General features: G+C 42.1%; 2 protein-coding genes and 1 pseudogene across 6 annotated transcripts; 1 reads left to right on the top strand and 2 right to left on the bottom strand.

Annotated features, from left to right (window-relative positions):
* The first annotated feature begins 23,928 nt into the window (after window positions 1–23,928).
* On the top strand, window positions 23,929–91,772 carry Mfsd6 (major facilitator superfamily domain containing 6). Of its 4 annotated transcripts, none has more exons than XM_052192880.1 (8): window positions 23,929–24,226; window positions 30,974–31,041; window positions 44,088–45,682; window positions 71,956–72,053; window positions 85,424–85,585; window positions 86,344–86,442; window positions 87,548–87,828; window positions 89,598–91,772. In XM_052192880.1, exons 3-8 carry the CDS (start codon window positions 44,139–44,141, stop codon window positions 89,799–89,801), a joined length of 2,388 nt encoding a protein of 795 aa, XP_052048840.1. In that variant the 5' UTR covers window positions 23,929–24,226; window positions 30,974–31,041; window positions 44,088–44,138; the 3' UTR covers window positions 89,802–91,772. The 4 variants fall into 4 exon arrangements, with proteins under 4 accessions (XP_052048840.1, XP_052048837.1, XP_052048839.1 ...); XM_052192879.1 differs by lacking the exon at window positions 23,929–24,226 and adding an exon at window positions 24,393–24,534; XM_052192877.1 differs by lacking the exon at window positions 30,974–31,041.
* Window positions 91,773–95,168: 3,396 nt separating this feature from the next.
* Window positions 95,169–113,308, bottom strand: Nemp2 (nuclear envelope integral membrane protein 2). 2 transcript variants are annotated; one of them, XM_052192917.1, is made up of 9 exons: window positions 113,180–113,308; window positions 108,314–108,429; window positions 105,544–105,775; window positions 105,357–105,429; window positions 103,954–104,047; window positions 103,177–103,291; window positions 101,454–101,679; window positions 97,867–98,043; window positions 95,169–97,371 (listed from the first exon to the last, which is right to left on the bottom strand). In XM_052192917.1, the coding sequence occupies exons 1-9, from the start codon at window positions 113,271–113,273 to the stop codon at window positions 97,233–97,235; spliced, it is 1,266 nt and encodes a 421-aa protein (XP_052048877.1). In that variant the 5' UTR covers window positions 113,274–113,308; the 3' UTR covers window positions 95,169–97,232. The 2 variants fall into 2 exon arrangements, with proteins under 2 accessions (XP_052048877.1, XP_052048878.1); XM_052192918.1 differs by lacking the exon at window positions 113,180–113,308 and adding an exon at window positions 105,932–106,017 and having other exon boundaries at window positions 108,314–108,405.
* A 23,357-nt stretch (window positions 113,309–136,665) lies between these two features.
* LOC127692958 (40S ribosomal protein S17-like) overlaps window positions 136,666–144,179 on the bottom strand; it is a 10,713-nt pseudogene continuing 3,199 nt past the window's right edge.

The raw sequence follows: 144,179 nt of genomic DNA, 5'->3' as shown, positions 1-144,179 counted from the left end.
TGTGTATATGTGTGTGCGTGTGTGCATGTGTTTAAATATGTTTGCGACAAGATCTTACTATGCACTATGTAGCCCTGACTGACATGGAACTCACTCTATAGATCAGCCTGACCTTCAGTTTACAGAGATCTGCTGGCCCTACTATTTCCTATTGTTCTCTCTATCTCTGCCCCACTCCTTTAGATTTTTCTTCTTTCCCATAGTTCTTTGAGAGAGACAGAGACAGAATGAGCTTATCATATGCTTGGGTAGGTTGACATCAGCACTGGGTTTCTTTCTTCATCACTAATTTTTGAAACAAAGTGTCTCACGGAACCTTGAGTTCACTGATTCAGACTGGCTGGCCACTCCCAAACCTGCCTCTTTGTGTGCCCGTCTCTGCCCAGATGGGGATCTGAACTCAGGTCCTCATTCTTGCACAAGAACTTTACCAACTGACTCATTTTCTCAGCCTGTGTCCAGAGTTTTAATAGGTTTTGCACAGTGTCTGACTTCGGACCCCTTAGATACAGCTCACGCTCAAACACAGGCCATGCCCCTCCATGAGAGATCTGTAAGTGCCAATGGAAGGGCGTTCCCTAAGGTGGTTTTAGCCCTGTCATGGCTTACACAGGGCTCTGAAGTGTTAGGACAGTGAGAGTAGGACAACATCACTGCATCCACAGGCAGACTCCATGGTAGGCCTTCTAGCCACAGGAAGTCCAGCTAGAAATCACTTTCTATCAGAAAGTGTTAGTTTTAATTGCAAGAGACAGAAATGCCTAAACAATTACATAGGATCAAAGCTTTTTTAAGATTAACAAACCTAGGAACACTGAACATAACAAGGGATATGGTCAGCATGACCCGGCTCTGAGTCAAGTTATTTTTCTATGTCAATGACTGGCAGGTATATTACAGCAACAATATGAAATAACTGGCAGGCATGGAACAAAATGGCTACAGCTATGCTGGAGGGCAGTCCTTAACTTTCCATTGGCTGTGGCAACTATAGGAAAAGTCTAATTTCTGGGCAGCCCACACCAAGAATCTTGCCATCTGTAAGTCTGAAAACAGGTATAAAACACACATATCCATCAAGACAGCAGACAACTGGGACTTCCTTCAGCCAGAAGGAAAGGATACAGACAACTGTAAGCTTCTGGACCACTCGTCTGCGATGCCAAGACGTCTCTGAGGATTTTAGTGATTCTCTTGGAGGCCTCTTGTCTCCTATAAAGCTACACTTCTGAGGCATGCTCTCTGCTCAGAAGGCAGATAAACTCCCTCTCTGATTAAGGGACCCTGCCGAGTCATGCTATTTAAGGATCCTGGCTGCTTGGCTCCATTCACTGCAGCTGGTCTACCCACAGGCTGGAGCAAGCTACCAAAAATAGCCTTACACAGAGCCCCGCCCCCTCAAAGCACCACCTACTGCATAGCAGGAAAGACATAAACTCCAGCCAAACGCACTCCTGTTGCCTCCACAGGCATGTCCTCCATTGCTGCTTCTTCTCAATTTTGTCTAGCTGTGTTCTTAAAGAAGAAAGAGAAAAGGACAGGAAGGAAGGAAGGAGGGAGGGAAGGAAGGAAGAAAAAGAAAGAAAGAAAGAAAGAAGAAAGAAAGAAAGAAAGAAAGAAAGAAAGAAAGAAAGAAAGAAAGAAAGAAAGAAAGAAAGAAAGGCAGAAAGGCAGAAAGGAAGGAAGAAAGAGAAAGAAAGAAAAGAAGGGAGAAAGGAAAGAGAAGGGGAGGGAGGGAGAAAGAAGGGGGTTAAGTGTAACCTTTGTTGTACATAATTAATAGTGGCTCTTAAGTCTGGGTTGATAGGGTGAAAAACACATCCAAAGGAAGCCTAAGGCACAATAGCTGCCTTCAGGTGAACTCAAAGCATGCAGCAAACAGCTTTGAAAACAGTCTGGTGAAGTTGAAGGGGCTTAAAAAGAGGATTGGGGGTTTAGAGAAATGTGGCACGGTGGTGTGGGGGAAGGGGGTGCCCAGGCAGGCCCTTGTCCAGGCACCTCTTCCCCCTAAGGGACCACACACACACACACACACACACACACACACAGGCATGTTATAGAATAGGGTTTATTCAGGGTAGAGGATGGGAGTTAGTGGTATAGTGGAAGTAGAGAAAGTCAGAGAGAGAGAGAGAGAGAGAGAGAGAGAGAGAGAGAGTAGAGAGTAGTGGAGGCTGGCCATGGCCACATGGAGAGAGGGGGTAGGGGAGGCGAGTCCAAGGGGCAGAGAGGTGAGAGTGGGATGGAAGAGAGGGAAGAAAGAGAGAGAGAGGAGGGGCAAGTAGCCCCTTTTATAGTGGGCCAGATCTAAGGGGCGGGGCATACCTGGTTGTTGCCAGGTAAGTGTGGGGTGGAGCTTAGACAGAATACCAACAGAAGTAGCTGTCTTTCTCTTCCTTCCTTCCTTCCTTCCTTCCTTCCTTCCTTCCTTCCTTCCTTCCTTCTTCCCTTCCTTCCTTTTTTTTTTTTTTTCAAGACTGGGTTTTTCTGTGTGGCCCTGACTGTCCTGGAACTCATTCTGTAGACCAGGCTGGCCTCGAACTCAGAAATCCGCCAGCCTCTGCCTCCCAGAGTGCTGGGATTACAGGCATGTGCCACCATCACCCGGCTTTTTTCTTTTTCTTTTTAAAAACATCATCTCTTTCATTGTAAGTAATGCATGACACTGCCCTGGCTTTGCACAAGTCAAGACAGAGTCAAATAACAAGGACTGCAGGTTTTTATGTGCCTTCTGGGATTCAGCCCCAGCTCGAGTCCGGTGAGTAGGACTGCTCTTCTGAATGGGGTTGGCCAAGGCAGATACACCCCATGGCTGATGATAAAGTGGCGCTATGCTCTCTTCCCACAGAAAGCCTAAGACCAGCTAGGAACTGGTCCTTCACAACCTGTGGGCTCAGGCATCCTAGATTAGAACTTTGCTTGGGTTAGTCACTAAAAACAATTACAAATCAATCAATGGCTTGGTCCTAAAAACGCTGAGCCGGGATGCTCATAGTTTTGCCATAGACACACACATACACACACACACACACACACACACACACCTGCTCTTTTGTTTTTCATTTGAGTGCAGGGTTTGTTTGTTTGTTTTTTTTTCTTATTTTCAAATTTACTTAAAAAATATTTCCTATATTGTCCGCCACAGGATGGTATAGTATAGAATAGTATAGAATAGAGTTTATTAAGGGCATGGGAAGGGGAGGTTAAGAGGGTAACAGAGACAGAGAGAGACAGAAACAGAGACAGAGAGGACAGAAGAGAAGAGAAAAGAAGAGAAGAAGAGAGAAGAGGAGAGGAGAGGAGAGGAGAGAAGAGAAGAGGAGAGAAGTAGAGGAGTAGAGGCTGACTATGAGCACATGGAAAGAGGAGGGGAAGGAACAGGGGGAGGGGTGGGGGGAGGGCAGGAGCAGGATAGAAGAGCAAGAGCAAGAGAGGAGGGGCAAGAGAGAGGAGGGGCAAGAGAGAGGAGGGGCAAGCAGCCCCCTTCATAGTGAGTCAGGCTTACCTGGATGTTGCTGGGTAACTGTGGGGCAGAGCTTAGAATGCTAACACTTTATCCTTTTCCTCTCCTTTAAAAATGTTTAATAAACCAGCCACCCCTGGACTGGCTCTGAGGTCCATGTAGGTTTCAAAAGGTTCCAAACCCAGGTCACCAAGCTTGCTTTTTCAACGTGTCAGCTCTGTGGTTGACATGTTGAAATTCTCTGAAAGTTTACCTTCAGATAAGGCCATATGCATAATGGAGGGTTAAGTAGTTTTGAAGTGATTCCTAACACTGCATGGTGACATATTTGCTGTGATGAAAACACAAGGTACAGTGTTCAAACCCCACACACATCCAGAGCCACTGACAGAGCTTGAGTTGTGTGAGGTTGCCTTAAGGGCCTGCAAGCCTCTCTCTCTGAAGCCAGCTGATGCATCATTATTCGCTACCATCTGACCTTGCGCAGTATCAGACGCCTTTCCCCCACACCAGAGGTTGCTTGTGCTGTGACAGAGCAAGCAGACTTCGATCACTGGATGCCAGACAGAATGAGAAGCCACCAGGTGGCTCATGCCCTGCTCATCTCAAGGGAGACCTTTACTCATTGTTTTCCTGACCTTTGAATGCTGAAAAAGAATTTTTTTGACTTACAAAATTATACTTTATTTCCTTTCTGTAACCATATAAAGTAGAGCTATACAGTATGTGTGTGTGCACAGGTGTGTGGTATGTGTGTGTGTGTGCACAGATGTGCATGTGAGTGTGTGTGTGTGTGTGTATGTGTGTGTGTGTGTGTGTGTGTCTCATCTACCTGTTCCATTCACAGTATCACAGCATCTCTGATGCAGCATTTCAGGGGAACTGAGATGTCAGGGTCACTGAGATTCAAAGACAGAGTATATTTATGACTAAGTATCATGGTCAGCTCTCAAGAACCAGAGGTTTCACGGCATGCATGAAGAAGGCAGTGGCACTCTAGGAAAGATAGACAAGGGGGAAGGCTTACCACAGCCAGTCTGATTTGTGTTATTTTCCTGTGTTGGCTAATCATTGACGCTGGAAAGGGTGACATGGACAGAGAGGGAAGTCTGGGCCACTCGGTTCCTCCTCTTGGTGGTGCGTGTTCACTGGTAAGCCCAAACATAGAGAAAAGCAGTGGAATGTGTGGTTAGTAAGCAGGTGAAATAAACCCACTGGATTGGTGGCCTGCACTGTTTACGGTGTTCCGGCAACAATGAAATACATAGGATGAGGGTGAAGATTGAATTAAGAAGAGCTGGGCATGGTTACACATATCTTTAATCCCAGCTTGGGGTACAGAGGCAGTCACACCTGAGTTTAAGGTCATACTGGTTTACATAGGAAGACCTTATCTCAAAAGAATAAAAAATGAGGGATTTTGACGGTTTCACATATGAGCTAAACACTCACATCTGTGTTGAAAACGGGTGTTAATTCAATATAAAGATGAGTGGCTAATAATTCTTTACCCAGAATGCGGTTAAATACACTCCAGAAGAAAAGGAAATGGTTTTATATTTGTACTTTAATGGCACCTGTCCCTGCTTTTGGAGTGATCCTCACCTCCAACCCATTTCTCCCTATACTGTCCCCACAGCGGCATTTATTTAGGTCTGAGCAGTCCATTTTCCACGTATGATCTTAATAGATGCTGTAATTATTTTCTAGTTGGTAGCCTGACCCAAACCCAAGCCTCAGGGGAACGTAGGTTTACTTCAATTGAAAATTCTTTTTAGTTATAAGGAAAACTTAATGGTGTTTCAGAATTTACTATAAACTCACATTGCCCACTAGGGGACACCAACATTTTTGTGCAGGCAGACGCAGCTTAAAGACCAATTGTGAAGTTCCTGTCTCTGGTAACCTCTTCCAATTGGTTACTTTGTAACTCTAAATCCTCAACCAACTCATTGTGTTTTAAACGAACTCCTTTCCTTAACTCAAGTCTTTTACTGTGTTTTCAAACGTTTATTAGAACTCCTTTAAGATCTGGAAACAATGGAGAAGAAAAAAAGAAACTCTAACATCCAGATTTGGCTACTGCATAACACAGAGTTAATTTGTGGGGTTCTTTCTCCATTGCATAAAGGAACAAGAATTTAAGCCTCAGAGTAGAGGGGGCATTTGCAGAATACACTGACTAAGGACTGGTATACACAAGCAGTAAAGACCTTTCACAGTAAAGTCAAGAACAACATAGAAGACCAAGCGAAAAGGGCCTCTAAATCCTTGTGAAAATATTTAAATGACCAATAAGTAAGTACATGAAAGCAACCAACATCACTTGTTATCAGAAAAATGCACCGAACCCACATAGAAATCATACCATTCACTAGAGTGGCTAAAATTCACTATTAAGTACCATGAGAACTTAAAAAACTAAAATTCTCTTACAAGTAAGGCATGATAGTCTGTACCTCCGCCCCTCGTATAGAAAAGGCAGAGGCTAAAGAATTCCTGTGAGTTTCAGTCTAGCCTAGGCTATAGAGTGAGTGCCAATCCAGCCTGCGCACATAGTTTTAAAGTGGAGCTTGTCTTACAGACTACATTAGTAAAATAAAGTTTATTTACACTGCTGGTGGGAATATAGATTTGTGCAATTGCTATAGAAAAATGCTCATCAGTATTTAGTAAAGTTGAACATATGCATATTCTATAATCTCTTCCTTAGTATACAGCCTGTAAATATATACCAAAAGAAGTGTACTATGCACACCAGTCACTATCTGCAGCAGTGTGAGTAAATGCACTGTGGTATGCTGAAATGGAATGAAATAACATGGATGACTGATAATTTTATAAATGTTAAATGAAAGCAACACACACAAGTACACACAGCACAAAACCTGGGGCTGGAGTTAAAGAGGGTTGTGAGCTGCTATGTGGGCGCTAGGAAATGAACTCGGGTCCTCCGGAGGAGCAGCAGCCACAGCCCTTAACTTCCGAGCCATCTCTCCGGCTCCAGGAAAACAGGTATTTTTTTTTTTTTTTTGAGATTTCTGTGTCTTTATTTATCTTTTATTTTTTTTTTAATTTTTTTTATTCGATATAATTTATTTACATTTCAAATGATTTCCCCTTTTCTAGCCCCCCCCACTCCCCGAAAGTCCCGTAAGCCCCCTTCTCTTCCCCTGTCCTCCCACCCACCCCTTCCCAGTTCCCCGTTCTGGTTTTGCTGAATACTGTTTCACTGAGTCTTTCCAGAACCAGGGGCCACTCCTCCTTTCTTCTTGTACCTCATTTGATGTGTGGATTATGTTTTGGGTATTCCAGTTTTCTAGGTTAATATCCACTTATTAGTGAGTGCATACCATGATTCACCTTTTGAGTCTGGGTTACCTCACTGAGTATGATATTCTCTAGCTCCATCCATTTGCCTAAGAATTTCATGAATTCGTTGTTTCTAATGGCTGAATAGTACTCCATTGTGTAGATATACCACATTTTTTGCATCCACTCTTCTGTTGAGGGATACCTGGGTTCTTTCCAACATCTGGCAATTATAAATAGGGCTGCTATGAACATAGTAGAACATGTATCCTTATTACATGGTGGGTAGTCTTCTGGGTATATGCCCAGGAGTGGTATAGCAGGATCTTCTGGAAGTGAGGTGCCCAGTTTTCGGAGGAACCGCCAGACTGATTTCCAGAGTGGTTGTACCAATTTGCAACCCCACCAGCAGTGGAGGAGTGTTCCTCTTTCTCCACACCCTCTCCAACACCTGCTGTCTCCTGAATTTTTAATCTTAGCCATTCTGACTGGTATAAGATGAAATCTTAGTGTTGTTTTGATTTGCATTTCCCTAATGACTAATGAAGTTGAGCATTTTTTAAGATGCTTCTCCGCCATCCGAAGTTCTTCAGGTGAGAATTCTTTGTTTAACTCTGTACCCCATTTTTTAATAGGGTTGTTCCGTTTTCTGGAGTCTAACTTCTTGAGTTCTTTATATATATTGGATATTAGCCCTCTATCTGATGTAGGATTGGTGAAGATCTTTTCCCAATTTGTTGGTTGCCGATCTGTCCTCTTGATGGTGTCCTTTGCCTTACAGAAACTCTGTAACCTTATGAGGTCCCATTTGTCAATTCTTGCTCTTAGAGCATACGCTATTGGTGTTCTGTTCAGAAACTTTCTCCCTGTACCGATGTCCTCAAGGGTCTTCCCCAGTTTCTTTTCTATTAGCTTCAGAGTGTCTGGCTTTATGTGGAGGTCCTTGATCCATTTGGAGTTGAGCTTAGTACAAGGAGACAAGGATGGATCAATTCGCATTCTTCTGCATGCTGACCTCCAGTTGAACCAGCACCATTTGTTGAAAAGGCTATCTTTTTTCCATTGGATGTTTTCAGCCTCTTTGTCGAGGATCAAGTGGCCATAGGTGTGTGGGTTCATTTCTGGATCTTCAATCCTGTTCCATTGATCCTCCTGTCTGTCACTGTACCAATACCATGCAGTTTTTAACACTATTGCTCTGTAGTATTGCTTGTATTCTTAGCTGAAGAAAGCAAGCTGGCCCAAGCCTGCGCTACTATTCTGGTGCCAGGAATTACCACTCTTACTCCATTCGAGATTGTCAGAGTTCCCTATAGAACCAGTTCAAGATTTGGGATTACACAGTCTGGTCGGTCAGGATCTCTTCCTGTCTTCCCCTTTCCCTCTCCTCTCCTCTTCTCACTGGTTCAGTTACATAGTAATCTTAGTCAGCGCCGCGACGATGAGCTCAGGCTGCAAAGTCAATAGTACACAAAGTAGTACACAAATTAAAACACAAAGTAGTGTTATCATCAAGGAGGTTTCTGGGCACCAACAGCTTTTTCCTTCTACCGCAGTGGCAAATGTAAACTCTTAACAAAACTGGGTGCATGTATTTTACATAAATAAGTTTTATCTCAATTTAAAATGTCATAATAAAGCCAAGCCTAGAGACATGGACCTGTCATCTCAGCTTCTTGGGAAGCAAGGGGCAGAAAAATTGCAAGATAAAAGCCAGCCTGGGCAACTTAATGAGATTTTTTTCTCAAAAGATTAAAGAGGTGGAGGGGGTACTGAGAATATATAGTTCAGGGGTGGGGTGATCACCTGGTATAGACTCAACCTTCAGCCCTGCAAATTAAGAAAAAGGGATGTGCTAATGAATGTGCTTGAGGGATATGAGTGTGACCCGAATGTCTCTCTAATATTAAGCTTTAGAAGACTACGTTTAAGGTGTTTATTGCTAGAGAAGGTGTTCTAAATGACATCAGCAGGAGAAGATGGGAACTGAGAGCCCTCTTTTCCCTCATCCTTGCCAACATGTAGGGCAAGTGGGCTGTGCCGCCAGACCGGAATAAGGACTGGTGAGGCTGAGTGTGCTCCAGCCCTGGGAATCTCAGAGATCTGAGAGCAGCAGGAGTGGAGCTACTCCCTCTGTGTCTCTGTGTACCTGTAACCATGACGCCCAACTGTGAGGACCATGTGCAGTCAGTCGCAAAATGCAACACCTGAAGTCCTTCCCCATGCAAATAGAGCATCACACACATCTTAACCATAGTCAATAGTAAGCATTTACCACCACCCAATCCCATCCCTCTCCCCAAGGTTTATATAGTCCATGACTACGTGGAGTAATAAAACACACAGGTTATTTCACCTAGAGGTATCTGAGAGTTGCTGTCTTTACTGGGCTGTAACACTTGGGGAAGTGCTTCTCCTGAAGTACTCATCATTGGATCTTGGGCCCGCCTGTCTGGTGGGGCTCTCCTGGTCCACAGAATGCTCACATCAGGGTGGCAGCAGCTGATGTCGCAGCTGTGGTGTGACCAAGGATCCTGCTACCTGCCTCACCCAGGCTGTCCAACCCTCTTCATTGCTCTTTTAAGAGCTATAATCTCGTGGCATTCCCTGCCTCCCTGGAACCCTATGGAACCTGTCTATGCCAGGCTCCACAGCTGACACCCCAGAGGGAAGGGGGTAGGCTTCCTCTGACCTTGATGTTGACCTGCTGGTATATTGGCAATATCCAGACACTCTGCAGAGAGGCAGGACACAGGACCACACCAACACTTGATCATCACACATGTACATCTATGGCAGAGCGAGGCCAGCTCAGGGTTACATTTGATTGTTCTTTAGGATGAATCATATGCTACTGAATACTCTGCTATTTGTAAGGAGGAAGACCCATGCATTCCTTGGGTTGTACTATCTTATTGTGCAGAACGTAAAAAACTTTAAAGGCCTATATGGTAGTCTCACTTGCAAAAATTATGGAGAAACAAGTTTGAATTCAATTCAAGAAGCTGCCAAGGTATTTGAGATGTTCAACTATGAAAATAATTGCCTTCTAACCACATTAATCTAGCAGCCATAGAGAAGGGGGAAACCTAGATGGCCTCTCTGGACCTCCAGGCATCATAGCCAGCTTTCTTGGCAAATCGTATTTTCTCTGTTCGCTTTTTTTTCTTCAGGATCTAATTCATCTTTAAATACAGCTGTCCATCACTCTAGCACCTATATTGAAAACTTTTTCCTTTCTCTATGGAATTGGCTTGGTGGCTGCTCTGGCTTGGTGTGGCTTGAGTGTGTTCTAGATGGGTCTGCGTATTAGGTGATTGGTTCTCAGTCTGTAAATGTTGGGTGTAGTGGGACCTTTAATGCGAGGCAATAGTCACCAAGTGTGGTGGTTTGGATATGCTTGGCCCAAGGAGTGGCATTATTTGGAGGTGTGGCCTTATTAGTGTAGCTGCCCGCGGCCACATGCGAACTGGAATACCTGGAAGAGAATTCTGGGGGGTAACGGGAAGGGGGCGAAAGAGAAATGAGTCAAGAGGACAGTTGCCCATAGAGACTGACTTTACTATTATTTAGCCAATATATATAGTCTTTGGAAAACCACCCTGCCCCCCAAATGGCCGCGAATTCCTTGGATCTTCTTCTCAGCGGGTTGCCTGCTTCCAGTCACGCAGGTTTCTGCTGGTCTCCAGGTGAGACTGCCCTGAGGCGGCCTTGGTAGTTAAGGTGAAAGTGGCTGTATTGTTCCCAATGGAACAAGGGCCAGAGATAACACGGGGGGGGGGGGGGGGGGGGGGGGGGGAAGGGTGGAGGGTGTAGGCCAGGAATGTCGCAGCTTGAATAGGCCGGAGATAAGACCAGGGGAAGAGTGGGGGCTGCCAGCCAGCTCAAAGCTGTGGGGGAAGGGACAATTAGAGCAGGCGTGTCATTGTGGGTGTGGCCTTTAAGACCCTTGTCCTAGCTTCTTGGAAGCCAGTCTTCTCTTAGCTTTCTTAAGAACAAGAAGTAGAACTCTCAGCTGCATGTCTCCCTGCATGCTGCCATGGTCCCTCCTTGGTGAGAATCGACCTAAACTCTTAATTAAGAGCCCCGATTAAATGTTGTTCAACTAAGACACCAAGGGTATTGAATGCTGATCTCATGGAAAATTAGTTCCCATGACTGTGGACTGTAATAAAAGATCAAGATCAGTCAGTGCCCTTTGTCTAACTTCCTGTCTTTCTATGTAATCTCTCCACACCTTTCTGTCATGGCGAATGGCTTTATCAGAACCAGCACCATACTGTTCACACTTCTAGCTGTAAAATGGTGAATTTGATAAATTCCCTTTATGTAAAGTTCCTAGCCACAAGCATTTAGATTTAGCAACAGAAAATAGATGATGAAATTAGCTTTATTGTATTGATTCTGCAGGTATTTGAGGGTATTTCCACACTCCTATTCATGTTTCTTGAGCTCCATGCTGTGTGTCTAGCAATACTACTATTCATTAATTCAAAGGTTATGGTACATATTGAAATAAAGTAGTTTAAGTCCTCTAACACTGGTAAGTTACCTCGGATATTCTAGACTCTCAGTTACTTTATAAATTTTTAAATCAGTTTGTCAATTCCTAAAAAAAAAAAAAAAAACTTGTTTAGACTCTGGTTGATCTTATATTTAGTCAAAGTTAGGAGAGAAATGACATTTTAACATCTTAGACTTTAATGTACTGACATAATAGGTCACTTCTGTTTATTTGCTTTTCATTAAGTTTAACTGTTGTAAATCAGGCTCTCCTCCAGCTGGCCCTCAGCAACAACCCAGCACCAGCAGACACCAGACACAGCCTCATCCACCACCACCAGGTTCCACACATTTCCAATGTTACCGCTATTGGCATATTTTCCTGTGCTACACAGCACCCTTTAAAAGGTCCCTCCCAACACTGGCATGAGGTTCTCTCTCTCTCTTTCTCTGTGTGTGTGTGTGTGCGCGTGCGCGTGTGCGTGTGCGTGTGTGTGTGTGTGTGTATGCACATGTGCACACGCACGCATACACACACACACACATGCTCTGTCTTCCCATCTCTCTGTTTCTATCCCTCTCTCATGTCCCCACTCCAAGTTGGCCTTTCACTCCCCTCCCCCAATAATCCTCTTACATTAATCTAATGCATGGTGTGATTTTTTTTTTCATGATGCACCTTGGCCTGGACTGGCCAAGATATGGTTGCCGATAAATCCTAACACCAACAATCTTTTATAGTTTTTCATGTACATGCACAGGCCATAAATATTTCATTTTTAATATATTTATAAATTTGAGTTTTGGGCATCCATTGCCTATTATGTAGGTAAGTGCCATTGATTTGTGTGCATGGGCATGCATATGTGACATGCCCGTGGAGGTCAGTGGTCTACCTTGGACATAATTTCCTCAGATAGCATATACCTTATTTTTCAGACAGGTCCTTTCACCTCGCTGGAATCTATTGTTTATGATAGGGTGAGTGGCAGTCCCACTGCAGGAATTCCTGCCATTGTCTCTCTAGCCCTAAGATCACAGTGCACTGTATGCCAGTACACTGGACTTTTAAAAAATATTTTCTTTATTTTTTTATGTGTGTGAATGTTTTACTTTCATGTGTGTTTGTGCACTGTGAATGTGCCTGGTACCCACAAAGTCAAAAGTGAGCTCTAGATGCCCTGGAACTGGAGTTATGAATAGTTGTAAACTACCATGTGCATGTTGAGAATCAAACCTGGTCCTCTGCAAGACAAGAACTCGTAACTGCCAAACCATCTCTCCAGCTCCCAACACTGATTTTTCAATAGTGTGCTGGGAGAATTGAACTAATTCTTGAATGGCAATCAGTTTATTGACTGAAACACCTCCCTGCAATTTAGTTTTAAATATATTTTTGTATTTTAAAATGAATCTTCTCATTTACTACTTTCATTAAGCACAACAGCATTGCCTAAGATCTACACAGACAAATGTCATCTATGAATAAGGGTAGGTTTTCATCCTTTCATTTAGCTTTTCAAACATTTCCTATTCTTGTTTTATTTTGATAGATGGATTCTCTAGTACAATTTTAAATAGTGATTGTTTTTTAAATGCTTATTCTGTATCCATTGAGACTATTATGCACTTCCTTTTAATTCCATTAATATAGTAAATTATATTGATTTCTCTCTGTGCCTTTTCTTGTTTCTCACCAAATAGCTTTGTATGGTCTAGAATTCACTATATTGTCTAACTCATCTGCTTCTGTCTTCTGAGTGCTGGGATTAAAAGCATGTGCTGCCATACCCTATCCATGCCCCAACTTTTATAGTTTTCCTGTTTCCACACCCCAAGTGCTCAGATTACAAGTATGCAGTTATATACATATGTATGTATATATATATACATATGCATATATGTGTGTATATATATATATATATATATATATATATATATACATACACATCAGTATGTCCAGCTAATTTTTAATATAAAACTTGAACTTATTGCACAAACACAGGAGGTCATGAAGTGTGCTTTTTAGTGCATCATTGAATCATATTTTCTTTAAAAATGGTATAATTTTTGTCTGCATTGTGAATATTGTCTTAGGATAGCTCCATGGATTTGGGATAATGATCCTGGAGGCAAGATCTAAGTTGGGACGTGTTCCTTCCTTTTCAAGTTTCGGGAAGTGGTCTCATTTCATACTTGGATATTTAGTAGACCTTGGAAATGGAAGCTTGTGGGCTTGGTGTCCTGGAAAGCACAGATTTATGCAAACACAATCTCGTGAAGACACACGCCTGCTTTCATGATGGCCTGTGTTGTTAGGATGACTCTCCCTAGTGGCTTACATCTCTGAGATAATGTATGCCTTTTCATCTAGTTTGATAAGTTTAGGTCCAAAGAATTATTCACAGATGTCTTAATGTTCTTTTGAGAGGATCTTCACAGAATTCCTACCCCCTTGCCTTGATTGTGTATGCCTTCTCCATTTCCTACCTAACCTGAGTAGAAGTTTGTCAGTGCCGTTACCTTTTTCAAGATATAGCCTCTAACCCTATTGACATGGCAAAGATTAACAAAGGTTTGGATGGAATTTATTAAAATTAAACAACTTGGGCTGGAGAGACGACACCATAGTTAAGAGCACTGACTGCTCTTTCAGAGGACCTGAGTTTAATTCTGAACACCCACATGGTACTATAGCTCTACTCCACGGGATCTGACTTGCTCTTTTGCTCTGTGGCTGCCAGGTTCACATAGGCATACATGTAGGCAAAGAACCTATATCCATAAAATTAAAAAATTTTAAATTAAACATTTCTCTGTTTTCTAAAAAAAAAAAAAAAAGGCCTCTTTTAAGGGAGTAAAAATGCTGGGTGCACTGTGGGACTGTACTCCCAAATACCTGATGGCTGAGGCAGGAGAATTGTGAATTTGAGGCATAGCGTAGGCGATGTGGGAAGGATAAGAACAAGCCATGAACTTGGAGTGGTAGTGGAAAATTCCACGCCTAGTGGAAAATTACATGCCTAGTAGAGGAATCACAATACATGCCTAGTAGAGGAGTCACATCTAGAATGCACAAAGGCTCTCAAAGCTCAACAATAAAATCACGAGCAAACCCATTATAGTATTAATTTTTTAATAAATACTGGGGTTTATGTTCCCAAATGAAAGAAAGACAGACAGACAGACACACACACACACACACACACACACAGCCTTTACATTTTAATACGCCTTATGTAGCACAATAGCTGGGCAGTTGCCTAGCCTCCATGCTGCTAGAATCTACCTCTGACCAATATTCCAAGTTACTATTTACTAGCATCTATGTTCCGTCTTGCCTGCTCCAGACCCAGGTGAGCAGTGCTCTGGGCCTTGCTCTCCCTTTCTCTATATGGCGGCCCCTTTCTTTATATGGTGGATCCACTTCTCTGTTCTCCACAGTCCTCAGGCATGACCTCTCTCCCCTTCCTTCCTCTCCTTGGCCCAAGCCTGGGAAACCTAACCCCACCTCTTTCTCTTCTCCCCAACTATTGGCTGTTGTCATCTTTGTTTACCAGTCAGAATTAATTGGGGGCAGGCTCCCAGACCCTCTCCTGCAAATGGTTTTGGGGGACACAATTAACATTAGAATGCAAGCAGCTACATCCCATAAAAATAAACAGATCTTACCAGACTCTTTGTCAAATAACCATGTGTTAGGTAGCAAACATACAGGTGCTCAATATGTTTAGTCCTTAGGGAAAAGCAATAAAAGCCACAAGGACAACCACTCTGTCCATTTTAGAGCCAGAGCCAAGTCACAGTGTACACTAAGTGCTGCCGAAGGTGGGACTTGTAACTGTCATAGATCCCTGGAAGGATAGCAAGACCACAGGCATTTTGAAAACATTTCAGTTTTTCCATCCAAAGTTAAACATAGATTAATACCTACCTTCGACTTCATCAATCCCGTTCTCAGGCACCCCTACTCAATGAACTGAAAACTTGTTTTTTCAGTTGCAAATGATTCCAGAAGTTTAATTGATAAGGAAATATTTCTGATGCCCTCTGTCAAATGAATGGATGAAAAATTGGACTCTATTTACATAAAAGAGAACTGTAGCCAATCAAAAGGAATGAAGAGCTGATGTATATAATATTGTCACATGATGATTCATATAGCCATGCCAAAAATCATAAACTGATATTGCTCAGTGAAGGAAGTCACGCCTATATTGCATGATTCCCTTTATTTGTCTTTCTGGAAATGGCAAACTACCAGAACTAAATTCTACAGGTGATTGCCAGGGAGGGGGATGGTAAGAATTCCTTCCTCCTAGAGAATTCTTTGGTTGTACTCTCTGAAGGGCAGGGCGCTGATGTTGCCTTCTCACAGCATAACAATAAAATTGGTGGGGTGGGATCCAGTCTCATTCAAGAGGGAGGAACCCTCAGCATGCTTAATCATTGCCCACACATTCTTCCTTTTAATGCTGTTGCATTGAGGATTGTTTCAACAAATTTGGGAAGGGACCACGAAAGTATTCAAATCACAGTTGTGACCACAGTGAACAAATGTAGGTCACAGAAGCTTAATCTGGAGATCAAGATTAACATTGAAATTAGTAGGAAACATGAAGTGTGTGTTCCTGATAAAGCAAACCTAACTTAAACGATATTCCTCCCAAATATATGGCTTCAATTTACCAATGAGAAAATAGCACTTAATTGAATTAAGGATCATATTACAAGCTGCCTCTTCAGTGTGCTATATAAACACCAAGTTTACAGAAGTAGGGGGTAGAGATGCTACAAACTGGGGACTAAGGATTTGGAAGTACGATGTCAGAGCAGGGCGATAGAGAGACCTGTGCGATTGATTCACAGGGTCTATCTTAGGGTGGTGCTAATTAGACACCTTGGAGAGGGATTAGTGTTTACTAATGATGATGAAAACATGAATGTATGGTAATTTAGTAATTTTACTCACAGGTATAATTAATATGAACTTATACATGGGTACAAAGATGCAAACAAGGGCTCACGGCAGTATTATTTGTGATTGGCAAAGAATGAAAATAATCCATGCATATATCACCAGAAAACTGACAGTGTGACAGAAATCTTGTGTGTTGGAAATTAAATAAACACACACACACACACACACACACAGAGAGAGAGAGAGAGAGAGAGAGAGAGAGAGAGAGAGAGAGAGAGAGAGAGAGAGAGAGAGATTGAGCAATGTATTTTTGAATAAACAACTCAAAGACCCAAAAGATAGCATATTGTTTGACACCATTTATACAGTACCTCCAAACAGCCAAGACACATCTATGAGGTTAGAAATCAGGATGGTTAACTTAGAAACTCTCCAAAGGGGTGGTTATAGATGTTAAAAAAATTACATATTTTGCTATTTTCCCCAAAATTACAAAATTTACTATTTTGGGAAAAATGTAGTTTTTTATCATAATTTCTTGAATTATACTCTTAAATGTACTTTTCTGAATGCTTGCTAGATTCTAATAAAACTTTGAAGAAACAAATATACAACACATATTAGTAAATATGACATGAATATATGACAATATATTTATGTATAGCAGAAACTAAATGTGTACTATATAAAAAACATATACCTAAAATATTTCTGGTGGTCTTTAGTTTTGTTGCTGTGTGTAAACCTGTGAGTTCTAGTACATGTGTGTATTGAAGTGAGAGTACATGTGTGCATCTGAGTGAGAGTGCATGTCTGAATCTGAGTGAGAGTGCATGTGTGCATCTGAGTGAGAGTGCATGTGTGCATCTGAGAGTGCATGTGTGCATCTGAGTGAGAGTGCATGTGTGCATCTGAGTGAGAGTGCATGTCTGAATCTGAGTGAGAGTGCATGTGTGCATCTGAGTGAGAGTGCATGTGTGCATCTGAGTGAGAGTACATGTGTGCATCTGAGTGAGAGTATATGTGTGCATCTGAGTGAGAGTGCATGTGTGCATCTGAGTGAGAGTGCATGTGTGCATCTGAGTGAGCGTGTGTGTGTGTGTGTGTGCATCTGAGTGAGAGTACACGTGTGCATCTGAGTGAGAGTACACGTGTACATCTAAGTGAGAGTACATGTGTGCATCTGAGTGAGAGTACATGTGTGCATCTGAGTGAGAGTACACGTGTACATCTGAGTGAGAGTACATGTGTACATCTGAGTGAGAGTACATGTGTGCATCTGAGTGAGAGTGCATGTGTGCATCTGAGTGAGAGTGCATGTGTGCATCTGAGTGAGAGTGCACGTGTGCATCTGAGTGAGAGTGCATGTGTGCATCTGAGTGAGAGTACATGTGTGCATCTGAGTGAGAGTGCGTGTGTGCATCTGAGTGAGCGTGTGTGTGTGCATCTGAGTGAGAGTACACGTGTGCATCTGAGTGAGAGTACATGTGTGCATCTGAGTGAGAGTACACGTGTACATCTGAGTGAGAGTACATGTGTGCGTCTGAGTGAGAGTGCATGTGTGCATCTGAGTGAGAGTGCATGTGTGCGTCTGAGTAAGAGTGCACGTGTGCATCTGAGTGAGAGTGCATGTGTACATCTGAGTGAGAGTACATGTGTGCATCTGAGTGAGAGTGCATGTGTGCATCTGAGTGAGCGTGTGTGTGCATCTGAGTGAGAGTGCACGTGTGCATCTGAGTGAGAGTGCAACGTGTGCATCTGAGTGAGAGTACATGTGTGCATCTGAGAGTACACGTGTACATCTGAGTGAGAGTACATGTGTGCATCTGAGTGAGAGTGCACGTGTGCGTCTGAGTGAGAGTACCCATGTGCATCTGAGTGAGAGTGCACGTGTGCGTCTGAGTGAGAGTGCACGTGTGCATCTGAGTGAGAGTGCATGTGTGCATCTGAGTGAGAGTGCATGTGTGCGTCTGAGTGAGAGTGCAAGTGTGCGTCTGAGTGAGAGTGCATGTGTACATCTGAGTGAGAGTGCACGTGTGCACCTGAGTGAGAGTGCATGTGTGCGTCTGAGTGAAAGTGCATGTGTGCATCTGAGTGAGAGTGCATGTGTGCATCTGAGTGAGAGTACATGTGTTCAGCTAAGTGAGAGTACAGGCTTGTACTTAGAAACCCATTGCCAATTTCAAGTGTCTTCAACCACTTCACCATAAATTTCTGACTGTCTCTCACTGACTGCGCTTACTTAACTGACTTACCTAGGCTGGCTTTTAAGGAGCTTCAGTGATCCTCTGCCACTGTCTCCCTCAGCACTGGGTTATTGTTGTGTGACATCATGACCAGCATATTACACGGGATCAGTTCAGGTCCTCATCCTGGTGACTGGCACCTACCCCCCCCCCCCCCCCCCCCCGCTAAAGCATCTATTCAGCCCCCCTGGTCCTTTTTGAAAAAAGATCTACTTTATGTATCTTTGCACTGAATGATTCTAAGGGAGGGAACAGGGCAGCCATTATGAAGGTAGTCAGGCTGGGTCTGGAGTCAGATGGATTTGTGTTTCAGTGTGTATGAATGAGCAAGAGCAAACCCTAAACATGGTTAAAGATTTTATACTTTATGCTTCAGGCCACAATTATAGGCCACAATAGCTTTTCTTAGGAAGGATGGAGGAAAGGAACACGGTGGAAGGGCTGTTTTGAGAAGTGAATGTGTGTACTGCTCACAGTGTATGCTCCCTGATGTTATATTAGAGTTGACTTAGTGATGCTCAGCCTGTCAACAGAAGAAACAAGATTTTCTATTTCCTTCTGTCTCCATGGTTTAGGCCTCTCCTCCATTACAGTAGATTATCATTTAAGACTGGCTAGAAGATAATCAATACCATATGATATGGGACTGGATTGAAAGTAAAAGAGAAAAGTATTTATACTAACAACCTGTATTCATTTAAAAATCTCTTATTAAACCCATACATACGATATTTAATTAGTCTAATGAGAAAGACCTATGTCAAAGCAGAACAGTGTCAAAGCAATGTCGACCGTCTTACAGTCGGTGGTAAACAATAGAGCAGTTCTGATAACGTACACATGTAAATGTTGACTGTCATGAATGTTTACTATTATCTTTCTCTATTTAATAAGCCTCCCAAAAATAGATGCAAACATTGAGAAGGCCCAATGAGTTATTACTTGGACTTTGATACAACCATCTTTCTAGGGACTCAAGACAATGAAGAAGTAATTCATCAGAATAAAAGAGTAGAGGGTTTTATCTGGAATCAGCTAAATCAGAGGCAAGCAGAGTGAAAACCGCTAGCTCCTAGGGTTGACCTCCAGGCTCCCGCGGCAATATTCTCCCAGTGTTCTCCTACTTCATGGCTGATTATTTCTGCTTCCTCCTCCTGTGCCAAATGGCGAGTGTTGCTTCTCCTCAAACTCCTTTAATACGGTCTCTCTAAATGCTACTCTTCATGCATCTCAGCACCGATGACTACCAAGTCTAGCCCTCTCTTTTGAGCTTCGGACTCATAGTCATTGCCTATTTCCATGTTCCGCCTGCATTTCAAACCACTGCATGTGTCAGCTGTGGATTTTTTTCTTCTCTCCAACCTGCTCCTCCTACAGTAAAGGTTATAATCTACTCAGTTGTTCCAGTCAGAAACTGAGTCACATGGAATGCCTCTTTCCCCTTGCCCCACATGAAAATTTATCACCAAGTCTGTCCATGGGCTCCTGAGACACTAGGTCTGAGCCAACCTCTTCTCCAGTCCCTCTGCTACCACTGTGAACCACAAATCTACCAACCCCTTTCTCACCACTGGATACTTTGTAAGTTGCTTCCTGGTCAGTTAGCCCTCTTCCTGCCGTTCTTCAGGCAGCAGCCATTTTGAACTCCTAAATAGCACCCACATAGCTAGTTATCTCTTAAGCACCTTTCCCTGGGTTGCTTTGAATTCAAACATTTCTGATGTTTAATGGGAGGCACTGATGTCTGCCCAACCCACTTTCGGCAGTATCTCTTCAATCTCATTCCTATGGTCCTCACTTCTGGCTGTTCTTTTGCAGAGCGCCATCTGATCATCTCCTACTTCTGTTTCAGCTCTCAGCTTAATGCCACTTCCTCATGAAAGCTTTCTTGTCCCTCTAATCTAAACTACACCCCTCCATTTTCTCCCGTGTGTCTCCAGTTTATTTGCTTTTCCTTTGTTGGAGACTTCTGGCTGATTCTTAAAATTCATTCTCCCTCTCTTCATTCTAAATAGAATTTACCTAGGCACCGAGCCTGCTTCCTTCTTTAGTGCCAAGATGTATCTGAGTCCCAGCCAATGTGAAATGAATGGACAGGATGGAGCACACCGAAAAGCTTCCCACTAAGGCATGGGGACTACAATCTGATTACAATGTGATGTCAAAGCTGTCATCTTGGGCCAGAAGATGGAAACTTTGTGTTTGTTGCAGAGATTAGGACGTGGGAGTGGGGGCAACTACACTATAGAAGAAAACTATGCAAAGCCATTTGACTACTAGACTTTTTTTTTTGGATTTGGTTTTTTTGTTTTGTTTTGTTTTTGAGACAGGGTTTCTCTGTATAGCCCTGGCTGACCTGGAACTCACTCTGCAGACCAGGCTGGCCTCAAACTCAGAAATCCGCCTGCCTCTGTCTCGCAGAGTGCTGAGATTACAGGTGTGCGCCACCACTGCCTGGCTGACTAATAGACTTTTACAGCCAGTTGCTACAGTGAAGAAAGGTTTAAAGAGGATGAAAATCTCACAGGAGCACATTCAATGTAAAGGATGCCCTGTTGGTGTCATGCTACCTCTAGGGACTGCAACCCTGAAGAGCAAATGTTTTAAAATATTTGTTTGGTTGCAAAAATAGAATGGTAACTTAGAAGAGAACACACCAAGGGCATGCAGGCCTATAAAATCAAAGGAAAATTAAAACAGAAATAAGGTATGCAAAGGCATATGGCCAAAGAGGAAGAGGAAAACAAAAGCATAGGCCTTGGAGGAGGAGCACAGTTGCAGTGACTACTTTTACAGGAATAAAATCTTCACATCTCTGCGTATAAGCATACATGTTTATGAGTATTTCAATGGGCAAGACAGCATGACTGATTAAGAGCCAAGGCTGGGTGCCAGTCTGTGTAGGTTCAGTGCAGAGCCTGTCATATGCTAGTGGTATGCGCAAGTCTCCTCGTTTGAAATCGAACACACATTGAGCCAGGCATGCAGTGAATCCTGAGTGTTAGGGATTTTTTTTTTAAGTATTGCTACTTGTTACAATGTATTTATCTTACTACTTAAAAACAAACAAGTCTTCCAAAGGAAATAACAGAAACAAGGATTAGGAGGAGGACAAATGAAATTAAAATAGAAGAAATTATTTTATGAGATAAAGTAAGTAGACCACATATAGGCTGAATACAAGGGAAAGGGTTATTTACAAGGCAGCAACATTCAGGAAGTCTTCTAATTATCAAGCACTGGTGACATGTATAAAGGCTGCATTTTCTGTCTGAGAAATGTAGATAAAATCCAGAAGCTGGGCAGTGGTGGCACACGCCTGTAATCCCAGCACTTGGGAGGCAGAGGCAGGAGGATTTCTGAGTGTGAGGCCAGCCTGGTCTACAGAGTGAGTTCCAGGACAGCCAGGGCTATACAGAGAAACCCTGTCTCAAAAACAAAACAAAACAAAACAAAACAAAAACAAAAACACAGAGCTACTCATTGCACCATCGTGCGAGCTTCAAAATAACCAACCAGGGACTTGCTCCTCTGTGCACCACAAAGCAAGTGCATGATATATTTGGTTCCCATCTACTGTCTGTTACCAGTCCCTCTTCTGCAACCTCACCTCTGGTTTGTGGCAGCTGCGAAGAATGGCACAGCTGAGACTGGGCACCTATGAGTCTTTCCGGAAACACCCCACCTGCTCTAACTATCGTGCACATATTAGCCTGGCCCCTTCCTCTGGCTTCTTGCCAGGTGAGTTCAACGTCTATCTTTTCAAGTCTTTCTGGGGACTGTTCTCTGGGACAGCTAATTGGACATGTATCTGGAGGCTAATTTCCCACATCACACAGACTGGTTACCCTGTAGGAGGTTAAAAAAAAAAAGTGTGTGTGACAATGGTGTTGAGTGGCAGAATGTGTTTGCTTCATGCATATTTATGCTTTTAAAGAGATTTTTATATTATTTTTAAGTTATAAGAAATTTAAATAGGACCCAGGAGATACTGTAAAAACTGATAAGTTAAAAGCATTATGGTCGTGGGGTGGGGTGGAAGTGGGAAATACAAGGCCAGTTTGCTTTTTTGGGTCAGACAACAACCCTCTCTCCCCAGGTCCTTTTTCCTACACACCCTCTCCTCTCACACCTGATGGTCAGGATCTCCAGGCAGTTGCTTGCTTTCCCCGCCTCTTCCCCCTCCCCTCCCCACCCCTCCCCTTCCCATCCCACCCCTTCTCTCTCTCTCTCTCTCTCTCTCTCTCTCTCTCTCTCTCTCTCTCTCTCTCTCTCTCTCTCTCTCTCTCTCTCTCTCTTAATGGCTGGACAGATCAGAATGCTTTCTTTTTCACTTCCTTACCAGCTGGACAGATCAGGAGAACGCTACATCTCTCTCGAAGAGCTTTTCATTCTCACATAATGCAAAGGGATCCAGCTCTCTCCAGGTCACACCAGAGCAGATCTGTCATCCTTCGTACAAATCACCTTTATAATTTTCTTCTGAAACGCTATCAGACACCGTCTACACCTCTACATTTCAAGTGGCTTGTCCCAAGGCTTGCATATTGACTGTAGAAACTGTCCCTGGAAACTGGGACTGAGCATCCAGCAACTTCTTCACACTCTGAAGCGTCAGGGCCTATAAAATTCTCTTTAGTGATATCTCATGATGCAGAACCTGGCTTTTCTTCTACTTGCTAGTAATTTTGAACTTAGTTAACTTTCAGTCTGGTTTTGTGGCTGTAACAACAAATTAACACTGCTTACATCTGTAGGATTCGATGGGATGTGAACAATGCTTCCCGTATAAACAACAAATGTTCCTAAATGTTAGCTGTCATTATTACTGGCTTTGTGAGAACAGGCTCTGGATTCTCTGCTCCCCATCACAGGCGCTTGCATACCCTTGCCAAACCAAACCTGTATACGATCCACTTGCTTTCTGTATTTAACAAATAATATAGCTTCATTCTTAGAGTAACACCTGTGCTCAGGTCACCTCTTCATCAAGGTGCCATGTTCAGATGCTGTCTGAGTTTCAGAAGCTCCTGAAGCGAGCATTGTCTTTCTCCTAGATCTTGTCTGTGGGGTCATCCGAGGACAGTTTATCAAGGTTGTGCCCAGAACCAGACATCATGCATCTCATCTGCAGTGTTAGCTTTGAGGGTGGCACCTATTAAGTGCTGGAGAACTGATGGCTGTCACCATCCCTACACCAGGTTGCTATTTACTTTGGGCATCAAGTTCCCTCCAACACCCCGGGGGTCAGTCTCAGGCCTGCAGTGATTAGGGAGTAAAGCACCGCTCTGGCGAGTGCAATGGGGTGTGGTGGAACGGGGATGGGCATCGCCCACCTCTTCACTCTTCAGGATATGCCACCCCAGCCCGGCTGGATCCCGGGTCCCCCGGGCGGCCCCAGAGGGCGGGAGGCCGAGAGGCGGCGGCGGACGCATCCGCCGCCACAGGAGGCGGAGCACTGCACCTGGCGCCCGGTCCTCCGGCTCAGCCCTGAAACGGGTCCAGCCGGTCGGGAGTAAAGGCGGCGGCCGCGAGGCCAGGCCTGGGACCAAAGCGGCGAGGAGGAGCGGACGGGAGGTCGGGGCCACCGCCTTCGCTCGCCCCACCCGACCTGTATCCAGCCTCGGCGCCCGCCGCACACCCCGGGGAGAGGAGCTAGCGACCCGATCGACATGCCGCCGCGCTCTGGCCCGCCCGCCGCCGCCGCCCCGGCGCCCCGAGCGGCCGCCCCGCACCCCGGGGACAGGGCTCCCCGCGCCCCGCGCTGCTGAGCGCCTCCAGGTGAGTGGGTCGGCGCCCCCCGGGGCCCCGGATCCTCTGCCGTGCACCTGTCGCGGGGTGGGCACCGCCCCGGCCCGGAGCCTCCGCGCTTATCCCGCCCTCCCCGGTACCGCCTGTCATCTCGGGGTGCAGGGCAGCGGCGTCCCCCGCGCCCGCAGCACTTCCGCAAACGTAATTGGAGTCGGGAAAACAAAGGCGCTGCCGGGGAGCCCTCGGCCGCCGCCCGCAGCTGCTGCAGAAGGTGGGGGGCGCGGGTGGGCCCCGCGGGCCCAAGTCTATCAGAATCCGGTCCCACCATCGCCTTGGAGGTAAACATCCCGGGGAGAGAGGGGGAGGCGAGGTTGTCTCCACGGCCCGTGACAGAGACGTGGTCCCCTGTGTAGCAGGAGGAAACTGACTTTGTCTGCCTCCCGTGGAAATAAATACGGGGAGTGGTACACCTCTTCCCCCGGCTACCACCTCCTCGGGAGAAATGGCTCACAGTGTGCATGTGCTGAGTACTGAGCTTCAACTCAGGCATGGGTCCCTTGCTTCACAGAAGCCACCAGGTAACTAAAAATTCAGATGAAGCCCCTCCTCCTCCCTTTGCCCCTCCCCAAGTGGTCTTGCCCGTGGATTATCACCCTTAAGTCTGGCACGATGTGCATTCTGATTCTCCCACACGCCTGCGAAACCACAAACATTCCCTTTCATCAAAAAAACATTTAATAAGCACTCCTACACCCACGGAGACGTATAATACCTGCCAATTCATCGTAGAAATAACCTTGCGGAGTTGAAGTTTCAACCCCTAACCAGCGTCTAAATAGTTTTGTGTCCTTGCGTTGTTACATCATCCTAGGCTGCAGTTTTCTCACATGGAGGAAAAAAAATGGACGGAAGTCAAATCTCCTTTAACCTTTCTGGAAGTTCACGATATTGCGTGCAGTTGTGTGTGATATTGTGTGTGATATTAGGTGTAGTTGAAAGTAGGCAGCATACAGTTTATGTGTTACCGGCAGCACAGTAAAAGAGAACATTTGGTAGATCCGTGTTCTGCACAGAGCATCGCTTCCTCGAGACCAGGCACTAGCCAGCTAAAGATGTTTGCATTATTGATGGCCTTATGAAGAAAAGGAGGAGGATAAAATCCTTTGCATTGGGAAGCTTGACTCTGACACCCAATACTTGTCATTAGCATATGTGGAAGATTTTTCATTTAATTGGTCACGAATAAGGGTGATTGGGCCTTTTCACAGGTTGTGAGCGAAAATTCACGATATTAAAAAAAATTGCTTAGGAAAAGGTTTAGACACTGTTAGTGAGCTGAGTGCAAGACACACCTGGAAAGAAAAGAGGGTCTAATTTAACAAATGAATTAAAACTACTTTACAGTAATTTCTTTCCCAGGTTCTCTATCTATCAAGGTAAATATAAAACAAGAAGACAAACTAAAACAGAGACAAAACAGCACATGTTTGGTGGTCTGGGTATTGAATCTCCAGTTCTATGCATTATATATACATATAGATATATATGTATACACATATGTATGTATATATTATACATACATAACTTCTGCATTATCTTATAGTAATATGGAACTTTTGAAATTCTTACATTTTTTAAGGCACCATTCTGAAGTTTGTTTCCAAATCCCTGTACCAATGTCTTATTTTATGCACCGTGAAAAAGAAGCTCAGAGAACTTATGCAACTTAGACCAAGCACGCATTCAGTAAGAGGCGGAGTTAGAATTGACCTGTCCCTCTGTCCCCCAACAAAGCACGGGAAACTTCCAGATGCAGCTCCTCCCAGACCTATTCCTTCTCCCCACCTACACTGAAGCTTTTCCTGTGCTTCTTATCTTTGAAAATTAACTTTGTTTCAACACCCATGTACTACACACAGTAGCATTTATTTTTGCAGAATGATCTACATATTGATAATATATATAAATCAATGAATGTATAATATCTTCACCCACTTATTCTTACCAGTTTTGAACTTACAGGAAATGTAAAACTAAGTGCCAAATAGGAATTGAGTATTAGACCAATAGGTTTTTATAATTACTTCTGGTCTTGAGTAAACCTTTAGAGCTCTCACTGCAGAGAAATAGTGGAGTGCAGTACCTGTGTCTGCTAGATGCACTGGGGTGTTGGCTTAAGAAAACTCAACGTGTATTAACTGAAAAGGCAGGCTGCAGGCCAGACTTATATACATTTCCTGAAACACCAGTGTGGACTTAAACATCAGTTCCTTGCCCTCTGTTGACTGTACTTATCCTAAGAAAGTGGGAGGGGTACAGATACAGGGATACTTTTTCTTTTGACCTTAGAAAGTTAGATTTAGGTTAAAAAATTAGAAAAGTGTATGTTCTTTTATTATATAAACTAAAAAGGGAAAAGAAGAAAGGAAAAATTCACTGAAGAGAAAACTGAGTGCGCCTAACCAAAACATACAGTGTTTGCTTATTTTGTTCTTGTTTTTGTTTTGTGTTTTGGAAAGTAAGAGGGGGTCAGGGGTAGGGGCAGAGTCAGGAGTCTCAGATGACCAACTGTTCTTTTTCCAGCCATATCTGTGGCATAATCTACAGCTTGCTGGTTTCCTACAAGAATGCTTTGGTGCACAGGCTATCCACTGAGTCTAGGCTGGGATGCTAGAATTCCTTTCTTTCTGTCTAGTCTTGTTTGCGACTGCAAGCAGGAAGACGCTTTTATTCTTGGTAAAGCTGATAGGAGGAGTCAGCTTACTTGCTGTGTCATCTCAGGAAAATATGGCATTGTAGATGACTTCAGGTTTGCACAATGCCATTTCAGGAACAGCGTGTTGTCATCATTTAGTCTGATGCACGTATGTATTTAGTAACACTGAATACAGTTTCACAAGTCTTCCTACTTCTGTGTAAACGTAACCAAAATTAATGTGTGGAATTTCCAAAGGTCAATACATTTTTCTGCTCTGCTCAGAATTAGAAATCCAAAGAAAAAAATACATGCAGACTTCAGATACAGGAAAACACACCACTTCATATGTGAAGAAAATCGAAATCGTCTTGGTCCATTAGAATGCAATGTTATTATAATGCAAGCTGGCAGAAGTCCTTGTCAAGTCCATTTGTAGAGGAGGTTTTCCAACAGTTTTAGGCATCATGTAGCATTTCATTTAAGGTTTTCATTATATTCCAGGTAGATAGAAATCTTCTAGATATGGGGATGATCAAATGCAAAGAACTACCCTGGCTAAGGCCAGTTTGGGTAGAACTTTCTTCCTTTAGGCAGAACTCCCATGGCATTTCCTAGGGCACAGTAGTTTTAGGTTTCGATGTGAATTTGGGGCAGTAAACACACCTTGGTGCCTCCACCTGGGATACTGCCTCTGGCTTTTTGCAATCCTCCATGTTTAGCTCCCAGAGTTGGCTGTATTCACTGTTCTGGCCTTCAGTATGTGAATACAGCTTTTGTTCATCTTGCCCAATTTCTTGACTCCTGAATAGCATGTTACTTGGTATTTAAACTAAATGATTTATTACCTTTTCGTTGTAGCTTCTTTGGTCTCTATATTTAAAAAAATGTTTATTATTTTATAAACAGCATAGTCTCAATTCATTGGTCAACTTTTGGAAGCTACCCATGTCCTTTGCCATAACAAATGATGCTTCATTTGTTGGTACAAAGCCAAGGAGAAAACCAAAATAAATATTTAAAATGTGGAACTCAAGCCTTGAGAGGTTGTGTTCACTATAGATGTTATACCCCTAGTTCTACTTTGTATCCCTAAACAGTGAGTATTGGGCTCTCTCTCTCTCTCTCTCTCTCTCTCTCTCTCTCTCTCTCTCTCTCTCTCTCTCTCTCTGTGTGTGTGTGTGTGTGTGTGTGTGTGTGTGTGTGTGTATGTGTGTGTGCATCTCTGTCTTAGTCCTACAGGAACTAAGCTGGCGAAACCTGTTTATGTGGTCTACATTGCCTTGTGCTTTGGTTCATTAATGTGCAGGAGCGGCCGAGCCACAGTTAAACGATGGTAGAGTGGAGGGCAAGTCCAAGTCTGTCAGCATGAATGAGATTGAAATGTTGCCTTCACAGGTCTCTGCTGCATTTTAGGATGAAATGGGGCAGACCAGGACAGCCAGGGCTACACAGAGAAACCCTGTCTTGAAAAAACCAAACAAGAAAAGAAAAAAAAAAAAACAATACGGGGCAGAGATGGAAGAAATTCAGTCTATTAGAAAAATCATATTCAAGAGGTGTGAAAAGGAATAAATTAGGTGGCTTGGACACCATTCTTGCCATTGTTCTTAGCTGGTTTGATAAGAGAGAATAATCCAGGGAAAATCTATAGTTAGAAAACAGGATACTCCAACTTTGAATGACTGAAGAAGTACCTGAAAGTATTTCGATCTGAGATGCAGAGCAAACTGAGAGGGTGGCTGGGAATCCCGTGAGTGAGTCAGCTATGGCTGGAGGGAGGCCTACTGTGGCTTTGAGGGGGAGACAAATGGGAACTAGAAAGAGGAACTGCCGCTGCCTGGACCAGCCTGATTTGTGGGTTAACCATGCCAAGGGAAAGTGAGTGACGAGTCTGGACTGGTCGGTTGTTCCCTTCAGAGTGTCCCTCCTCAGCTGGGCGCTGTCTACTGTCCACGTGTTCAGCTGAGCACCCTTGATAGGGCCCTAGACAAATAAGGGTGCTCATCTGCAGCCAAACACGATTCCCTGTATTAAGCACAGAAGGCCAGAGTGGATATAGTGGCAACCCTACTTTCAATGACTCTTAAAAGTTCACTGTTCTTGGGGAACACGTTTGATCCCGGAGACTCCTACTGTGAAGCTCCTTGTTGGTTCTTTTCAGGATGATGTCATACTGTGTTAACAGACAGCTATGCCTGAAAGCCACCATTGTTAAGGAAATTTAATCACAAGACTTTATTTTCATACTTGAAAAAAAAAGGAAAAAAAGGAAGTACATTTTACTATTTTCCTTATAATTATGCTCCCTATAAAGGCATAAAATCTTGTCCAGGTGCAGAGCGGGTGCTGTGACAGGTGCTCTGATGGTCTCTGTGGGGGACGAGAGCCACTTCTGAATGGTAGACCACAGATCAGTGTGGTAACTCCCTATGATCACCCATGATCTCCAGAATTATTAGTGTTACAAAGGTCACTTAGACGACTTGGATTTAAAGCAAAGCTTTATTAATAGAATAGTGTATTAGAAGAGTGAAAAATGTCAAAGAAAATCTAGACATCTATAAGGGGGAAAATTATCTTTTAGGTCCTAATTTTGTTACCTACAGATAAATCCTTCTAACAATTTGATACTATTTCTTCAAATCTTATTCTAAAATATATTTCATGTGAAGATCACAAATTTACAGATAAAAACTGACATAGATAGCTGTTTGTTCTGTTTCTTCTGTTTGTTATATTTTAAGTTATGTTTTCACATCATATGGATGTATAATGCTAATTATTCTTTTATAAGGATATACCATAATTGATTTAATTGCTGGTATTATTCCTGCTTTTTATTGCTAACTATGAAAACTATTGCATTGTCTACACTTAAATCTTGGCTTTCTTGAAAGCCTATAGTTTCTGTTTTCAGAGAATGAGAGTGCTTGGCACCCTTCACCACCATTTTGCAAGGTACTGCTAGGATTGTATATTCAAACTTCTTTCTTTAACATATTAAGTAATAAACTTTTACTGAAGGTAATTATATCATTATAATTGATAGCATGTGATAATTCTCAGTCATCAGAACTTTAATGGCACAAGAAACAGCTAAGCAATTTTTAATGACACGTGGAATGTGCTAAAGGTACACAAACTGGTTTTTTAAAGATTAGACTGTATTTAGTGGAATTAGCTAAAAATATTGGTAATAAGTTCATGGCTATAGAAAAATGTAGTTTAAATCTTGATATCTATATTCTGGCTAAATTATAAACGTAACAAAAGGTATTAAAGAAAGTGCCTGTGCTCTCTGTGAGAAGTGTGCTCTCTTTAACATCCGTACTTCTTTGTATCAGTTATTAGCATAGCTATAGTCTTGTATTGAATAGACATTTATTAAGGGTCCACTCTAAATATACCATTAATCTATACCTACCATAGTACTATGAATGGCTATACTACTATTACTGCATAGTATATAGCATATATATGTATATAGTATATAGTATATAGTATATAAAAACTTAACTGAAGTTATGCTTTTACTTTTCAGTGTTCCTGGGTTTTGTGTGTGTGTTCTTGGCCCCATATATTTTTACCATAATTATACTGACCAAACATTCCTTCCCTGAAAATATTGGGATGGGAACTTCAGCTAGTTTTCAAAGGCAACCCCTCAGCCCCTCAAATTGAACAGTAGTACTTTGTCTTTTTAAAAACTGATTTTCACTGTATATAAATTATCTCAATGGTATAACGATTTTTTTACTGAGGAAAATTCTTTTATAAAACCTTAAACAAATAATTGTTTTCAATGTCAACTCTTAAAAATCCTTTGTTTTATTTCTATAAAAAAATTTTAAAAATCATTTTATTGCCATTTTACTGACAGCCAAATTTGTGGTCATTGGGACAGAGGTATGATTCTACTGAAGACAGCTGTCCTGTCAACTGGCTGCTTAGCTATGACTGAGTCATGCTTAGACTCTATCCTCCCTGTCCCCCCTCCCCTCTTATTGTTACCATGAAGAAATGGCTCCCTGTTGACCCCATGACGGCCAGCGTGTAACACATTCGTTTACGGCTTTCAGAGACCCCTGGCCATCATACTGCTGCCTGGAGGAGGCAGGTGGTAGAGCTGCTGGTCCCTGCTGAGGGGGTGAGTAGAGTCCTGAATGTGTGGGGATGCAGGTGAGATGGGATCCTGGGTTAGAAAATAGGAAGGAGTTTACCTTAGAACTGCGTATTCTGTAATCTTTGGTCCTTAGTTTGCTGAATAATCTGGGTACTCCTATTTGTAATGTTATTTTTCTCGAGGAAATGGTTTCCGAGCTTTAGCAATTGAAGTAAGGCAGATATTGTCACCCTTGCTTGTTCCTACACAGATGATGTCACTGCTAGGGATTGTGGCTGAAGAAGAGATCGATAAAATTTGCTTCCCTTTCACAGAAGCTTGCAGAACCCCTTTAAGTCCCTACACTGTATTTATTCATTAAGAATAAATATACAGGTTCAGTGGCTCACTTCATTCTCCCGAGCATCTATGACATTTTTTTAAAAGCGTATTTATTTATTACTTTATGTATGTGAGTACACTGTAGCTGTCTTCAGACACACCAGCAGAGGGCATCGGATCGCATTACAAATGGCTGTGAGCCACCATGTGGTTGCTGGGAACTGAACTCAGGCCCCCCAGAAGAGCAGTCAGCGCTCATCACTGCCAAGCTATCCCTCCAGCCCCTGATTTTTTTTTTTATTAGAAAAATGGACAAGATATAAGTATGTTGTTTTTTAAATCTTTTCCATGCTTTCCACTGGCATGTTTGACGATGGGATGTTTATTTGAAAGAAGATGATGAGATTCTGGAACTACCTTCAAACTTATATTCTAAATTATTCTTAGAAACCTCCCCATAGACCAAGTCATTCACCTAAAACACATCGGCGGGAGCCTGATGATGACTGATACAGTTTAAAAGGCCTGAACTGTAATTTCTTTTTAATTGACATTTGTTTCTCTGCATAAAGCAAAAATGCTGAAGCACCTACCTGGCTCTTTGTAAAGGCTAGAGTTATTTCTGTATTTTAAAGAAATGAAATTGATTTCTTCCTGTTACCTTCTTAACAGACTGGAGAGACACATTAAAGATTTTAATCCCTTTCTTTCAGATTGGTGATGTTTCTAATTCAAGGGTGTTATTTGAGAGCCAGAGTCCCACTCCCATCCTCTTCTGGGAGGTGGCCTGGGATGCAGACACAGCATAATCTGTCAGCATCATGGGTAAAATACCAGCCTGGTCCAGTGAGGCATGTCAAACAGTTCCAGAACATTTAGTTGAGAAGAATACTTTTAGAAGAATTGCAAAAAAAAAAAAAAAAAAAAAAGTAGAGTATTATGGAATAAAACAGCAGCTTCCACTCTCCTACTACTAAATATTCATAGATTGCTTCCGAATGAAAATAATTGATGCTTTCCATGCATTGTTCACTGCAGTCGTAAAACCCCCAGGAACAGCTGGCTGGGCTTGTTTTGTTTTGTTTGTTTGATTTGGTTTGGTTTCTGTTTTGTTTGTTTTCTTTTGTTTTGATTTTGTTTTGGTTTGGTTTTTCAAGACAGGGTTTCTCTGTGTAGCCCCAGCTGTCTTGGAAGTTTTGTAGATGAAGCTGGCCTTGAACTCACAGAGATCCACCTGCCTCTGCCTCCTGAGTGCTGGGATTAAAGGCATGTGCTGCCGTTGCCCCCTTGGGGACTATGTTTTGGTCCTCCTTTCACAGACAGGAAAAAAGAGGCATTTGGGACTTCACTGGGCTCTTTTCTAAAATTAATCTCTGATCCTATTGAATCTTATAAGTTTATCATAAATTTCAGATACACATTGCTATTGTGAATTGCCAAGTGACAAGGTAAAGAACAATATGAGAAGTGGGCAATCCTTTCTCAGCTGTCTGTAATCTGTGGGTACTGAGGAGAGATCTGTGAAGAGACTGGAAATAGGATTTCCTGTCTGTCCTGTAATAAATCCTACAAGTCAGGTGTGAGTGAGGACAGTGTGTGAAACGGAAGTGTATGGAGGAGAGACTCACAGTGTCACAAGATGAGTCAGAGTCCAGGCGCTAACAATGGCTGTGTCACATACAGTTTACAAAGTGCCCTTTGTCCTAAAACATACTGTCACATCTTTTATATCACCCCGTAAAAAGCCACTACACTAAACTATAAGTTCAGATGGTAGGATGTTTGTAAAATCCAAACGTGGGCGTTCTACTCCATGCTTCATCCCCACAGAGGCTCTCTATTGCTCTCAGCATAAATAATGCCCATATACACAGCCCGTGCTGTGCTAAGGCCCAGCGTGCGCTGTTTCACTCTCACCGCTACCATCTGCTCTTTTGTTTTCTGTGTGTGTGTCTGTGTGTGTGTGTGTGTGTGTGTGTGTGTATGTGTCTGTGTGTGTGTCTGTGTGTGTGTGTCTTTGTGTGTGTGTGTCTGTGTGTGTGTGTCTGTGTGTGTGTCTGTGTGTTTGTGTGTGTCTGTGTGTGTGTCTGTGTGTGTGTGTCTGTGTGTGTGTTTGTGTGTGTGTCTGTGTGTGTGTCTGTGTGTCTATGTGTGTGTGTGTGTCTGTTTGTGTGTATGTCTGTGTGTGTGTGTCTGTTTGTGTGTATGTCTGTGTGTGTGTGTTTGTGTTTGTGTGTGTGTGTCTGTGTGTGTGTGTGTATGTGTGTGTTGTTCATGGGACTGGATCACATAGGACATTTTGTTTAAATATTCTGTACAATGACCGTACTTTGACATGCCTCCTCCTACCTTCCCTACCTTCCTTTTTCACCTCTTCCTGCTCCCACTTACCACTTCCTTCTTCCTGACAACAGTTTATGTCCTTTGTACACAAAATTGTAGGTCCTCAAAGAGTAAACCTGGTATTTATCCCTCAGAATGACTTAATTTACTTACTTTGATTATCTCTGCTGAGGGAGCCCATTGGCCTGACAATGACGTGACTTCATCCTTCCTTATTGCTCAGAACTTTTTCCTATTGTATTTGTCTCACACGTTCTTCATTCATTCCTCTGTGATGGATTCCTCCCCTGGTTCCACAGCTTAGCTATTATGAATGGCAACGTAGCAGACATTGATGTGGAATTGTCTCTGTAATGGTTTCCTTGAGTCCTTTGGGAGTGGTAGCATTAGGTCATGTGGTAAATCTACCTACAGTTTTATGAGGAACTCCACACTGATTTCCATGGTAGCTGGACTAGTTTATATTCTCACCAGCAGTATATGAGGGTTTCCTTTTGTCCATATCCATCCCTGCATTTGCTGTTTGTTTGTTTATTTTTTGTTTGTTTGAGACGGGGTCTCTATATTAAGTCATGGGTGTCCTAGAACTCACTATGCAGAGCAGGCTGGCCCTGAACTCATGGAAGTCCACAAGCATCTGCCTTCTGGTGCTGGGATTAAGTGTTTTAGTGCTGGCTAGGGTAAGATGGCCTATCAATGTAGTTTTAATTTACATGTTCTCTGATCACTAAATATTTTTCATTATTTATTGATTATTTGTACTTCGTCTTTTAATTGTGTTTTTTTCATCAGCCCATTTATTGACTGGGTTGTTTGATTTCTCGTTTAGGATTTGAGTTGTTTGCATATCCAAGTTCCAGCCTGTCATATTGTGGCTAGAGAGGACCCCCACACACACACTCTAGGGGCTGTTTTTTCACATTCTATTATTTGTTCTTTTGTGCAGAGGCTTCTTAATTTCACCAGAATCCATTTGTTAATTGGTGAAATTGTTTATGAAGTAGCTCTAATCCAATTCAGGAAGTTCTTTTTTTGGTACTTGTATCTGGAGGTATTCTCCCCACTTTATCCTCCAGGAGTTCAGAGTTCAGATCATACTTAAGGTCTATGTTCCACTAATAGTTGGTTCTTGTTTAGTGTGAGTGTGAGATCCGGTTTGATTCTTCTGAGTGTGAATGTTTGGTTTTCTCAGCATTATGTTGGTGTGTTAATCAAAACTCAGGTGACTGTACTTGTTTGGGTTACATCTGAATCCTGTGCTATATTCCATTGATCTATGTGTCTGGGTTTTGTTGTTGTTGTTGTTGTTGTTGTTGGTGGTGGTGGTGGTGGTGGTGGTGGTGGTGATGATGATGGTGGTGGTGGTGGTGGTGGTGGAGTGTGTGTGTGTGTGTGTGTGTGTGTCTGTGTGTGTGTCTGTGTCTGTATGTGTCTGGGTATACACATGCTAGCTGATACCACACTATTTTTAATCCGGTAACTCTGCAATATAACTTGAAATTAGGTAAGGTGGAGCCCCCAGCATTACTCTTTTTATCCAGGCGTTCTTTAGTTCCTGTGCTCTTCTGCGCTTCCATATTCATTTTAAGAATTTTTTTTTCCTGGTTTTTGTGAAGAATGGCCTGGGATTTTCGTGGGGATTTTATTGTGAATATCTACATTGTGCTGAGTAGCATAACCACTTCTGCAATGTTAATTCCTTCAACCCATAATCTAGGGAGGTCTTTCTGTCTTCTATGTCTTAAACTTTTTCTTTTTCCAGTGTTTTAAACTTTTTATTGAAAAAGTCTTTGATTTCTTTAGTTAGGTTTATTCTAATTTTTTTAAAAAGATTGTAAAATGGATTGTTTTTCTGGTTTCTTTTAATTCTTAAAACATTTGTTTGTGGACTGGAGTGATGGCTTAGCAGTTAAGAGAACTTCCAGGGGACCAGGATTCAATTCTCATCACCAACATAACTGCCCACAACCATCTGTAAGTCCATTCCCTTTTCTGACCTCTACGGGCATGTGCATATGTTAAGGCAAATACTCAGAATACACAAATAAATAAATCTCAAAAAATATTTAAAACTTAAAAATCCTGTGTGTGTTCTTGTGTAAACACGTGCATGATGTAGGGCATGCATAGCTCTGCAGGACGACTCTGGAGTGACCTCTTCTCCTCTTTCTTTACCTGGGTTTCGGGGATTAGATGTAAGTCTTGTGGAGTAAGTACTCTTACTGAGCTGTCTTGCCATGCCCTGGTATCTTTCTCCATGTGTGTACGTGTTATTTATTGGTATGTAGGAAATCCGCTGAGTTTTGGATGCTGATTTTGTCTCTTGCTGCTGTTTGTCAGACCTAAGAGTTTTCTGGTAATGTCTTTAGGGTTACTGATGGAGAGAATCCTATAGTCTGCAGGCAGAAGTACCTTGCAAGTTCTTCATCTTCTCACAAGCTTGTGAACTCTTTACTCAGAACTCCTATTGTCTGTGATTTGTTATTGTTAATTTATTATGCACTGTGATGCAGCTTCTATTTCATTACTGTTCTAGATTGTCACTTAATACTTTCACGTTATTTAATGTTTATTTGAGTTTAAGGATTATTTTACCTACAATGAAGCATGACTTTGAGTCAAAAGAGCATGCATTTGGTATCTTATTTAATAGCTACACAGTACATCTAGAAATAACAGCCACTCAAAGCACAGACTATCTGAAATTGAATTCCATTTCTTCTGTTTATTCTGGATATGAGCTGGAGCTAGCTCTCTGCTGTGCCTCAGTTTCCTCATCTGTATGGTAGGAAAGTGGTCACGTGAATTCTGGGACCTATTGTGAAGATGGAGTTAATCCTTGTGAAGCCACAGTAATAATAATGGTGACAAAGCACTGTGCTTCTAATTAACATGCAAATACACAACTATGAGTTAATTAACATAAATATGCAGCCACAAACTATGGATCTTTGTCATCTTACAGATAGGTTTAGTCAGGGGTCTGGGAAGGGCTTTCCAAGGTAGCAAGTCCTGAGAGGAGGCTCAATTGCTGTGCAAGGCTGCAGGGCCTTAGAGCATAGTATATAAACTCCAGGACTCTGAGTCCGGCTTGTACTGGTTTCCCTGACTCTGCTGGCAATAAATTATAGTAGTCAGTGGCCAAGTTCTGCTTAGAATTCACATTGCTTAATGACATTCTGAATGATCAGGGAGAGTTCACAGGGCAGAGCTGGCTTCACAGTTCAGGAAATAGATGTCTCTGTTTCACAGCTGCAGCCAGGTTTCTGCAACATTGGGTTAGAGTAGCAATGACACAGGGGACACTTTCCTCTGGTGTTAACCAGGGATTGTTTACTCTCCTCTTTGATAGCTGTGCCACTGCTACACCAAAACACACTTTCTTCATGAGTCTGATCTTGTAATTAGGCCAAATAATGCCTCAGCTCTGACTGAAGCTGATTTCCTCTCAGAGTATTTCCACTACTTTCTGTCCTCTTAGCATGTATTTGTGGACAGTATACATTTAAGCCATGTTAATATAAATACCAAATAAAAAAACTATCTATTTTAGCAAGGATAGTTTCACAGTATCACATAACAATTGAGAAACCCCTGCTGTAGCAATGACTCAGTGTAGGTACTGGCAGGTGGCCTTTTAGGGCCATGTTGTTGATTATGGACATTAGAATCTACCAGGTGACAAAATGTTTGGCTTTCTACAAAGTAAGCAAAAGGCCATTCTTATCCAGTTAGAGCTAGTTGTAGACCTGTCCTAGAGAAGCTTGGACATTTCTGTGTACATCTAAAGAAGCAGTAAGACCAGAAGCTTTGAATCAGATGTCGGCATGAGACTGTGTTGGCTGACCACTGCCCCAGTATTCACAAGCTGCTGTAACAGGGCTCCGTGTGTGTACTCGCAGGGAGGTGAATTTCTCATGGTTCTGGAGACAGGGAACTCACAGGTCATAGTGCCCAGTGAGGACTGCCTCCTGCCTTGAGTCAGCTGGCTCTCACAGTATTCTTACAGGGCCTTTTCTTAGCAGGTGCTTTTGGGAAAAGACAAACCTGTTTTGTTGTTTGCTAGGGATCTAATCCTATCTCAAAGGTCTTTCTCTCAGGACCTTTGTCTAGAGACATCACAGTGGCCCCTATGGCTTCAAACTTGGGCACTTGGCAAGGAGATGCAAACAGCTGCAAGTCTCAGTCTCTGAATAACAAGAGTTGCTCCTCACTCTGAGTACACCAAACCTCAGGCATTGCTGACAGTCTGCATGTTTGTCTGGTCTGCATTTGCAACAGATATAAACCGTTTAAACAAAGGTACATTGTCTCTAATAAATTTAATTTTATTAAAATGCAGGCATCATTTTTGGCTTGCTTCTTTCCCTTGGTCCTGAGGTAGTAGAGATGACTTAACTTTTACCTTGCTTCGTCATTGTTACAGCAGTTGGGTTCCATGGTTGGGTTCTGTTTCCTCAAAATCCAAATAGGACATGAAAATATTTTCTAAACATGAATGTCCTGAGCCAGCCTAGTGCTGCATGTCTTTAACCCCAGCACTTTGAAGATAGAGTCAGAAAGATCTCTGAGTTTGAGGCTAGCCTGGTCTACACAGTGAGTTCTAGGACTCCCATGGTTATACTGTGAGACCATGTCTCAAAACTCAAACCAAACCAACAAAAACTAATGTCCTGAATTTAAACTAAAGCAGTTAATTGCCTATATTTTTAGATAGATGTTTCCGAGTGTGTCTTCCATGCAGACAAAAGGGAATGCTCTGTAGTTATAGAACATTTCCTTAGTTACTTGCATTTGATGATAACTTGTCCATTTGTTAATGCTGGGGAAGTAGTGGGGAAACTTAGAGAACTATAATAAAAGTCATTGGAATCAAGAGAAAAGATTGGCTTGGGTCATTCCTCAGGGCTGGAGTCTGCGTCCTGACGTAAGAGTTGGACTCAGTGCCCTTCTCTGAGTTACTCGAAAAAGTCTCAGCAGTCTTTGTAGAGGACGGTTAACTAAAGGCCACTGACACCTGTGAGAAGTTGAGCAGTCAAATACTTTGTACAAGTCTAAAGATACATCTTTGGTCATTGACAGAGGTGGTTTACTTATCACTTGAAAAGTCTAAAATCACATAATTCCACTTTAAAAAGTAATTTTATTTTCGACTGATCCATAATATTATAAACATTGTACCTATGGGTTGGATTATATTTTGGCAGGTGTATATTTTGTTAGGGTTTTTTTTTTAATATATAAAATAAAGCATGTAATTGCGTTTATGGTTCCAGAGGGTTTGAGGCATGAGAGTGCAGTCAAGGTATGGAGGCAGGGACAGCTGAGAGCTCACATCTAGAGCCACAAGCAGGAGGCTGAGAACACAATGGAATGACACAGAAACCTCAAGACATTTCCAACAATGCGACACCTCCTCATCCTTCCCAAACAGGCTCACCAACTAGGGACCATGGATTCAAATATATGAACCTATGGGGCCATTTTCCTTCAAACCAGAACAGTCCATGAGATTCTGGAGGGGGACAGAGTGAAGAGCAACTGCTCTGCCGGGCACACCCTTTGAAGGAATTCCAGCCATCTCTCCTTGTTTTCTCTACTTTTGAAATTATAGTTAGTAAACCAGCCTGTGCAGATACTCCGAAGGGCTTTTCTGTGTCTTGGATAGTTTATAATGATTCTTATCTATTTAAATATTTATCATTTCTTCATAGTAAAAATATTTGATTTATTGTCTTTGGATTTCCTGAATGGAAGATCCCTGGATTTTTATATTTTAAATAAATGCAGTGTATGTACAGTTTTAAAAGTAAACACAAGATCACTTGTTTATAAAGCAGATGATGATGATGATGATGACAACAACAACAACAATGCCAACAACAACACAACAAAGTGCTTGACCTTTGGTTTCCTTGCTCACTCTCCCCTTTCCTTCTGTGTCTTCGGTGACTCTTTGGACGCTCTGCTTTACGGACTTCTGAGCACGTCCCCAGCTGCAGGAGGCGTGGAGCTGTCTGGGCCTTCTTGCCCCCCTAGCAGAGCCATCCTTTTGCTGTCTCTGTCACTGTGACTGGTTACCATGGGGACACAGTGAATTATGATTGTCTTCCCTGCCCTGTGCAATCCTTGTTTTCTCTGTATTTCATAACCATCTCATCTTCCTGAGTTATCTACATTTCCTCCTTTCCTCTCAGGACCTGGAGAGATGTATTGGTGTTTGAGTAATGTACCAATGCCCTTTGGCTGTCAGAGTTGCCAGTTGAACTGCTAAATTGAACAGAAGATTTTAATAGCCACAAAAAACCGTCAACAGCACATTGTAGAAAGTCCCTCCCAACCCGGCAGTAAGAGTTTTTTGACTGGGAAAAAACAATGTGTTTTTTTACTAAGATAAATAGGGTTTAGGGCTGGGAATGTAGCCTGGTGGTAGAGTGCTTTCTGAACATGCTCAAGGACCCAGATTCTAGCCCAGCTCCACAGAAGGGAGAAAATGGGAGAATGAGACTGAGAAATGAGTTCTTTTGCTCAAGCTTGTGAAGGCCGTGGTATGAGCAAATACGAGCATCATCTTAATGCTAGGAAGCTCCGCAGTCACTGATGGGACCAGGTATGGCTTAACCAACAATCCCAGATGCCTACTGGGGCATAGCTCTGAAGGTCAACTATTTTGGAAGTGTTTCTTAAAGCAAAGGGAACTGTGCTGGAAATGGCAGAGTTCAGCGTTAAATGCAGCTCTCACGAAATGTGGCAAGATCTGGCTGATCACGAACAGCAAGAAAATCAGAGCTTTGATACCCAGTGAGAGCAGCTTACATGCCACTGAGAAAGCAATGGTGACTTGGTCAAAAGGTCATAGAGTTGGTGATATTCCCGGAATCCAGTTTAAGGTCACTAAGTAGCCTGTGTATCTCATTTGACTCTGAAGAAAGGCAAGAAGGAAAGATAATGATCAGACATTTTGTGAGGGAAATGCCGTGGTAAAGCATTTTCATATTTAAAAAATTGGAAATTAATTGAAGGGGAAGTCAACTAATAAAATGTTAGTGGCCTATTTATTTAAAATGACTCATATGAATTTTACCTCAATTTATAAACCATTTTAACTTAAATATCCTGAAGTTAGAAGTTAGTGGCTATGTGGCACATCATTTGGGGGCTAGAAATCAGCTTACTACACAGGTCTTATTGTGTTTCCAGGTGTGCATGATGGTACATGTATTTAATCCAGAGGTCAAGCCTGGTCTGCAGAGCAAGTTCCTCATAGTGAGATGCTCACTAAAACGGTTTCTATTGTTTGTCTAGGAGCCTTGTAGAAATTTACGTGCATGATTCTGCATTTTTTGAGTGCCAATTCGTATTAGGAAAAAGAAGTTAAGATCATGGCCTGGGATGGCAGGTGGAGTTGATGTTTCTCTCTGCTGGAGAAAGTTAAAGGACTTGAAATGGATGCATTGAGCTAGCCTCTTAGTATCAGGATATTTTTACTGGAACGAGAGAGGGCAAAGTTCAATGCAAGCACAATCTTTTGACCCTTTAGCCATTTCTGTAATAAAAGTAAAAGAAAGTTATGGAATGTGGCATGGTTTCTATAAATTTATACTATTGATGTATTGTTAATCTTTCATATAGAAAATACCCCCTCTTTCAGTTTATTATATAATATATGGTACTTGACATTTTAGCGGTAGAAATATCCAATCTTTTGATACTGTAGCATGACTCTTGTTATTTATAAATGTGTCTGACTACATTCTTATCTACCCAAGAGTACATGTAGCCCATAAGCTGCAGGCTGTATGAGATGAGTACTGCATCGGATTATATATACTGAAGCCATAAAGCGGGGTTCAAATCCAGGTCCTGCCACCTATTAGTTAAACTTGCTAGGCCTTGCTTTTCTTATTTGTAATGTGGACAGACTAGTAGGCATGTTGTGATTAATGTGAATTAACACATGTAAAAGACTTTAAAATTGATTGGTATAGCAAGAGCTCAGTAAATGTTTTCTTTTTCTTTTATATATTCTCAAGTAGGAGATTGAATCTACATCTATTTCTACATGTGTGTCTTGCTAGAGACCAAACCTAAGGCCTCACATTCAGTAGTCAAAAGCTCTACCATGGAGGTATATGGCAGACCTCAAAAGATAGTTCCTATTTTTGGTTCTAATCACTTAAACTCAGTTCCTAAGTGACTGTTTAAGCAGTGGTTCTCAGCCTGTGGGTCTTGACCCCAGCTCCAATCAGTGGCCAGAAAGACTACTTAATTTTCAAAAGAGATTATATATATATATATATATATATATATATATATATATATATATATATATGTATAAACATACATATATATGTGTGTGTGTGTGTATGTATGTGTCCCTCCAGTTTGTATATGTATGTATTGTGTATATGTGAACATGTGTATGTGCCTTTGTCTGTGGAGACCAGAAGAGGTCATTAGAGCCCTGTAGTTGGAATTAAAGTTGGAAGGGTTGTGAGCCACAGGATGTGGGTGCTGAGAACTGAACTTGGATTCTATAAGAACAGAAAGTAATTTTAACTACTGAGCTATTTTTCCATCCTTGTGTTAACTTTTTAAAAATTAATTAATTTATTTTTTATACTCCACGTGTTATTCCCCCCACCCCAGTCCACCCCCTGACTGTTCCATATCCCAAACCTCCTTCCCCTCCCCCCTCTCCACGTGGATGTCCCCACCCCCAACCTACCTGACCTCTAAACTCATCTGGAGCGTCCAATCTCTTGAGGGTTAGATGCATTCTCTCTTAATGAACACAGACCCGGCAGTCTTCTACTGTATGTGTGTTGGGGGCCTCATATCACCTTGTGTATGCTGCCTGTTTGGTGGTCCAGTGTTTGAGGGATCTCAGGCGTCCAGATTAATTGAGACTGCTGGTCCTCCTACAGGGTCTCTCTTCTCCTCAGCTTCTTTCAGCCTTCCCTAATTCAACAGCAGGGGTCACCTGTCCATTGGTTGGGTGCAAATACCTGCATCTGACCCTTTCAACTGCTTGATGGGTCTTCCAGAGTGCAGTCATGCTTGGGCCCTTTTTTGTAAGCGCTCCATAGCTTCAGCAATAGTGTCAGGCCTTAGGACCTCCCCTCGAGCTGGATCCCACTTTGGGCCTATCCTGAACCTTCTTTCCTCAGGCTCCTCCTCTCCATTTCCATCCCTGTAATTCTTTCAGACAGGAACACTTATGGGTCTGAGTTGTGACTGTGGGATGGCCCCCCTCTCCCTCATTTGATGCCCTGTCTTCCTGCTGGAGGTGGGCTCTATAAGTTCCCACACCCTACTGTCAGGCATTTCATCTAAGGTCCCTCCCTTTGAGTCCTGAGAGTCTCTTACCTCCCAGGTTTCTGGTGCGTTCTGGAGGGTCCCCCCAACCTTCTATCTCCTGAGTTGCCTGTTTCCATTCTTTCTTTTCCTTTACCCAATACCAGATCAGGTTCCCCTCTCCCCTCCACTCCCCCCCCCCTCCTGTCCACTTTCCCTCCTAGGTCTGTCCCATTGCAATTGCTTTGTTCCCTCTCCCAAGTGGGATTGAGGAGTCCTCACTTGGGCACTTCAGCTTGTTGAACTTTTTGAGTTCTGTGGACTGTAACTTATGTACTCTTTATTTATTTTATTTTTTATTTTTTGGCTAACATCTACTTATTAGTGAGTACATACTATGCATGTTCTTTTGGGTCTGAGTTACTTCACTCAGGATGATACTTTCTAGTTCCATTCATTTGCCTGCAAAACTCAGGATGTCCTTGTTCTTAATAGTTGAGTAGTATTCCATTGTGTAAATGAACCATACTTTCTGTATCCATTCTTCTGTCATGGAACATCTAGGTTGGTTTCAGCTGCTGGCTATCACAAATAAGGCTGCTATGAACATAGTGGAACATGTGCCCCTGTTCCTACCTGTGGCATGGTAGACCATATTTTGGGTATATGCCCAAGAGTGGTATAACTGGGTCTTCAGGTAGATCTATTTTCAATTTTCTGAGGAACCTCCAGACTTATTTCCAGAGTGCTTGTACCAGTTTGCAATCCCACCAGCAGGGGTGGAGTGTTCCTTTCTCCACATCCTCTCCAACGTGTGTTGTCACCTGAAGTTTCGATCTTAGCCAATCTGATTGGTATAAGGTGGAATCTCAGGGTCATTTTGATTTGCATCTCTATGATCACTAAGGACTTTGAACATTTCTTTAGGTTCTTCTCAGCCATTCAAGATTCCTCAGTTGTGAAATCTCAGTTTAGTTCTATACCCCTTTCTTTGATTGGGTTATTTGGTTTACCTTGTGTTTAATTTTTAAGGCTATTTTCCTTGATCGTGACCTTGTAGCTGTGTTCTGATTATCATTGCTAAGTGTCTTTTACACTTCGTTTTACAGATCACCATTCAGGATTTTGAAGGTTACTGACTCTAATGGTGGTGGTAAGCCATGGCTGCTGATGATAAAGTTGCTATCCTAACTGATGATGAAGAGGAGCAGAAGAGAAAATATGTGCTTGCTGATCCCTTCAATGGCATCTGCAGGGAACCAGAACCACCTTCTAATGAAACCCCCTCCTCCACAGAGACTTCTGCCATTCCCGAGGAGGAAATAGACTGGATAGAGAAGCATTGTGTTAAAATCAACAATGACCTTCTCATCTCCAAGGTGTTTTATTTTTTCTTTTACTCCGCCTATGGCTCTCTTTACCCCCTCCTACCTGTATATTATAAACAGCTGGGAATGTCACCTAGCCAGAGTGGACTGTTGGTGGGCATTCGATACTTCATTGAATTCTGCAGTGCCCCCTTCTGGGGTGTAGTTGCAGATCGTTTCAAAAAGGGCAAAATTGTCCTCCTCTTTTCGCTTTTGTGTTGGGTTTTGTTCAACCTGGGCATTGGATTTGTCAAACCTGCTACCTTGAGATGTATACCAAAGATCCCCCCAACATCTCACCCCACCAATGTAAGTCACCCAGTAACTGTTCTGCCAATGAACTCCTCCACTGTTGCTTTCTTTACCACACCACCAAAATTGCTTGAGAAAAGGGATGTACTGTTGTTGTCTGAAACAGAACCCAATATCTCAGACATAGATCACTTGTCAACAGCGTTGACCTTGACCAGTGAACCCACACTACGGCCCCAGACAGAGGGAATTACCCACCATGTTACAGGCTTGATTTTGAACGTAAGCACAGTGACTCTGCCCCCAACAGGAAATGTCACCAGGGAGACAACCATTGCTGTGGTCACCACCACCAAATCTTTACCATCTGATCAAGTCACCCTTGTGTATGACCAACAGGAAGTTGAGGCCATATTCCTGGTTATCTTGGTGGTTGTCATAATAGGAGAATTTTTCAGTGCCTCTTCTGTCACGATTGTAGACACAGTCACCCTCCAGTACCTGGGAAAACACCGAGACCGCTATGGGCTACAGCGCATGTGGGGCTCCCTGGGCTGGGGCCTGGCCATGCTGTCTGTGGGCATTGGGATTGACTATACTCATATAGATGTGCTCATTGATGGGAAGGGGTGTAAGCCCCCTGAGTACCGGAACTACCAGATTGTCTTCATCGTCTTTGGAGTTCTCATGACCATGGCCCTGATTGTTGCCACTCAGTTCCGGTTCCGCTACAACCACTTCAACAATAGTGATGGTAAAGGGAAAGAGGTAGAGATCCCACAGGTGGAAAGGGACAACTCCACTGAGTCCTCCGAAGAGACTCCAACTGCCGCAACTCACTCGCAGGCCTTCAGTTTCTGGGACTTGATCAAGCTGCTCTGCAGTGTCCAGTATGGCTCGGTGCTGTTTGTGGCCTGGTTCATGGGTTTTGGATATGGCTTTGTGTTCACCTTTCTCTACTGGCATCTGGAAGACCTAAATGGAACTACCACCCTCTTCGGGGTCTGTTCAGTCCTGAGTCATGTGTCCGAGTTGACTGCTTACTTCTTCAGTCACAAGCTTATTGAGTTGATTGGCCATATCAGGTAAGAGAAAGCTTACTATCGGCTGCTCCCCAGCAATGGAACTTTCCCTGGGATAGCTTCTTAGGAGTATGATGCTTTGGGTGGAGATACGTTGGGGTGGAGCTTTCTGCTGCTCCCCCTTCTTCTTCAAGCAGAAATAAAAGGAAGCAAGACACAGGCTTAGTTGGATTATCTAAGAGAAACAAACAGGAGGCTATAATAATCTCCACCCCCCCCCAAAAGACATATAGGTATGAGGTTGTGTATTAATGGACTCTGACAACTAATATCACAAGTATCAACACAGTGAACTCTATTATTCCCTGAAGCTCAAGGGCTTACCTGTCTGTGGCACTTGTGAAGGATGGTTTTAGTGGATGATAATTGCCTTTCTCCAGCCTTTATATTGTCTCCGATACCTACTAATAATAGAGAGCTGGGGACTACGGAATATAAAGAGTGGCAGAGGCGGGGCATGTAGTTCAGTGGCAGAGCCCTTATGAATGTGAGTTTTGATCCCCAGAACTGCCAGGAAATTAAAAAAGAAAGAAAGAAAAAAATAACTGTTATATTCAATAAAAGTGTGATATAACTTCATAGTCCTCCAATCCATGATTTTATATGGAAGAGATTTTTATATAACATCTCCCCTGAATTAGCTTAGGTTTTGAAGTTTTATGTGCCTGATGATATTTTACCTGAAGTTTCTTGTTATTCTCTTAGTTAAAATAAAATAGACAACTGCCTATCTTTTCTGTAGTGTAGTCATTTACCATTAGCATCTGTATAAAGCAGATCGAAAAGCACCTGGCGATATATAGTCTTTTCTGCTCTAAAATGGGAAGTGAACTACACCTGACACCTATGCTGTAGAAAAGTGCAACAGACCTGTCCACAAACTACTGTGTTGATCTCATTAAGCACCTGTGTGTGTGTGTGTGTGTGTGTGTGTGTGTGTTACTCTTCTGAGCTGCCTTGCCAAATAAAATTTTGCAGGCATCAACAGTGGGAAGGCTTGGAAAACCGTGATACTTCTTCATTTTAAGGTGAAGAGAGTGTTTTCTAATTTACTGTCTCAGTGAGAATCACACTTTCCCCTAAGTCACTGTGAAGAGTTTTTCTTGTTTGGTGTTCTTCATGAGGTTGTGCCCTGTTTCTTTTCTTGCTCACATCGTTGACTGTGTGCTGTCGCTAAAAGCCAGGCAGTGTATGCATGGTTCCTGGATTTTGAGCTCCTGTGGCACAAGTAACTTAAGCACACAGAAAGGGGACTTAAATATTGGTGAGAGTGCCTCTCGATCCTGTGTAAGCCATGCCTAGTGCTTATCCCTTGGTGCGTTTGTTCTCTGCACCCTGGATGTGGGAGTAGGCCTCGTTGTTCAAAGTAGCTTTTGAATCAGTATTTCATTTCAAAGGTCATGTCCAGTTCGGTGTCAAGGATGAGTGGAATTCCCAAACAGAGTAATTTAATCAGCCAGCAACAGTTGAAACGGTTTAAAATATACGTACACATGTACATTTTCAGATAGGCCCTCCTTACATCTAGAAAAAGACACCTTCTAACTATATGAAATATTTATTTTCTTTTTATTTTTTTTGTTTATTTTGTTTATTTTCTAATACTGGTGATTGAGCACAGGGTCCCATGTATGCTAGGTAAACACTCTGTCACTGAGATCTCTCCCCAGGCCTTAGATCCGTATCTTCCATAACAAGATCATAGTCAGTTCACTGATCTGTTTGGCAATTCAGTGAGCTTATTACCCTTGTAGTCTTCCTTTCTAAGCACTATCAGCAACTATTTAGAAATGACAGGTCGCATTAATTTCTTGGTGTTATGTACCCAAAACATTTCTCTTTTCCTGCTTAGTGATGTAATCAAGAAGGGGGCTTCTGTGGCTTCATAGTTGCTCTCAAGAGAGCTTTGAGGATTCCATCAATGTGAGGTTGGTTATTCTCCCATTTTTCTTTTAAATTCTGTCCATTAAAATATTAATTAGACTCTTGAGGGATGCAAGCACAAGCACCTGAGTCTGAATTCCTAGCCTCTACAGGTAATCTGGATGTGGTAGTGTGTCTGAGATTCCAGTACTCTGGCGGAGAGTGGAGGAGGGGTGAGCTCACAGGCCAGCTTAGTCTGTCACACACAACATGGAATCAACAGACACCCTGTCTCAAAGAAGGCAGATGGTGAGCATGGCCACCTAATCTCTCTGACTTTACACACATGCCTAGGATGAGCGTATCTGCAGTTGAAAACATGACCATTCACATGCAGTCACATACACCATGCACAGATACACAAAACATGTTACTAATTAAAAAGTTCTAATAGTTACAATAAAGTTAAGCCCACACTTGTACTCAGAGACAAAAGGGCTGTTTCTCTTGGTATCATCTATGAGAGCCCAGTCAAATGGTGGTTGTTGAACCACGGGAGTTGAAATGTGTAAAGATGACTACTTAACTTTTTGTTGGAAAAATATCAGTACATGATAAAACCTAGAGAATTATCTTTCTAATAATTTTAGACTTTATACAGATTCATAAATCTAAGCTCCTGGTGTATTTCTGTGCATTTTGTTGTTGTTTGGTTCCTATTGAGAGTTTTTGGAGTTAACACTACCTTAAATATTTGAAAATATCCTAACATAGTTGCAACAATGTCTTCATAAAAATTTTGCACAATGTGTATGTGATGTGTATGTGTGTATGCACACTTTCACCTTGCTTTTCTTTTCCTTTATTTTTCTCTTTACTTTTGGGGAGGAATGGGGCTTGGGGTAAGATCTTTCTGTGTAGCTCTGGTTGGCTTGGAAGCCTTTATGTAGACCAGGCTGGCCTCAAACTCACATAAATCTACCCGTCTTTCCCTCCTGAGTGATGGGATTAAAGGAGGCAGCCACCATGCTTGGATCTCCTTATTTTTCTTAAAACAAGATATCTCTCTAGTCTGGGACTTGCTGATTAGTCCAGCAGGACAGAGAGCCCAGGCATCTGTCTGTCTGCATTCCCACTCCTGGATTGCAAGCATGTGCCTGCTTGCTTACATGGGTTCTTGGGATTGAACACAGGTCCTCATGCTTGGAAGGCGAGTATCTCATGATGATTGAGTTGTCTCACTAGTCTACTGTTTTTGCAGATTGTTTAGATAGTTTCATAATGAAGACAATTTCATAGGAAAAATTGTTTTAAAAAAACTGTCTATCTACTTTTGAACCACCCAGTAATTAAACAGTTCCACACTTGTACACAGTGTTTCGAGGAAAAAATCAACAGTCTAAACACACATAGGCACAGAATAAATAGTTTCTGACTTGGCCTTGGATTTTATCAGGCAAATATGATGATTCTTAATGCTTGCACTAAAAAGTCTTTTTTTTTTTAATTTGAAATCATAAGACTTTGGAATGTACTGCAAGTATATTTCTAACCCTATTTATATAAGGATGGTTTACTGGAGTTCTAAAGATAGCGAAAGAACATGTTTACCTTGATGATCCTTTGAAGAGTCATGAGTAGGTTGTGACCAAAAATAAATCTCAGTAAGTCATTGTAAGTTTATAAGCCATTGCTACTCAGTATTTGGCCACCACTTATGTTATTCTAGTTAAATTTAATTCCATTTTAAGGGTTATGTGAAAATCTACTCCATCACTTTGTCCCAAATTTTTCATATTTAAGGTCAGTCTTGGCATGTAATATTAGAGGGAAAAATATTACCCATTGTTTTCTATGTATTAGATATTTATGTATGAACATAAGGTACTAGCTGTGTACTATAGGCTAGCCAGTTAGTTTGGCAAAGATGACGCAGACAGCAAGAGGAGCTCCAGGCTTTCAGAGGGGAAGACTGCGGGAGTCTTCCTGCAGGACAGGTAGGAAGGACAGAGCTGCACCTGACTGAAGATTCTGGAAAGAATACACAGCATGCAATGCTCATTGGAGGAACACTGAGCCTAGAAGAGGGAGACATGACCCCTCTATATGTGTCTAGACTTGCTCATTTGCTTCTCATACTTTTCCTTGTTTCTACCCATCTCTTTGTGCCATCCCCTGCTTCTGGACCCAATGGCTCTGAAGAGCACTGAATCCCAAGGCTATGCTTCCTGGGGTGCCACCCTGTCTTCTGCAGAGTTCAGTTAATGAACTGGTTATCCACCAGCAGACTCCTAAGAGGGCTTTTATAGTTCCATACCCAGGCTGCATCTAGATCAGTGACATCAGACTCCGGTGTGTATTTTCCAAAGTCCCTAGAGGGTTTCACTCTGCAGCCAAGGTTAAGAAATGCTGGGCTAATGAGATGCATGGCTGACAGGAAGTGAGGGAAGATCAAGGGCACTGTTTTTGCCTTCCCAGAATATGTAGTATGGCCCTATAACCTTTGCACTCTATTCCTTAATCCTTCTAGGTGCTCCTTTCCTTGCCTGAAGGACTTCTCACACATAACCTGTGGTAATTGGTACTCAGGAAACTTGCCTTGTACTAGGTCATTCCACTGCTGTACTCCCGGGCACTAGGTCTATTCAACTCAGGATGTTTCTGCACTGTATCAGGCACCATCTCTGGAGCATGCCTGTTTAGCCTATGGGTCCATCTACTGTGTGGACGTTTCCTCTCTTTACTGCACCTGGCCATGCTGGTCTGCTTGCAGTAAACACAGTTCCAGGCTTCTCAATTTTCCCCTTTAAAGTACTCAGAATAAGTGACTGTTTCCCTGGTTAGATGCTGATTCATACAGTATCCTACTACCTAGGAAGAATTCTGGTGACAGTGGCAGCCACTATGACAAAAAAAAAAAAAAATGGAAGTTAACAACTTCCTTGTTTTTCCCCACCTAGACAAAGTCCCACTGTGTCATCCTAGCTGGCCTGGAATTCTCTGTATAGACAGGCTAACTTCAGACTCATCTGCTGCCTCTGCCTCCTGAATGCTGGGACTAAAGGCGTCTGTGCTAACTCTTTAGTTAGCCATCTGGCTAACTCAATTCTTGATTAAAAAGCAAGACTAAGGTGGACCTTTAACAACCTCTGCTTCCCTTTTAATTTAAAGGAGCAGCAGTTCTTTTTCAAAAGCATATCTTCCTTGGCTGACAAGATGGCTCAGCAGGTGTCTGCCACCAAGCTTGATGATCCGACTTTAGTCACCAGAACACACTTTAGGAGAAAACCAATCCCTTTGAGCTGTCCTCTGCCCTCCACACACAGTCACCTATGCCTGTCACCTCCCTGTCCCCACAAAGCTAATAAGTAGGAAACGTTTATTAAAGTATTTGATCATAGTAAAATGTTTTAAATGACATAATTAAGTTTGCAATTATGTTATATGTGCTCTAAATGATCAATTATTGCTTTGTAGTGTTTAAAATAATCAGGGTAATTGTGCAATTTACTTGAATAATTACCCGGGCCTTGAGAATCTCAAATTAACTGGATGCAAGGAATGTGTGCTAAATGGACTGAGAAAGACAAAAGCTATTGAAGGTCAAACTGATGCTGACGTGAACAATGTGACCTTTCTTTGGTGGCAGATGGGAGTCATAGCAAGGTTCAGTGCACACAAGGTCTTATTTTGCACAGGAGGTAGCCACTAGACTACAGCGTATGGCCTATAGCTAACTCAGAAGTTGGGGACTACGGAGATAATTCTTAAAGAGTCCTTGTGGGAGGCAGGAACTGGAACTGCAGAAGTAGCAGCAGAAATCAACAGATACATTTTGGGAAGGTGAAACTGATAGACTGGATCAGTAAGTGGGAGGCTACAGATCCTGATGCGTCCAGGTAGGGTGTGGTGGCTCTGAAATAGGAAATCCAGGAAGGAGAGAGCTGAAGAGGAGGGAAACATAATGACCTGGATTTAGTGTTGAGCTTATTTGAAGTTGGAATACTCTACAGGGAGCTGCCAGGCACACAGTTAACTACTCTAAACTTGGGCGTGAAGATTTGGGACAGTTTAAACCACAAGCATAGATAAGATTGCTAAGGAAATCTTGTAGGCTAAAAAAGGTAGTGGGCTGTGGAAAATCAATTATAGTCTCTCCAAGGCAGCATTGCAAGTCCCTGATGGTGTTTAATCATTGGCCTGTGACTTCTGCTTCAAGTAAGTACCTGCATGCTGAGAGCACGTGGCGCTTTAGGGATGTGCTATGGACTTTATATGGACTTTCCCACATCTGGCTTCAGAAGGAGTCACCTTCAAGCATCCTCCACTATCATTGTGAGAGCCAGTGGCCTGGTTTATGAAAGGCTGCTTCATATCAGATGTCAGCACAAGCTGAACTAGCTTGTCCAGCTCAACCCAGAGCTGCCACTTGACAGTGTGTGGTAAGTCAGAGAGCTTTCATGTCTGTTTGTCCTCTGCCGACACACATGAAGTTAGTGCCTGTCTATTGAGAATGGTTTATGAAGGCCAAATGGAGCATGGCGGTTTCATGTTGTAGTGACGAGTGCATTGAAGGGGGTCAGCTAATGTTTAATTGTTAAGTTTCTTGTAGCTGCATGGCCCATTGGATCTAGTAAAAGTACAGGTAACAGTATAACATCAAGAGTGTATGGATCAGCAAGTTGCCAGGTCAAGGTGCATAGGGTCTCTCAAAGAGCTGACATCTTCCTCAAACATCTTGCTCAAATCAAGATTATTTTTCTACCAGTTTATGGTGATTGTAAATTGTCAGATGAAATGGTATTATATTGAACTGATAGAACAGTAACTGACAAAACCTATATGTGTGTGTGTGTGTGTGTGTATATATATATATATATATATATATATATATATATATATACATATACATATACACATATGTATACATACATATATATTCATACATATGAATGAGAATATGAATGAGAATGAGAGAATACACTTGCTGGTATGCATAAAGATGCCTATGAAGGACAGAAGCCGACTACTTCAGGTTTCCTTCCTCAGACGCGATCCACCTGTGAGTTCTCTCTCTGTCCTTGTCTTTGCCAGTAGGCTAGACCAGCCAGCTAGGGAGCCCTAAGGAGCTGGTTGTCTCTGCCTCTCAAGCACCCAGGATTGTAAGAATATGCCTTGTATGGGGTTGGGGTTAAAACTCAGCAAGGACATTGACAGCTAAATTATCTTCCCAGGCCAGAGTTTTAAATTCTTATAAAACACGAGATGCGCTTAGAAATCAGTCTAGTCTAATTAAAATTAATTAGTTCCAAACCGTCAAGTACCTTTGTCTTTGGTGAGTTAATGGACCCTAGCTAGTTAATAAAATAAAGTATACTAACTTTTCAATGGGAAAGTGATGTCCTGTTTCCTCTGTCTGAGCAATGAAGTGGTTGACTCTTTTCATCATCACACAGAAGGCAAGCATACAGTAGTCAGAGCCACAGTGTTGCTACGGTGCCAGTGTCAGTGTGGAGCATGTGGAATGATGAGTGGTCTATTGTGGGAATTAGGTGTTTATCCCCAAGACCTGAGGCAGATGGATTGCAGTCAAAATGACTGTGTCCTTTGCCTTCTGTGTAAAGGAGACCGTGATCATCCTGGAAGCCCCTGCTTCATAGCACTTTGTTTTGTTATTGCTTGCCATATTTTTTCATTTGTGCCATGAAAAAGTGTGGTGAAGTATTGCAGAGGACAAATGTAGTCACCGCCTAACTCTTGAAACTGGTCAGTCAGCCAGACACTTATATTAAATGTTTCCATCAGTATGTGCTTTAACAGTTAGAGTTTTGAAGTATTTGGGTGTGGCAAGCAGCCCAATTCTTCCAGAAGCAGTTTCATAAAGACCATGATTTTGTGCAGTTCTGAATTCTATCTCTTCAATTATTAAATTCTAAGCTTTTCATCACATTATTTTTTTCCCATTTTACACTATATTTAGATGTATTAATTCTCACATGCTAAGATGAACCAGATTAGAGATAAAATTGTTCAGGTCCCTCATTTAAAGACTTTGCCTGGCAGCTTTGGCCTTGTAGCCTGTGCCAGCTTCCATCCAGTGTCAGCTCCGTCCCTCACTAGACAGTCCTGGGTGTGCTGGGTGTGCTGGGTGTGCTACTGGGTGTGCTGGGTGTGCTGGGTGTGCTGCTGGGTGTGCTGGGTGTGCTGGGTGTGCTGCTGGGTGTGCTGCTGGGCATGCTGGGTGTGCTGGGTGTGCTGGGTGTGCTGTTGGGTGTGCTGCTGGGTGTGCTGGGTGTGCTGCTGGGTGTGCTGGGTGTGCTGGGTGTGCTGGGTGTGCTGCTGGGTGTGCTGGGTGTGCTGGGTGTGCTGCTGGGTGTGCTGCTGGGTGTGCTGGGTGTGCTGCTGGGTGTGCTGCTGGGTGTGCTGCTGGGTGTGCTGGGTGTGCTGGGTGTGCTGGGTGTGCTGCTGGGTGTGCTGGGTGTGCTGGGTGTGCTACTGGGTGTGCTGGGTGTGCTGGGTGTGCTGCTGGGTGTGCTGGGTGTGCTGGGTGTGCTGCTGGGTGTGCTGGGTGTGCTACTGGGTGTGCTACTGGGTGTGCTGGGTGTGCTGGGTGTGCTGCTGGGTGTGCTGGGTGTGCTGGGTGTGCTGCTGGGTGTGCTGGGTGTTCTGGGTGTGCTGCTGGGTGTGCTGCTGGGCATGCTGGGTGTGCTGGGTGTGCTGGGTGTGCTGGGTGTGTTGGGTGTGCTGTTGGGTGTGCTGCTGGGTGTGCTGGGTGTGCTGCTGGGTGTGCTGGGTATGCTGCTGGGTGTGCTGCTGGGTGTGCTGCTGGGTGTTCTGGGTGTGCTGCTGGGTGTGCTTGGTGTGCTGGGTGTGCTGGGTGTGCTGCTGGGTGTGCTGGGTGTGCTGGGTGTGCTGGGTGTGCTGCTGGGTGTGCTGCTGGGTGTGCTGGGTATGCTGCTGGGTGTGCTGCTGGGTGTGCTGGGTGTGCTGGGTGTGCTGCTGGGTGTGCTGCTGGGTGTGCTGCTGGGTGTGCTGGGTGTGCTGAGCGTGCTGAGCTGCAGCTTTATTTAACAGTAAGTCTGGATGGCAGTGATTACAGGGGAATTTCATGTACGTCACTTAGTGTGGATTATGTAGAGAGCAAAGGTGGGGGAAGTAGAAGGTAGATGCTGTTACTAGCTGTAATACTTGAGTGTGAGTTATTTTTTAAAAATTTAAAAAAATATTATTTTGTATGTGTGTGTTCACGTGATGTTTCTGCATGGGCTATATACTCGTGTGTGTGTGTGTGTGTGTGTGTGTGTGTGTGTGTGTTTCAGAGAAAACCTCCAGCAGTCAGTTATCTCCTTCCACTTTTACTCGGGTCCCGGGAAGCGAACTCAGGTCACTCAACTTGCACAGCAAGTGCCTGCTGGGCTGTCTGCTACCCCGAGTAACTTATTTTCGATGTATCAGAGCAGTAAGGAAAGTACTTGAATGACACAGTTTGCATACTAGAAAGTAGACTCAAATACGCTCCCTTCCAGGCTCCCTGTTTACTTACTTAGTGTGGGGCTGTGCATGCATGACTCCCACAGCACACGTGTGGAGGGTGAGTGGAGGGGACTTATGGGAGCCAGTTCCTGCTTCCCCGTGCGAGCCCTTGAAGGGAACGCATCCTGTCAGGTTGGTGGCATGAGCATCTTGCTGACCCTAGGTGCCTTTTTCTAAGATATTATCTTTTACAGAAACAATGGTACATTGTGCCCAGCTTAAAGACAAGGGGGGTGGCGTGTGCCAGACTTTGTTAACTGGTGCTCCTTAGAACCATGGGGGCACATCTTGTTGGCTAAAGTGCTTGCTGTGCAAGTATGAGGACTTAAGTTCAGATCCCCAGAAACCATACAAAGCTGGAGTGATAACACTTGCCTGCATTCCTGGCATTTCCACAGAGAGATGAAAGGCAGACTAGGAATCTCTGGGGACTCCTGGGCCACCCATCCTGGTGTGTGCAGCGGGGACAAGAGACCCTGTCTCAAGGCGAAAGGCAAGGACTGGCACCAAGATTGTCCTCTGATTTCCACACATTTGCCGACACACACACACACATACACACACACACACACACACACACACACACACACACACACACCAATATTCATTTGCATGAAAATGCATGTACAGTCATACTCACACAATCACATACACACATAATCACACATACACAGGGAGAAGGAGACAGAGAGAGAGAAGGAGGGGGGAGGTAGAGGAGGAGGTAGAGGTAGAGGAGGAGGTAGAGGTAGAGGTAGAGGAGGAGGTAGAGGTAGAGGTAGAGGAGGAGGGAGAGGGAGAGGGAGAGGAGGAGGGAGAGGGAGAGGGAGAGGGAGAGGGAGAGGGAGAGGGAGAGGGAGAGGGAGAGGGAGAGGGAGAGGGAGAGGGAGAGGGAGAGGGAGAGGGAGAGGGAGAGATGTGTCCCACCATCACCATGGAACACAAGAATGAGTTCTCAGATTATACTTGCTTCCAAGGCAAGCCTTTTACCAATTAAGTTATCAACTGAGCCCCTTTAGTGCCATTTCTTAAAGCCTTGGGAATATAATCTATGCATTCAATCTCTGTGATAGTTTGTATACAGCATAATTGTAACTATAGCTAGTATTACTTTTTATGTGGGTTTGTGAAATCAATACAGATTGGAAAAGCTTCTTGGAGTTATTTCAAGTTTTGACTATTATTACTAAAGTATATGAAGTAAAGTCTGAAACAAATAGAAGAACTTGTGATTAGGACTTAAAAGGAAGTAAACTGACTCTTATGTCCTTTGAAAGAGCATCTTTGCAAAAATATATCTGTATAATATATCCAGGCCTCCAAGATGACGTATTAATAACGGTCCATTTGGAACCCAGCTACTCATAGCTCACAACAAAAGGCCACTGTTTCAAGAACGAAAACATGGTTCAGATGCTAGCATGGTGTTCTCTTCCACCTTCAGGATAGAGGAGGTACTTGGAGACTTAAAGAGAGCAGAATTGGCTTGTTACACTTCCATAGCTTTGTGACTGTAGCCTGCACCTGTTCATGACACGCCAAGGTGGTAGTCAAGGTGTACACTGGACAGTCGTGAAGACTGTCCCTACATATTCTCTGTTTATACAATCACAATCAGACTCATGTAATAGTGTATAGTAATCTTAAGTTTGACATTCCCAGCGACCTAAGAATTACCTAAGGTAAAGGAACATTTCCATATACACAAAAGAAATACATGGCCATTTATGTAAGTCCACTGTCCTTTTCCTATGGCAAAAACCCCAGCAATGATATTCAGTGTGGTGTACTCACAGGGAGGAACTGCATGCAGGAGGTAGACTAAATATATCAGCATAGAAGGCTCTCAAATACCAAAACAAAATTAAGTGGGTACATGTCTGAATGATATGCTTTGATACATTTATTAGGTTCTAACGATAGATAAATATTAAAAAGTTAAGCATTTTCATGGATAAACGAACATATTTAGAAAAATACTGAATGAAGAGACACAGAGTACACTGTAATTGTTATGAGACTTGAAGTTTTTTGGCAAGATGTAAGGAAAGGGGAGCAGAGAAAACTTATGCTGTATGACAGTGTCCTGACCAAGGAAGGAGGGAAATGGGTCCTAAGTTTCCAGTTCCTGGTGTTCAGTATTCTCTGCATTTTCTTTTGTTTGTATTTCCTATTGGAAAAAATTGAATACCTTGTCTCCTTATAGTGGGCGTATATAACCTATTCTACTATTGAAGATCCAAATATATCTGTGTAAGTCATTGTAGCTGTGTCTTAAAGAGGCATATCCTTCCAAATATATCAGGTGCCCACTAAGACTTTTTATACTTACTATGTTTATTACTAAGTTTCCCCTAAATAACATAAATATAAATCATTAAAAATGTGCTTCATGTTATTACCATAGCCTCTGGCTCTATTTTCTTTTACTTAATAATGAGACTTGGTGTCCAACAACAACAGCCCTGATTTGAGTAGTAACTATAGTTCTTTTTTATCAAAGGGAGTGAGGTTGTAGTGGGGCTGTTGAGAATGTGCAAGGTTTGATCTAGAATAGGAGTGAAGTAGATGAAGCGAGGAAAACTAAAGATCACACGAGGATATGAAAAAGCCAAGTTATGTCCAGTCTGAACAGCTGTGTGATTACTCAATCCCTTCAGTGTTGGTCTCCTTCTTAGACAAACCACAAGCCTAAGTCATTTAACTCATTTTATTTCTACATATCCATGAAAATCTTTAGGGAATTGCAATTGTATAATTTAGAATAGAAGAAATCCCTAGAAGCTTTTTTTGTAATATCTCTCTCCAAAGACTTTTTAACTTAAGGAAGAACACACACACACACACACACACACACACACACACTTCATTCTTTATTTCTGAACTATTAAGAGCTGTTCTTTGGTGGCTTTCTACTGAAAACATGCCTGACTCTGTAAAAGGCACCAGTTATTTAATCTTTGCTTTCCTTGGAAAACAACACACAGAATGTGGTTCTGCAAACAATAGAAGATGGACTTTTGCTTATACCCCCTGGTTTTGTGTCTTTGGACCATGCTACTGTGTGTTGTGTGCTGCCTGTAGAGGTTGGGAGTGCGGTGCAGTGCTGGGGTTACCTCCACAGCCAGGCACTTCATTCCATTTAGGAAACTGAGAAAGAGTGAAATAGGTCAGCCGGGGTTTCCCTCCAGCTGCCAGTCCAAGCCCTGGATGGCTGGGTAGTATGGCGGCCATCATGTTTTCTCTGTCTTATGAGTTTCATGTTCCTTGTTGGTGAAGCTGGAGCAACAACTGTACCTGAGTTCATTCCATGTTTAAAATCCAGTGAGATAATGCACAGTATTGACTAAGTGCTTGGGTAGGAACAGGAAGCAGTATCATTACTGTTAAAGTTCATTCCTTGAGCAAATGTTTATTAACATTTATTAACATAGTCATGGCAGGCAGTTTTGTAGACGCAGGCAAACATGCAGTATATAATATGACAGATGAACAGGCTTCATGGACTAATGTTCTATTGGGGTAGGTAATAAAGAGTAAACATTATTTTAATTTCATGACATGTGAAACATCCCAAATCAGCTAAGGCAAGGGAGTGGGTTTAGTGTGGGTAGGTCAGACATGTGTGTGTGTGTGTGTGTGTGTGTGTGTGTGTGCTTTCTCTGAAGAAATGTCAGTTGTTCAGAGTCCTGTACATTAAGAATTGAGGGACAAAAAAATAAATACAGGCGTGTTAATGGCCTACGTGGTAAAGAACAGTAAGTGAGCAGAGCAGGCCGAGTACTGCATGGCTCAAGGAGAGAGAGAGAGAGAGAGAAAGAGAGAGAGAGAGAGAGATGAGAGAGAGAGAGAGAGAGAGAGAGAGAGAGAGAGATCCCTAAAAGGTTGATGATGGGAGGAAGGCTAGGATTAGATTTAAAGAGCAGGCCGAGTGCTCTGTGCTGAGTGCTCTGTATTGAGTGTTGTATATTGAGTGCTCTGTGCTGAGTGCTCTTTGCTGAGTGCTCTGTGCTGAGTGCTCTGTGTGGAGTGCTCTGTGCTCAGTGCTCTATGCTCAGTGCTCTGTGTTGAGAGCTCTGTGCTGAGTGCTCTGTGCTTAGTGATCTGTGTTGCGTGCTCTGTGCTCTCTGTGGCTTGTTCCTACCTCCCTTCTCCTCTCACCATGTAAGCCTATCCTTGGTTTCTGTTACTTACATAGCTAACAGGAGACCCTGAGTCTCCAGTAAGCAAGGAACCCTCCTGGCCTCCTGTCCTGCCTCCATTGGATGGATGCCTGCGGTGTCTGTAGCTTCCTCAGTGGATGTGGCCTCTGGGCTCCTTTCTTCCTGGAACACCATGTGCTTCTGGGTGATCCAGAACCTTGGACCGCTGCTGAGTGCCATTTGCTTTTCTACTTTTCTTCTGCCTGCTCATCTCATTGATTCGTGAAAGTTTAAAATGTCAGAAAGCTTTCCAAAGCCAACACAAATACACACCCAGCTTCCTTAATCTAAGTGCTCAGCCGTGTCATGTGAAAACACATGAACATGCCTAGCTACTCTCCAGGGACCCACCCTGCAGTAGGAAAACAACACGTGGCTGTCAAGTCTAATAGTGACCCTGTGCTGGATCCCTGCCCCCCCACAACCCTCTCTTTGCTCATCTGTGAAATGGGCTGCTGGAGAAGCCACTGTACTTTTTTAGTTCAAAGTATGGGTCTACTTGATGCTGTGGTTTTGAAAGAAGTCCCGCATCAGACTTCCCCTTCCTGGAAGTCCTTATCCTTTATGCTCCATGATGCTCAGACTGTGAGATGCAGGAGACATGCACACAATCCTATTTGTCCATCCAGCTAGTGATGGGGATGTGGGTGTGAGACTTAGAGCAGTCCTGCTGCACCAGATTGATGTTCTCCAGAGCTGTGTGGCTTCAGTGCAGTTTAGAACATAGAGTCTTATGGGTTTGGGCAGAATTCTCAGGGCATCCATGTTCTTGCTGAAAGCTTTGCTTTTTTTTTTTTTTTTTAAAACTTAGTGCTGGCTCACACACTGTATTTTCTACTCCATGCGTGCCAGGGTAGAAGGATGTATGAAGTGCCGCAGCACATGTGTGGTGGTCAGAGAACGACTTTACAGAGTCACTTCTTTTCTCCCACAAAGTAGGTTCTGGGGTTGAGCACAGGTTGTGGGCTTGGTGGCAGGCACCTGTCCTGACTGAGCCATGTTTTCAAACCCCACATGTATTCTTTATAGGCTTATTTGATGTGTTCGAAAGTGACCTTATAGAAAGGCCGCTTTGAGTCTGCCTGCCTGAATATAATCCACGTGCCCACTGTGCTCCACACTGGCCAAGTGTACTAATTAGCCATGTTTGTACAAGCCATTCATTTTATATCAACCAGTGGGAAAGTAAATGCCAATCCTCCAGCTAAAGTAAATGAGCAAATATGTCTGAACGAGGTTGTCCAAAGTGCTCCCAGCCCTTCTCGTAGAGCCAGCTTCCTTCCACCTAATGCAGAGTCCCTGGGACACCAGCACTGACCCATCGTTTATGGAGAGGCTGCAGTGACACACTCTTGAGGAAGTGAGTGTTTGTAGAGGTGGTTAAATAAACATGAAGGCATTTATATGGGCTCTCATCCATCCTGACTGCTGTCCTTATAAGAAGTGATCAGGACAAACAAGCACAGAGGGAAGACATACTTCACAATGACATAGGACAAAACAGTCACCGACAAACCAGGGTGGAAGGCATTTGAAGAAATCAACACTGTTGACACCACCTTCCTGAACCCCAAGCCCCAAGAATGCTAAGACAGTAACTGTCTATTGCTTAAACCATTCAAGTACTCTGTAGTATGTACAGGATAGACCCACAGTTCTGGCTTCATCCTGCTGTGGACTCTAGGCCTTGGAAGAGATCGTTACCTAGCCTTGGTTTGGCCATATGTAGTAATGTAGAATTTGCTAGCTCATAAGGCAGCTAACATTCGTGTCACATGGGACTTGCAGTTGAAGAGGCAGAAAACCTTACTCAGAGAGACTTAGGTGAAGAGAGGAAAAATATACTGTATGACTGAAAAGCCCAGCCATTGGCCTTAGGGATAGTTTTAAGTAGGTCTCAGATGATGTCATCAGAACTTGGGTTCTTCCTTCTACCAATTCTTTGGTGACAGACTGATCCAGACAGATGCTGGAGACCCTAGGCAGCTCCAGGGTCGAGTCTAGCTGGAAACTGAGGAAGACCTCAGACTAATTTGCTGCATACATTGTACCCCTGTCTGCCTCGCACCCCCTCTTCCAAAGAAGGGATACCCGCCTGCTCAAGTGTCCTCGCAGCCTGCTTCTCCAGTTCCCGTGGCTACTCTTCCACATGATCCATCTCATTTGGGGTTCTCCATCCCCTTTATTTTCTGGCTCTTTTTTATTTTTTGTCTGTCTGATATGTAAGTCACGTCTTCAAATGCACCACTACAAGCACAAAAGCAAGAGGAGTAGCTTTGGACTTGGTCACAGTTCTCTTTTAGCTTGAATTTTAATTAACTTTTTGAGTTCTCTCAAATGTCACCTATAGTCAACTAAACTTTGAATGCCTTTCCCAAAATAACCAATATATCAAATGCCACTGATTATGCTTTGAAATTATAGTATTCATACCATGTGGCTACCTCAGCCCTACTAGGAAAAACTAAACAATTGTGTGTGTGTGTGTGTGTGTGTGTGTTCACTTGCCTTTTACCTATTTGGAAAATGTAACAGCTGAGCAGAAGTAGATGTATCCCATTAATGACAGTACTATTCAGTTTTGAACATTCTAATTTTCTTCCTGGACATATACAGACAAGTAAAAGAACAATAAAGAAATGTAAATATGACCAGAGACTGCCACTACAGTGACCTTGCCAATGGTCACTGTCATTGTTCTACTAGCTTCTTAGCCATCTAAGAGGAGAAAGATCTGACAATAACATGGAATGACTTGGTCCAGCAGCAACCTCAGACTTTGTCAACTCAACCTTTTTTGGTATCCGCACAGAACACACGCAGCTAAGATGATCATTGCTTCTCTCCCGGTCTTCTTTTATGATGCACGGTGGTTCTTAGGACCTGTCCTCCAAGGATGGGTCAGTAGCCCAGGATACCTGCCTGGTGTCCTCCACGAGTTCTTGGTTGGTGTCCCCCAGGAGTTCAGGCTCATCCCTTCAGCTGTTCTATGGGAACACCACTGGTTCTTGGAGCTTTGTGGCTTACATGTGGCAATTCTGTCTTTTCCTGTGACAGGCCTATTGTGAGCAGAGCCTTGTTGTCTGCTTTTGCACACGTGCTGGCTTCCATTGTACAGTGTCTCAGGCTATCCCCCAAAGTCCCTGTGCATTGAACTGTTTATATCTTCACAGTTTATCGTCAAGCTTAGTCATGAACATTGTCAAAAATGTTGCCAAATACCTACCTTTCTTCCTTTCTTCCTTCCTTCCTCCCTTTCTTTCTTTCTTTCTTTCTTTCTTTCTTTCTTTCTTTCTTTCTTTCTTTCTTTCTTTCTCTCTTTCTCTTTCTCTCTCTCTCTTTCATTCTCTCTTTCTCTCTCTCTTTCTCTTTCTTTCTTTCTTTCTTTCTTTCTTTCTTTCTTTCTTTCTTTCTTTCTTTCTTTCTTTCTTTCTTTCTTTCTTTCTTTTCTCTCTCTCCCCCTTCTTCCTTCCTTCCTTCCTTTCTTTCTTTTTTCCTTCTTACATTCCTTCTTTCAATTTATTTACATTTCAAGTGTTATCCCCTGACCAAGTTTCCCCATCTCCTGGAAATCCCTATCCCATCCCCCATTACCCTGCTTCTATGAGGGTGTTTCTCCACCCACCCACCCACTCCCGCCTCCCCGACATCCATTCTCCTACACTGGGGCATCTATCTTCCTGTCTATCTAACCTTTATAGGAGTAAGGAACTCTCCTCCCATTGATGCCTGACAAGGTCATCCTCTGCTATATATGCAGCCAGAGCCATGTGCTCCTTTGTTGGTGCCTTAGTCCCTGGGAACTCTGGGGGGACTGGTTGGTTGATATTGTTATTCTTCCTATGGGGTTACAGACCCCTTCAGTTCCTTCAGTCTATTGTCTAACTCCTCCATTGGGGGCCCCACACTCAGTGCAAGGGTTAGCTGTGAGCATCCAGTTCTGTATATGTAAGGCTCTGGTAGGGCCTCTTAGGAGACAGGCTCCTTTCAGCAAACCTTTCTTAGCGTACACAATAGTGATGGAGTTTGGTGACTGTATCTGAGATGATTCCCCAAGTGGGACAGTCTCTGGGTGGCCTTTCCTTCAGTCTCTGCTCTACACTTTGTCTCTGTATTTGCTCCTGTGAGTATTTTGTTCCCCTTTCTAAGCAGGACCGAAGCACCCACACTTTGGTCTTCCTTCTTGAACTTCATGTGGTCTGTGAATTGTGTCTTTGGTATTCTGAGCTTTTGTGCCAATATACCAGGTATGTTCTTTTGGGATTGGGTTACCTCACTTAGGATATTTTTTTCTTGTATATTTTCTTTATTTATATTTCAACTGTTATCCCCTTTCCTGGTTTCTCCCCCGAAAATCTCCTATCCCATTCCCCCTCCTCCTGCTCACTAACCCACCCACTCCTGCTTCCCTATCCTGGCATTCCATTACACTGAGGGCCTCTCCTCTCATTGATGTCCAACAAGGCCATTCTCTGCTACATATGCAGCTGGAGCCATGGGTCCCTCCATGTGTACTCTTTGGTTGGTGGTTTAGTCCCTGAGAGATCTGGGTTGGTTCATATTGTTTTTCCTCCTGTGGGGCTGCAGACTCCTTCAGTTCCTGGGGTCCTTTCTCTAACTCCTCCACTGGGGATCCTGTGCTTAGTCCAATGGATGGCTGTGAGCATCCACTTCTGTATTTGTCAGACACTGGCAGAGCCTCAGGAGACAGCTATACCAGGCTCCTGTCAGCAAGCACTTGTTGGCATCCACAATAGTGTCTGGGTTTGGTAACTGTATATGGGATGGATCCCCAGGTGGGGCAGTCTCTAGATGACCTTTCCTTCAGTTTCTGTTCCACAGTTTGTCTCTGTATTTCCTCCCATGGGTATTTTGATCCCCCTTCTGAGAAGGAACAAAGTATCCACACTTTGGTGTTACTTCTCCTTGAGCTTCATATGGTCTGTGAGTTCTATATCCTGGGCATTCTGAGCTTCTGGGCTAATATCCATTTATCAGTGAGTTCATACCATGTGTGTTCTTTTGTGACTGAGTTACCTCACTCAGGATGATATTTTCTAGTTTCATCCATTTGCCTAAGAATTTCATGAATTCATTGTTTTTAATAGCTAAGTAGTACTCCATTGTGTAAATGTACCACATTTTCTGTATCCATTGCTTTGTTGAGGGACATCTGGCTTCTTTCTAGCTTCTAGCTATTATAAATAAGGCTGCTATTAACATAGTGGAGCATGTGTCCTTATTACATGTTGGAGCATCTTCTGGGTATATTCCCAGGAGTGGTAAAGCTGGGGCCTCAGGTAATACTATGTCCAATTTTCTGAGGAACTGCCAGACTGATTTCCAGAGTGGTTGTAGCTGCTTGCAATCCCACCAACAATGGAGGAGTATTCCTCTTTCTCCACATCCTGACCAACATCTGCTGTCACCTGAATTTTTGATCTTAGCCATTCTGACTGGTGTGAGGTAGAATCTCAGGATTGTTTTGATTTGCATTTCCCTGATGACTAAGGATATTGAATATTTCTTTAGGTGCTTCTTAGCCATTTGAGTTTCCTCAGTTGAGAATTCTCTGTTTAGCTCTGTACCCCATTCTTGATAGGGTCATTTGGTTCTCTGGAGTCTAACCTTTTGAGTTCTTTGTATATATTGGATATTAGCCCTCTATCAGATGTAGGATTGGTAAAGATCTTTTCCCAGTCCTTTGGTTGCCATTTTGTCCTATTGACAGTGTCCTTTGCCTTACAGAAGCTTTGCAATTTTATGAGGTACCATTTTTCAATTCTTGATCTTAGAGCAGAAGCCATTGATATTCTGTTCAGGAACCTTTCCCCTGTGCCCATATGTTTGAGACTTTCCCCCACTTTCTCTTCTATTAGATTCAGTGTATCTGCTTTATGCGGAGATCCTTGATCCACTTGGATTTGAGCTCTGTACAGGGAGATAATAATAGATCAATTTGGGCTGGAGAGATGTCTCAGCAGTTAAGAATACTGCTCTTCTAGAGGTCCTGGGTTAAATTTCCAGCAACCACATGGTGGCTCACAACCTACAGTATACTTACATATATAAACTAAATAAATAATTAAAAATTATTTTTAAAAAAATGAATGGATCAATTTGCATTCTTCTACATGCTGACTGTCAGTTGAACCAGCACCATTTGTTGAAAAGGCTGTTTTTTTTCCCCCAACTGGATGGTTTTAGATCCTTTGTCAAAGATTAAGTGACTATAGGTGGGTGGGTTCATTTCTGGGTCTTCAATTCTATTCCATTGATCTACCTTCCTGTCACTGTACCAATACCATGCAGTTTTTAACAAATTTCTCTGTAGTACAGCTTGATGTCAGGGATGCTGTTTTCCCCAGAAGTTCTTTTATTGTTGAGAATAGTTTTTGCTATACCAAATGAATTTGAGAGGGAGGGTCCCTCTTGGGCCAGGAATTTGAAGAAAAGTGGTGTTCTTACCTGTGCTCACAGGCGTGTTGGCTGTTCTGGGTGACCAGCTCTCTCCTGGTGGTATTTGTGTTTGTAGCACTGTGGCACATGACCAGCGCTGGGCTCAGATGGAGACTGGAAGGTTCCTGTCCCAGGCTACTCATGGGTTCCTGTGTCCTGAGGGTTCCAGGACAATCCCTCTGAGCAGCAGTGGTGGTCTTACCTGTGCTCACAGGCTTGTCTGCACTCCTGGGAGGCTAGCTCTCTCTTGGTGCTATTTAGGAGTGTAGCCCTGTGGCAGAAGATCAGCTCTGGACCAGAGGGAAATCAGAAGGCTCTTGTCAGGGACATCTTTTTTAACCTTCCTGTTTCTAGGAAGTTAATCAATTTCTTCATAAACTATATACTTATTCCTATACTCTAACCAGCTATCTGAAAATACACACTTATAAACATAATATATTCATAATATTTAGATCTTATTTGCCTTTGTATCTAGTATATGGTGTAAATATGTTTAATACATATTTATTAATCAGTGTTTGATTTAAAGTATTCTTAGTTCTCACCAGTTTATAAATATTTATTGAGTACTCATATCAGGCACTAAGTACAAAATGGAGTGATCATAATATAGGAGGCCTCACCTTCCACTGATGACATGGTCAGCTTATAATGTATAGTTTCTACTAAGCTAAATGTTGTGCACTTAGTCACATGGTGTTGTGGTCATTTGTCAAGGGGATATGTGTACAGGTGAGTAAGATCTGAAGGAGTACCATCAGGACACAGGGATGGGGTGGTGCTGAGCCAGTTTCCTTCAACATGTATGTGGCCTAGAGGACACAGTGCTGGGCTTGGTAGGCCGTGTGATAAATGGCTTTTAAGATAATATTGGTTTGATTTGAATGTCCCCACTTCATTCCATATGCTTTCTGATATGTAACTCTGAAGCAAGCAAAGAGTTTCCTAAAGTCCGACTACAGATAACCTTCTTGTCTTCCTCCTCCTCCTTCCCTCCCTCCCTCCCTTCTTCCTCTTCTTCCTCCTCCTCCTTTTCCTTTTTGGTTCAGAATGAAAATGATTGTGGAAATACTATTTCATTTTTTCAACTCTTTAGGCAACTATGTGGTTTAGTTACACCCAGACTATCAATGGATTAAAGAATAGGAGCAATATTCAGTAGTTTCTCAGCTATGACCTTGTTATTTTTTTTAATTTAAATTTATTATTTTTGTTTAGGTGTGTGTGTGTGTGTGTGACCAGTGTGTGGGGTGTGGGTATTTATGGCAGCTAGAAGAGGGTGTCAGTTTGGCCAGAGTTGGAGTTTCAAGCAGTTGTGTCTCCTGACAAAGGTGCTAGGACTTGAGCTTGAGTCCTCTGGGAAAGCGCCCGGTGCTCTTACCCACTGAGCTGTCCCTCTAGTCCCTGCTTTTTTAAACTGAAACAGAAACCCAGGTCACAAAACACAGGGACCTGGAGATATAGATTAGCTGTGTAGAGAATTGGTTGAACATCACAGGTTGAGGCTACTTAGACTCCCTGTTTCCACCTGTGCTGTCTCTGGAATAATTTCTAGAATAAGTCTGGATGAAGAGGTTTCCTTATTCCCCTTTGCCCTTATACTTTTTATCCTTTTTATATCTTTTCAACATAGTCTCTGTCCATCTTTCATTTTTTTGGTTATTTTTTTATTCCCTTTGCTCCTGCTGTGTGTAATGCTGTTTCTACTTTTGTCAATTTTTAACCTAGGTGTGTCTGACCCAATATGGGTAGCAAGTTTTTCCATACCTTTTTTGTGCATGTGTCCTTGTTTTAACTTGTTTATTGACATTGCTTTCTTCCCAGTGGATTGACATTTTTTTAAGACAAGGATCATTTTCTGTTTGTTTCCATTCTCCTTGAACCCAGTAGTGCATAGTGTGCACAGTGATGTCTTGGTAAAAATGTACTATTAAAACACGTGTTCACTGGGATTTTGTCTGGCTCTTGGGGATGGGGACTCTGACATATTACAGTCGGTATCCTGCTCACATATGCTGTATCAGGAACCCCAAATGACTTCACAATTCTGTGTCTCTCTTCAATATTACCTATTGACAACAATATCAGCTTTGTGATTGCCAGTCACCCAAAAACTGCTGCTGCCATGAATTGTGGTCATATAAAAAGTTAGAGTCTCATAAGCACTTTTCTCTGACTTTCACATTTTGCTCCAATTTAGGTTAATCTGACAAGGTATTTGGCTGTTTGCGCTGCTAGCACATCTTGGTGGGTAATGTCACTTACACCAAATACCTGCCCCAAACCTGCCTCTTTCTTGTCTGCTTTTCTTACTGACTCCTGCTACGAAACAGGAGAGAGATGATAGTTGTTGCTACCCTCACAACAATGATTTCTAGGTGTCCATTCACACTCGCTCTCGGAGAAGTGCTTTAGGTCACTGGTACCAAGGAATAGTCTAAGACCCTGAACATAACTTTATGTTCAGTGTAAAGACTTGGTCTGTCCAGAAGATGGCCTAATGAATACCTAATAATTTCCTTTTTATTAACAAACTCAGACTAAATGCACTGGCTTCAGAGCTACCCTAACAAAATACTAGCATCAGGACAGCTTAGAACGCTTGTTTTTCTTCAAAGTTTTTGAAGCTAAAAGTCTAACATAAAAGTGCCATCAGGGTAAGGTTTCTGAGGCCCACTCTTTGACTCGCCTTCTTCTACTATCTGCCCCATCATTCTCTCCTCTCATCTTCTGAAGATTCCAGACCTGTCACATAGACTTAGGACCCACCCACGTGACCTAGTGGGGGGGGGTCACATTACACGTCACCAAATACATTCACATTCAGTCTATAAAGGGAAATGTAGTTTAAATACCCTGGTTGTTCAAATACTCAAGGGATTCTTGGGTCGCTGAAATGTTTTTTAGTCGGTCAGTATGTTTATGTCTTTGCCTTTACTCAAGTACCACTTTTCTTCCACCTCATAACTCAACCTTTGCTAATTGCTTAAAGCGACTGTTCTCCAAGATGGTGGGTGAGGACTGAAATGCTCCGCTTCAATATTCATAGCTTTCCATGGCTGTAACAAAATACCAGAGACAACATTTAAAAGGAGGAAGACATGTTTGGGCTATGACTAACTTGGCCTTGTGTCTCTGGTCTTGTATTTGGGAGTGACATTGTGGTATGGAATGCACGGGGAAAGCAAGCCTCTCACCTAGTGGTGGCCAAGAAGCAGAAAACAAGGAAAGGGGTGGGTCCCAAAAGCCCCTTCAAGTACACCGCCCCGCTATTAGTTGTTTTTCTCACTGCTTTGACAAAATACCTCACATGGCAACTTCAGGGGACGAGGGTTCATTTTCACTCTCACAGTTTTAGGTGGTGAAATCTGTTATGGCAGGGAAAGGGTGGTGGCTTGTCAGGGAGGCTTTGGGATGTGACTCCTTCATTTATAGCCTGGTGACTTAAGGATCAGAGCATGGGCCTGGAAGCAGGGCCAGCTATAATCTTCAAAGACCTGCCAGTAGTTCACCTCCACCAGCCAAGCCCACAACCTCCCAGAACAGTGCCCCGAGCTGTGATCTGCACTGACTTCTCCACTGCATTCCAATAGCACACCATCTGGGGACCATAGCTGTCCTGTGTACACTGTTGGGGGACATTTGAAATCCCAAATCTAAGAGGCTCCCTCGGGAATCCTGGAATAAAGTTTTTGTCAGAGAACAAAAAAAATTCTTGGATCCCCCCCCCCCTACTTTTTTAAGTAATGGTATTGCCACCACTTGTCAAGTGCTTGTGTTGTGAGATCACCACAAACTATATCAGCATTTGATGTGTGAACATCCTGTTTTAGAGAGACAGAGTAAGTTGTTCTGACTATTCTCATTTTACTTTTTATGGGACTCTTTTTGGTCTAGCACACTATCTGTTGTGACTTTGGAACCAAGGGGATAAAGTGATGGTAAATTAAATTCATGGCAACCAAGCCGGTTGGTTGCAGTGAAGACCTCAGAGTCCCAGAAGGCATACACCAGGAACTATAGTAACTGAGCTCCACATATGGAGAATCTGGGGGTCCCAGTGTAATGCACCCTTTAAACTGGTTCCTGAACATTGTGCTACTTTAAGCTGAGAGTTTTGAACTGTTTCCTGGATCTAATAAAGTTTCCCAGGTCAAAAGCCTGGTTAGAGATGGGCGGTAGGAATGTTAGAGGGGGATTGCAATTTTGCTTAGGACAGGCTTACAGAATATCACCGGGGTCACTTAGGAGAAGCATGCCCGTGGTTCTCTGCCCTGACTCCGTGTCACAACAGCCTTGGAGGTTTTTAATGTGCCACACATGGGCTTTACCCAGAGCACTCTTTATTGAGATGGGTCTTGACACACGTTTGGAAATTATTAGAGTAAATTTGATATATAGCTAAGGCTAGCAATTAATGAGCTAGGACAGTCATCAAGATTGTGGCTTCAGGGCCAAATCTGGACTACATCCTGTCTTTTTGTATAACCTATCAATTAAAAAAATTCTACATTTTGAAAATGGTTGAGAAAAAGCACAAGAAGAATTCATGAAAATTATTTTAAATTTAAATTCTAGTGCTTCTAACTAACTGTTGGTATGGCCACACTTATTCATGTGTGTAGCATTTGTGGCTGCTATCAACACCACCACAGTGGAATTCAATTGCAATAGACTGTAGTGCAGAAAGCCTAAGTTGTCTACTTCATAACCCCTAATATGATTGGCCTAACTGATCCCTATGTTAGGCTAAGTGGAAGCCATGAACAGGGCTGCTTTCCAACTTAAAAACGGAGTTGATGGGACTTTCGGGGAGTGGGGGTCCAGAAAAGGGGAAATCATTTGAAATGTAAATAAATATATCAATAAAAAAACGGAGTTGAAAGGTCTGTTTCTGTATAGGGGTTTATATCTTAGTTTTCTGTGTCGTTTTTTATAGCAGAGAGAGGCTGATAGATTAGGAGCAAGTAAAAGTAATTTTTATCAAACGAGATAGAAATATATTCTTTTATTCACTAAGCCGCATAAGTGTGAATGTGTGCACATGTATCCAGGTACACAGATGTAGAGCTAGACGGTCCAGGCCTCTCTCTATGTAAGGAACTTCCCTGAGGACCTCATAAGCTCTTTGTAGTGGTGTGTCGTGGTCCCTGCCCCTCCCTGCGTTCCTCTGTCGTTTCTCCGTCCTTTCTTCCATACTTTTGATCACTTCCAGTTACAGCAGTGTTTAGGAAATGTAAAAATACAGTCGTGCAAGATGAGGGCAGAGGGCAGACGCCGATTGTCCTATGGGCTCACTCGGCCAGGTTGGAGGGAGGCTCGGGGGCTGTGACCACTTTCTATGCTTCTAGACGGCCTGAGAGTGGCTTCCAGCACTCATAGCAGACAGCTTACCACAGCCTGTGGCTCCGTGTCCAGCGGATATGATGCTCTTTTTGGGTCCTATGTGTACCTGGATACACACATTCTGTCTGTCTGTCTGCTTGCCTGTCTGTCTGTCTGTGCCTCTATCCCTCAAGGAAAGAAAATAAAAGCCTCAAGGTTAAGAAAATTATCAGAAGATAGAAAATAAGGGTGGGGGCTGTTCCTGTGCCCACCGGCTGAGAAGCAGCCACAGTTGTATCCAGGCTTGCTACACAGCCTCATTCTGTGCTCATTTTGATTTACTTATGTTTTTGGTGGTAGTAATATGAAAGATTGCTGTACGCTTATCTTAGTTTTCAGAGATGTGAATTTTGGGACACTCTTTGGTGACCTGCATATCTAATCAAGGCTTAGGTTATGTGCATTTTTACACTTCCCCCAGTCACTGTAACCTCTCTGCCCATTGTTGTGAAGTGACTCTGGTCCCAGCCGCGCTCAGGCTCCAGCCACCTGGAAGGAGGCCAGCAACGTCATTATGTAGCTGGCTGGGAGCCCACACTGGCTAACAAAGCATCTGTTTTGCCACTAATGAAGTTTCAGGAAGGGTGATTCTGGCTTTGACATTAAGCATTTGGGGACATTAAGCATAAGGCAGCAGGCAGGTAAAGTAAGGATAGTCTCCTTCCTACACTGGTGGTTACGTTTTTCCATGAGGCATCCTGTTCCTAAGTTTGGAACATATCTGTTTAATCATGAGTGGTTTGGAGAGTGAAATAAGTAATACACACAGTTTGTGTTTCACACTTGGCCCTCAACTTAACTCTCCCTTTTTTATTATTATTATTATTTTTCCAGGGTTTTGTACATTGGCCTGGCCTGTAATACAGCTCGTTATATTTACATTTCCTACCTGGAAAATGCCTGGACCGTCCTCCCTATGGAAGTTCTTCAAGGTAAGCTGACAGCTAGCAAGAGAACAGTCTCTTTGCTGCTCCTGCAGTGACCACAGTGGCCCTGAGCCATGACCTTCTACATCTGGTTCTACCCCGGAAGGGAGCGTCCACTTCTCTGATTGCAGGTGCTGGCTCTTCAGCTGCTCTGAATGCTGTCTTGTGTTGAGCCAAACAAAGCTGGATGTTTTCCACACCCTTGTTCAAACAAAGAAAGAGGAAGGAATTGTGCTGCACAGTCCTCCTAAGGTGGTTCTAGAATATAAAGTGATATATCCTTCAAAAGCTCATGTTCTTCTGAAGGTTTTTTTTTTTTTTTAGATTAACTGTACATATGAGAAAATATGGCTCTAATATTTTCTCTTAGGCTATTTTTATTGCATCTGGTGATTTGTAATGAAACCTTGAGTGTCATGTTACTGTTTTTCTACGAACCACTTAAGTCCTTACTCACAAGCTCTTTTGACTTTCTTCTGTTGCTTCAGGGCACTGTTTCCCACCGAGATATAAATCTGAAAGGCTTTTAGCATGCGGATCCAGAGTACTGAAAACACTGATCTGTGCTCAAAGCTTCTTGCCGTGTTACTAGATTCTAAAATCTTTGTTAACCTATATAGTGATTGGTGATTTGATTGTGATCTTCAGGATGAGAAAACTGGAGTAGAAGTCCTGTGACAACCTGGGCTCCTAAAGCACTGTTCGAAACATTCTGTGATTGTATAATTCCATTAGCTTTATTAGGTGCTGCTGTATCATTTCCTAACGTGAAGGCTGGAAGTCTACTTCAGCCAGGATAATGTCCTGTTGTGCTCAGACTCACAGTGACTCATCTAAGTAGACTGTATAAAACATGGTCATTTACCATAGCCCTGCTCACAATGAGACAAAACAGAATATTCTAAAGGATATGTATCATTATAGCCATGTAACTATGTAATTCAGAAACATACACTTTTTAAAGGTGCTCTTCTCAGATCCAATATAATGTGTAAGGTAAGAGAAAGTGTGTTTACAAATATATATGCAAAGTTGGGTTATATAATAGCAAGCTATTGTTTATTAAAAGGATAGTTGTTGTCTGTAACTATTAGAAGTCTGAAAGGGTTTTATAGTGAAGCATGCATCTCAGCATTGTGTCACTTAAGAATCATAAAGCACTAGGCACGAAGAACAAGGGCTCTCACATAAGGAAAACCGAATTATTTGCATTTCCCACTTCAAGGGTCTGCTCTCTCGTCTTGCTTAATTGCGATATCTGTTGATATATAATGAAATTAAGACTCCGTAAAGAGATCTGTGTGCCTACTAAAAATGTATGTTGCTATAAAAATATAAAAATGTATATTGTATATTCACTAATACACTATTTTTTCTTTAGATTAGATGTAGAATAGATAGAAAATGACAGTTTGCGTAAAAGACTCAGTAAGAAATAGCATTTGTGAGTTTGGGCATGCTGGGTCATACCTGTACTCCCAGCACTTGAGAGGTTGAGGTAAGATGATTGTTGTGAACTTGAAGCTATCTTGAAAACAGTGTAAGATCTTGTCTATAAAAACCAACACAAACAAACAACAAAAGACATTCATGTCGTGTTTAAAGGAACAATCTAAGAGTTTTAGAAGAGAAGAAAACAAATGTTCTTTGTTGTCAATTTAGAAATCCTTGTCTGTTTTTTAGCAAAAGATGTATAAGGTGAACTGAGACACCATTTTAAAATAGACTCAGGTGCTAAGGTCTTGCTGTGTGCTCTGGAAGTCAGACACTGCAGTGTGTGGATGGACAGAGGACTGCACTTGCAGCGAGAAGCACAGTGGAGAGACTAACTAGAGCACAGAGTAGAGGCCTGAACATTTTGTTGAAAAATTCTTCAAGATCTGATCTGAGCTCGCATATGGAGGGTCACATGTGGCCTCTCGGGAGTAGACACCTGTTGTGGAGCATCATAGTGGACCAAAGAGTAGATGGCAAAAGCCACCCACGCTCAGGAGTACAAACATGGTGCTATACTCAGGGCTGGGTGGAGTGGCCATCACAAGCTGCTGACCTGGGCCGTACTTTCTTATGGTATTCCCTTCAGAGTGTGTCATGTGGGTGCCAGGCATGTTCCGAATCTGCCACAAGTCAGAAAGTTCCATAAATCTATGCCTCCTGCCCCAGCAGAGGGTTCTGCAGCCTGTTTCCCAAGAGCTCCCTGTTTCTATGCTGGAGGACATGGCTTCAATCCTAGGCAGGAGTGCTGGGATTCTGGCTGCACAAACCGTCTTCTTTGATATGTGGTATCCCCAGATGTCTCATGCAGATGAAACCAGTCTACACTATATTACTAAACATGTTTGTGTGGATGTCCTTGATTCTGGGATTTATATAGGCTTGTCCATATGACCTTAGGGTCTGCCCTTAAAGGAGATAACCTTAGGATATAGTCAAGGAAGGGAATAATTGTAAGGAAATCCTGACTGTGGGTCAAGTCCACTCGTCATCATGGACACCTATTAAGGGTAGGGGTGTAGCTTAAGGACAGTATTTGCTTCACCGATGCCAAGCCCCTGGGCTTGAGTCCCAGCACTGCGGGGAAAGAAAGATGTCCTCCCAGTGTGTGTATTATGTGTGTGTACACACATGTGCATGTATTAGCAGCACACATTGAGAAGTTACAGTTTCACTTTCAGGAGTTGAGTCTCTCTTTCTATTGTGGGTTGCAGGAATCAAACTCAGGTCCCCACACTTTTGTGGCAAGAACTTTTACCTGCTGAGCCATCCACTGGCCCAAGGACAACTTCTTAACAAAATATAAGGGAAGTCTGTCTATAGCTGCAGGCTTTTCTACTCATGCCCAAGTTCCAGAAATAATGACTCTGAGACTGAATTATTTATGAATAAATGCCTAAGCCTCGAGCTTTAGCTCATTCCCACTAGCTTGTAACTTAATTAACCCAGTTTATTCTTTTCTAAGACCTGCCACATGGCTAGTTAGCTCTCCTCAGGTTCAGGTGACTGACACTCTCCATTGGCTCTTTCCCCGTGTGGCGTTCAGCGCTCTCTTGAAGCCTGTCCTTTGAGAAGGCCGGCTACCGTTTTCAGCGGGCACTTTAGCAGCGCCATCTAAAGAATCAGGCTGTCTGCTGTGGTGAGTCGGCAGTGATTTAAGAGTGGGTCTGAGTGCTAGCAGAGCTGTTGGACGGCAGTAATACTGGCCAAGATTATCTTTATTTTTCACAATTACTTTTACAAGGAACATTTATACACCTGGGATTGTGACATCTGATAAAGGTCAAGATCACATGGGCTATGTTCCTTTCCTGTATAGAGGTTAGCTGCAAAAATTCACAGAAAGACTCAGCAGCAGATGTGATCACAATTATTCTCGGTGTTAGTGTGTAGTGATGACCTGAGTTCAATTCCAGGGATCCACATGGCAGAAGGAGAGAACTCTTGCAAGCTGTCATCTGGATTTGTCACATGCATGCACTCTGTCCAACATATAAAGTAAACAAGTGGTTTTTTTTTTTTTTTTTTAATGGAGGCTTAACAGTTAAGAGCACTGTTTGTTCTTCCAGAGCAACCAGGTTTGATTTCCAGAACCCACATGGGGGTTTACAACCGTCTATAATTCCAGGCCTAGGGGATCCAATGCCTTCTTCTGGCTTCTATGGGTATCAGGCATGCACACGATGCATGATATACATTCAGACAAAACACCTACACACATAGACAAACAAACAAGATGTATTTAAGGAGAATGAAGCCACACAGGGCTGCTATGGTGGAAGACCTCCTTTTGAAAATTTATTTTTATTCATGTGAATGTGTATATGTGAATTTATGTGCCCCTTGTGTATGCATGTGCTCACAATGGCTGGAAGAGGGCACCAGATTCCCTGGAATTATTCTACAGGTGGTTATCAGTCACCCAGTGGGTGTTGGGAGCCAATCACAGGTGCTCTGGAAAAACAGCCAATGTTCTTAAGTGCTGAGCCATCTCCCTACCCCGAGGAGGTCTTTTTGAGTTACTTGAGCTAATGTTTCCTGTGCTAAAAAGTGATAATTGGCCAGCTCCTCTGTGGGCTCTAGGAGGTGGATGCAGAGTCGAGACTGAATGAGAGGTGGATTTTCTGTCAGTAGCACAGGGCTTGGTCTCAGTCTGTCTCATGCAGTATGCTAGTCAAGGGGGTAAGAGGTCTGTTTCCTTCTATGTTCTGGAAGCTCACTGAAAAGCTTTATAAGACAATTAGCCTCCAGGCTTTATCTGACAGCTGAAATTCTAGACATGATTCCAACGGCTAACACCCATATTGAAAATTTTCTGCCTGACTTAATCGTTGAAGCATGTGTAGTTTGCTATGTGAATAACTATGATAGACAAGTCCAGTTAGTAACTTGAATACAAAAGTCAAGTATTTTACAGTTACTGAAAGATTTTTAAAATGTTTCCTTCAAAGTAGAACTCCCTTGTCCATCTGGAATGCTTTCTGGTCCAGGATGCTCCTCTGGCAATTGTGTCTCACATTTAGCCTTTTCTACAATATTTTCAGCCACATGAATTTCTGTAATTTCAGTTATATCGTTACATAGGACTTAATTGCTTCCAAATTAGTTTCCAAATACTAGTTTTGTTTCCATAGTGTAACCCCTTGATTAAAAAAAATCCACACTTTTACCATTTGAATTCTCCAAAGATGTATGCATATACAGAGATGCAGGTTTTGTTACCCTCTGTATCCTGTACTGTAGTTGCTATTTTCTAACTTTGAAATGCCCTAATTAGTAGATGAAATAGTTCTTAAAAATGTGTAAGTATCAAATAACTTCTGCAGCCTGGGCCAGTGTTGCTTCTTTCCCATGGGCAGTGCCTGTCATGACACTGATGTGGGATGCTCACACACTTCAACACTCAACTTTGTTAGTTGAGGGAATTTTTAAAAATCTGCGATAATCTGGAAGTCATAAAGTAACATTTGCTTTGCCTCTTCCCCTGCCAATGAGCTCTGCATCCTTGTGCAAGAGACTCACAATCTGGAGTTAGAAGAGACCAACAGTATAAACAAGAATCAACCAATCAGTCTAAAGTATTAATGCAGCATAGGGCCATAATTATTGTCCAGTTAGTATTATATAACACAGTCATACAAAGGTAAAGTTATTAATATATAAAAACCAATGTCAAGGAGAAGATAGTTTAAGAGTCCCTTGCTAGGAGCTGTAGGAATGACTTCATGTTCAAGAGTAAGTGCTGCTCTTCCAGGGGATCCACGTTTGATTCTCTGTACCCCTGCCGAGTGGCTCCCAACCACCTGTAACGCTAGCTTTAGGGTATCTGATGTCCCTGGCTTCTGATGACCTGGCACACTTACATAGAGACTCACATGCACATACAATATTAAAAATAATAAAAATACATTTTAAAAAAGACTGTCTTCCAGAAGAATCAACTGCAATTCCACCTGCCATAAACTGGTTCTGCAGCCTCATGACGAAAGCATGTGGGAATCATAATTGGTCAGTGCACACTGGTCTTCAAAACACCTTTGATGATGTGCTATTTTTATTTACATTGAGAGAATTCATTTTCATGACTGCATGGAAAAACACAGTAGACTATAGTATTGCCAAGTCTTGACATTAAACACATTCAGTTTTCACTGACGCTACCAAAACCTGCTTTAAGAAAGACAGGAGGCATAATGTAAGATTCATGAGGTTCTCAAATGTTGGTTTGGGTTTTATAGAGCTCAGTGTTTTCCTTTAAGTATATAAATGAAATACAGCTAGTGTTTTCCCCCATCCTCTTTTGTTTATATATGACATGGGGACATTTTCTCCTGCTTTATCCAGAGTGTGTTTTACCCACAAACACTTCCTTCTTTACCTTCCATCATGAGACCCACTGCCTGCCTAGCTTCAGGCCATTGACCTTTTACTAAGTATGAAGCCCTGTGCTGGGTGCTATGTTCTTAAGGACATTGATGGGCTCTTCTTTCAGGTAAATCCTGTCCTCACTGCTGTGTGGCACACCATGAGCTGTGATAACTGGGGCCATCTTTTGTCTTTTGTCTAACATGCTGTCCATCACATAGCAAGATACTGATGGATGTGCCCCGGCCCTCGGGGGTTTTCAACAGGGGACCCTAGAAGAGAAGGGCAGAGAAACAGAGACAGGAAACGCGAAGAATGAGGCCAAGACTAATGAACTGCTCAAGGCCTCAAAAACTATTTTCTCAGGGAACTCATACAGGCAGGGAAGAAGTAAGGCAAGTGGGATTCTTCACGTAGCCCGGGCATTCTGCCAAGGTGAATCTCTGGCAGCTGTAAGATGTTTTCTTCTTCTGGGAGGGCACAGTGACCATTGACCACCCGATCTCTCCAAGGTCTGTAGCTGAGAAGTCAAAACCTAAGCCTTTCTTTAAAATGAACTCTAAACATAAAGTAAAATCAGTTTAGCTCCTGGCAGGATGGATCCATACGAGATTCTGACAGTGCTGTATATTGCTAAATGTGGAGACATGGACCCTTAGCAATAATTGCACCTTATAATTTTCTCCCACCACCACCACTACCTCCTCCTCTCCTCTCCCTCTCTCTTCTCCTCCTCCTTCTCTTTCTTTCCCCTCTTTTTTCTTCCTCCTCCTTCAGAAAGTTCTTTGTTGTTGGCTCTACCTCTGGCAGCCTTGCTCTTCACCTTGCTTGCTTTTCCTTGAGTATGTACAGCTTTCCCAGCACACCTTTCTGTTAACTATGTCTGGCCAGTATGAAATGAAATACTACCTCTCAGTCCAGTCCACGAGACTTCCCATAGGCATCACTCCTCTTTCCTAGTTCAGATGCTGAAACAAGGCATTAAGGAGGGCCATGTGCAGTTGAAACTGTGATTGTCTGTGCGGAGCAGTGCTGCCAATCCTCTGGTCTCCTGCCCATTGGGCATCATGTAAGCATGAATATTACTATGCAAAGACAGGAGTCTGAGGCTTGTTTGCTATGATAGTCTTATTACCTTAGCCATTACAGTTACCTTCTGCTGTCTGCCTGGTGGAAGAAAGAACTCTCTTACTGAGGCTCATAAGATTTGTCTTTCAGAGTTCTCTGGTGGAATTTTTGGGGTCACTTAAGTATACTATCACATCATCTGCAATTAGTGATATTTTGACTTCTTCCTTTCAAATTTGTATCCCTTTGATCTCCTTTTGTTGTCTAATTGCTTTAGCTAGAACTTCAACTACTATATTGAATAAGAAGGGAGAGAGTGGACAGCCTTGTCTAGTCCCTGATTTTAGTGGGATTGCTTACAGTTTCTTTCCATTTAGTATGATGTTGGCTACTGGTTTGTTTTATATTGATTTTACTATATTTAGGTATGGGCCTTGAATTACTGATCTTTCCAAAACTTGCCATGAAGGGGTGTTGGGTTTTGTCAAATGCTTTCTCAGCATCTACTGAAATGGTCATGTGTTTTTTTTTTCCTTTGAGTTTGTTTATATTGTGGATTGCAGTAAAGGATTTCCATATATTGAACTATCCCTGCATCTCTGGGATGAAGCCTACTTGATCATGATGGATGATTGTTTTGATGTGTTTGGTTTACAATAATTTTGTTGAGTATTTCTGCATCTATGAATATAAGAAAATTTGGTCTGAAATTCTCATTCTTTGTTGGGTCTTTTTGTGGTTTAGGTATCAGTAATTCTGGCTTCATAGAATGAATTGGGTAGTGTTCCTTCTGTTTGTATTTTGTAGAATAGTTTGAAGAGTATTGATATTAGGTCTTCTTTGAAGGTTTGATAGAATTCTGCACTAAAAAGATCTGGTCCTGAGCTTTTTGTTTGTTTGTTTGTTTGTTTGTTTGTTTGGGAGACTATAAATGACTGCTTCTATTTCTTTAGGGGTTATGGGACTGTCTAGATGGTTTATCTGCTCCGGATTTAAATTTGGCACCTGGTATCTGTCTAGAAAATTGTCCATTTTGTCCAGATTTTCCAGTTGTGTTGAGTATAGGCTTTTGTAGTAGGATCTGATGATTTTTTGAATTTTTCTAGTTTCTGTTGTTATATCTCCATTTTCATTTCTGATTTTGTTAATTTGGATACTGTTTCTGAGCCCTCTGGTTTGTCTGGCTAGGGGTTTATCTATCTTGTTGATTTTCTCAAAGAACCAGCTCCTGGTTTGGTTGATTCTCAGTATAGTTCTTTTTGTTTCTACTTGGTTGATTTCAGCCCTGATTATTGATTTCAGCCTTGGTTGATTATTTCCTGCCATCTACTCCTCTTGGGTGTATCTGCTTCTTTTTGTTCTAGAGCTTTCAGATGTGCTGTCAAGCTGCTAGTGTATGCTGTCTCCAGTTTCTCTTTGGAGGCATCAGAGCTGTGAGTTTTCCTCATAGCACTGTTTTCATTATGTCCCATAAGTTTGGGTATGTTGTGTCTTGATTTTCATCAAATTCTAAAAAGTCTTTAACTTCATTCTTTATTTCTTCCTTGACCAAGTTATTGTTGAGTAGAATGTTGTTCAATTTCCAGGTGTATGTAGGGTTTTTGTTGTTGTTCAAGACCAGCCATAGTCCACAGTGCTCTGATAGGATGCATGGGATTATTTCAGTCGTCTTGTATCTGTTGAGGTCTGTTTAGTGACTGATTGATTATATGGTCAATTTTGGAGAAATTGTACCATGAGGTGCTGAGAAGAAGGTATATGCTTTCATTTTAGGATAAAATGTTCTATAGATATCTGTTAAATCCATTTAGTTTACAACTTCTAATAGTTTCACTGTGTCTCTGTTTAGTTTGTGTTTCCCTGATCTGTCTGTTGATGAGAGTGGGGTATTGAAGTCTCCCAACTATTATTATGTGAGGTGCCATATGTGCTTTTAGGTTTAGTAATGATTCTTTTATGAATGTGGGTACCCTTGCATTTGGAGCACAGATGTTCAGAATTTAGAGTTCTTCTTAGTAGATTTTTCATTTGATGTGTATGAAGTGTCCTTTCTTATCTTTTTTGATAACTGTAGGTTGAAAGTTGATTTCATTTGTTATTAGAGTGGCTACTCCAGCTTGTTTCTTGGGACCATTCCTTGGAAAATTGTTTTGCAGCCTTTCACTCTGAAGTAGTATTTGTCCTTGTTACTGAGGTGTGTTTGCTGTATGCAGCAAAATGTGGGGTCCTGTTTACGTATCCAGTCGGTTAGTCTATGTCTTTTTATTGGGGATTAAGTTTATTGATATTAAGAGAGATTAAGGAAAAGTGATTGTTGCTTCCTGTTATTTTTGTTGTTAGAGGTGGAATTATGTTTATGTGGCTCTCTTCTTATTGGTTTGTTAAAAGAAGATTATTTTCTTGCTTTTTCTAGGGTCTAGTTTCCCTCTTTTTGTTGGCGTTTTCCATCTATTATCCTTTGAATGGCTGTATCTGTGGAAAGATGTTGTGTAAATTTGTTTTTGTCATGGAATATCTTGGTTTCTCCATCTATGGTAATTGAGATTTTTGCTGGGTATAGTAGTCTGGGTTGGCATTTGTGGTCTCTTAGGGTCTATATGAGATCTGCCCAGGATCTTCTAGCTTTCATAGTCTCTGGTGAGAAGTCTGGTATAATTCTGATAGGTCTGCCTTTACATGTTACTTGACCTTTGGCTCTTACTGCTTTTAATATTCTTTCTTTCTCTCGTACATTAGGTATTTTGATTATTATGTGATGGGAGGAATGTCTTTTCTGGTCTAATCTATTTGGAGTTCTGTAGGCTTCTTGTATGTTTATGGGCATCTCTTTATTTAGGTTAGGGAAATTTTCTCCTATAATTTTGTTGAAGATATTTACAGTCCCTTTAAGTTGGGAATCTTCACTCTCTTCTATACCTATTATCCTTAGGTTTGGTCTTCTCATTTTGTTCTGGATTTCCTGGATGTTTTGGGTTAGGGCCATTTTGCATTTTCTTTGACTGTTGTGTCAATGTTTTCTATGGTATCTTTTGCACCTGAGATTCTTTATTGTATCTCTTGTCTTCTGTTGATGATGCTTGCATCTATGACTCCTGATCTCTTTCCTAGGTTTTCTATCTCCAAGGTTGTCTCCCTTTGTGATTTCCTTATTGTTTCTACTTCCATTTTTAGATCCTGGATGGTTTTGTTTAATTCCTTCACCTGTGTGATTGTGTTTTCCTATAATTTTGTAAAGGATTTTTGTGTTTCCTCTTTAAGGGCTTCTACCTCTTTACCTGTGTTATCCTATATTTCTTTTTTTTTTTTAATTTTTTTAAATTTTTTTATTTATTTTTATTTATTTTTTTATCCTATATTTCTTTAAGGGAGTTACTTATGTCCTTCTCAAAGTCCTCTATCAGCATCATGAGATGTGATTTTAAATCCAAATCTTGCTTTTCTCATGTGTTGGGGAATCCAGGACTTGCTATGGTGGGAGAACTGGGTTCTGATGATGCAACGTAGCCTCACTTTCTGTTGCTAAGGTTCTTGTTCTTGTCTTTCTCCATCTGGTTATATCTGGTGTTAGTTCGTCTTACTGTCTCTGTCTGTAGCTTGTTCCCCACTGTGGGCCTATAATCCTGTGTCAGCTGTTCTGGCAAGACCAGCTCTCTCCTGTCCAGAGTTTGGGTGTGGAGGGCTGTGGAACAGCCTTAGCTCCTGGGTGTAGGTGGAGACCTGAAGTATCCTGTCCCAGCTGCCCCACTATTCCTGTGCCCTGTGGGCTACTGGCCGGTTCTGCTTTGGACAGTTATTGGGATAAAGTGGAGATCTCACATCTGAGCCTGGGAATGAGAGCACTCATGGGAGACCAGCTCTCTCCTGGCAAGACCTGTATACAGAGGGCTGTGGAACAGCCTTGGCTCCCTGGTGCAAATGAAGACAGGCCAAATGTTTTTTTAAGAAATGTTCTTTCCCCCTTGTTTGTACATTCAGTCTGAATAGTACAGAAATGTTCCATTCCATTAGCCTCAAAGCTAATCCTGACTGAGCCCAGGAAAGCTCAGGAGGACTGAGATACTAGACTATACCTGTCTGATCTTTGAGGGTCATTCATTGTCACTCAGCATATTTATCAAACATCTACTATGTTATTTGGTGACAATTACTACCAAGGAACCTCAGTACATTTATGACAAATAGCCAAAGAAGGGTGAGCTTATGCTGTAGCAGAATCCATGTGGGGGGATTAGAGGTGTGCATTACTGATTTTTCCTTCAGTTAATGCCTCCAGTTGATTTAAAGGACATAGTTTGCAATTATCTAGTAAAAACACCCCCAAACAGAAATCTAACTGTACAGATTCTTTTACAACTGCCACCCAATACCAGCCAACAAATTCTAAACATAATGTCAATATCTAGATGAAGTTATACAGCTGGAAAATACTTTAATTTCCTTGTCAAATAAAATCTTAGAAAACACAGCTTTGAAAGAGGAAGGAAGAAAAAAGGAAAGGATGGGGAGCAGGGGGCAGTGAGAGAGATGTGTGTACATTATTATTCAAATGCTCTTGTGTGTAACCAAGCCCTTATACATGGGATAATTCAGGGCTTGTATGTGCTCTAAAATCACAACCCCAAATATAATGTTATCTTGCGGTCAAATACATAGCCATACCTATCTACCCCTACTTACAGATCCTGCAACTAATAGCTTAGACAGAGTCTTCAATAAAGTTAGCCTATGGCCATTTGATATGGTTTTAGGTCATTGGAAATCATTTCTTAAAGATGAATCTATTTGAATTTTACTATTGAGTCTAATTAATTTTGTTTCTCAATATACTTTTGAATTTTATTCTGGTATTACTCATAAAATAATATAGCCAATAATTGACTTCTGAAAAAGAAGTCAATATCATCTTTAATAATATAAATGAAAATGTTCTAATTGTATACTACTATGTCAACATTTATAACTAGGACTCTGTCCAGGCATTATTTGATTCTGAAAAGACTGACAATATCTACAATGTTACGGTTGTTTAACTGGACAAAGCAAATAGTTTATTTGATATCTGTGGAAATTAATTAACTTCATGCTATTAATAACTGTTCAGTCTATATTTGTAGTTAAAAAATAACCAAGATTGGTTCAGGAATGTAGTTCAGTGGTAATACATGCCCTGTGTGTAAGAAGGCTGGATTTAACCTCAGCACTACCAAAGACAAAGCAAGGCAAACAAACTTCATAAAATCTACTTCCTTGAAATTATGGCTGAAACATATATGAGAAACAGGAAAATGGATTTAATATTTCTAAGTTAATGATAAGGCATATATTGATATGCACAGTAAAATAGGGTTTATTCTTTCATGGGCCTTCTTAATCAGTTAGTCCAGATAACTCTGCATTAAGATTCACCTTTCCTGGGAATGGAGAGGTGGTTCAGTGGTTAAGAGCTCCAACTGCTCTTCTGAAGGTTCTGAGTTCAAAATTCCCAGCAACCACATGGTGGCTCACAACCATCTGTAATGAGATCTGATGCCCTCTTCTGGAGTATCTGAAGACAGCTTCAGTGTACTTACATATAATAAAAAAAATAAATCTTAAAAAAAAAAGATTCACCTTTCCAGTGCTGGATATATTTATATTCCTGTAAACACAGATTTGCTTCTGAGATATAGTTAAGTTACTTGGAAAAAGTGCAATCCTTCTGGGTTTTACTTTTAAGGTTGCTCATGTGCGGCCAGATCAGGCTCAGTTGAGGGATAAATATTACATAAGACCCCACAAACCCCTCTACTGCACATCCCTCTAATCCCAGGGATGGTGTGTTTTCAGTAGGTCCAAGCAGAAGACTCAATATTTCTTCAAAAATATACAGATAGCCAGTGGCACCTGGCAGTGCTCAGTACCGCTTGTCACGGTTGTAAGCCAAAACATGGTGGACACTGTTTTGCACAGCAATTTGGATTGCTACTATTAGAAGAAAAAAATTTTTTAAAAAGTTTTGGTTAGGAGACTTGTAGATTTCTGGTGTGTGTGTGTGTGTGTGTGTGTGTGTGTGTGCTACAACACTGTGAGTGTGCCTAATGCTACAACACTGTGAGTGTGCCTAATGCTCCAAGGCTGTGAGTGTGCCTAAGGTTACTACAACACTGTCACTGTCACTAATGCTACTGAACTATATGTTTAAAAAAATAGTTAAAATGACCATCAGAAGTACATTGAATGCTTGAATGAAATTCTCAAAGCAAAAAAAAAAAAATTATATTGCAGTGGCTTAAATGAAATATTTATTTTGTATGTTTTATTATAAAATATGTACATGTGTTTACACATATGCATAGTATATCTACATATTATAATAGGTCCCTGGTTTAATAATTCATGTCACAAAATAAGTGTTATCCAAGGAGTGCCGAGCAGACACCGACACCCGCCTGCTCTTCCTTCCTCCGTAGGTGTCACACACGCAGCCATCTGGGCAGCCTGCATCTCTTACCTCAGCGCAGCTGTTCCCCCGGAGCTGAGGACTTCTGCACAGGGAATCCTGCAAGGCCTTCATCTGGGTCTGGGGAGGGGATGTGGTGCCATGATCGGAGGCGTGTTAGTCAATTATTTTGGTAAGAATGATTTTTCTTTTGGTCCTTTGGGGAAAATCATTTAATAGTTTTTTTTTTTCTTTTCCAACTTTACCAGTATTCCTGTCGTCCTTTTACATTGCATGGTTATCATAATTGTAAAGCACATGCTCAGGTTGTGAAGATGTTTAAAGCCATTTAGGTAATTCCAGGAAATTAGGTTGCAAAGATGGTCATAGCCCAGGCTTCTGGCAAATGGCTGATGAAATGCTACATAAACCTCAAAGGGGCCAAACAAATGAATAAGCTCACATGCTTTCTGTTGGGTCCGGTACCCTACACCTGCCGGGACAATAGGAAAGAAACAGAATCCATCAGCCTTACGCAGAAAGGCCTCCCTATTCGTGGTGTCTTTGCATCACAGGCTGAGACAGTTAGATCATTCTGGGATTTTTGATTGCTTGCTCTTCTGTGCAAGGTACCCTGGGTTGTGTAAATTTATAGCACTATTTAAGACCCGCTGACCAACTGCAGATGAACAGCACTGTTCCTTGACAAGCTGGTAGATGGCGTCATGAAGACAGCACTGAGGATCACGTCAGATGGATGGGGCTGAGAGACAGTCCTTCACTGAGCAGCCCCAGCACTGGGGTCTCCTAATCCAGGCAGCTAAGAAAAGGGCACTGGCTCACTCTGCTCAGTGAACCTGTCTTTCCTCTGTCCCAGCATTAGACTGTTTACAGTGGAAGGCTGCTGTATTTCCTAGAATTACCATTTGGGCCGCTCTGCTTACTTTCAAGGGGCTGCTGCAACCTTCAGAGGGATTGGCATGGCGTGCCTGGTGATCCTCCTGCTCTTTGCCCTGATCCAGTGGCTGGCAGTACCAGACGAGGAAGAAGGTGAACATTTTCTTTCCTTTCATCTTTGGAGGTGAGCGTAGGAGGCTAAGGCTTTGAGGCCAGGCTTCTGTATAACCCAGATTGGCCTTGAGTTTGTAATCCTGCCTCATTCTTGGTGGTTCCCCCCAAACCCCACTGTACTGTGAGCTGGTCTGCAGGCAACATGTTCTCAGTGGTGTCTTGGTGAACTCGTGTAGAGATGGCACACCTCCTATAATGAGAAGAAGACTGGCTGCTGAGCTGATGGCAGGCTCTTGGTTTTGTTTTATGTAATAATACATGGAAGTGGCAGTCTCCAACCTCCCTGCAGTTCTGAAGAGATTGCAGATTTAAGGCAAATAAGTATAAAGCTATGTAGTAATTTACTACCAGGAATATGGGGTGCTTTTCTTAAACTGTACACCTTTACCTTCATTAAACATATGTCTATGGATGCTTCTCCCGACAGACATGGCCTTTGTTAAAGCTATCATTCAAAGGGGAAGGCAGGCCAGTGAAACAACTCAGCAGGTAGAGGCACCGCTGCCAAGCCTGACAACCTGAGTTCAAACCCAGAGACCCACACAGTGAAAGGAGAGAACCAATGCCCTCAAGTTGTCCTCTCAGGCCTTCACGTGTGTTCTCCGTCACTCCCACAAACACCACACACAATTTTTTGACATCTTAGTTGCGAGCCTATCCTTTAACATCTAAAACATCTCTCTAGTCCAAAAAAAAAAAAATAATGTAAGGAGGTTACATCACATGTAATGTGTAGATGATATGAGTCACGTGATATAAAACTTTTGGTGAAAAGTGTCAGCCAATAGAAGGCTCATGTTCTTGGTCACTCTGTGCCATCGCAGAGCTAGCTGGTCATCTTGGACTCTCAGTCCTTGTAGTATTCCTGGTCTCGGGGCCTGAGGTGCTGTAGTAAGAGCACCTCAGGGGAGGGTCTCAGCCTCACTGAGCAGAATAGGACAAAGACCAGGCATGGCTCTCAGTCACTGACTGGGAGTATGGAGTCCCAGGTGTGCACTACCATGTTAGGACTATCTTTTCCTCCACCATTGTTTTAAAAATGTAGAAAACTTGAAAGTCATTTTAACATTATTTTTCTCTCTAGACAAGACAATGCTGGCAGAAAGGATTCCTGTTCCCTCTAGTCCTGTTCCCATAGCAACCATCGACCTGGTACAGCAACAGACAGAAGATGTCATGCCACGCATTGAGGCCAGACTTCCGCCCAAGAAAACCAAGCACCAGGAAGAGCAGGAAGATGTAAACAAACCGGCCTGGGGGGTCAGCTCTTCCCCTTGGGTGACCTTTGTCTATGCTCTCTACCAAGTTAAAGAGCTAGTACAACTGACGAGAGACAGCCGTGCCTCTGAGATACAACCTTTACAGGTAACGCTCTGCTGGGCTAGCATGGCGCCTACACTGTAACTCCGTCCTCGTTCATCAAAACACATGGGGAATGGAGAAACAGGCATGTAAGCAAAGGATTTCAGTGGTCTGGGACCACTCTGTCACGGGAGTGCATACCAGGCAGCGCAGAAAGAGAATGTGCTGTGTGGAGTTCAGAAAGGCTTCACAAAGGAATGTATAGTTCTATCTTTTTAAAAGATTTATTTATTTATTATATGTGAGTACACTGTAGCTGTCTTCAGACACTCCATAAGAGGGAGTCAGATCTCGTTACGGATGGTTGTGAGTCACCATGTGGTTGCTGGGATTTGAACTCAGGACCTTCGGAAGAGCAGACAGTGCTCTTAACTGCTGAGCCATCTCTCCAGCCCCTATTTTTCTTTAAAGTAAATCTATCCCAGCTTTGCACACTATAACTTGTAGCCAGAATATATAGCTCTTGCTTTCAGAAACCATGTTTACTAATCTCAATAATTCAGAATTCCAGGGGGACCATTACACATACCAGGAATGCAGTAAAGAGCTGCTAAATTAACCCGTTAATCTACGCCTCATATGGCTCTGTCTGATGCGCCACCGAGTAAGGTCTGTTTCCGAGGGGCCTCACTAGGGGAGCTAAAGGCATGTTCTTTCTTGTTCCCAAAGGCTTTCCTGAAAAAAGTCAAATGGTACTGATAAAATTAGCAATTGTATGAATAAAGTTGTACCCTGACTTTGGAAAAGGAATGTGCCTTCTGTGGAGAGTTTGGCCAAAGCCATAAATCTTCTCCTTTGTTAGATTAATCTTTCCACTCTCTTAATATGTCAGCTTTATACTTACAGTAGCTTAAAAGGACCCAGAGGAGGGCAGGCAAGACAGTTGGTAAAAAGACCTCTCACCAAGCTTGATGCCCTGAGTTTGATCCCTGGAATCCAAAGAGTTGAAAGACAAACCAACTCCCACAAGTTGTCCTCATCCTTCCATACCCATGCCATGGTATACTTATATCCACAATAAAACAAACAAACAAATAAACAAATGTGATCTTTAAAAAGGGACTCAAAAGGAAAAATAAGAGGGAAAATAAAGAGTAATTTCTTTTTTAAAAAACTGACAAACTACTGGTGATTGCAGAGATGGCCCAACAGTTGTCTGCTACTGTTGTAAAGGACCCGAGTTTGGTTCTCAGCATCCAGGATGTACCCAGCATCACAACCGCATCTGCGCTCCATCTCCAAAGGATCTAATGGCACTCATGTACAGGTCCCCATCACCAACACGCATGCACACACGTAATTCAAAATAAAACAAAGCTTCATACACGAAAAAGCAAGTTTGTCAAACTACCTTAAATGATTACTGTACAGTGTCTCCTGGCTCTTCAATATTGTGGTCTTCCCAATTCGAAGTGGATACAGGTATCCCATGGCGCTTGTCCAGTGACTCGCCACAGGGCTGGGGTACTCTGTAAATATTTGTGATATATATGTAAATGTAAAGTTGTTTGCCTAGCAGTGACAAGAACACAGATAACAGTGTTCCCTTAGCCATAGGTGTGTCTGCTTATAGTGTTTGTGTTTTTCATGCGGCTCTGGCAGTAGCACATAGGAAAGGAGATGAGAGGTAAGATGTCTATCCTATTCCTTTATGCGTTGGTCCCTGAAGTGGACTTTTTGAGAGCTCACCACACATTTGCTGTGTGAAAATATGTATAATGGTTGGATTTATTCTTTCTCAAACACCATGGACCATCTGTGTTTCCTTCCAGGGGACCACTGAGAACCGAGAAGTCTCTCCAGTTGGTGGAGCCCAGCGCGCCCCACGTGAAATTCACTCTGACTCACCCAGAAACCAACCATCCCCTGACACAGCAGCATCTCAAACACAGTCCAGCCCTGCTCACCCCAGTGCTACCCCACATGGACAGGAGAGTGGAGAGAAGCAGGCTCAGCCCACTGTGGGGGAGCACTGAGGGTCATTTCATACCCTGCATGGCACTAGGCACCTCGGCCAGGACAGAGGGCAAGGCCCCAACCCTGACCACACCTCTGCAAGGCGGGCCACTACAATGCATATGCTTCTAAATATCTAAACTCATTACTGTGGAACACACACACACACACACACACACACACACACACACACACAGGCACCTGTGAGTACATGTTGGCAGGAAACCAGAGACATCCCCAGTCCTGTAGAAACACAGAACATTGCTGAGAAGGAGCCCTGCTCTTGGTTGGTTAAGTCTGACCTGACTTCACCAGGGCGAAAGCAGGGAGAAGCAGAACTCACAGCAAGTCGGGTGAATGAAAGGCCATCAAGGTGAACAAGGACTTTATCTCCCTCTTCTGATTATTTATTCTAAATATTGGGTTCTTAGTAAAAAGTGAGAAGGAAAAAAAAGTATATCTATAGTTTTATTTGTCTTGAAGCAAAGCAGTTTAAAATTATAAAACATACTGAAAAGGGAACCAGATGCTTTTCTGTTGTTTAGAAAAGTTCAAAGTTTCACTGAACTTTGTACATCTCTAGCAAGTATATTTTTATATGCATATAGTATATAGTGAGCATAGTTCCGTGGGAAGCAAAGCGCTTCCTGACTCCTGCACACGGAGCTGAGCTTTAAAATGTCTCTGTTGCAACGGGCTGTGAAGACAAGCAGAAGAAAGAGAATCTTTCAAAGAATCCAACCAGCTCAGTATCCTCAGCCACGACAGACAAGGCTTTTCTAAGCAGATCCTTCTATTGCAGCCTCTGTTGCTGTATTTTACAGTGACTTGGGCTCTAATTAGCTAATGGAATAAAAAAAAATAACCCATTGGATTCCTAAGTGTTAAGCTAAAGAGTACTATTTACAAAGAGCAGGTTAGGTTTTAAGTGCCTGGGGGAGGGACATGATGTTTAAAACTTAAATTAAAACTAAATACAAACTAAAAATAGTAGGTCTGTTTTGTTTGTGAAGAACTAAGTAGGAAGCCAGGAATGGGAATTCTGGGAATAAGAATGATTTTCTAAAGACTTAAGAAATGAATCTTAGTATCTTCTTCTCCCTGAAACCATAGTCATACACTGAAAACCTTTGGGCTACAAACTACACCAGTTACCACCACAGACAGAGGCTGTCTGGGTGCTTGCGTGTAGAACTTGTTCCTAGAAGGAAGGCAGAGGCTGTAAGGCCTGGGGCTGCCTGTGGAAGGGGGCTGCCGCTGTGGCTGCACAAGTGTCAGTCATTTTGTGCAGGAACATGAGAATGGTTCAAAACGGAAGCCTCTAACCTAGGAGACAGGATCGCCTGTACAGCGAAGGCTTCTGCATGACAGTTCTGCCTGCCCCTACATCTGGAGGAAACATTCTACACCTGGATGTCTAGCTTTACCACAAAAACAGAGCTTGGAATTATGGGAACAGTTAAGCAAATGGTTACTTTTGCACTTGAATGGTACTGCACTGTCAACCACGGCTCATTTAAGTGACCTTTAAAATCAGATGTATTTATTATGTTTGTGTAATTATAGAAATGAAGTGGGAGACCGGCTGAGCCCCACCTATGAATGTACAGTATGTAGATTGTGAAACTGACTGTAGGGAATCAGAGCGTTGTATCTTGTGTTTACAATTCTGGTTGATTTCTTTGAAAAGCTGCTGTTTTTGGAGATGCACAGTGGATGTATTGAAATAAAAGGTAAATACCATTTTTAAATATTTCTTAAATGAAAACACGTGACCAAACAAGAAAAAAACCCTCTGCCCTGTAATGAATGACATCAAATTCAACATGCCTTCGTTACAAAATGTTTACTGTGAGCGTCGATTCAACAGTGCAGTAATTTCTAGCCTTTTGAGCTGACACCTTCACGAGTTTGTGGACTTTGTGACTTTTTCTTCTTGTTCTTACAGTGCCATATGTCACTTAAAAATATTAAAGTGAATTCCAATTAAACCCGATTTGAGAATTTTATAACCTCTCTTGAGATCCTTGGAAATACTCAGGGATGTGAGTGCTGAGGTTAGTAATCCCTGCTACAATGATTCGTCCTGTTCCCCTCTGCCTACAGGAACCATATGCTGCCCTAGAGTTCTGTGTGGACCCAAGTTGGCTTGCTGCTACACTAGACTGTTCTTTTTTTTTTTTTTTTTTTTTTTTTTTTTTTTTTTTTTTTTTTTTTTTTTTTTTTTTGGAGACAGGGTTTCTCTGTGTAGCCCTGGCTGTCCTGGAACTCACTCTGTAGACCAGGCTGGCCTCGAACTCAGAAATCCGCCTGCCTCTGCCTCCCAGAGTGCTGGGATTACAGGCGTGAGCCACCACCGCCCGGCTAGACTGTTCTTAAAACCTTAAGCACAGTAATAGTACATCCCAAATGACAGTGCACCTAAAGAGCCAGAGTCACAGGACACTGTGACCTTATCATCCTACTGACCTTGCAGTGGCAGGAAGCAGGCAGGTGGCTAGCACTCCCGGGGGGGGGTTTGCAGCTTGCTTTTAGTACCCCTAAGGGAAAAGCCTCTCAGGATATCAGCAGAACAGCCAAGAAGGGAGGCGCATGCGTGGTCAGATCATTTGTCTTTAAAAAGCCCTACCTGGGCTACATAACCTTCCTCCTTTGAAATATGAGGATTCTGAAGCCAATGGGGCCTAAGTTATGGAATCATGGTCAGAGCCAGGACACAGACTCAGATCTTGCCCTGTCTACCACCTGCCCATCACAGTGGGAGGGAAGGCTTCCATTGTGGTACGAGACACAGCTAGGCCAGCCTTGAGTTCCGTGTGTCCGAAACCCATGTGCATTTGTTCCTATTCTTGATTTCTAGACATTCTCTAAAACCTTAAATCAGCATCCCAAGCAATAACCTTACCAATAAAACCTCCTGAAAAGACTGTAGCTTCTCTATGTTTGCTGTTCCAGTGTGAATGTGATGTGCGCCCATGACACTTACAGCTGATATGTGCCTACTGTGTCTCTGAGGAATTGGATTTCTATCTTTAAACCACTTCCTGTGGTACAAACGGCCACACAAGACATCACCAATGGGAAGTCTCAGGGCCTTTACTTCCCTGAGTTTTGTAAGAGCACTTGGGCCCAAGTTAGGTGACTCTGTGAAGGTGAGGGTAGGGTTATGAGACATGATTACAGGAAAGGGAAAAGGTGATTTCCCATCCAGACATCCCTCAGTGCACTGCGACAAGACACCCCTGAAACTCTAAACTAAACTCATTACTGTTTATGCAAAGCTTTAAAAACTCCCTGATGCAGGACTACTAAACCAATGGGCATCTGGGAAAGTGATTCTTGTATGAGGACAGGATTTGGGGGTGAAAGAAAAGTGTTTTTCAAATTAGAAATCACATAGCTTATGCAGGGCCAGCTGTGGCTTATGAAAGGGTGCGACTTTCTGCTGTCTGGGAAATGCGAGCCAGCCCAGGCCAGCATCTCACCTGGTCCCCATCACTCTGGGACGCTAACACACTTGCCCTATTGCAGCTTAGACTAGACCCAGTTGTAACATGGCAGCTTGGAGACTTCATAGTGCTAGGTCAAGAATGTAGGCCTGGGGCCAGAAGTCTGTCTAGACTGAAGCTTTGTCAGTCACCGTTTATATGGGCCTGAGGCCTCCTGTGTAAAACTGAGGTTTCGGTGAGAGACTTAGATATCCTGTGGCTGTCAGTCACTTAGGGCAATGCCACAAACCCCTGGTATTCTGCCTGGACTCCACCCCAACAGTCACCTGGCAACAGCCAGGTGTGCCCCGCCCCATGGTTACCTGGCAACAGCCAGGTAGGCCCAGCCCACTATAAGGGGTTATTTCCCACTCTCTCCTTACTCTCTTGCTCTCTTACTCTACTCTCCCTCTCTCCCCATTCCCTTTCCTCCTCTCTCCATGTGGCCATGGCCGACCTCTACTTCTCAACTTTCTCCCTCTCTACTTCTCTACAATATACTCTCAACACCATGGACTGCCTCATCTGGACCCGCTGTGCTGGAGCAATGGTGCAGGTCTTCCCCTAAAGAGCACTGGGTCTAGTCTCCCAGCGGCCACCAACCCAAGCCATCCCGCCAACCTAGATCAAGGACTCTCATGCCCAAGGGACCCAGTTGGAACTCTTCCCTGGCCCCTTCCCTTCAGTCCTGAGCCAGAGCCCAGCCCCGAGGGTCTACACTCCTGTTCTTAGCTCTTCTGTGACCCCCATAGGCACCTGCGATGTCCAAGACTGTAAACCTGTCGCCTTTGACCTCCATCCTGCTGGCTCCCTGGGCGACCCCCTAAAGGCTGTGCCTTCCCCACCTCTGGTGCGAGGTCCCGAGATCCCCGCAGCTCCATTCTTGCTTGCCTGGTGGTTCTGTGGAGATGTCCGTGGCAGTCGAACTCCCTGCGTCCATCTTGCCCAATGGCTGGAGCTCTGGGCAGGACAAAGGGGCCACTGATTTACCCACAACAGACTGCAGATTGGCTAATGGGAGGCAGGGCTAGAGAACGAAAGTCAAGTATGAGAGGCTAAACTGGCACCTCATCTATGTAGCGTCACCCAGTGGGGAGTCTGGGAAGGTAGCTTGCTCACAGGGTCATCTGAAGTCACCTGTCTTCTGCAGGCTTCATCAAACATCCCATGTGATCGATGTGTAGGATTCCACTTCCGGTTAGACAGAAAAGCCAATCCAAAACGTACACATCTAATTGTGGGGAATTATCCTATCCTCACCACATAGAGGATAATGTGAGATCCTATTTGGGTTCTCACCCAAGTCAACATCAACATCACCTCTGGACCTTAAACTACATATATGTTCAGATATATTGATGCAATCAATCCATCAGATATTCTAAAATCTGTAATCTCTTAAATTTCCAAATATTTTAAAGAGACATGAATTCAGATATTTTCCTGTCACATGGACACGCCTCTATAATTCAGCTCTGAGTATTACTGGCAAACTATATAACTAATTCACAAAGTGTCTTTGTGCTTGTAAACTGTGTTCTAAAACCTTTTAAAAATACCATTCGAATGATAGGATTTTTAAACCATTTAAGTATGGCCACCTATGCCGCTTCTCACCCACACATTCGGTGCTGAACACTCCAACTTGCTTTAAACAGGATGCTGTTGTGAGGCATCTATTGTAAGCAAGGGCACAAGAAGGGTTCTGCTGTGTGTGTGTGTGTGTATGGCTGCGAAGGTGTGGAGCATAGCTACCACTGAAGGGCAGTCATTGGCTGCTTCAGAAAGAGGAGGGAGGTCAGAGGGGAAGGACTGTCACTGCCTGGTGGGCATTAGAACTGTGACTGGTATTTGTCATACACGCTGACTCAGAGCCCAAGGATACAAGCCCAACAAGCATTTCACCAGAAATGTTTTAATTGTTTAGCTTCTCACAGCCGTCACATAACAATCTGACAGATCCATGATTCCTTCTGAAAATAAGCATGAAAAACAGCAGCCCGAGAGACTACCACTTTTTTTTTTCCCCCGTGTACACTGACTTGCTGGTGCTGGGAGCTGCAGCTTCACAGTGAGGTCTCTACAAGCTCAGGAAAGCTGGGGCTGTCATGGTGGCTACGGCGGTGTTAACGTGCCAGTCACACACAAACACATTCTATACTAGACAAACTGCTCAGTGACAGCTGAAGCCAGCAATGCATAAGCACTGACCTGTTACGATCCACTGCCAATAAATAAAGTTACTGAAAAAGGAAACCAGATTAAGCTGTGGTGAAATGTTACAACTCCTGTCTATTTCTGCAAAAGAGTTGACAAAATGAATAGAGTCCATTATTTACACACAAGTGTTTCTGCCTGTGTGTGGGTGTGCATGCAAAATCAGAGGAAGTCATCAGACCCCCCAGAACTAGAGTTATGGATGGCTGTAAGCCCCCATGCCACTCGATGCTGAGGACTGAACTCGAGTTCTCTGTAAGGCTCTTTCAAACCACTGAGCTATCTCTCCAGACCCCATTCTTTGATGTTTTAAAATCAACATGAAAGGTACAGATTGAACTGAGTGAAGTTTCTAAGGAAAGGGAAAAGACTCCTGACATTATATATGTCCGTCAAAAAGCAGAGGCAGACACACTGACGTAGAGCTTCAGAGAGAGAGAGCATCATTGAGAGTGAATATAGGAAAGTTCTGAAGTCAGCATCGCTCTCAGCGGATGACAGTGACCAAGGCTGTGTCTTGTCCCCCCCACCTTCCTTGTCATGCTTTTTGTTGTTTTATCATTACACTGCAAAACAACCTGACTTTGGTTCTCAGAGGATAAAGCGGCGACCTGTTCACAGATTGTCTGCCGTAGTCAGCTCTTTGGGCTGTTTCTGCACCTCTCCGTGGGCTCAGAGCTCAGGTAGAGCTCATTTCACCCTGGAGTTCATGATGGATCAAGAAATAAACATTTGCTGTCTCTCTAAAAATAAAAGAAGTATCACAAATCTATTTTGTGAGAATTCATTGTAGACATACATAATCAGTTTAAAAAAAATAAATCTCAAAATGTCACAAATGCTTCCATACTTTCAATTTTAATATATAAAAAGTACAAAAAGTAATTATAAGTTTTAATCTGTCTGCATATAAAATCTTATCAAAACTTTAAATATAAACCTAAGAAATGTTTCTTCTTAATCACAGTTATTAAATAGCTGGTTGGGCATTGCTTAAAAAACAGAAGAAAACAACAACAACAAAAACTTGAGGCACCAACACCATGAGATCAAGGCTATAGGGAGACAGCCCTAAACCTGCATGTGAAGAAGTGTCTTATACCTGAGTCCCATAGGCACCAGGGCTACAGTGTCGCCAAAGCTGCTGACGACACTTTTATTCTGACTCTCAAACCTATATTCCACCATCAATAGCATTTCCAAACGTGAGTTCTAAAGATTATTAGTCTCATGAAAAATGGTTTGTGGTTAGTAAGTTAGAAGCCCTATGCATGATGTCTACGATTCCTGTGTAGCATTAAAGGCTGAGGAGCTTGCAGAATGCGTGACTCTCAGTTAACCACAGCCAGCATCAGAATTCCTTCAACAGCACTTCCTACTATCATGTGAATGGCACCTTAGAAAGCATTGATACTGATCAATGCAGCTCAGGGGCAGGGAGGACAATAATGCAGCCGTTTGAGCCAGCTCCCAGGCATCCAGAAGGGAGCTAGTGCCTGGTGACTGGAAAGTATCAGGTCCTGTTTACTGGTCCTAAAGAGGTTTGCCCTGTTCCTGTGAAGACCTTCATTCAGGGCATGTGGCAATGAGGCTTTCCACTGTCACACCCCCTCAGAAAAGCTCTCTTGTGCAAATGCAAATGAGTTTTTCCTTATTGGCATGGCTTCTTTTTCTCTGAGGCGCCTGGGTTCCACCCAGCTGGAACAGGATCTTTGCCTTTTTCTTGCTTTCCTGTTCAGCATGACGCTAGCTTGCAGGTAGACTGTCAGTCTGCAGGCTGAAGAGCTGCTCTTCCAAGAAGGCGCCCCCAAGGCCATATTGCTTCTCATGGGTGCTGACTTCCTCTGGGGACAGGTGGCTTGCTCCAAGAACAAACTCTGCAAACCTAAGAAAATTTTGTTTTAAATAGTTAAATAGTTTAAAGAGTTTGTCACAGAGGGTTATCTGAAAGATGATGTGTGCCTCCCTGCTTATTCCTTTAATTTAATTTGAATTTGTGTCAGCTCAGGATAGCATTTAAACAGGGAATGGCTTATGTGATTTGTCTATAGACAGCAAGGGGACTCTGTAAGTGTAGACAGGGTGATGTACTGTACTGCGCAGGCAGGTGTACCAAGCCATGCCCTCATCTTCCCGGTTCTTCTGAATGTAACAGATTGTTCAGAATTCACAGTCAATGCCTCACTCAGATCCGCATGACACCTAAGACCTCAGTGGCAATCTCCCAGCAGGCCAGAGCACCCAGGAAGTAGAACTCCCATAATTGTGGTGTAAGGTGTGGCCAACAGAAATGGTTGCTTCTAAGCAGAAATGTATGCTGCAGATACTATGTTATTTTCAAGTCACTTCAAACATGAACTGTGGCCAGGGCAGGACTTACTTTTTTGGAGCCTGGAGTCTGGAGACTGCCAGCCAGGAAGGGAAGTCAGGCCTGCAGCAGGCCTGGCGCAGTTCCTCCAGAGCGCTGGCTGTTTCCGCTTCCGCTTGCTCCCTGTACTCGTCTTCAGTGAGATACCTCACCACCGGAGCTTCTGCTGTGAACCATGGCCTCATTTTCCTAAAACACATGACATGTGGTTGCCAGATTCTTGCCCAAATCAGTCCTTAGAGTAGACAAAAATACATATCTTAGACACCAACAGTAATACCTGGGAACTCCTTGTACGGACTTCCCACAGTCCTTCTACGACTGAGGGGTAAGGACCAGGCCGTGTGAGCCTGCTCTGTGTTTTTCTTCTCTCACAGCCATAGCAGTGCCTAAGGCCTTTGAGAATCAATTTCTGATTGAGATGTTGATTATATTTTTTCACTGATTTCTAATCAAACAATTAGACAAAGAGTCTGGCTTCCTGTTTTGCTAACTTTCTTTGGGAAACTTTCCATGTGTCCCTTTATTAATCCCAATAGGGAGGAACAGCACTTACTATACTAGGAAGAAACTGGAATTGTGGGCTATCACTCCCACCTAGTGGTGGTGCCTCTGATTAACCCAACACAGAAACGAGGTGCTGCACAAGGTCCATCAAGGAAAGGAACTTGAATTAGTTCTTCTTTGGCCACATAAACATCAAGAACCTAGAGGCTGGATGTTGTTTTCCAGTCAGGAAAGGAATAAGTGTCATAAAACTATAGCAATCTGTACTTTAGGAATTCAAGATGCTAATAGAGACATATTTACTACAAAGTTTCAAGTAACATTTGTGCTTCATTCATCAATGAGTCTTAAAATGTTTGTAGGCAACTTCAAATATAATTGAAGAGATTTCTAAGTATGTGCGTGTATATACACACACACATATATACATATATGTATATATATACATACACACACATATATGTACATATATGTACACACACACACATATATACATATATGTACACACACACACACACACACACACAAGAATGAGCGAACTGGATTGAAGAACAAGTGACATTGATTCTTTTCTCTTCTTCTGAACAACTAGCCAGGTTTCCTACAGGAAAAACCCAGGCTCTGACCCAGAAGCCTGGAGCACAACCCAGCTTGAGGGTATCCTCACTGTCTGAACTTAGCCAATCCCTTTCTGGTTCCACCTCACTGCATCACATGGAAAGGAGTGCAGAATCCTTGCCTCATCAGTCACTGAACAGATGAGATGGGATATTTACACAAACTGCTCAGTCATCATCAAAAGAACAAGTATTATATATTAACATACACAGAAAGAGCACTGTGCAAACCAGAAAGTGTGATGCTAAAGTCAAGACATTCTTTGTCTGGTTTGTTATTTAACTTGTACATTTCTACTTTAGTCCCTACCTTCTCATATAATTATTCCTTACCAATGTGTAAAGTAGATAGCATAGCAGGGCATACGGATTACTATAGAATGCCCACAGACACATAATGGAGTCATCATGAGAATGAGAACACACTTGACTACTAGTAAGACAGTTAGTTAGGTAGCTAAGGGAAGGAGAAAGGAGCTCTGGGTTCCTTGGGCCGCACGCCTGGCAGGCTGTGCAGTGGCCAGTCTCCTCCCAGTGGAGGGACCTCTTCCCAGATGGGGGCCAGGAGAAAAGCGCTTTGGTGTCAAGGTCTCCCACCTGCACTGCTATCTTTCATCCTATGACTACCTTGTACTGTTACTGATGTTTTACCCAAGTGATGCTGTCACACACTCCGCCATCAGATCCATAAACTTCCTGTCACTGTGGACTCTGCTTCCTCACAGCAGTTTACCGAACATCTATTAACTCCCTTTACCAGCCTTAATCTAACATTCCTACTTCAAGTCTCTATCGGTGTCTGCCTGGACCACAGCGAGGTCTGAGAATGCCTTCTGCTACAGGAGCGTTCCTGTTTACCTTAGGCCAGAGAGCAGATGGGTCTACCCCACCAGCCAATGATACTTGTCTCGAGTTTAGTTTTTGTCAGATGATTTTTTTATTTTTCATTAGATTAACTGCCAATATTTTCGCTGAAAAAAATTACATCTAAGTTCTAGTCTACATTTACAGTTTTCCCTGAATATCAATCTCAAAGCAGAATCTATGTTTTCCAAACAATCTATTCCTGTTAGTTTCAAATGTTGCCTTTGTGATGGAGATGCAGTGCAGAGTTTCCCACAGTCCTATTGGTCACCCACTGCCTTGCTCCTGCCTGTGCCCAAACTTTTGGATTTATACCTTCTGTCTACACAGGAGTCAGTGACTGAAGGGAAGTGCACACTGCTGAGCCCCACCCCAAGCCACACCCCAAGCCCCACGCACAGAACCAGGCTGGGTTCCTCAGTGAGCCCATCCAGTGGGCCAGAGCACACCTCACTCACTGTACTGGCAGCACTGTTGCCCGATGATGGCCTTATGTGGCCTTTTCTCTGTCAGGAAAGACTCCACATCTGTTCAAGGGCCACTCTGGGTCATTACTTAGGATTCAACCCAATGATCTCTCTTACAGGAAGTCCTCCCTGGATTAACACTTTAGTCCCCGAGCAAGCTGTTTTCATTCTTAAAGGATACAAAAGTGTTGGGGCTGGAAAGGTGATTCAGTGGCTAAGAATGCCAACTGCTCTCCAGAGGACTGCAGTATGATTCCCATGATTCCCAGTACCCACATCAGGTGGTCCACAACTGCCTATAACTGCAGCTCCACAGGACCTTCTGGCCATTCTGAGTACCCACAAACATATGGCAGACACACACACACACACACACATACACAGACGCACCCACACACTTTTTTTTTTTAAAGGCAGCTGATATATAATTGCATGCTCACATCTCTACAATACACACCATCAAGAGCAGGCCCGTCTCCATCTGTGTGCCTGAGACAGACGCACAGACTATGGAAGCACATAACAATACTGCGTCAGCACAGGTTATCTTATGCATTTTCAGGAGGCTAAAGCCTTACTTTAAAACCTAAAACAAAGCAAGCCCTTAATAATAATGAACTGAGTAGCTCCTTCCAATCATCGAGGATACATTCCCCCTAATTCCTATCTTGTGAGCACTATTGCCATATTGGTTCTAATGAAAAGAAATGTCTGATAAAGTTAGAAATGTTATATAGCCCAGAGCCCAAGCAACTCTGTCACTGATTTTAGTGAGCTCTAACCTCAGAGTAATTTGTGTTACAACTCAAAGGAGATGGAGCAAACGCTTAGAGCTCCTTTTCCTCTAAGAAAAGTGAAACCTCCAGATGAAACATAATTATTTGGCCGGGCAGTAGTGGCACACACCTTTATCCCAGTGAGAGTGAGTTACAGAGCAGCCAAGGCTACACAGAGAACTGTCTTGAAAAACAAAATGAAACCAAACCAAACGAAAAACAAGGACAAAAAAAAAAAAATTCCCCAAATCAAAAAAAAAAAAAATCCTATAATTACTTATAAGATGCAACCAAAAGTATCTCTTAAAACAATAAATTAAACCAGAACTCAAAACGTCAGATTTGGTAGCCATGAAAAAGATACCCACCGCCTCAGATAGCTGAATGCTCTCTGTAGATAGTGTAGACTCCAGGAGGACAGGAGGAGGATCATAACAGCATAGGCAAAGTGCGGCACGGCCATACCAGTGTAGACCAGAACCAGGGAGAGGAGCCTCAGGGTCCACATCAGAAGGTCTCTGCTCCCCTCATCGGCAAGAGGCCCATGACTGTAACAGGCGGCAAAGCTACAAAGTCCAACAACGGAGACATAGCCTAGAGACACGAGAAGGGCAATCGTTTAAACCTGGGCTGGGAGACCGACAGAGCGCTGGCTGAACAGTAACATCTACCAGTTAACTCTGACTTCAAACATTAGGAAAACAAACAAAATGTTTCCTTTTTTCAATAAAGTTTGAAAAAAGCATCTACAGCTCACTAGTCCTTGATCTGAGCTCACAGGATGGCTTTTCAAGACACATCTGTACATGTGCAAGTGGTAAAGTCAGAAGAGGTCGTCACACACCCTAGAACTGGATTATAGGGTAAGCTAGCCAGTCCAGGTCTGGAAGCTAAACTCCAGGCCTCCGAAAGAGCAGCAAGCACCCTAAACCACTGAGCCACCTCTTCAGCCTGACAGGCTAACTTTTGTAATAATTTAAGATCTATGGTAATTATTGTGATAATATACAGTCATATATCTGTTTTTAAGTCCAGTGTCCTGGGTGAACAAATGGTTTCATGGTTGCTTTGGTTAAAAGCAAGCCAGTGGATATCATACTTTGCTTATAAACCCTGTATTTAATTTTTAACTTCTAGTCACTAAAGGAGAATGTAATTTTGCAGAGGACCAATCAGGTAGCCACCCTTTGCTAGTCCCCCCCACCCCCCAGTCCTTCATTGTATATGATACTTTGTTTCCAGTGCTATTAGATGGGAAGTATACAGCGCTTCTAATGATTTCCACCCTAAGTGCTAAATTTGTTTCTAAGCAAATCTGACATTCAGTTCCTTATTTATAGTAGATCTGAGGAGGAATAAGTTAAATTTAAAATGGGCCCCACATCAATCCACTAGAAGGTGGAGCTCTCACAGGCTGTCTTCCCTGGCTTCTCCAGCATCTCTGTGATGAAAGAAACTACGATGGGGCTATTTCTCTTGTCCAGCCTCAGTGGGAGAGGAATATTTCATGTTATGAGTAAATTATAAATATTTAATATAATAGGAAAATAGGCTAAAAACAGTGTTCAAGAATGAATTGCTTTTGTTTTAACACTGGTACCCTCATGTATGAAATCTAATGTTAATAGGTCTGCATTTCCCATGATTTCCTAACAAAATGAAAGAAATTTGTAATATAAAACAAGAAAATTAAATGGTATTTTTATCCTGCTTCTGAAAAGTCAAGTTTCATTAGTAACAATTTCCAACCTTTTATACAGAATACATAAGGAATGCTGAGAGATGAGGGGGCCAGCTTTGAAAACTCTTATAGCGCAGCTGAGATGCAGTTAAAGTCCAGCCACCATTCTCGAGTGTTTTTACTCTTTTGATGATTTGTACAGAGAACTAAGAATGATTATAAAGGTAAGTAGTGTAAAAAAAGACCTGAATGAGTTCAAAGACCAACTATGGTAATGAAATACCATGAAATAACACAATATTATTTTAACGGCACCTTCCCTTAAATCAAATGAAAATGTGTGGTAGGAAGCCCCTTCTTGCACTTCTCAGCCTGGCTGACAGATAGGAAGTTCTTATGTGTTTACCTACCTAATGCAAACATTGTGTTTCCACACCACAGCCACTTCAGAGCTTCCACCAACTGGCACAAAACATAAACTGAAGCAAACCAACAACCAACCATTAGCGCCCCAAATGTGCTATACTGTGTGTGGAAGAAAATAAACGACACAACATACATACACACATATACATATATTGGTTCATTCACTTTCATAAAAACAGAAGCAAACAAATTAAAAAAATCTGTGCTTGAAAGGTCTACATCAAATCTAAGTCAAGTATTTATCTAATCCAGAGTCTCGCTGGGGCCCCTGCTAGAATCTACATGTTAACAAGACCCTCAAGTGCCTAGCAGGTACTGAAGTTGGAGAGTACTACTAAAAAGTACACAGTTACCTCAAAATAACACCATTTAGAGTTTTGATCAGAGTAACCATGAAGCTACCATTATGAATTAATATTTATTTATCCTTTAGAACATTATTTAATTGAAGGTGTAGAAGAGGGACAAGAACAAAAAGTCCAGATGTAGTTCCACTAGCATTTAAAGCCCTAAAGAAGCAAGATCATTCTGCTAAGTTACGTTTCAGAAAATGGTACCAAAAATGTCACTAAATTTAATGTTACATTACTAATGTATGTCCTATACATTACTAATAAATTAAAACTAACTTTCCAGAAACAGACACATTTTAAGGTCAATTAATATAGCAGAGGAGCACATTAGGTATTAAGTATGTAATTTTTCATATCCATAAAATCTTGGTTCCCATTTTTGTACTCATTTGCATATAAGAGACCTACCTTTGGAATGTGTTTCTTAGCCATCAGAAGGACAAAGACTAGTGTCATTAGAATACCTAACATGGTACCCGAACAGTAATAGAAAACAGGGCTTCTGTCAAGACAGAGAAAAAGTCACATAAATATCAACTAGCATTTTCAGCAATAAAATCTGAAAAAAGTTCTTGATGCTGATATGGCAATAGTAGCAAGTAAGGAATGTTAAGAAAGAAAAACTCTAATCACATCGCATATAGTTAAAACTGAAATTGGCACTTGAACGTTTCAGAAAATAGGCTGTTGCAGAATGTCTACTTGTCTTCTACAGTCAGAACGGCATCCGATAATACTATAACTTGTCACATGTCAGGAACTTGCCGGACAGCTTTACAGGAACTCCCAGATAGCTACAGCTGAATCAGAGCAGGAAACTGAGCTATCAAGAAGTTAAAGGACTTTGATGTGCATTGGCTGCTAGAGGATTCAGAGCCCAGCTCGCGTCAGCATGTAGGCCTAACGTCCAGGCTTTCTTCTTCCTGCCATCCATCCATCCATCCATCCATCCATCCAACCATCCACCCACCCACCCACCCATCCATCCATCCATCCATCCATCCATCCATCCGCCCACCCACCTGTCCGTCCGTCCGTCCGTCCATCCATCCACCCACCCACCCATCCATCCAACCATCCACCCACCCACCCACCCACCCACCCATCCGTCCATCCGTCCATCCATCCGTCCATCCATCCGTCCATCCATCCGTCCATCCATCCATCCATCCATCCATCATGCAGTCAGAAAAGCTGGCAGATAACACGACACATACCTGATGGTACCACAAAGAAAAGTTCAAAAGTGAACAATAAGAACGATGCAGAAATATTTGTATTTGCCCAGTAGCCTGGGCAAATTAAAAAGTAAATATTGGGAAGGGGATGGTTTTTATAGGATAAGTTACAAGAAACAAAATATCAGGCTAACATGTTTATCCAAGAAGCAAGAACTTGTCATGTCTCATATCCTACACCTCAGCCACCAATCTAGGAGGCAAATTAATTTAGTCAACAGCTAGCGCCTGGGATCAGAGCACATGAGCAAACCCCAGAACTCTGGAGAACCAGCCAGTGACGGTGGCTATAGGCTCTGTAGCCAAAAAATAATAGCAATAGGATAAGTTCACATATGTGTATATATGTAAAATGACGTAAGCAAAAGTACTCTGTACCATGTACATATCTGTTATGCCTCCATCTTTAAAGTTGATTCAAATGCTACCTTCAGACCTATCATCTGTAAACCCTAGCAGAACCACAAATGCAGAATAGTGTGCAAATATTTAGCACAGAGTCACAAACAACCTATAGACTTTTAAATCAGAACTTAAATTTAAATCACTACAAATATAAAAAGGGGCACTTACTGGCTCAAAGTCTTTGCATAAAAGAAAAGGAGAACGCCTGTCACAAACACAAGGAAGAGTTTGAAATCCACAACTGGAAAATAAACACAAACACAACCAATGTTTTGTGTCAGTATATAAAACTGCAGAAAGAATAGGGAAGTCAATTCATTGATTGTCCAGACCATTGTAATGAAAACAGACTTACTGTTTCGATTCACGCTTACTATGTAGGTAAGTATCCTCCCAACAGGCTTCACAGAGAAGCACACAGTTTCTCCATATGGACTGAAGACTATGGTCATCTCCTTAGTCTCCTCTGGTGCCCAAAAGTTATGAGTCACACATTTGATAAAGGATAAAATGGTTTCAGTCTGCTGGCAATTATGACTTCCTGTGATATATACAATACTGAGCAGGCCTGGGCTGGTAACTGTCACCTACAAAACAGGAACGAATCAATCCAGGCAGATTCAAAACCTTCCCCTTGGCACCTCAAGACACAAGCAGAGGAGTAAGAGGCCAGAACTGGCTGATGAAAACACCATGATGCACAAGCCTGGGCTCTGGCCCCCAGTGGCCGGAACTTCACATACCTGCATTCAGTTCACAGACGCTTTGAGGAATGGAGGCTTTGCCAGGTGTGGGGGTGCATGTGGCCGTGGTCCCAACTCTTGGGACTCTGAGACAACGGATAGCTAGTCTGAGGTGACATAGTTAGCAACATGGACGCGCTAGAGACTGGTTAGGCAGTCTGAAGTGTGAGCACCTGACTGAAGGGGTGTTTACAGAGCACGGGAGACCTGCAGGCTGCAGACACCCACTTGTAAAGGAATTTCATCAGATAAAAAGTAGAAGAACCACCGAGTGTAGAGAGAACTGCTGCTGGGTGGACCTGAGCAAGGGGAAGTGTGTGCCATCCGGGGCACTGGCAAGGCCTCAGACACACAAATCTCCTCTGCGGCACACACTTCGTCCTAATAGACAGGGAGTGGCACATGTGCCTACAGGTGCTGACACGTTAAGAAAAGAGCTAGCCCACAATCATTTCTATTTTTTTCTTTTTTTTTCTTTATGACCTTAATTTTTATTTTTTACATTTCTTTAAATTGAAAAAAAATATATTTTTTTCTGATCCAATATATTCTGATCACAGCTTCTCCTCCCCTAATTTCTCCCAGATCCTCTCTACCCACCCAAATCCACACCCTTTTTCCCTCTGGTTAGAAAACAGGCACCTAAAATAAATAAATAATAATAACAAACTTAAAAAAACAAAACAAAACAGAAAAAGACAGAAAAAGTGCCCCGAGAAAAAGCTCAGGGAACACATACAGACACAGAGACATTCACACACAAAAGCCCCAGAAAAACACAGAGCTGGAAAATGTGACATAGAAGCAAAAGGCCTGAAAAAAAATTTTAAAAACTCCAAAAAATCTCAATGACTTTGTTTTGTGTTGCCCATGTACTGCTGGACACGGGGCCTGCCCTTAGGAATGCTTCAGATACCAGTAACCTTTCAGTGGGGAAACCTGACCTTTCCTTTATGAAGCTATCGATCGGAGACAGCATCTCAGTTGGAGATGGGGGCTGTGCTCACCTCCCTTCTCGGTGCTGGGACCCTGTGTTTGGACCTGTGAGGGCCGGTGCAAGCCACCTCAGTCTGTGAGTTCCCCTGACGGGCATCAGTCCTGCTGTGGCTAGAAGCTCATGTTTCCTTGGTGTCTTTCAGCCCCTGCGGGTCTTAGAATATTTCTGCCTCCAGCTCGTCAGAGGATGTTTCCCCATTTTTAAAGTGTATTTCTTCTATTTTAAAGGAAAGGGGCATCAGGCAAGAATGAAGATGGGAAGCAGGTGCTGGAGTTATGACTTATCTGTTGAATGTAGAATGAATGAACAGGAGTGTGTGTTAGATATGAAGGACTGCAGCTTTCCTGGCCCTAGAGCTCCGGGCAAGGTGGCACAAGAAACCACATAAGCCTCAAACATCTTATTTTCTAGAAAGAGTACAAGCTGACCTTATGTCCTGGGACAAGGTCAAACTTATCCCTCAGCATCTGGTAGTCCTTCCCAGGGCAACCGTTAGGTAATTAATTAATTAATTACTGCCTTAGATCATATCCCTCAGAGGTTACCAGTACTGCCTGGTTTTGTGTGTCAACTTGATGCTCTAGAGTCATCAGAGAGGGAGGAGCCTCAGCTGAGGAAATGCCTCCATGAAATCCAGCTGTAAAGCATTTTCTAAATCAGTGACTGATGGGGGGAGGGCCCAGTGAATTGTGGGTGGTGACGTTCCTGGGCTGGTGGTCTTGGGTTCTATAAGAAAGCAGGATGAGCAAGTCAAGAGGAGCAAGCCAGTAAGCAGCACTCCTCCATGACCTCTGTATCAGCAACCTCCAGTTTCCTGCCCAGTTTGAGTTCCTGTCCTGACTTCCTTAAATAACAAACAGCTATATGGAAGTGTAAACTGAATAAACAAACACTTTCCTCCCCAATTTGCTTTTTAGTCATGGTATTTTAACACAGTAATAGCAACTCTAACTAAGACCCTTCCTAATGAGGCTACTTTTAAATACAGTTCCTCATGCTGTGGTGACCCCCAGGCATAAAATTATTTTTGTTGCCACTTCATAACTGTAATTTTGCTACTGTTATGAATCTAGATGTAAATATCTGTGTTTTCTGAAGTTCTTAGGTGACCCCTAAAGGGGTTACAACCCATAGGTTGTGAACCAGTGATTTAGATGGCATATTCATTCGGAATGGTCAGGGGAGGACCTGGGTAGATACAAAAAAAATAAATGTCCTCTCCCACAGAACTCCCCCTTGAACCACTCACTGTATGCTCATCAAATTAGCTTTTATCTTGATAAATTCTCTTGATAAATAAAGCCACATAAAATGTATTTTTAAATCCCAAAGTGGTACATTTTAATTCCACATTTTTAAGTCACGATAAAAAAGCAGGTCCTAACCTGTACAGTTGACCACATATATGTCCACTCTATTTGTGAATGTTGATTGTAGCAATAGCAGCCTGACACAGAAGTTCTAATTAAGTCTGTTTCCTTCAGAGATTTACATCTTGGAACTGAAAGATAAAAAAATAAAATAAAAGGATTACTTAAGTATTTAATTTTCCAAAATCCCTTTAAAATTTTTGCTCAAAGGGAGATTTTCATAGTTTTTAGTATTTTATGACCAAAAATTCTTCTACATGGTGACGGTCCTTTACTCTTCCCTATCTAGCAGGCATCTGTCTGAAAATATCCCATCAATACTGTTAGGTTGCTTACTGAGCAGCACATGTGAACTGATGTCTTTAGTCCTACAGTGGTGGCAAGAGTTAAGGGAAACTTCCTAGAAAAGAAACTCACGCAGAATACTCCAGAATAAGTTGCAAGAACAAGTCAGTATCAGGACAGACAGATGACAAATGTGCACAGTATTAGGATGAGCAGCGTCATGGTGGCTCAGCTTCGGAACATCTGGGACAGCTGCGGCTGGAGGTAAACCACAGCCACTTCTAAATAAGGAATCTACTTCGCCATGAGAGCAGAGTACAAAGAAACTTCAGGTGGGTACAACGGACTCAGTAGGAAACAGAGGACAACATTAAACAGGGCTGGACCTAATTGCCTAGTAAAGTGTGAGCAGAACAAGCACCAATTACCAGGCAGAGGCACAACGGGACAAGGCGTCTCTCAACTCCGGGCCCCACAGTAAGGAGAGAACCCAATGACTTAGGCTATAAACTGAGGAGGGTAGAAGAATAGATTGGAGAGCTCTTGGGAAGACAAATCAGCACAGTCCAGAGCTGCACTGGACGAAGGAGATGAAGGCATCTGGTGGATGGGGGTTGGGGAGGCACTTACCCAGATTCAAGTGCAGATGCAGAATAGGAAACAGGAGCATGGCGTACTCATGGGCGCACAGAGAAATGAGCCCTTTGCCCAATTCAAAGTACAAGAAGGAAATCTATAGACAACCCTGAATTTAGAGCAAACTGTTATAACAAAGTTGGGTAAGGACCAGTAGCTACAAGTTGATCATTATACCCATTTGGAGAATAATGTTGAATAACCTTGATAGGTACCTGCCCTGGCCTGAAATATCTTTTGTGACACGCTGCAGTGAGGACAGGCACAGCCCCTCCTTGAAACAGCTGTACCAAAGTGACAGTTCAGTTATATAATGACCCAGGATGTTCTATTGTGACAGATGAATCCTTTCACGTTTTCCTCTTAGCATAGTGATGAAACACATAAGCTTTTAAATTTATCAACAGTCTGAGCTGAAAATACAAGAATCTAGGTCAAGAGCCAGATTTCAAAGCTGTAAGAGGATACCTGACTCTTAGTTAAACACAGGATAGCAGAAATTAAAAATGCATTCCTTCATGATATGCCTATACACAAGAACCCAAAGAAGATAGTATAGCCAGTGCTATGAACACAATAGACAGCCAAGGCAGAGGCATTCTTGGGTATAACTGAGAGGCACACAGCTCAAAGCCAAGGGCAGCAGGCTGGAAGAACAGTCTTTGGAAGTCTACTACTAGAAGTTAGCATTAGAAAAGAAAGAGATCAAAGAATGCAAGGTGAAACCAAGAAGTACTCAAACAGCTGTGAGAATACAATGGAACCCTTGGAAGCCCTACCAGTTGAGCCCGGGAGGAGAGAATGGAAGGTGTCAGGTGGGGCCTTCCCATATCACATGCTCCAACTCCTGCCTACTTTGAACAGGAACCAGAGCTAAACTGGGCAGCCAGACTGGACACTTTGTATAGAGAATCCTTGATAAGGGATCCATTTACCACTAGAGAAGAGCTTGTCCAAGCAGGAAAGGTGCAGGGTGTGGGGCCACAGGTTCCCAACCCTACTGTCCCAGAACTTTATACAAATCCTCACTGGCAGTCTGGCACTAGGTGCGCTTCATGCTAAGGGGATTTTTTTTTTTTAGATGCTGCCAAGGGTTCTTTCTGTAACCCTCCTAGTGAGCCCCACTATTTAAGGGCTGAATTAACTTATCCATGCTCTGCAGAACATCTTCTTGTGAGGATTGAAAACAAAGGTTATTGTCAAACGAAGGCTTTTCACAGGGTCCCACAGCTGTTTTCTAAGTCACTGGACCCTTTGTAATTCCTAAAAGCAGGATGATGTCTGTGAGTATAGTGCCAATGCATGGATGTAGGAACAAATGCTTCTGTTAACGCAAGCCACATCCATTTTGCACTTCAGCTTACTCTAATAGCCTTCTAGGTGGTCTTACTTCTTCTAGAAATATCCCCACGATTCCCTCTACAACCATTCTTCTAAATAGGCAAACAGATCTTATGAAAACTTCCCTTGGGGTCCATTATATTCCTCTAATCACTTCTGCTAACACCAAGACAAACATCTATCCTCCTTTAGAAAGGCCCAAGTAGCTCTATGACGACTTCTTCCTCTCTCTTGCTTGATGGCTCCAGACAGATCAACCCACCCACCCTCCTCAAAGTACCACTTTACTCCTGCCTCAGAGCCTGGGAAGGCTTACCCGGTCAATAGCTGGCATGTTTGTGCACTCTTCTCTGGAAGGCCCTGTCTGAGCCAGGTCTGAGCACGCACACCCACACTACGCTCACCTATTTTCTGCTGACCACACAGGATCCACCTTACACATGCACTTTTTACCATCTTTCTATGGAGTTACTAAATCCCTGCAGCATTCAAATACCTGTCATTTGCATGTGTGTTGCAATCTGAGAGGATTAGAGGATTATCTGAGCAAGAACTGCCCCGCCAGTGAAAATATAACCAATTTCCCTGAAGAACTGCCAGCACAAGAAGAGGCGCACTAAGCCCTGCCTTGAAACCTCCTCAGCAGTATCACTGTGTTCAGCCTGTCCCCTGCCATCCATTCCAGAGCCCGTAAAGCAAGGGGGCCAATGGTGAGGGGTGAAGCAAGGGGGCCAATGGTGAGGGGTGAAGCAAGGGGGCCAATGGTGAGGGCATACACTACGCCCCTCTCCACTCCATCAGCAGTGTACCCTAAACTAGAGCGTAAGGCTGGCTACACTTAAAGAGCCTCTGGGTAAGGACTACCTTTCTTGTTCCTCCCAGATGAGGAGGCCAAGAAGTGGCAAGAGTCTTGGTTTTGACATCAGTGTGTATAAGGCACTTCCCGGTTAGAACTTGTTCAGGATTTCCTGTCTTCAACAGATTAATGAGCATGCAGATCAGATTAATCACTTACATTACCCAAGTCAGGTTTATGTAACTAATGAGACAGATCCCTCAGTTCACTTTAAATATCATGCAGCTTATAAAACTCAGCTAATGTAGTGTGAGGACTACAGTGGTGCTCCCTCCCCCCCACACACACTTCTGTGACTTTATTTTCTACTGTCTCAGCTACTTTGATCCAAATTATTAAACAGAAACTTCCAGAAAGAAACAATTCATAAGCTTCAAGGAACTACTCAGTTTATTGTTAGTATTGTTGTATTATTAGTCATTGTGAATCCTTAACTGTCCTAACATACACTGTTCCAGTGCGTGTGGTGGTGGGGAGGGGGAAGACTATGACAACAACAAGGACACGGGCAAACACGTGGCTCAGTACTCTGTATTCGGGGTCTCAGAAGGCACAAAGGAGCACTGTTGTACATATTTAAAGCCTTGCATCACCTGCTTTGTTAATAAGTCAAAAGTAAATGACTCCTTTAACGGTTTTTCTTGTTATTAGCTTCTTTAATGCCTCAGTATATTTAGCTTGAAAAGTTTAGTCAAACATATGGTAAAAATATTTAGTTAAAACCTGAGGAGCAGATAGTACTTAAACCTACTTACGGAGTCTTCCCTTCTCAAGCCTGAGCAGATGCTAAACCACTTCCCATATTTAAAACAAAAAAACAAAACAACAACAACAACAACAAAAACTTTATCAGCATCCCCCTGGGATCCTAGCCTTCCACAGTCTGCACACCAGAAAAATTATCTCTAAGGCAACCAGAACCAAAACACAGCAAAGTACCTATTATATTTACTTCTAAGTCTTTGTTCTGTAGCATGTAAAAATGGGCATATATGAATAATCAGTATAAGACAATGCAGTTAGAGCAACTCAGCCCTGCATAGCACAAAATGGTTAATTAACACATTCCTGTTCAATGAAAAGCTGACCACAGACAGTCCCCTAAGGTGTAAGATACCAGTATGGGCACAAGGTGTGTCAGAAGCTAATAACTGCTTACTGGACATCCACTCTCTCTTTCAGTCTTAGACACCCTACTAACTTTGTTAGTGCCGGGATATTATCCAATTAAAAGTCTCTATCTTGACAGCCTCCCTTGAGTCTATAAGTGACACTTGTAATGAAGAATACAAACAAGCAATCTTTTAAAGGACGTCGTGAATGATAGGAATAAATGTTAAACTCGTGGAAACTGCGTTTTGGAGCTATAAATTTCTAAACCAGAATCTTAAGCACCCCAAACAGTCTGAGCAGCTCCCAGAGGCTTCCTATTCACTGGGTTCAAGGCTGGGGCCTCAACAGTATTTTGCATGTGACCAGCTACCAGGTCACAGCAGCCAATCAGAAACAGAATTCCGGTTTCATTCTGAAGCTTTAATCCTTCTCTAGCCTTGAGTTTGCGGAGATTTCTGAAGAAGGATAAAAAAAAGGTTTCAGACATAAACTTCAGACAAAGGGCCAGCTGTGCGGGTGTCCAGCGGGGTGATCCCGAACAAATCAAATCGTGAAGCATCCAATGCCCGCAGACGGGGGCGGGGCCTGGCCTCACCCACGCGTGACCCTGTGGCCCCGAAAGGAGGCCCGCTGCTCGGAGCCGGGGTTACCTGACATAGCTGCCTCCTCCTCCCGCGCTGCGCCCGCTGGCAGTGTGGCCAGGGGCTGCAGCCAGAGCACCAGCCACCACGGACCGGGCAGCATTGCGACCAGTGCGGCGGAAGTGGCGCAGCAGACCAAGGGCGGGAAGCGGAGGTAGGGGATGGAGGGGGCGGAGCCAGGTGATAGAGGGGGCGGAGTCGGCTGCGGCCCTGCCCTTCCGCGGTCCGCCGAGCGGCTCTCCAAGTGGCCTCCAGGGGGCGCTCACCCACCTTCCCGCGCTTCCTGCTCTCGCTCTCGCTCGTGTAGAGTTGGCGGGTAATTTAAAACCTAGCTGAGCCCTGGGCAGGGTTCTCAGAGCAAGGTGCGGGCTACTCAGGAAGGCATGCCCTTCACATGCACCCTCTCCGAAATAAGACCAGCAAGCCCCACTTAAATAAAGGCCTGGCTTGTTTGTTCCTCTCTTCACATTTTCCTTTTTTTTTTTTTTTCCAAAAGCAGTAACAAATTGAGAAATTAGGTACTTAAATAAATTGTGTCTAAGCTCATGAACACAGTACCTTTCCAAAAAACAAAAGGGTTATACAGGTCCACTATTAATAAAGTGTCACTTTAATAGAATTCTGGAGGGTGGTTCTGTGCTTAAAAGCACTTATTACTCTTCCAGAGGATTCGTGTTTCAGTTCCCAGCATGTGCATGACAACAGCCCCAGCCATATATCACTACAGTTTCATGGGATCCAGTGCCCTCTTCTGAATTCTGCAGGCATATGGTACACAGACATACACCCACATACTTAAATTAAAAAATAAACCTTTTTTTAAAAAAACGAGATTATATTTTTAAAAATTCAAAGATATAGTGAGTGTTCTAACCAACCTGGCAGAGATGATGATACTCTTGAAATGGACGACTCCAAGAAACTGGAATGCCTCACAGGAAACCACTCTGGGGAGAAGAGAAAGCCACCACCAACCACAAGAGAATACTCTCTCCTAGAAAGAGACTCACTGCTTCTGAGCCTTACGATGTATTGATAATCAGGGTAGTTCTGTGTTAAGAGAAAGCCTTCTTTGGTCTCTGGAAACCTTTCAATGTGACATACTATTCCATACTTGAAAGTTGACAGGGCATACTTGAAGGGTGTGTTGGTAGTGGCCTGTAATTCCACCATTTGAGAGACAGGGTTAATCATGGGTCACAGTGAGCCTCAGTGGCACAGGGGATGCAAGGCTAGTTTGACTACGTGACCTTATTTAACCTCCCTCTACCCCATCCCTGACCCACCACACATACAACACTCAAGTAAGAAGCTGTGTTCTTTTCTCTAATTCCAGTCTTCCACTAACAGCACTAAGCTCGATGTAATAGAAATCACTTTTTAAAAAGTAGCCCAGCTTCAACTGTTTTAAAGGTCTAAATAGGAAAGAATGTCTTTGAGTTACCTAAAGGAGGCTTTATCCAAATACCTTGTATATGTGTATACCTAATATGTGACTGTAAAATCTCAGAATTTTCTTTTTTAGGAAATTACTAAGGGGTGATTTTTAAAAAATAAACCATCATTATTTGAATATGTCCTTTATCAATTTTTCCCCATCTCCCTTTGGTATGCCTCTTGCAAAACGACTTTTTGCCCCAATTCTGTTCAAACTGGTTTGGTTAATTTGGGATAATGCTCAGGAAAGCAGCGGAAAGAAACATATCATCAGATGACTAATGTACTTCCTTACAGCTGTCTCCAGGTGAGAGAGAAGGAGCAGAGACATGGTGTTTACAGCACTGCTCTAAAGAACGAAACCATCTAATTACTAAAGTGGTAGATGAATTGAGTAGGTTGTTTTCAAAGGTAAAAAAAAAAATGGCCAATAAATATTTAATAGCCCTAGCTAGGGTGGCTATTTTTGGTTGTCAACTTGACTCCATGTGGAATTAATTAAAACCCAAATAGCTGTGTAAACCTATTAGGAATTTTTCTTAAATAGTTTGAAGTGGGAAGACATTCTTCTACTCCAGATCTTTCACGGTGAGAAGATCTACCTTTGGCTTGCAGCCTATATTAAGGCCATAGAAGAAGGAAGCTTCCTCTTTTTGCATAACTCCTCTTGCTGTGTCCATTCCTTCAATGTTGTTTGAGCCTTCCTGAAGACCAGTTGACACATCCATCCCCATGGACTGAATAACTGCTAGATTCTTAATAAACAGCAATAGTTGGATTAGCTGGTGCATTGTAAGCCATTTTATCAGTATGCTTCTCTGGAGAACCCAGACTAATATAGATTTTGGTACCAGGAATATTCTAGAGCAACAGAAGTAAATATAAAGATGAAAACTTTTTAAGTACCTGGAATAAGCGTTCCAATTTGCTAACATCTACAGTTACCAAAGCCTCTCCAAATATTGATGTTTCTCCTAGAAACTTGAGAGAATACTGAAATCCCATGGTATAAGCTATTTTACAAATGAGAAGACAAACACATTTGATTATCCTGATTCACCAATTATGAGAGACAAAGGATTTGGTGACTCTTTATATAAAACTTTTCGCAATTTGTAGAAAAATAAGGAAAATGAAGGTACTGGTTGGCTACTCCTAGCATTTCTGGATAGACTGACAAAGGAAAAGAATACACTTCATGATAAAATTAGGCAACTTCTACTTTACCAGAGTATGGAGTATAACAGTGAACTAGTGGTAAAGATGGTCAGCTTTAGATGTGTGGAAATAGTCTAAAGGTTTCTAAGTGTGGCCTGGAAGAGAATCTTCTCTCCAGCAACAACAGAGCTCAAATGCAAAGCCCTTAGTATAAGGTTGGGTGAATTAAGGCAAAAACTCAAGTCCAGGCCTTGGAGGGCATCATTCATTAAAATAGGGCATTAGTTGGTAAAGAATGGGATCCTCTAACGTGGGATGGAAATGTGTAGGAGGACTTCGTACCCTCAGATTCTTAGGGATTTATATCACTTGGGAAGTTGTCTCTCCACCCTGACAAATGATGTACTCCCACCTCCAACACTGAAATATTGCCTTGTCTGCTGTTGACTGGGGAAATTAATCCTCTACTGTCTGCTAAAACAGCAGTGACTTTCCATGAAGAAAATAACAGCCAAGACAATACTGATGTCCCTTGAGACCCACTAATAGTTACCTTTAGACTTAAGCCAGACTTAACCAGACTTAAAGTAAAGAAGGCTCCTGGAAAATAGTTCACGAGGAAGCATATTATACTGCTAAAGGGCTTAATGAGTTTGCTAAATCATTCACAATCTGGGGTATATGTGTGGGAATAGATTTTAAGGGTATGGGATAATGGTGGAAGGAATCCAAAACTGGATTGTGCTGAGTTTATTGATATGAGGCCTCTGAGTGGAGATTCCTGGTTTAATATGGAAGCTTGCACAGTTTTAAAAAAGTGTCAAAAGTTTGTTTGAATGGTTGGCTAGAACAAGTATTAAAAGATGGTCTACTGAAAAGAAGCTTGAAATGCCTGACATCTTTTGGTTTATTGATGAAGAGATTTGAAGGCCCGGGGAAATTGCAATGGTACAGTGGGTATGCTGTGTAAATGCTAATCTTTCACAATGGGGCAACCCATAAGGCATGCAATTCACTAATATTATAAGACAAAAAACGCTGAGAAGAGCACCAGCATATTTGAAGCATTTGGTTGTCGTTCTTTTCCTTATGCCAGACCTTAGAGTTGGAGATATTGTTGCTCAGTTGGATGATTTAAATGCAGTGAGTTGAATTGGGCTTCAATATAGCAGGGGCCAGGAGGCAGCACTGAATTTTCAGAGTCAAAGTAACCATAGTTATATTGTAATGGGCATCATAGACAAAGAGATACTCATAATGGCCTGACCCATAATGGTCAGCACAGGCAAAGTAAGTTTTATGGTGTGTCCGTGACTTGTATGGACATTTGGTATTGTTTGATCAGTTACGGTGTTTTCAGGCAAGAAATAGGTAAGCATACTGCATTTTGTTTAATCTACATAGGTTAAAAAAAATCTCAAATAAAAGAAAGACTACATTGAATTGTAGCAAAAGGGACTCTTGGCCTTTTTCAAATTTTCAGAATTCAGTCAGTTGGTAAACTCAGAACTCCTTAAATAAAGTTGCAATTAGGTTCCCTGAGGAAGGACCTTGATAAACTACCTGAGAGTTTTTACTGTTACCCTTTCTCAGATCTTTCCTAGAGGGAACTATGGCCTTTTACAATAGTAAGTATGCACTGGAATAAAAGAAACTATTAGACTTTTCAGGGTCTACTGGATACTGGTTCTGTATTGATGCTGATTCTAGAAGATCCCAAGAAACACTGTGGCCCCCAGTTAAAGTAAGTGCTTATGGAGGTAGACGAATAATGGGAATTCTGCAGTAACTCCAGCAGGTCTTTGAACTCATCCTGTGATTACTTTACCAGTCCTAGAATGCATAATTGGAATAAATATAGTTGGAAATTGGCAGAATTCTCTCAGGGGTTCCCTGAGTGAGAGCTATTACTCCTGGGAAGGCTAAATAGAAATCTTCAGAAGTTGCCTCTGCCAGGAAAAATAGTGAATGAAAAACAGTATCACATCTCTGGAGGAAATGGGTAGTAGAGAAAGATACTTATAAATACCAGCTAAGGTACTTATGAGTACCAGCTAATTGTAGAAATGAGGATTATAATTGACATGATTGTCCTGTTTTGTTAAAAATGTGTTTGTTCAGATATTTGTGGGGTTTTCTCTATTTCTTTAACATGTGATGCTGGATCAATTAAGATCACTTCAATGGTTATCATGTTTAATTTTGAGATTATAATTCTAAATTTATAATGTGTTTGTGTGTGTGTTTATGGAATTACCAGGGATATACGTGTATGAGACTTACATCATGTTAGGTATAATGCTGACCTGGTTAAATATATAATATATTTGCAATTGTATGTAAAATAGTTCTATCATGCTATATGCAATTACTGGGCTTTATTTGGAAATTTTGAATTAAGGATATGGTTGTGTGTCACGTTGACAAGAGGTGGACTTGTGATAGCAATTCTTGGTTGTCAACTTGACGACATTTAGGGTTAAATGAAACCCAAGTGGCTGGATACATCAGTGAAGGATTTTTTATTAATTATTTGAAATGGGAAGACCTTCTTCTAATCCAGAGTGTTTTGAGGTAAGAATATAAACCATTAATCCAGATCTTTTATGATGGGAAAATACACCTTTTATCTGGGTCATGCCTTCTGTTGGTAGCCTATAAAAGGACATGAAAGAAAGAACTTTTGTTTTCTTTGCCTCTTGCTCTCCATGGCAAACCCATTATTTACTGGCACTAAATGGTAACTTCTTCAGGATTCCAGTGTATACAAAAGACCAGCTAAGACATCAAGCCTCTGGACTGAACAATTACTGCATTCTTGGACTTCCTATTGATAAACAGCTATTGTTGGACTAGCGAGATCACAGTCTGTATGTCATTCTAATAAACCCTTCTCCTTCACCCTCCCGTGTGTGTGTGTGTGTGTGTGTGTGTGTGTGTTCACTTTTCAGTCCTGTTCCTCTAAAGAACATTAGAAAATTATAGGTAAAAGCTACATTGATATTCAATCTCATCGTATCAAAAGTGGCTATCTTTAAAAACTAAATACCAACAAATGCTGGTTAGTGTGCAGGGAAAGAAGAGCCTTTATTCATGTCTGATGGGAGTGTAAATTGAGAGGTTACCATGGTTATCAGTACGGAGTTTCCTCAAAAATATAAAATAAAACTACCATAAGATCCAATGATACCACTCCTGTATATATGCCTTAATGACTCTAAGCAAGTGAGCCACACCCCTGCGTATTACTGCCCTATTCACAGTAACCAAAACATAAAACCAGCCTAAATATCCATCAGCAGATGAATGATTAAAGGAAAAACGGTACATATGCACAACGGAATTTTCAACAGCAATAAAGAAGAATGACATTCACTGGGAAGTGGATGAAACTGGGGGTCATTATGTTAAGTGAAGGAAACCAGACTCAGAAAGACAACATTCTTTTTTTGTAATGAGCAGAATCTAGATGGAAATTTTTATAAACATATATATGACATGAAGTAGACAATTGGACTATGAGAAAGGAGGAGGTCTAAAGGTTGAAAGGTGGAGAGAACAAGAGATAGAATATATGTGAGATTAATGCAGAAGGGAAAGAATTAAAGGAGAAATGGGGGCAGTAAGAGAGAAACCAGGGGAAACACAATATAACTACATATAAGAAATATATATACATATACATATATATGTATATACATATGAAAAATGTCACACTGAAACTTATTTTTATATGGTTACAAAAATTAATTAAAAATTACAACTTAAAGGAAAGGTAAAGATGTACACTGTAAGCCTTGGGCAACACTAAAGTCCTTTTTAAAAGAAATGTAAGGCTGGAGAAGATGGCTCAGTGGGTACATTATCCATGTAATTCTACCCAGATGTTCACAATAGTGAATTTCATACTGAGTAAGTCCTGTCCTTAATACCTGTACAGAATAACAATGCTTTAATAAAAGGCCCCAGACCTTAGCAAACTGACTCCATGTTGGAAGTACTACTTAGGTTGTAAAACTCAGCAGCATGTAGACAATAACAGCTGCCAAAACAAGAACAAAGACCTAATCCATTTAAGTCCATAGTTCTGGGAAAGTTTGTCTGAGGTGAGCTCATCCTTGGCTGAAACTTTGATGGCAGCTTCTGAGAGATCCTAAGCTCGAAACCAGCCAAGCTTCTCTGAGAGGCAATAAGCATTTGTTATTTATCTATGCCAAGATTTAGAGGTATTTGTTATATAATAATAAGTAGCGAATACAAATCTATCTTAATCAGCTCTACCTGTGTTGGTACTCAAGGACTGGCTAGTCTTCTCTTGTTATTATCATGTTGTTTCCATAACGATCTTTTGTGGAGCTGATATTGGCAGTGGACCAATTAGAGAGAAGAGAAAATCATGGTGTCATTAGATTCAAGGGGACTCCGACGTTCCCTGCCATCATATGAAGTGGAAACTACAGAGTTCCTTGGGAAGTCATTTGAATGGTGTTTTGCTGGGGTAAGTATGTGAAGGAACATTTCATTAAAGTGGACACAGATGATAGAATCAGAGGTGAGGAGGACACAACATCTATCCCAACCCCGGAGTAACTGGGACCAGCTGGACTCAGGCAATCTGGAACTTTGCCAGACCAGTGGCATGGCTCCGTCAGGTCTGTCTGGGCCTGTGCTCAGAGCAGACCTTGGGCACAAACTCCACCACCAGTCCCACAACACCCAGCAGAAGCTCCACTCCCAGGTGCTTTTACATGCCCAGGATCCCAGGATCCCAGGATCTCAGGATCCCAGCAGCTTGATCATACCAGGACCTCAGGGTCCTTGATGCAGCTTGACTCCCAGAACCTTGGACACACCCAGGGTCACAGGATCCCAGAATCCCAGAATCCCAGAGACAGCTTGACTCTGAGGAATTCTGACAAACCCAGGATCACAGGAAGGTCAGGCTCCAGTCAGATATAGCAAGGGCAGGTAGCACTAGAGATAACCAGATGGTGGGAGGCAAGCATAAAAACATAAGCAACAGAAACCAAGACATACTTGGCATCATCAGAACCCAATTCTTCCACCATAGCAAGTCCTGGATACACCATTACATCGGAAAAGCAAGATTCACATCTAAAATCACTTCTCATGATGATGATAGAGGACTTTAAGAAGGCCATAAATAACTCCCTTAAAGAAAAACAGGAGAACACAGCTAGAACGCAGCTAGAAGCCCTTAAGGAGGAATCACAAAAATCCCTTAAAGAATTACAGGAAAAAAACAATCAAACAGGAGAAGAAAATGAACAAAACCTTCCAGGATCTAAAAATGGAACTAGAAACAATAAAGAAATCACAAAGGGAGATAAGCATGGAGCTAGAAAACATAGGAAAGAGATCAGGAGTCATAGATGCATCACCAACAGAATGCAAGAGATAGAAGAGAGAATCTCAGGTGCAGAAGATACCATAGAAAACATTTACACAATAGTCAAAGAAAACACAAAAAGCAAAAAACTCCTAACCCAAAACATCCAGGAAATCCAGGACACAAAGAGAAGACCAAACCTAAGGATAATATAGAAGAAAGTGAAGATTCCCAACTTAAAGGGCCAGTAAATATCTTCAATAAAAGTAGAAGAATACTTCTAATATCTTCAACAAAATATGGAATAATACTTCCCTAACTTAAAGAATGAGATGCCCATGTACATACAAGAAGCCTACAGAACTCCAAATAGATTGGACCAGAAAAGAAATTCCTCCAGTCACATAATAATCAAAACACCTAATGTGCAGAACAAAGAAAGAATATTAAAAGCAGTAAGGGAAAAAGGTCACGTAAGATATAAAGGCAGACCTATCAGAAATACACCAGACTTCTCATCAGAGACTATGAAACCTAGAAAATCCTGGGCAAATCTTATGCAGACCCTAAGAGAACACAAATGCCAGCCTAGACTACTACACCCAGAAAGACTCTCAATTATCATAGAATGAGAAAACAAGATATTCCACAACAAAACCAAGTTTACACACTATCTTTTCACAAATCCAGCTCTACAAAGGATAATAGATGGAAAACACCAACACAAGGAGGGAAACTACGCCCTAGAAAAAGCAAGAAAGTAATCTTTCAACAAACCCACACAAACATAATTGCAACTCTAACAACAAAAATGATGGGAAGAAAACACCCACTTTTCCTTAATATCTCTTAATATGAAAATTAATATTACCAACATATCCTAATTGGTTGAAATTCAAAAATACGAGGAATTAGAAATTTGTTGGCTCTTACCCAGTGGTCTTCTAATTCGGTAATTGGAGAAAAATGTCCAATATTGTAAAATCCATATACACTTTCTGATTGTATGTGAAAATGGCTTGCTGTGTACTACATAATGGTCTCAAAATCATGCTTCTCCTATCTCAGCCTCTCTATAAGTATGATTATTTATTTGCTGTTTTTACACTATACTGCAGCTTACATATTTCAAAATTATTTATACAGAGTTAGGACAGCTTACATATTTCAAAATTATTTATTCAACCAAAAGAAATGTAGACAATTAATTTGGGAGGTGGCTTGTAAGAGAACAATAAAGTTTGAGACTGAATGTTTTGCTTGATATTTATAATTATTGTATCAATTTAGAACAAGAGGACCTTATAAGTTACTCTTTTTCTGAGATGAATGGTTTTCAAAATCATCACAGCCAATGAATCAGAATCTTACCCTCACTTAATTTCTGAGCCACCCTCCAATCAGAACCATTGTTCATTGAAACAGTTAATGAATGACTTCTTGGACAGGCCATCTTAACACACACACCATTTCTTGCATGAATGTAACCTGTTCCCTGTGGACCAAGAATGATGACAATCACTCAAGTCAAATAGCTTTGATCATAGCAGGAAATCTGTATCCAAATAAGTGTGTCTACAATTCATTCCTTGCCGCAGCAGAACTGTGAACTCTTAGCTTAGCTACTAGGGAGGTAAAATCCTTTGGTGATGTGAGGGACATTAAAGTACAGCCTTATAACAATGAACTCCAATGTCTAAAAATTGTTCTTATTTTGGGTTTTGTCCCATCAAAACCCAAGATTTTAAGCTCTACTAAAAACAAAACAAAGAAAAAGACCTTATCATTTTATGTCCATTTAATAACATGTCCATCATTTTTATGATTTGTACAAAATATATATCGTGTTGAATATAATAAAAAAAGTGGTTCCAGGACAGCCAGGACTACACAGAGAAACCCTGTCTCGAAAAACAAAACAAAACAAACAACAAAAAGAGTGGACACAGATGAAAGGCTAAGGCAGACTCGTGAAGGAACATTTTGATGAAGCGGACACAGGAGAGAGGATGTTCTGCTAAAGCAAGCACATGAAAGGTCATGTGATAAAGGGTTATTTGCTAACAACATGCATGCATTGGTCCCCTTTACATTGCATGGTTGAGTTGCATTTGTTGAGATGCCATAGAGAGAAACTGTGCCAAAATCTTCTAGTGGTGTGCTGCAGTTTCTTGCTGCTTCTGTGGACTCAGGCTGACTGGATGCATATGTTGAGGCAACAGCTATGCTGAAGCAAAACACACACTGAGGCAAGGCACGTGGAGGACACGTGATGCTTGGAGGGTATAAATAGGACTGGACAGCCAGTGACGGAGACAGAACTTGACTTGCAGGTACAGCTAGCTGTGCAATGCTTGTGGGTCTCACAGCTTCATTATCTTTGCTTCTCTGAGGGAAGCACAGCCAAGAACTTCTCCTGGTGTCCCTCTGGGTCCCTCCTGCTGACCTGCGCTGAGGCTGAGGCCTGCTTGTCTCTGCCAGCCCTGCTCTCCTGAACTGGCCTGCTGGTGACCTCCATGATGTGTTTTGAGTGGATCTCGCTGCCACTGTTGACCTGTGAACCGAACTGCCGATTTCCAGACAACACAGAAGGGAGTTGCTCCAAATAGCCTTTCCTCCACATTCCAAATCCTTTCTTTTCCACTCTGGTGGGTGGTGGGCTACAAGGGCGGTTAAAATAGTTAAGAACCATCATTAAAAATAAGGCTTGAAAAATTAAAATCACAATCATGTGTAATAGCTTTCCTCTCAAAAGAACTAAATGGAATGGACAAAGTAATTGTTGCTGCCTATTGTTTAAAACTTCTTTCTAGGAGTTGGGCTATATTGTTTAAATAAAACAAGCAAACAAAACATGAATTAAAATAAAAACCTGGTGCCTGCAGCATCCTTTGTTTAGTCTTGTGGGGTGTTGAACAGGCTTACTTGGGCTTGTGCTAGAAAACATAAAAGGGCCGTTCCTCGGAGGAGAGAAGTCTGTAGTTACAGTCATCATCGAACTTGTCCAGAACGTTTGTATTGTAACTAGATGTTACCACCAGTCTGTGAATTTCTATACAAAAGAGATTTATCTTAAAGGACAAAGTGTATCCCTTGTAGATCAGCTGCTCCTGCACAGGGATCTTACCTGGACCATCTGCCCCTCTGTGAACCAGGATGAAAGATGGCATTTTGGAAGATCTGATTCTCATAGATGAAGCAAGCAACTTTCTCAATGCTACTGAGAATAATGATGCTGATGTGTGTGGGTAATAAACTCCAGCAGATCCCCATGGAAAGCAATTAGGATTGAGTTCCCCCAAATAATGCAAAAGCATAAACTAACCTTTAAACCAGGCAAGTATCATGTATGACAATAAGTAGTTGCAGTAAACACTTTGTCACTGTGACATGTACCTGACAAGAACAATTGAAAATGAGGTTGGGTTCATTTTGGGTTATGGTTTCAAAGGTCTGTAGCTTGCTCCAGAGATGAGGCAGAGCACCACAGAGGTGGGATTGTGTGGCCTAGGAGGTTGGCCATGGAACCCTGAAGAACAAAGAGGCTGACAGGAAAGGACTGGAGACAAGGTAGGCTCTTGCCTAGTGGGCACTGGTGTGTCAGGAGTCTAGTCTTCAGGATGTAACTCATCAGGGAACATTTCACGTCCAGACCATATTAGGAGCATTTTAGGCAAATTAGTAACCACAACTAAACCATTATATGTTATGTGATGGATGTTGCTTTAATATTGCACATAAGTATGGACAAGAGCAACATATAATAAAGATCTGAAAGTTCTTTAATTCTATTATAGTATTCTCATGAGTGTTAAAAAAAGATAATTTAATTTTCAAGCCCTGTAATTTTAGTTCTTGTTATTTATCACTAATTCATTTTCTCTAATTGTCTTAGGGTTTTAACCAGTTACTATGAATCAGAAGAAAATTTCAACTCATATCAGAAATTATTTAGAAGCCTGCACTTGACCTCGATAGAAAATTTAATAGAACTAGAACTAGAGGAATGCAGGAAAAGTCACACTGTGTTGTACCATAAGAAAGACTTGGGCCTCTGCAGAGAGAGCTGTGGGAGTTATGAGGTCACATGCCACACAGAGAGGGGGTTGAGGGAGGGAGAGAGAAAAGAGAAAAGACTGCCCAAGGCCCCTAAAGAAAAAGACAGAATAAAAGGCATGAGCTCATTGGACACACAAAATAGGGAATATTTTGAAGTTGAATGGTAGTTTTCATAACATCAGAGCTGTATCAAAGCTAAAAGGATAGGCATTTCAGTGTGAGTGATACCTCGTGCATTCAAAGTGAATGCTCTCTCTCTCTCTCTCTCTCTCTCTCTCTCTCTCTCTCTCTCTCTGTCCAAGAGAGGCGGGGACATGTGTAGTTCTGTAGCCCCAGGAGAGGGGGTTGTTGAAAGCATTGTCTCCATTTGAGGCTTTGCCTAGTAAATAATTTGAATGGTTCTCGAATCACAGGCAAACATTTTTATTTGCCATGAATGCCAAATGATGGCAGCTGAGAAGGGAAATTAAAGAATAACTTGTTTCTATATGTTTCTGAAGGAAAACAGGTTTGAAATATGATTTGCCTTCTGTATATAAATCATTCAAATGAAAGTTGCCCAGAGGTAAATCATGCTCAGCTGCATTGCCTACATTTAAGACGCCAAGGAAACCAGTCTTCAAAAGCAATTGGCAAATAGACATTGATGGCCAGGAACTGCTATCTATGGGAAAAGTATAATCTGTAATTTGAAAGAAACAGGAAAAGATTGAGTGGTTACAATTTTGTGAGTGTAATTATGGAATTGGGAAACAGAAAATTGTCCACCAAGCATTTGTGGGCTAAGACATGAGTACGTTGCAGTGAGTTTATGATACACTCATGTGTACTACATAAAATATATTTTCTTTGGATCTGGAGTCCTGGATTGTATTTTACCTGGGCACTCCAAAATCCTTACACTTTGCTTAATTCCTAAGGAGATTTGGACAGTTTTTGATTGCTTGTTTGCTTGTTTATTTGTTTTTTGCAACCAAGATCCCCTTAGGAGTTTCTCTCTCTCTCTCTCTCTCTCTCTCTCTCTCTCTCTCTCTCTCTCTCTCTCTCTCTCTCTCTCTCTCTCTCTCTCTCTCTTCGTGAGTCTCTTCAACCTAGTGCATTCCCACTGTGTAACATCCACTCAAATGATTTATATACAGAAGGTGAATCATATTTCAAATGTGTTTTCCTTCAGAAACAGATAGAAACAAGTTATTCTTTAATTTCCCTTCTAAACTACCTTTATTTGACATTCATGGCAATTAAAAATATTTGCCTGTGATTCAAGAACCTTTCAAAATATTTCAAACACTGAATTTTTTTGTCCTAGCTGTCATTGAATCTCCACTTTAGAAAATCCCTGGCGGTTATGATCTATCCAGACAATTCTGTTTTCTTTCATGTATATTTGGAAATTAACTGTTTTTAAAGAAGGGTGGATAGAGTCTGGGAACAGAGACCAATGTGTCAATCTCAGATTGTATTGCTTTGATCCCATGTATTTCTCTTCCTTTCCTTTTTCCTCTTCTTAAATTCTCACCTTCACAGCCCCCACTTCCAATATTACTGTCACTTGTGCTGCATGGCGCTAATTCCTGGAGCTATTACAAATGTGCTCTCTCATTTCTCTGGTTACTTTGTTGTTGATCGTAGGAGTGGAATGTCAAAGAAAATAATAGTAGCTCCTGGGAAAAATTTATAACTACAACATTCCTACACTTCTGTAAGGAAAACCAAATACAGAGTCCATCTATTATAGCTTTTCTGGTAATAAAGTAATAATTTCTAGATTAATCATGTTTCAAAGAGCCCATGGAAGATAGAAAATATAGTTTTCCTAATATACTTCTAATATTCTATTATGCTTCTAATTGCACTTCCCTATGATGCTTACCTACCTGAAATTAAGCAGATTGTGTTAGCAGTAAGTAAAGTCTGTGAAATTAGATAAGGAATAATAGTAGTTATCATTTAATACATTTTGATTGCTTTAAGTCTTCTAGTGTGACTTACAGGCTCTGACCTATCAGCGAAGTCTACCTGAATCAGGGATATTTCTAGCTACTAGTAACATATTTTGCAACAAAGCACCTAGAACAATGGAAATTACCCTGCCACTTGAACTCAGCCCCAAAGAAAGTTGACTTTTAAATGTTAAGTAAGGTATTTAGGACAGGCTGTTTCCAGCTTTGTCACAACCACTGAGTCTGTTGGACTGTTTCCTTAAGACTTCTCTTCATAATTACAAAAGGCTTTTATAAGGGATTATAATGAGTCATCAAACAGCTGTGGCCAGATGTTGGAGAACCAAAACAACTCCTGGCCTATCTTTTGAATAAGAAACTTTCATCTTGACTTAAGCAGGTTCCCTTTGCTACTTCTTTTGGCAAGCTACCAGCCCTTATCCTTGCAAACAGTTACGGAGATAGTTACTAGGCACATGATGGAAAGTAAATTTGTAGAAGGAAAAGCTGAAACAGCAGGAGTTAATCTGCTTCAGTAAATCAGCACAACACTTCTATTCTGAATCATCCCACTTTGTACGCAGCAGGTATTTTATATTCTTATAGTGAGCAGAAGGGGAAGAATAGACCAACGAGGGTACGTTATAAATAGGAGAGCAAAGGGAAAAGTAGAATTTGTGGGGATAAAAAGGAAAGAAAAGAGAAAAGAAAAGGAGGGAGAGGCAGGGTGGAGGAAGAGTGAGTGGTGTGGGCAGTTGAACGGAAGCACATTCAGCTAACCAGCTCTCTCTGCACTTAAAATGATATTGGCAATAAGCCCTTGAGACACCAAAGAAAGACAGAAGAAATGACAAGGAAACATACATTCTGCATGTTAGAATCTGTCCCTCCTAACCACAGGCAGGTGTGTCCTGGAGACATGCTCACACAGCTTGACTGTGGATTCTGGTGACACTCCCCTCAGTCCCACCCACACACAGAGATAATTTGCCTACCAAACTAAATATTAAGACTCTTAATTTTGTTCAGCAATAATTCCAACAAGTTTACCAAGAAGTCAAAGAATTGTCTGTTTCATGGTTTTGTCTTGTTGGTTTGAGGCACGAGTCTGGCTGTTACTCAGGCTCCTGGGTGAGCACTCATTTGATTGTCTGATTGGTAGTTGGTGAGATCCTGTGTGTTTGTAAGTGGCTCAGGTGATGGAACTTTGTGGACAGGAGGCAATCTTTCTACAACTGAGCCACAAGCCTAAAAAGAAAAGTTTATGTCCTGAACAAGTTATGGAATCTTCATAAAGATATATTCTTTATATTCTTTTGTGTAAAAGTTAAGGCCACATGAAAGCAAAGACATTGCTTATGTTAAAATCACTTTACAGTACCTTCTGCCCTTAATTCCATTGCTTTTTTTTTTTTTTTTTTTTTTTTGGTCTTTTAAAGTTTTCTTCCTTTCTATCTTTTGCTAGACCTAAATTACCAGAAATAATATAGGTACTTTTTTTTTTTTTGTAATTTGTAGAACTGGGGATGGAATTTAGAGCGTTGCACAGGATATTAGGTAAGATCTTTGCCACAGAGCTACACCCCCAGCCCTCACTACTTTCTATCTTGAGCAATACATGAGAATCCTGTTCAGTTTTCTCTTGTTATTGTGACAGGTATAATTTATGCTAAACAGATTTGTATTCCTTATCTTTATATCTACTGTGAAATAAATAGGTTTCGAAAGCCATACAAAGCAAATATATACTCCAATGAGCTACTACATGGCAGTGATTCTGGCGGTAAACAGTGGAATCAAGAAACAGGGTTTTCCAGCTCCTTCAGAAGCTGAAAAGTGAATGCCTTGAAACATGTGGCAAACCTTTCCTTATTCCACAAGGCACATGGTGGGTGCCAGATGAAATTAGGCATCACCTCTACACATTTCTTCAGAGTTGGTTGACCCCAGTCCATCCACAAACACTACATTTTGTGCATACATACAAGCATCTCACGTTATATATTCACCTTTTCATTATTCCCTTTTCTTTTACATTTTGAACATATGCAGCTACCATCCGTATAGTTTCTAGGCAGTTGAGTCCATCTTCCCCAGGACACTGGAGCCTGGATTCACCATCAGTCTGTGGTTTACCTCTTTGAAAACTACATTATATATGTTCCTTGTCTGGTTGCTCTGACAGAATGCCCAACAAAGGTAATTACAGAAAGAAAAGCTTATCTTGGCTCACGGTTTGCAGGATACAGTCCAATGTGGAGGGAAGGCGGTGCTGGCAGGAGGAGGCTGATGCTCATGGGACATCCACACCGGTAAGCAGCACACGGGAGATGCTACTGCTCAGCGCAGTGTCTCTGCTTTATCCGGCCTGAGACCCCAGATCAGGGAATGGTACTACTACCTAGATTTGAGGTGCCTATGTCTTCCCATCTCAGTTAACCTGATCTAGATATTTCTGTCTTACAGACATATGCAGAGATTTGTTTTCTTGGTGTTTCTAAATCCCACCATGTTGAAAATCCAGATGAACATCAAAGGTGTGTTCTTTGATCAGGAGACAATTGCACCTGGACAATCTTCTTTCTGTGATCTATTAACTTATAGAGTATTGCAAAATCATGATATTAAAATTTCAGTCTCTTTTCACCTGTGAGCTGAAATCATTTTGTAATGAGACATATCTCCTCTTCTATCAATTGAATATCCAGTGATACAATTCAAAAGCAGAATATTCATTTTCTCATGTATGCTAAATTTTAGGTAATAAAATTTCTCCACAGAAGCTGACCAATCCTTGTCTCTTACAATTGTATTAAGACCTATTTTATAAGGTTTCACACAAAAACTTTGTCATAAAACTCAAAATGTCACATCTTTGGGCCATAGGGCTATCTTTGAGTTGGCTTCTAGTTCATTTAGGCATAGAATAGGGCTTTTGCTGGCTTTTTTTTTTGACATCAAGTGTCTCAAGTTTATTGTATACTTCTTGCCTCAGATGTATAATAAGTCTTTTCCCCAAAAGTCTTGTTTTTTTGTAATGAGAAATATTAATACAATTTCAAGTCTATAGTCCATATGCTAATTCTTTTTTTATTAAACTAATAAAATTTATTTTAAAATATACACCTCAGTATTGACATTTTAAGTCATCAAAATAATTTATAATATTTCAATGTGTCTTAAATATATATGCTATCTTCTGAAACTAAAAGTATTATTCACTCAACCAGTTTTTAAACTCTATTTGGAAAATTAAACATGATATAAGTAGAAAAAAATCTCTTATGAAGTCCTCTATAAAAGGAAACTGTGACAGGTTCCTGATTAGATAGAAATCATTCCATCTCCAGGGGAATACACAGTTTAATTGTGGTTTCATAGAAAGAATTGGGTAATATTCCTTCTGTTTCTATTTTGTGTAATAGTTTGAAGAGTATTGGTATTTGGCATTCTTTGAAGGTCTGATAGAAATCTGCACTGGGGTTTTTTGTTGTTTTTGGGAGACTTTTAATGATGGCTTCTATTCTTTAGGGTTTATAGGATTGTCTAGATGGTTTATCTGATCCTGATTTAATTTTGGCACCTGGTATCTGTCCAGAAAATTGTCCATTTCACCCAGATTTTCCAGTTTTGTTGAATAGAGACTTTTGTACTAGGATCTGATGATTTTTTTTAATTTCCTTAGTTTCCGTTGTTATATCTCTCTTTTTATTTCTGATTTTGTTAATTTAATACTGTCTCTGTGCCCTATGGTTATTCTGGCTAAGGGTTATTCTATCTTATTGATTTTCTCAAAGAACCAGCTCTTGGTTTTATTGATTCTTTGTATAGTTCTTTTTTTTTTTTCTACTTGGTTGATTTCAGCCCTGAGTTTGATTATTTCCTGCCTTCTACAACTCTTAGGTGTATTTGATTCTTTCTGTTCTAGAGCTTCTAGATGTGATGTCAAGCTGCTAGTGTATGCTCTCTCCAGTTTCTTTTTGGAGGCATTCAGAGCTGTGAGTTTTCCTCTTAGCACTGCTTTCATTGTGTCCCATAGTTTAGGTATGTTGTACCTTCATTTTCATTAAATTCTAAAAATAAGTATTTAATTTCTTTCTTTGTTTCTTCCTTGACCAAGTTATCATTGAGTATCATGTTGTTTCTCTTCCATGTATATGTGGGCTTTCTGTTGTTTTTATTATTGAAGACCAGCCTTAGTCCATGGTGATCTGATAAGATGCATGGGATTATTTCAATCTTCTTGTATCTGTTAAGGTATGTTTTGTGACTGGTTATATGGTCAATTTTTGGAGAAGGTGTACCATGAGGTGCTGAGAAGAAGATACATTCTTTTGTTTTAGATGAAATGTTCTATAGATATCTGTTAAATCCATGTGGTCCATAGCTTCCATAATCAATGTGTCTCTGTTTTAGTTTGTTTCCATGATCTGTCCATTGCTGAGAGTGGGGTGTTGAAGTCTCCTACTATTATTGTGTAAGGTGCAATGTGTGCTTTGAGCTTTAGTAAAGTTTCTTTTATGAATGTGGGTACCCTTGCATTTGGAGCAGAGATGTTCAGAACTGAGACTTCTTCTTGGTTGATTTTTCCTTTGATGAATATATGTCCTTCTTTATCCTTTTTGATAACTTTTGGTTGAAAGTTGATTTTATTTGATATTAGAATGGCTATTCCAGCTTGTTTCTTGGGGCCATTTGCTTGGAAAATTGTTTTCTAGACCTGTACTTTGAGGTTGTGTCTGTAGTTGACACTGAGTTGTATTTCCTGTATGCAACAAAATGCTGGGTCCTGTTTATGTGTTCAGTCTGTTAGTTTAGGTCTTTTTTATTGCTGATTTGAGCCCATTGATGTTATGAGATATTAAGGAATAGTAATTGTTGCTTCCTGTTATTTTTTATGTTATTTTTATGTTTGTGTGGCTATCTTCTTTTGGGTTTGTTGAAAGAAGATTACTTTCTTGCTTTTTCTATGGTGTAGTTTCCTTCCTTGTGTTGGTATTTTCCATCAATTATACTTTGTAGGGCTGGATTTGTGGAAAGATATTGTGTAAATTTGTTTTTGTCATGGATATCTTGGTTTCTCCATCTATGGTAATTGAGAATTTTGCTGGGTATAGTAGTATGGGCTGGCATTGTGTTCTCTTAGGGTCTATATGAGATTTGCCCAGGATCTTTTAGCTTTCATCGTCTTTGGTGAGAAGTCTGGTGTATTTCTGATAGGTCTGCCTTTATATGTTACTTTACGTTTGGCCCTTACTGCTTTTAATATTCTTTCTCTGTTTTGTGCATTTGCTGTTTTGACTATTATTTGACTGGAGGAATTTCTTTTCTGGTCTAATCTATTTGGAGTTATGTAGGCGTCTTGTATGTTTATGGGCATCTCTTTTTTTAGGTTAAGGAAGTTTTCTTCTAGAATTTTGTTGAAGATATTTACTGGCCCTTTAAGTTAGGAATCTTCACTCTCCTCTATACCTATAATCCTTAGGTTTGGTTTTCTCATTTTGTTCTGGATTTCCCGGATGTTTTGGGTTAGGAGCTTTTTGCCTTTTGCATTTTCTTTGACTGTTAATGTTTTCTATGGCATCTTCTGCACCTAAGATTCCCTCTTGGATCTCTTGTATTCTGTTGGTGATGCTTGCATTTATGACACCTGATCTCTTTTCTAGTTTTTCTATCTCCAGGGTTGTCGCCCTTTGTGATTTCTTTACTGTTTCTAGTTCCATTTTTAGATCCCGGAAGGTTTTGTTTAATTCTTTCACCTGTGTGGTTGTGTTTTCCTGTAATTCTTTAAGGGATTTTTATGTTTCCTCTTTAAGGTCTTCTACCTGTTTACTTGTGTTCTCCTGTATTTTTTTTAAGTGAGTTATTTCTGTCCTTTTAAAAGTGCTCTTTATAATCATGAGATGTGATTTTAAAACAGAACCTTGCTTTTCCAGAGTTTTGGGATATCCACAGCTTAATGCTGTGGGAGAACTTGGTTCTGATGATGCCAAGTTGCCTTGGTTTCTGTTGCTTATGTTCTTGCCCTACCTCTCACCATTTGGTTATCTCTGGTGTTAGCTGGTCTTGCTGTCTCTGACTGTGGCTTGTCCTTCCTACAAGCTTGTGTGTCAGTTCTCCTGGGAGAAAGGTTCTCTCTGGCAAGAATTTGGGTATGGAGAACTGTGGCACAGGATCAGCTCTGGGCACAGAAGGAAACCAGAAGGATCATGTCCCAGGCTGCTCCTCAGTTCCTGTGTCCTGAGGTCTCCAGGCAGGTCCCTCTGAGCAGAAGTGGTAGTCTGATCTTTGCTTACAAGGTTGTCAGCACTCCCGGGAGACCCTCTCTCTCCCACTGGTATTTTGGTATGGAGTGTTGTGGCACAGGATCAGCTTGGGGCACAGATGAAAACTGGAATCCAGATGTTAATTTTTAACTGCTCAGTTGCCTATTGTACTTGAGACTCTCTCTCCTTGTAAATAAGTGAATGTAGATATAATTTTACAGGTAAAAATTACCAGAGTGATATTTCTAATTAAAATTTGGGACTATTATATGGCTTTTAAGATTTGTTTTTATTTTTGTCTTATTTCTCTCTTAAATTCTAAATCCCTGTGCCTCCATATGAAGATTCTTACTTAACCAGGACATCATAGATTCTAATCAGTTTAGATTGTGATAACAAAATGCCACAGAATGATTAGATTATAATCAATGAAAATTCACCTTTCACAGTTTTAGAGACAAGTCCAATAGATTACATGCCATTAGATTACGTATGAGGTAGGGCCATGTATTTTTGTTTCTTTGGGGTTTTTTGGTTTTGTTTTGTTTTTTACTGATGCTCAGTCTGTGTTCCATGTGGTAGAAGGGATGGACAAGCCCCTGTGGGTTTCTCTGGAGGGTGCTAATCCTATTCTTGATGACTTTGCTCTCAAGTTGTTCTCAGCCTTCCAAAGGCACTGCTTGCTGATATTTTGCATAGGTTACTATGTCAACATACAACTTTGGTGGAAACAAACACCTAAATCATAGTAGATGGAATATTCCATAATGATTCTTTATTTAATGCCACATTGTTCATACAAAAGGACCAAAATAACAATACACAAATTACTGCCACTGGCATAACTATGTGGGGTACCCCAGTTTTTCATACACTATTCACTCAGACCTCACCTTTTATAGTGGAACTAGATCTGTATCATGTGAAAACATAGCCCCCATTTTGCTTTTTATCTTAAATAATTTTGTTCTTTTAGAATTTCATATACTATATTTTTCTCATATTCTTTCCTGTCCCCCAACTCTTCCCAGATAGTACACCCAACGCACCCAGCTTCACCTTATAAAACTAAAACAAAGGTCTGAAGAGATGGCTCAGTGGTTAAGACAAGTGGTTGTTCTTCCAGAGGATGTGGGTTCAATTCCCAGCACCCACATGACAGCTCACACCAGCCTGTAACCCCAGCTCCAGGGAATATGTCACCCTCACATGGACATGCATGCAGACAAAATTCCATACACATGAAACAAAAATAAATAAAACAAAGTCAAAAACAAGAAAAAAGGCATAAGAAAACAGACACACAAAGGAACAACAAAAAATAAAAACATGGAATCTGATTTACATTGGTCATCAACTTCTCAGCTGGGAACCAGCCCTTGTCCATCAAGTATTGATTATAAATAGCTTTTTGACTAGGGACAGGACTTTGTGCCCACTTTCTCTTCTTTATGCTGGGAGTTTTGTCTGGATTGAGTTTGTGCATGCTGTTATGATACCTTTGTGTTCCCCATCTGAAGGGGGTAAAAGAAGGCATCACTTCATAGCCAGTCTACCTGTGCTTCTACAGAAGAATCATGGCACACCTTTAATCCTAGCACTTGGGAGGCAGAGGCAGGTGGATTTCTGAGTTAGAGGGCCAGCCTGGTCTACAGAGTGAGTTCCAAGACAGCCAGGGCTACACAGGGAAACCTGTGTAAAACAAACAAACAACAAACAACAAATGAACAAATAAATAAACAAATAAATAAACAAACAAAAGAATCATGGCACATCCATGGTCCTAAGTATTCCCAGAAATCAGAGCACTAAATTCTGAAGCAGAGAAATCACTGGTAGCTGACCTTCTGATGAATTTGCACTCTCCGTGTCATTTTTAATGCGCTTCTTCTACATAGAGACCTGTTTGCATCTCCAATACAGAAAAACAAGACCACCACCATCCCCCCAGCAAAAACCTCTGCAAAAGATTTGTTCTCAATTCCAATTTTGTTTCTTGTTTTTATATGAGAATTGTTTCTTGGAGTTTCTATTAGAATGTGATGTTATAGATAATTCTTCTAACTTCACCAATTCTCTCTTCTATTGGCTGCTTCCTATGTGATTCCCTGGTTCTGTTATTCCTGGTACTATTGGCTGCCTCCTATGAGATGCCCTGGTTCTGTTCTGTTCTATATTTCCAGCTACCTCTATTATTTTGATCTGGGCTTCATTTAGTGGTGCTTTCTTATCTTTGCGTGATTCACCTATTGTTCGCCACTGATCTTCATGCAACATTCTAGAAGGGAACTTTAGTGAGTCAGTTTCTAAGGTGGTCTCACAATATTCAGACTGATTAAATCCCTTCAGTCTTTACAACAGGACCACTTGCACCAACAAATGATGGGTTGGGCAAACCCCATTTGATTTGGTTTAAGAACCAAAGTTTAAAAATTACTATTTGGGGTTTCTTTTGTACTCAAGTTTGTCATGTTATCAAGTGTCCTTATGTTGCCAGCTTTTTCTGCTCAGGGGCTGATAGGACTCAAGTCATAATTCACACTATGGCTGCGCGGTGGATTTTATTCACTTCCATGTACTTTAAAGCTTGTGTGGATGCCTTGTAACCAAGTCATCATAAATACTGTTATGTGAAATGGTTCCTGAGGAAACATGAACTACTCACTACAGATATAGAACCAAAGTAACAATCCTATTGAAGTCTAGTTCCATGGCCCAATGAGTTTGCTGGGGGTCCTGGCTAGTCCAGCGTGGGTGACAGCTCACAAAACTGGTGCTTACTGCACAATTCACAGGCAGCTCAAATGGTGCGAATGTCTCTTCCTCATAGCTCAGCTGATTTGAGACTCTCTTTGGAAGTTCCCTGATCTCAGTCCTCTCAGCTGTGCTTACTACAGCCTTGATAAGGGAGTGGCCTTGTGCATCTGGTCACTTTCAGGGACTTCCTGACGCTACTCAGTTGTCTGCTTATTGAGTCTTAGTGAATCTCCTGTAGGCCCATATTTTTCTAAACCTACTTTAATAAGGGTTCCCAAATGCTTTAACCCTCCTTCTAGCTCACCATCCAAAGGAAGGGGAGAAAAGACGGTAAATAGGACAAGGGGATGTGGGTCTCTACAGTAGTTCTTTGGGAAGTCCAATCTCCATTGTCAGGAGCAGTCCAGTTAAGATTTGTTTTTTTGTTTTTTTTTTTTTGGTTTTTTTTTTGTTTTGGTCTTTTGAGACAGGGTTTCTCTGTGTAGCCTTGGCTGTCCTGGAACTCACTCTGTAGACCAGTCTGGCCTCGAACCCAGAAATCCACCTGCCTCTGCCTCCCAAGTGCTGGGATTAAAGGCGTGCGCCACCACTGCACGGCTGAGCAGTCCAGTTAAAATAGTGTCACCAAACATGAATCAGCAGTGGGAGCGCGATCCAGCAGAAATAGCCAGACCTGTGCCAAATTCATATGAATCAGTGAGAGCTACCAGAACCAGTGGGAATAGCAGGAGATGTTCTCTGCTGTGTCTTGACGAAGTGAAGATCATCGAAGAAACCAGACTAAAGAAGCGTTGCATGGCTAGCTATGCAAGCACCTGTCACTCTATGTCGAGGCCTACTTATACTCTCTCCAAATATCACATGTCCTCTCCCAGGTCAGTGTGTGTCAGTAAAACATCACATGAGTCTAGATCACATGACACAGCTAGAAGTGTATTTCCACTTCAATCTTCCTTTAGAATATCCTGCACCTTACACCTTTGCTGTGCAGCTTGTAGCTTTACTTTTTATCAGTAATTAATTACTGTGTGTGTTTTAATTTTAAGATGTCGAATTTTAAAATGTGTTGTTTTTCATTACTCTAGAACCATCTAAATAGATTTGAAATCATCTTTTCCAAATAGACTCTATTTTTATAAGTGGAAACGGCAATTTGCTATTAACTTCCTTTTTTTGTTTTCAAGTTTATCAAAAATATGGCATAAGAGATTAAACAGCTCTACGAGGTGTTTTGAAAGTCATCCTAACTGTAGGTTGAGTGAACTGTAGATTAGAGAGACTGCCAAAGTCTAGAAGTTTCAGCATTTCCTTGGTGTCAGCATCTACCTCAGTGATCTCCTGATCTAGGGCTGAGACCTCAGGAACATAATTATCTCTCCTCTCTCTCTCTTCTTCCTGCAACTTGATAGAGATACCTCTCACAGGACCTCTCTGAATCCCCTTCATCAGATAGAACATCAGCCGTGACATAGCCTACTATCTTGTTCTGAAGTTTCTTGCTGGGGATGATGGCAATCTCACACATGCGCTTTTTGGTGTGGAAGTCATTACCCAGGAGCGTGTAGTACTTCTCGATGATGACCTGGGCTGCCTTCTTCACAGTCTTGGTGCGAACACGGCCCATGTTGGCAGGTCTAAGAGGTAAAAGAGGTGCTATTAGCTTCCTAAACTCTGCTGGGCTTATGTATCTCCAAGAGGAGTTGGAGAATATATTCTCAATGATACAAATCCTCCAAACACATGTAACAAAATCAGTCCTGACAATCAGGAGGCCTGTGATTACAGCAACTAGGAAATGAAGCGAAAGAAGCCTAGTTCAGGGTCTTCCTGAGATACAGATGAGTTCAAGCCTAACCTGGGAAAATGAGTAAAAGCAGATATCAAGATGTGGCATATATGCACAATGGAGTACTACTCAGCTATTAAAAACAATGAATTCATGAAATTCTTAGACACATGGATGGAACTGGAAAATATCATTCTGAGTGAGGTAACCCAATCACAAAAGAACACACATGGTCTGCACTCACTGATAAGAAGCTTAGCCCAGAAGCTTGGAATACCCAAGACACATTTCACCCATCAAAAGTATGGATAATCTGGTCCTTTGTAGAAGGGGGAACAAAATACCCATAGAAAGAGATACAGAGACAAAGTGTGGAGCAGAGTCTGAGGGAAAGACAATCCAGAGACGATCACACCCAGGGATCCATCCCATATACAGTAACAAAACCCAGACACTATTATTGATGCCCACAAGTGCTTGCTGACCAGAGCCAGATATAGCTGTCACCTAGGAGGCTAGTCTAGTGCATGACAATACAGAGGGAGACACTCTCATCCAGCCATTGAACCAATTACAGGGTCCCCAATGGAGGAGCTAGAGAAAGGACCCAAGGAGCTGAAGGGGTTTGCAGTGCCATAGGAGGAACAATATGAGCCACCCAGTACTCCCAGAGCTCCCAGGGACTAAACCATCAACCAGAGAGTGCACATGGAGTTACCCATGGCTCTAGACATGTAGGCAGCAGAGGGTGGCCTTGTTGGACATCAAAGGGAGGAGAGGCCCCTGGTCCTGGGAAGGCTTGATGCCTTAGTGTAGAGGAATACCAGGACAGGGAAGCAGGGGAGGATTGAATGGGGAAGGGAAGCTGGCTTATGGGATTTTCAGGGGGAGAGGAAACAGGATAGTGGACAACATTTGAAATGTAAATAAAGAATATATCTAATTTTTAAAAAAAGTAAAAAGAGGGTGGAGGTTGTAGGTCAGTCACAAAGCACTTAGAAAGTGTGAGAACCTTGACTGAAGCTACAGTACCAGTGGAAAGGAAGCAAACAAATTAGGCTTAACTGGCATTCCTTCAGTAGAGTTCTGGTATATTAAAAAGAGAAAATTCTGTTTCCTAGAATCAGTTCAAACAACAAAACAAAACAACAAAGGCTAAGTAAGTGTTCAGCCAATGTTTTGCTTAGATATTGGTGTGAAACAGTTTATAGGATGAATCTTAAAATAATAATCTTGCAGTGTAAAAAAAGGCATGCTTACATTTTTTTGTATACATAATAGGTTCTTAAAATAATTCTCTTAGTGTGTGTGTGTGCGCGGGGTAGCTACTGTTCTTTAGAAAAAGAAACTGAACTTGGAGACCCTAAGGGTCTTAAGATTATTCAGGAGAGAGAGGTGTTGAACCCTCTCCCTGACCCCCACCCTCTCCTGACACTCAGCCCTTGTGGCATTTTGGTGAGGTACTAGAGAAGCACAAATCTACCTATATAGTCCCCTTACTCGTACATTTCCTAGAGCCCTATAGAAGGACTCATGCAACAGAAAGTTTGAGCTCTCTGGCTTGTTAAGCGTTTTCCTAGCACCTTAAACTCTAACGTGAGTTTTTGACCCTGTGTCCTGTGGTGGTTGTTTTTTTTTTTTTTTTTTTTTTTTTTTAATCACTTCATCAGGAATTTTTGTGGAGCCTCAGAAATTTTTGTGGAGCCTGAGCAACTCTAGGGGCACATCACCACATCACTGACTATCTTAGTTAGGGTTTTACGGTTGTGAGCAGACACCATAACCAAGGCAACTCTTAGACAACATTTAATTGGGGTTGACTTACAGGTTCAGAGGTTCAGTCCATTATCATCAAGGTGGGAGTACGGCAGTGTCCACACAGGCATGGTACAGGAGGTGCTGAGAGTTCTACCTCTTCATCTGAAGGTTGCAAGGAGAAAAACAGCTTTGAGTCAGCTAGGATGAGGGTTTTAAAGTTCATACCCACAATGACACACTTCCTCCAACAAGGCTACACCTACTCCAACAAGGCCACACCTTCAATAGTGCCACTCCCAGGGCTAGGCATACTCAAATCACCACATTCCTCTCCATGGTCCTCATAGGTTTGTTCAAACATATGAGTCTATTGGGAGCCATACCTAAACATAACATAATGCAAAATATATTTATTCCAACTTCCAAAGTCCCCTAGCAATCTCAACAAAGTTAAAATTCCAAAGTTCAAAGTTCTCTTTTGAGATTCATCCAATCACTTAACTATAATTCCCAAAGCAAGACAGGAAAGCAGCAGGGTAAACTCCAAACTCTGCATCTCTATGTCTTATGTCAAAGTGGTCTTCAGATAAACACTCTTTATTCATCTTTGTTGACTGCAACAAACTTCTTTCTCTCGGTGGTTCCACTCCCTGTTAGAAGCTTTCTTTAGCAGGTAGTTCACAGTTCTGGCATCTTCATCATCTTAGGGTCTCCAAGTTAACCTCAGCTTAAAAGCTCCTTGTTCCAGTGTCTGGGATCCACACATGATCTTCTGGGCTCCTCCAAAGAGCTTGGGTCACTTCTCCAGCTCTGCCCTCTGTAGCAATCTAGGCTGTAGTTGACTCCACTCCAGTGCTGCTGCTGTTCTTGGTGATCACCCCATGGTACTGGCATCTCCAGTATACTGGAGTCTCCAGCTACATATAGGCTTTACAAATAGCCTCTCACAGCTCTCTTCATGGTGCCAAGCCTTAATTTTTTTGCATGATCCCTTCAGTCTTGGGCTGTCAACTGCAACTGAAGCTGTACCTTCACCAATGGCCTTCCATGGTCTCTCATAGTGCCAAGTCTCAGCTGCTCTTCATGACTCCTTCATGCCTTCAAAACCAGTACCACCTGAGTGATTCTTAAATATTACCAAGCACAGCTGCAGCACAAGGTACAACCTTGGCTATATCTCTGGAACACAGCCTCTGTGCTCTCAGAAAACACTTCCCAGAAGTTTTCACCTCAGTGATGCTGGTCTCTTTTTAATCACGGCTAATTTCTTAGCTCCAGATAACCAGCATCAATAGTCCCAGTAATCTCCTTCTCCTCTTGACCATAAAGCCAGAGATACAAGGCCAAAACTGCAAAAGTTCTGATGCTTGCTGAAGCTGGAACATGGCCCCTTCTTCTCTTGCATCTGCAGCAGTTTTCTGCTTTCCAGCTCCTTCATACTGCCTAGCTTGGCTGTCCTGGAACTTGCTCTGCAGATTGAGCTTGAACTCAGATATCTACGTGGCTGTGTCTCCTGAATGCTGGGATTAAAGGCATGTAATGCAATGCCTGGATTTAAGCTTTTCTCTACTTGGAACTTGTACCAAGTTGGCCTTGAATTCAGAGATCTTCTTGCCTCTGTCTCCTGGAATTAAAGGCATGCACCACTGAGCCCGTACTTAAACTTAGCTGGGTGGAAATCTTGCCCCAAGGTCACAGATTCTTTAATTCAATTTAATATCATTGAATACAGGATTCAGCTCCATTTAACTTCCTGGAGACCCTTTAATCCTTGAATTATATTGTTGCTTTCTATGCTTGTTACTCTTGCCCAAAACACTCATGAGACTTAACCAGAGAACAAAGTCTTTGCTGGATATTTTTGAGACTTCCTTGGCAATGTAATTAATATAAATCTCTTTACCTTAGCCTCAGGTAGACTATTCAGACAAGGACAAAAAGCAGCCCCATTCTTCACCAAAACACCAGAAAAACAGTCTCTAGGCCATGTACTGAAATTCCTCTACACTGAAACATCTTGGGCCGGGTCTGTATAGTTAAATCACTCTTGGCAACAAAGTTCTGCATATTCCTCCTAGGATAGCCCATTAAGCCCCACTTAAAGTGCTCCACTACTTTCCAAAATCCATATTTTTCTAAATAAAAGCATGGTCAGGCCTATCATAACAGTACCCCACTCCTGGTACCAACTTCTGTCTTTGGGTTTTACAGCTGTGAACAGACACCATAACCAAGATAACATTTAATTAGAGCTGGCTTACAAGTTCAGAGGTTTAGTCCATTATCATCAAGGTGTGAGCATGGCAGCATCCAGGCAGGTATGTTGGAGGCAGAGCTGAGAGTTCTACATCTTCATCTAAAGGTTGCTAAGAGAAGACTGGCTTCCAGACAGCTAGGATGAGGATTTTAAAGTCCATGCCCCACAATGACACACTTCCTCCAACAAGGCCACACCTACTCCAACAAGGCCACACCTCCAAATAATGCCACTCCCAGGGCTAGTCATACTCAAACCACCACACTGCCCCAGCACATTGTAGGACATGCATCCTTTTATGTGTGGTATGCTGAAGACAAGGGTAGAGTTTTCCAGCGAGTTTGTTTTTCACAGTATACTCCAGAAAGCCCTTAGAAATAGACATGCAGACTGTGACCTTTATCTCCACAGAGACTTCCGCTACATTTTAATATTTTTGCCTTAAAATCCATATCAGCTGGGCTAGGAAGATGACTTGGTCTTTAAAGTTTTTGATGTAAAAGCACAAGGACCTGAGTTCAGATCACCAGCACCCATGTAAAGCCAGGTGTAGTGGTGCATGCCTATAACCTCAGAGCAAAGGTGATTGTGGAGATAGGCAAATCCTGGGTGTTTGCTGGCTACCCAGTCTAGCTGAAATGGCAAGCTTCAGGTTCAGTAAGAGAATCTGTTTCAGCAAACAAACAAACAAGCAAACAACAACAACAAAAACAGAAGCAAGGTGGAGAATCAATAGAGGAAAGACATGCCAATGTCAACCTCTGGCCTCTGGTTTTGCTTATGTGTGCAGGTGAGTGCATTACTGAACACGTATGCACACACACATATTCAATATATACACACATAAAATGAATACCATACTGTCAACCTCTGGCCTCCACATATGTGCTGTGTCTTAATTTCCTATTTCTGTCAAGAAACATGAGCAAGCAACTTAAAGAAGAGTTTATTGGGAGCTTCCTTAGAGTTTCAGAAAGTTAGTCCATGGTCACCATGGTGGGGATTGTGGCAGCAGAGAGGCAGGCATGACACTGGAGCAGTAACTAAGAGTTTACTTGTTGAAACAACAACCACAAAGCAGAGATAAGGCCAACATGCCCAGAATGGACTTTTGAAACTTTATAGCCCATCTTCAGTGGCATAACTCCTCCAATAAGGTTATAATTCACAATACTTCTCAACACAGCTCCACCATCTGGGACCAAGCATTCAAATAGATGAGCCTATGGGAGCCATTCTATGTCAAACCACCACTACACACACACACACACACACACACACACACACACACACAGAGAGAGAGAGAGAGAGAGAGAGAGAGAGAGAGAGAACACATTAAAATGTACACAAGGTTTAAATTCTATTTAAAATTTAAAATGAATTTGTGCAACTTTAAAATAAAGAACAATTTCCCACTAAGGAACAGGTAAAATTGTTGGTATAGCAAGATGGAAAATGGCTCTTAGTTTCTTATAGCATATCAGCATGTCACCCTAAAGAGTTCTTCAATTTGTAGGTATGATAAAACTTTATTACCCTGTGTCTTGGTTAAGGTTCCTATTGCTGTGATAAAAGACCATATCAAGCAACTTGGGGAGAGTAGGGTTTATTTCACTTACACTTCCATATCACTATCAACCATCAAAGAAACTCATGACAGGAATGAATGTAGACAGGGCAGGAAGATGAAGGCAGGACCTGGTGGGGGAGATGGAAGCCAGCACTGCGTACAGGCTTGCTCCTCATGGCTTGCTCAGCCCGTTTACTTACAGCACCCAGAATCACCTGCCCAGGAGTAGAACCATCCACGAGAAGCTGTGCCCTTCCCCATCAATCATCAATCAAGAAAATGTCTTTCTTGTTTCTCTACAGCCAATCCAGTGACGGCATTTCCTCAAGTGAGATTCCTTCTTTCCAAATGACTCTAGCTCTAGCTTGTGTCAAGTTGGCATAAGAATAGTCCGCATATCTTATGCTTTCCATTCTAATTTATTTTGCCTGAAAAAGTTCACAGAGTCCATTAAACTGCTTGTACAACTCCCACTGGAATGTACTTCAGAGTGCTTTGAGGCAACATGGCTGGAAGAGAGTAGAAAGGAGGCAGTAAAACATTTTATGTGCAGGTGGGCCACACTAGCAAGGATTCAGAGCAGGCCAGTGACAGTGGGTGAGAATAAAGTCCACTGAAAATTGCCTACAAATTTCTCACAAAAGGGATTTTGGTTTCTGACTTGAGTT

This window comes from Apodemus sylvaticus, chromosome 9 (assembly GCF_947179515.1).
Source record: "Apodemus sylvaticus chromosome 9, mApoSyl1.1, whole genome shotgun sequence".
Taxonomy (NCBI): domain Eukaryota; kingdom Metazoa; phylum Chordata; class Mammalia; order Rodentia; family Muridae; genus Apodemus; species Apodemus sylvaticus.
Note: the sequence above shows the minus strand (reverse complement) of the source record. Positions and strands in the feature narration are given on the sequence as shown.

Excerpts from the sequence above, each read along its gene's own strand:
- Mfsd6 (XM_052192877.1), top strand. The coding sequence starts at position 44,139 with ATGGCTGCTGATGATAAAGTTGCTATCCTAACTGATGATGAAGAGGAG. Across the intron at positions 72,054-85,423 it reads CCCTATGGAAGTTCTTCAAG|GTGTCACACACGCAGCCATC; the intron begins GTAAGCTGACAG and ends CTTCCTCCGTAG. Across the intron at positions 85,586-86,343 it reads CGTGTTAGTCAATTATTTTG|GGGCTGCTGCAACCTTCAGA; the intron begins GTAAGAATGATT and ends CTTACTTTCAAG.
- Nemp2 (XM_052192917.1), bottom strand. The coding sequence starts at position 113,273 with ATGCTGCCCGGTCCGTGGTGGCTGGTGCTCTGGCTGCAGCCCCTGGCC. Across the intron at positions 108,430-113,179 it reads GGAGGAGGCAGCTATGTCAG|TTCCAAGATGTAAATCTCTG; the intron begins GTAACCCCGGCT and ends TTTATCTTTCAG. Across the intron at positions 101,680-103,176 it reads AAACACAATGTTTGCATTAG|GCTATGTCTCCGTTGTTGGA; the intron begins GTAGGTAAACAC and ends TCGTGTCTCTAG.